Source organism: Pieris napi, chromosome 17 (genome assembly GCF_905475465.1).
Source record: "Pieris napi chromosome 17, ilPieNapi1.2, whole genome shotgun sequence".
NCBI classification, from domain to species: Eukaryota; Metazoa; Arthropoda; class Insecta; order Lepidoptera; family Pieridae; genus Pieris; species Pieris napi.
Genome location: NC_062250.1, coordinates 11,616,912 through 11,747,031, shown reverse-complemented (window position 1 = coordinate 11,747,031; position 130,120 = coordinate 11,616,912). Strand labels below are relative to the sequence as shown.

The 130,120-nt window shown below is 35.2% G+C and overlaps 5 protein-coding genes, 2 non-coding genes and 1 pseudogene across 9 annotated transcripts; 2 read left to right on the top strand and 6 right to left on the bottom strand.

The window, feature by feature from the left end:
• Positions 1–10,447: 10,447 nt before the first annotated feature.
• On the top strand, positions 10,448–12,257 carry LOC125057870 (lipase 3-like). The gene has a single exon (XM_047661796.1). It carries the CDS (start codon positions 10,491–10,493, stop codon positions 11,988–11,990), a length of 1,500 nt encoding a protein of 499 aa, XP_047517752.1. The 5' UTR covers positions 10,448–10,490; the 3' UTR covers positions 11,991–12,257.
• Positions 12,258–19,881: 7,624 nt separating this feature from the next.
• On the bottom strand, positions 19,882–24,854 carry LOC125057692 (uncharacterized protein K02A2.6-like). 3 transcript variants are annotated; one of them, XM_047661501.1, is made up of 2 exons: positions 23,732–24,854; positions 19,882–23,360 (listed from the first exon to the last, which is right to left on the bottom strand). In XM_047661501.1, the coding sequence occupies exons 1-2, from the start codon at positions 24,689–24,691 to the stop codon at positions 23,355–23,357; spliced, it is 966 nt and encodes a 321-aa protein (XP_047517457.1). In that variant the 5' UTR covers positions 24,692–24,854; the 3' UTR covers positions 19,882–23,354. The 3 variants fall into 3 exon arrangements, with proteins under 3 accessions (XP_047517457.1, XP_047517455.1, XP_047517456.1); XM_047661499.1 differs by having other exon boundaries at positions 19,882–21,310; positions 22,070–24,836; XM_047661500.1 differs by having other exon boundaries at positions 23,732–24,836.
• A 14,065-nt stretch (positions 24,855–38,919) lies between these two features.
• LOC125058081 (sucrose-6-phosphate hydrolase-like) lies at positions 38,920–40,510 on the bottom strand. Its single transcript, XM_047662117.1, has one exon. It carries the CDS (start codon positions 40,475–40,477, stop codon positions 39,008–39,010), a length of 1,470 nt encoding a protein of 489 aa, XP_047518073.1. The 5' UTR covers positions 40,478–40,510; the 3' UTR covers positions 38,920–39,007.
• Positions 40,511–44,723: 4,213 nt separating this feature from the next.
• Positions 44,724–44,841, top strand: LOC125058138 (annotated as a pseudogene).
• Positions 44,842–46,092: 1,251 nt separating this feature from the next.
• On the bottom strand, positions 46,093–76,577 carry LOC125058073 (forkhead box protein K1). Its single transcript, XM_047662100.1, has 11 exons — positions 75,770–76,577; positions 54,763–54,920; positions 54,149–54,288; positions 53,658–53,914; positions 52,682–52,837; positions 50,705–50,816; positions 50,500–50,599; positions 49,924–50,019; positions 48,935–49,031; positions 48,642–48,741; positions 46,093–48,296 (listed from the first exon to the last, which is right to left on the bottom strand). Exons 1-11 carry the CDS (start codon positions 76,129–76,131, stop codon positions 48,264–48,266), a joined length of 1,611 nt encoding a protein of 536 aa, XP_047518056.1. The 5' UTR covers positions 76,132–76,577; the 3' UTR covers positions 46,093–48,263.
• Positions 76,578–77,979: 1,402 nt separating this feature from the next.
• On the bottom strand, positions 77,980–128,782 carry LOC125058121 (dynein axonemal heavy chain 3). The gene is made up of 69 exons (XM_047662161.1): positions 128,629–128,782; positions 128,391–128,532; positions 127,364–127,502; positions 126,857–127,032; positions 125,755–125,958; positions 124,116–124,352; positions 123,515–123,602; positions 122,918–123,125; positions 121,832–122,046; positions 121,123–121,313; positions 120,013–120,197; positions 119,397–119,659; positions 117,727–117,884; positions 117,278–117,470; positions 116,482–116,708; positions 115,685–115,862; positions 114,922–115,184; positions 114,096–114,297; positions 113,763–113,933; positions 113,460–113,607; positions 112,674–112,872; positions 112,302–112,470; positions 111,957–112,150; positions 111,759–111,887; positions 111,283–111,484; positions 111,002–111,154; positions 109,923–110,146; positions 109,188–109,356; positions 108,465–108,570; positions 107,984–108,153; positions 107,590–107,704; positions 107,207–107,421; positions 106,891–107,097; positions 106,328–106,399; positions 105,534–105,677; positions 104,815–105,000; positions 103,809–104,035; positions 103,088–103,268; positions 102,191–102,338; positions 101,447–101,535; positions 101,020–101,133; positions 100,670–100,795; positions 99,991–100,151; positions 96,932–97,075; positions 96,509–96,628; positions 95,891–96,056; positions 95,204–95,456; positions 94,835–94,961; positions 94,652–94,763; positions 93,825–93,938; positions 93,339–93,516; positions 92,902–93,006; positions 91,773–91,934; positions 90,630–90,816; positions 90,211–90,331; positions 89,963–90,130; positions 88,042–88,277; positions 87,738–87,921; positions 87,189–87,325; positions 86,281–86,418; positions 85,061–85,298; positions 84,352–84,559; positions 83,524–83,774; positions 82,715–82,872; positions 82,164–82,323; positions 81,557–81,751; positions 81,194–81,402; positions 78,881–79,091; positions 77,980–78,329 (listed from the first exon to the last, which is right to left on the bottom strand). The coding sequence occupies exons 1-69, from the start codon at positions 128,780–128,782 to the stop codon at positions 78,033–78,035; spliced, it is 12,021 nt and encodes a 4,006-aa protein (XP_047518117.1). The 3' UTR covers positions 77,980–78,032.
• Trnal-aag lies at positions 86,665–86,746 on the bottom strand. The gene has a single exon. It is a non-coding gene; the product is annotated as a tRNA-Leu (tRNA).
• On the bottom strand, positions 118,080–118,153 carry Trnai-aau. Its single transcript has one exon. It is a non-coding gene; the product is annotated as a tRNA-Ile (tRNA).
• Positions 128,783–130,120: the final 1,338 nt, after the last annotated feature.

The following is a 130,120-nucleotide window of genomic DNA, read 5'->3' as shown; positions in this document are numbered from 1 at the left end:
TTATGAGACATGAAGGGAAAGTACCTTAAATATCGCAGATAGGGTATTTTACTAAAAGAAGACTTTATGTTATTTATAAAAGTTAGTAATTCTGCATTCAAAGATTTTTTTAAAACTACTTGCCTCGTCTGGAAATCGAACCGGCTTAAATTAAAAAAAAACACCCCTACTTTTATGATGCCAATCGAAAGAATGGCCAAAACCTAATAACTTTTCTAAAGTAACAGACTCGTAGGGGATTTTTTTAGGCCGAATACGATAGATAATGTTTTTAATTTGATTAAAAAGATATATTCACGCTGTTCCTTTCTTTTAAAATACTATGTTACTTAAGAAGAGTTATTAGTTTTTGGCCATTCTTTCGATTGGCATCATAAAAGTAGGGGTGTTTTTTTTTACATTTAAGTCGGTTCGATTCCCAGACGAGACAAGTAATTTTTAAAAAATCTTTGAATGCAGAATTAATAACTTTTAAATATAACATAAAGTCTTCTTTTAGTAAAATACCCTATCTACGATATTTAAGGTACTTTCCCTTCATTTCCCATAACTTTGGGACGCCCTGTATTGGTAGGCGGTGGTAGCGGACTATCGAAAGTGTACGGCATTTATCTTTTATTGAAGATTGTCTAAAGTATTAATAACCTGTGTTATTGCCGTACAGATAAAAGTCACCGGAAAATGACTCTTTTCTGAGGAAAGTAATTTACCCCATACACCTATGTGTTCCACAAAAAATGTATGGCATGCTGGAAAATGTTATCTATTTGTGAAGTACTCTCAAGATCATTTAATTTTATGTTGTTTCATATCATCATCACCTATATGCTAATCAGACATATGTTGCGACCCTTGGCTTTCGACCGCTCCGCTGGGAATATGTACGGCGTTTACGGGTAAAGTATCTGTATATGTGTCCAAAAGGAATCACACAAATGCCGTACAGTAATAAATGACCTATATTGCTTCTGCAACTGTCGTCGAATTAAAAATTTGCACCGACTTCCGGCACCATCACTTTTGTACGGCACTAGGTTTTTCGACATTTATTTTTAATCATCTATACACTTATAACAAAGCCGTACATTAATAATTAGTCGAAATTCCCCCATTGTACCTGAGAAAGTCCATTCACTCACGTACTCACATGTACCGCTCAGAAATGACGGCATAGTGCTCAGAGCTATTTTCAGATATAGTAACAGCCTTCTAAGCGTAATTCAGGTTGGGTCATTTCACAGGTATTTTTTGTTCATGGGCTTGTGGTCTAATATGCCGTAGATTTAGTTCTATTTATGATGTGGTAAACTTTAATAAATAAATTATAAACTCTTATAAAGCCTATTTTATTTATCAACTAAAATCTTTGTTTCGATTTTGAAATGTCACCGACTCTTTTTAGTCTGTGTATGACACTAAAATATATCAATTAAAAGAATGTTGTAAGTCGAAACATTTAATTTAAGTATTATTAAAGAAACAATGGATCCAAAACTATCTAGAAATTCTGAAAATGAGCCTCATAATTCTCAAGATGCCAACAGAAGTAAGAGTACAGTGCAATTTAAATCCAAAGTTATTAAGAATAAGTCAGTAACAAAAACTCTTAAAGAAAATAATGTGTCTGTTAAGCCAACAATATCAGATAATAGCCTTGCAGATACAACAACGCAATTAAAAAAAGCAATTGAAAATAAGGATGAATTCAGTTTTACTGATACAGATTGTGGGGAAACTCTACAATGCCAACGGATTATAATAGATTTTTCACAAAATGAGAGCGATAGTCCCGTTTCACGCCAGAAATGCAAGGATTTTTGGGCTTTTATCAATAAAAACCCTCATTTAGATAATTTTTTGACTGAACATAACTCAAAGGCAGTGGAATAAACATATAGGGATCATATATGCGATATAATATATTAAGGATCTATTCTGAGTGTCAACTAAATTACCTTTAACCTCTGAAACAATTGTTACGGCCACATAACAGTTGTTAAAAAAATTATCAATATTGCTGACGCAGAATCTCTCTGCCCTTTAGATCTTAATGTGGTAACTATCCTTGATACTATAACTCGTTTTGTACAATATGCACAAACATAATGATTCAATCTTATATGTATTCCATTAACATACAGTTGTATGTCAATATATTTTACCCGTTAATAACTTATAATGCTCTGAATTAAAAGATTTTAATTTTTTTATTTTATTTTTATTTTTAAATATCTCTTTAGAACATATAACATTTCAATAAAAATGCAAAATAGATTATAGATACAACATTAAACCCATCGGTATGCCATGAGCAGAACAATGACACTTGGAAAATCTTAGCAATTCTCTCGCTCATTTTAAATGGTAAAGTTCTAGTTCATGCGAAATAGTTCTCAAATAGAAAACATTTACGGTTGAAATTTAAATGATACAATTCATGCTTTTGAAAGACTTCGAGTTAATAGTGTCTAAAATATGCAGCAGCTATCTTCCTTCTATATTTCTATGTATATCGACTTATATAAACTGGAAGCACGTAATATATTTTCATATATATCCAAATATTAATATTTACTATGGAAACTAAAGTAGGAAAATAAGTTTAAAAAAAATCTTTTGAGGTTTGTATTTGTTTAATAAAGTTCGTTCTTCATTAGCCTTAAAAAATGTTTATTATAACGTCAAGCACATGTCTTTTGTTTTATGTTTATAAAACAAAAGCGAAATAATATTGAGTAACTTATACTTGATGTTCGTTCACGTAGAAACAGCGGAGTTTAAACACATTTACACGTTGGCACGATTTTTATATAATGTAGTCAATGTTATACATAATCCTTCCCTTTGAATTACTATTTATTCAAATGGATGACTGTGGGATTCAATTTCGGGTTACATGTAATAAATTGTATGTGATAAATTGAATTAAATTAAATCTAATTTAAGATTAATATTTTACAAAAATCTATGATGATAAATGCACTTAGCATTTATTCTCTTTTATCTACCTAATAATAATAAATAGATGGTATAACGAGTATTTGGTAGGATTAAAAATTATACGAATAAAAAACCCTTTCCACTCATCAAGTTGTGCTTTTCACAAATAAATTAGCTTTTTTTGTTACTTGAAACTATTATATCCGTGATTCACATTAGTGTATGAAGATCACGTCGGCTCATTATAACTAGCCTCTGCCACCTGGCTACGTGTGAGGCTTTCATTAATCGTATGCCACATACGTAACATCGCTGAATGCTGATTCGCAATATACAAGTAGATTCAATTACAATTTAATAACAATATAAATTCAATGCTAGCAGCATTTTCTCGCTGTATTGCGATACTTATTCGTTAAGCGAGCAAAGCACCAGCTTCGGTGTCACCGGTACTATCTACCAGGCGCCAACTTAAATCTTTAATTAGCGGATATGCGCTTGAACCCCGTGCCCCATGTCTCTACTCCAACGGGAACAAAATCAAAGTTAAGTACCATCACACAACACAGCTATAATTAATATTTTTTATTGATTTTCTAGTTTTTTCTTTGCCTATATCTTTAGTATAATTGTTTTTTGATATATATAATTTATGTAAGCTGTAGAATTACGAAATAAATAAGTTCACTGATAATTAGAATAAAACTAAAATAAAAAAAACAGTGTCCTTGCTAAACAATGTATAATAAAATATTATTGTTTTAGTACCTAATCATATTTTGAAATATGTCTTCATAAACTACACACAGCAGGTATCCTAATCAAAAGAGTAACATCAAAAGTATACAACGGTACCCTCATATTTATTTCCCGATGAACTTTTCAAGAAAGCTTTTCGTGGTAATCCTCTTACTTCGATTTACGATACTATAAGGTAAAATTAATTTGACTTTGCACAGCCACACATTGGATGAGAAAAGGTTCATCGCTCCATTAAATATTTCATTTTATGCGGTTTTATGAAGTAGGTGTTGCCGACAAATAGTTTGGCATCAAATATGTGGTTAATTCGGCCTTATTTTTATCATTGAACTTTTTTAGTACATTACATTTGAATAAGTAGGTATATAAGAATTAGAACATGAGAATGTTATCTCCTTTGATTGAGTGGTTTTCAAAAAAGTTTCGCACAGATGTGTCGCAGATTCGAAGAGTAACATCAAGAGAGACATCGTGACATAACATTATCTCCGTATATATTTTCGTCTTCATCATCATGAATGGTTCTACATATATATTTGTGAGCGTTTAGCCTCAAGTATATTTTGCCATCGCAATTTAATTCGTGGTTCTTGCGTCCAACTTCGAACCTGAAGTTCAGTAAGGACCTTGGGGTTCTATCATCCCCCATTCGGTGCACAGGTTCTATACTTGAGCCTGTTGCATTTTACGAATCGGACGATGTTGGCGCCGTCAAGGATGTTATAAGTTATAGGTTCTTCATTGTGGCGATTACACCAAACACCGTCGTTGCTAACAGGGCCAAAGATATTTAGAAGAAACATATTTTCATCTTGGGACAAGTTAACAATAATAAAATTAAGCTGTTAGAAATGATCTTTAGGTAAGGTTTTAGTTAATTATGAAATTTATTTAGTTGAATCTTACTTTGCTCTAAAAGCTTAAGTAAATTTAACATAAAATACTTTATAAAGACAAAGTAATATTAATATATGATTTCGTTATTACAGTCAATTTTAATGCGTACGTCGCTATATTTTAAATTTAATTCAAAGACTTATCAGACAGGAACATTGCTTCTGATTCAACATATGAATATTGTAAAAGCGTACTTGTTATCTTTTAACTTAACCAACTTATCTTTTCACGAAGATTTAATATCTTTAACGGTAAAGTAAGCCCTGTGAGCCGGCTGAAGTTACCTGATTCGAGCGATACAACCACAGTCACGTATTTCCTTACGTTCTTGGAAAAAGTACGGCCTTAGGAAAATTTTATATGTGCTGTATAATCCCACACCTTTAAGTCTCTAATGGAGTTATAAATTCTGCCCCTTTTTTATAAAAACTAAATTATATAATAAATTAATTCTAAATACACTCTGTTAACTAAAGTTCTTTTTCGTCCTGTCAAATTGTATTTATAATGTGATGAAAAGAGACGGCGTACTTTAGTAAAAACGGTGAAATAATAGTGAATTCGTTTTTATGAAAGCTAAGTGACTGTTTTGTATTTAACCTAACCAACCCTAAAGTATTATACGTAAATGTATCTGTATCAAATACGTTTTATTTGATACAGATACATTTTGTATCAAATAAAATCCTGGAAGGTTTGTCAGTATTCTGATCAACAGATATAAATGTTAACTTTGGTTACAGTAGTAGAAACGTAAAAAAATGTTGAGTTATAATTCCAGCAATGTTTAAACCATTTAAAATATCCTTAAATGGTTTATATTAACGCTGAGTTTTGGAAACTTAAAAATACGTTTAAGTAAACTTGGCAAGACTAACTCTAGTTAATTGATATATTAATCAAATTAATCATGTTTTTATCCACTCAATTTACACTTGACGCAAAATAATGGTTTGCCTTTCACCGGAATTTACCTTAAGACCTTCAGTTTAGTTTATTAACTTTCCACAGTTACAAGTTTTGATGTAAGCCCAAGGGAGCTCCAATGACTTAATATTTAAGTACTTCTGAATTACTTGCAAATGTAACTTTACTAGTAATAGTATTCAGTCGAAACTATTTTATAATAAATCTAACTCAACATATGTGGGGTTCTAAGTCGGTAATAATGATAAGTGTTTTAGCGGTTACAGCGTGAGACTATCAACGCTGACGTCACGCCTTCAAATCTGGGCTTTTCCCTTATTCCTTGTGAGCTCGTATAATAACGGAAAACAGGGAGTCATTTATCGTACTGAGTTTCGACTTTGACTTTGCCTGAACATACCAAAGATTTCTAGATTTATTAGATGTTCAGGCACAGTTTTCTATCAAATAAATTAATAATAGACGCTAAAACCCATATAAGGTTACCCACATTATTGACTTAGAATTTTTGAAATCAAAATATTCAAGCCTTCAATACTTATTATTCTAGGCTGGTAATTACATCACGTTCCCTGAGATCGGAGTCAAACTTGAGAACTACGAGAGAAGAATATCCATAATGAAGAAATTAACTTTCAAATAAACAACGGCCTCATTTAAATCTGGAAAAGTTTTCGATCATCTACATTCACAATAATACATAAATATCAGAAAATGTATTTCTATCTACTTCCATGCTTTTTGCTTTGTATTTATTTTTGAAGTGAAACTTCTTTAGGCGCATGAGGGTAAAATTTTTACGGAACGTCACAAAGATGTGCTGCGTTTTGTCGAAGAAAAGGGAGAGAGCGATTGAGAGAGAGTGAGAAGGGTGAATTACCTTATAGAAATTCTAATATTAAAATTAAAATTTCGTGTAGAGAATTTATGAAATATTAGTATTATACACTTTATGCAAAATAATTGATTGAAATCTCAAATGACGAATTGTAAATTAAAATGCCACGTGTTTTTAATACCAAAGAAATAAATTTAAAAAAAAATATTATTTGTATTAATTTTCGACACTTTTAATATTTTAATGTCAATTAAATTCAATAAATTCCTAACATATATTCCTTTTTCCTTCCCTCTAAGTCTCGGAAATCTAAACTTTTAGATGGGAAATTAGTAATAATTATATTTATCAGTAATATAATGTATAATGCTCATATTAAATAAGTATCGGACGTCGAGGCAGAATGCGAAATTCCATCATTTCTACCTCGACCCCAGGTGTTTCACAACACAGCTCTTCAAGACACTTTCTGTCGTGCATCACCTTTTTGTGGAACCAGCTGCCAGTGGAAGTTTTTACCAAACCGATACTTGGGGGTGCCATTCTCTGAAAGGTCGCCAACACACCCGCTAGCCCCCCGGCGCTTTAGTTGTCCATGGGCGGCGGTAATCACTCTATTCAAAGTAACTAAAAGCAATCGTAAAATACTAGAACTTATTTCTTCTCCAAACAAAATGTATAAACCAAACCATTGAATGAGATCTTTACTTAATTTCTTTCAAGTCTATTTTATTTAAAATTCGTGAACGAAATAGCTATTTCGGCACAAAGCATTTAACGTGTCGTATTAATTAGTTTCTATGTGACATGTCTTAACTAAGGATTGAGGTCCGCACCTCGGCCAATTGGCTTGCTGCCAGAATATGGGAATTTATAAGTTCTTTATAAGTATAAGTTATTTGGAGGGCTTTATGTAACCAGGTATTTTGAAGGTATACACGAACATAATATAAGGTTTTACTTATTTATATGGCAAAATAATACCTGCATTCTTTCATTTTATAATCAATAACGTTTAACATAAGGAGATACGCTACAGTCTTTGATTTTTTTTATATAGAACAAGAGCAAACGGGCAGGAGGCTCATCTGATGTTAAGTGATGACGCCACCCGTGGTAACGCCAGAGGGTTCGCGAGTGCTTTGCCGGTCTAAGGTGTTGAAGCTTTTAATATAAAGAACTAAGTAAGAGAACACGAAAGTTACAGATACAAGTGATACCTAAAAATAGCTTCTGCGCAGGCAAGGACATTTATTCAAGATGTTTGCCGGTATCTGTACTATGTACATACGCACACAAATCATTAATTTATTTATTTATTGAAGTTTACCAAAAAGTACTATATTTACAGTATATGTTACCAGCTATCTTTTCTTAAATATATGTCAATTTTGGCAAATATAATATTTAAAAAAATAAAAATACTAGCAAAATTTAATAAACGTTTTATTATGTTGTTTAAATCATCATAAGCAAGATTTCACATGGAATACAATTATTCATAGGAATCTCATCATTTGAATAATACACGCAGTTGAGAAAACCAATTTCGACGTAGTTACAACATCCGTAGCGCTAATATTGCAAACTTGGAACTTCGTGGTGCGAAAGCCTTCGATATTGGAATTGAGATCGCCATTTAACAGTGTACCATTTTCTCCATGCGACGACACCTATAACAAAATACTACGCTACATAAGGTTATAATCAGAAATAATTTAAAAGTTATAAATGATTTTTAAATATCTATTTTGTTAAAATTTGACGTATACAAAGAATAGTTTGTACAAATAGTTTCTTCTTATTGAATATGTAATACCTATGTAGAATTTTTTTACAATAGGTTTTTGTACGATTCGACCTTTTGACTTGCCTACGAAAATTTGAACTAAGGTGTTCACTGTGAAATATGATAACACGTGCTAACAATGTTCGTTTAAACTTAGCATAACTTCTTTAAAAAATTGTATTATTTTTAATTAACTTTAAATATAAACACGACACAGATGTGTTATGGACCCTACTCTAGGCAAATGCGATATCCTAAGTCACTAATGAAGGTCCTATTATACTTTTTACTATTACCTTTTTCATAAACATTAACTTCGTAAATGTCTGTTTGTAATATTGGGCACAGAGATATTTTTTTAACATTCTTATTCAATTTATAGTTAAAGGTAAAACCAGCAGTGATCGTTCCTCTACGATGCCTTCTTGGGCTTCTTCATCATAAGCTCTTTCAAGACAATGTTTAGTCTAAAACCCACCATGTTTGTTGTTGTAATGACTTTTTCGAGTAGATACCGCCGTAGGCTATCTGCATATTGTAGTTATTAGTATATCCAAGTATAGTAATGACCCGGATCAATAATATCTTAGGTCAAACTAGTTGACCCGAGATGTCTACAATACCTATTTAGACACGTGGCAGTCTCACTCACAGGTAACTGCGTCCTCCATTGTTAAAGCTCTATAATTAGCTGTTGTGTACATACTATAAATTATTATTATTATTAAAACTTTATTTAATCCATACAATAATTGGTTAGTTTATATTCCTTAATATTAGTATTACTTAAGTTAGTAAGTTTTAAACAAAATTTAAGTTAGATTTATTTTTAATTTTTTATGTCTAGTTTTTGTATGGTCCCTTTAGGGTAAAACCCTCCTCCATATTTTTCCATTTCTCTTTGTCTTGAGCGACATTCATCCAGTTTTCCCCGGCTAGTTCTACAATGTCATCTGTCCATCTTTTCCTTTGTCGTCCTATACATCTCTTTCCAGTAGGTCCAGTCCATTTCGTTATTTCTAGTGTCCATCTTTTATCCCGCGCTCTAGCAATATGACCTGCCCATTTCCATTTTAGCCTTAGAGCTTGTTCAAGTGTATCTGTAAGTTTGGTTTTTTTACGGATTTCAACATTTTTTATTTTGTTTATTCTCCTCAACTTTAGGATGCTTCTTTCCATTGCATGCTGGCAAGACAGGATTTTTCTAGTTGTTTTCTTGCTGAAAACATACTATTAATTAATTAAGATTAATTTCTTAATACTTGTAAGTTTCTTTCAAGCTGTGGTCGCGAGTTCAATCCCCGACTGTGCAAGAGGTTTTTAAGAATCCCAGAATGGACGACTAGGACGCGGATGACTCGGACTGGCCGGGGTTCTGCTTACGTTCCACTACATAACGCAGCAGATGGTTTGTTGGGTTTTTCTAGGCAATGCTGACCTCACTCCATCAGCGATTCCCACCAACACCATCTCCAACTTTCCACCCCGACTTTAACGGACTTTAATCTAACTTAATTAATTACATTATTAAATTAAACAAAAAATATCCCATTATTTTTTATTTGTTTTCAATAAAGCCGGATATGTTTATCTAGTCCGTGTGTCATTCAATAAACAAAAATAATTTAACCTCGATAACATGGATTGAACGCTTAGGCCGGAGATACACGTAGATTTTCTTACAATCTTAATATATAAATGAAAAAACATGTGTGTGTACTTATGTACACGCGTTAGAAGTTATACTTCTTTGGCGTAACAAGATAAAAATCTTTTCAAAATTTTGATCTTTCGCCTTACTACGTTTGTAGAAAAAACGACACTAACAATAGAAAAAAATTATCCTCTTCATTTTTCTTTAAAAGAAGTATAACTTTAAAAAAAACTAAAATGTTGACGATACCTAACTTCAGGGTGTCGCATTTTTGTGACGGTGTGCGCGCGCATCATAAAAAAATTGTCTCATCATGTTTTCCTAACACGCCAAAAGAAGTATAACTTCAAAAAATAAAAACATGTATTTCTATCATTTCTTTCTGCAACATAACCATAAATAAAAAACAAATCGAACTACATAATAGTCTACTAATATGTATAGTTGTTTGGTTATTTGTGTTAACATAGTCGCAGAACGTCGGACCATTGTTAGTTTCTCTAAAACAGAATAAATATAATTATTTCTTGTAAATATTACAATATCAATAGACACACTAATCATTCAAATTGTTAAGACTAGCCGAATACTATCAGGTTGACGTCATGACCCCAGGTCAATGGGAAATAACATATTCATACATTCAAGGCAATTTTGTACTCAGTCCGCGATAATTTCGTAACATGCACGTTCGAGTTTATTTACAAAGTTTTCTTATAATCGCCGCATTTAATTTTAACCATGCTAACGACTGGACTGGTGACAAAGACATAAAACAATATTTTGAACAAACGTCTGAAGATATGAAGGCTTTTTTCGAAAAACAGAAGTACCGGGTTGAGAAGGCTCTGAACTCTGGTTATATGGAAGCGGTAAAAGTTACGGATTCAGTAAGCAATTTTGTTGAAAATCAACAGCGAAAAATAAGCGAGGACATCAACAGTTACGTCGAAAGTGTTAAAGAAAGTGGCAGAAAAGCGGCTGATTCGTGGTCCTATTTACCTATAGAAGAGCCGGGAGCTCGTATGGAACAACCAGACTTGATTTCGTCAGTTCCAGCCACAATCGTACGCAATGGTTACATTTGTGAGACACACACCGTCGTATCCCAAGGGTACATACTGAACATACACAGGATACCGCATCCTAAAGGAACCAAAAACGTGTCAAAGAAAACAATACTTTTGCAGCATGGCCTCTTTGCTAGTTCAGCAGATTGGATTCTTAATGGACCAGAAAAAGGGCTCGCGTACGTTCTAGCTGATGCGGGTTATGATGTCTGGATGTCAAATGTGCGAGGAAACAAATACTCAAGAGAACACGTCTGGCTTAAAACTAATTCTAAATCATACTGGAATTTTTCCTGGCATGATATTGCTCTGTACGATATTCCTTCTATCATAGATTACATTACTACAATGAAGCAAGATGCGGAAGTAACATACATTGGACATTCTATGGGCACAACCATTTTATTCGCGATGCTGACTTTGAGACCGGAATATAACTCCAAGTTAAAGGCGGCCTTTGCACTAGCGCCGGTCGTATTTTTGTCTGATATCAAATCCCCTATGAAATCACTAGCCCCTATTACGAGTAATGTAGCTTACATGGAGATGTTATATGGTTCGCATGAGTTTTTACCGAAGAAATCGGCCCTAAGAAGAATATCAAGTTCCTGTGACGCAGAGAATATGGAATCTTTAGCATGTAAAAATATGATTTTTTATATCTGTGGTTACAACGAGAAACAGTTTAATAAGACGTTATTACCTGTATTTATGAACAACCTGGGCACTGGTACGTCTTGGAAAACGGCCGTTCATTTTGCGCAAGAGGTCATGGCGGGCGGGAAATTTCAGCAGTTTGACTATGGATCGAACAACCAGAGATTGTACGATTCTGATACCCCACCTGAATACGACCTAAGTAAAATAACACTACCCATCACATTGGTATGGGCCGAAAATGATTTACTATCGAGTGAGAAAGATGTAAAATCCTTGTATGAGAAGTTGCCGTCAACGACAAAGATATATAAAATACCAGATCCAAATTTCAATCATTTAGACTACTTATGGGCAATAGACGCTCCCAGATTATTAAATGATAAGGTAATGGAATATTTAAATGATGTTTATACAGAATCGAGCGGCTTTTTCACGTTCCATATTGGAAAATGAATTGTTATAAACAATCACAATATTTTTTTTTTAAAGTATTTTCTATGATATTTTATCCTAGCACATACATACTTGTTTCGACAATTTAATTGTTTGCTTGCTAGCTATGAATCTACACATGAGATTTTCTTAAGTTGTAATTTAAAGGGATACGCCAAAACAGCTTTATTAAATATATTTTCTGCAATAGTTGTTATTAAGTATTAGTTAAATTAAGTATGGTTTCTGTAAATTGTGTTTATAATTGTAAATATATACTAATGTTTACTAGCGTTGTTTATTTATTAGCCACATAAGAATTTAATGAAATAATAAATCTCGTAAGAAATGATACTCATTAAATAGCAGCCGCTGGGAAATCAAGTGTTTGTAAGATTGTTAAGGGAAATCTAGTCACATTAGAAAACATTAATTATATACAACAACATTCAAACACTCGCTTATGTCGATTGTATAGCTTATTTTAAATATACCTAATTTAAAAAATGGAGCACGGTGTGTGTTGTTATATGCATCAAAGATATTATCATTCGTTAAGTCTATGAAAAAGAAGTCGTTTGAAACAATGATTAAAACTAAAAATTTTGAGTTAACGTTATGTTATTCTGTTTCATGTTACGATTCTATTTTTTAGAATCTCATCTGCCTTATATTTCTGTTCCAAAAGCAATTTTGAGTTGTATAATGAAAATAATATTTAATGTTCTAAAAAAGCTGAATTCAAACATTTGGAGAAATCTCTTTATTTTCCAGTGAAAACTGTAATTTATCGTTCGGATAGAAATCCAGGTCGTTACATAAATTTTAGAATAAACCTCAAACGCCATTCGATGCATTTGTTTTTTGTCACCAACAGTTTGCGAGTAGATTTTTGAAAATACGTAAAATGCCTTTCTACGATATATTGCAACGATTTAATGAAACCGTAAAAACGGCTATTACCGTGTCCCAACCGAAAATTATTGCTTAATTTTGCTTCTACTTGAATTATTACCGAATTCGTGACATTCCTGCTTAAATATACTATTTTTCGTACATTTATTTATTTATTTTTTACATAACTACAGTATATGTTACAAACTCTTTTATCTCAAATTTATTTGAACTTAGGTAAATATAAAAATACCAGAAAATTTTGTAAGGCACAAAAAAATTACCAGCAAAACAGCGGATCTTTATAATTAATCAGCCCACTACCGAATATATCCAGCTCCAGATAAGTACTGTTTAATCAGTTATAATCACGAAGAGTTCGAATGAGAGGTGTCTGAACTCCTAGGTTGGTTTTTGCAGACGGAATTCGGAAAATGTTATTGATTTTAGAGTTTAGGGCTGGGCTATTCAGATATGATCACAACATAGATTACTCTATAGAATCGGCTTATATACAATTTAAATATATACAAAATAAAAATAGATAAATAAATATACAGAAGCAGGACGTTAGACGTTAGTGAGGTAGTTGATTGGTGGGCTGAAATTTGTAGGCTAACAACAAAAAATCTTTCTTCTTAATTCTTCGAGAGGGAACGATTTTCGATGCCATTTTTATAGTTGCCATTGTTAAGTTACGGCGATCACTTCGGAGCAAAATTTCTGTCCAGCGAGCATTCTCTTGAGGTCTGAGAACAGGAAAAAGGGGACCAAATTTGAAGAATACCGTGGATGTTATATATGCTAATTGGAATTATCATAACATTGTTTAGACTAAATCTTCGACGAGACTCGGTTATCACGCTAACTTAACTGATATTAGAGATCTTCAGAAAAATATAAGACAATCACGAATGGCTATAAAAGACTTTTTATGTAAAATAACTAATTTGATTACATATTTTAGGAAATATCTAGCAACGAGAGGTATAATTTGTCGTTTTCAATTGAATCCTGACTACAAAGCGAATTAGATATTTGAACCATTTCTAAAAGTTAATAATGCCAGAGGCACAATATTGTCAAATTAATAACGTTTCTGTGAGCTTTAAATGTCTCTCAATACTAGTCGGTGGCTGTGACTTCGTTCAATTATAGAATTTTTGTCAAATAAATGTTTACACATTTTATAAGATAGGTCACTTTTTTAAAACTATATACCTATTTGTGTATTAAGTGGTGCCTCGAATCAACGAAGATTTATGAATTAAATGTTTTAATAATTTTGATAATTTTAATTTTAATTTTACTAACATAAGTATTACTCTACTAACAATATATGGACTTATAATGGTCCGAATTAAATGCTTTTTATTTATTTTATTAGTAATATAATATCTACTAAATAAAGACATTTACAATATTCTTAACATACGAGTAGTCATAATAATTATAACTAAAATGTACAAATAGATATTAAAACAGAATCTTATTAGAATAAGTATCGCAATACATCGAGGAAATGCTGCCAGCATTTAAGGTACACTACAAGAGACCAAACTTTTTAAATTTTCTATTTATCAATTTTTATTAATTATTATTACAATATAGGTTAATAATATTGTAAATGTCCTTAGAAGTTATATTACTTTCGTTAAACGGTCTATATCGTATTACATGTTTGTTGATTTCATCAAAAAGATATTATAAAACTTTCATATTTCGTATATATAGTAGAATAATACATTATATTTAATTAAAATCACTGGAAATGCTTGCCCATCGCCAATCTGCAGCTTACTACTGAGAATAAAAAATATTTTAGCCGAGTTTGAAACTCCAATCCGACTCGCTAGTGGAATGCACTAAATTTTAATTTCTCGAATCTGCGCCTGAAACTGTCTGACTGTGGTCTACTGAATTCAAAGGTTGTGGTGCGAAATAAAAACTTTTTTCGTTAAAAAGTAGACTTTTTTTCTAAGCTAATTTTTTTTAAATTATTGAAATAATCGACCAAAGTCAGGATCTCCATAAAAGGCCAGCAACGCACAGCGGCCTCTGGTATGGAGAGTGTCCATGGGCGGCGGTATGACTTAATATCAGATGAGCCTCGTGCCTGTTTGCAGGGGGCAAAAAACCTATTTCATTATTGGGTAATGGAGTGAATGGTGAATTTTAAGAACAACAGAGATGGTTGTTGCTTTCAGAATAAATTGCAGCTACGAAATGCATCCAGCAACAGGGTAATGATATTTCTGTTATAAGAGATTGTTATTTTAAAGTACTTACACAATTTAGGTTGGAATATATTTATTAGAAAACGAATCGCTAACAGTCAATAACTTACACAGACACGTCACATTGCAGTGTCATCAGTCAGGATTATCCGGCTCCGTTAAACGGTTACCCGGATATTACCGTGTCCGGTCATATCCGGTTCCTATGATTTATTATTTTTTCACTAGCGCCAACACTTCTCTGATTCATGTTAATTACATTGGAACCAATTTCGTTCTTTCATTATTTATGTTATTAATATTGAGGAAATTCCCTGTTTCGATTATATGTTTTACTTTGCATCAAAGTAATAATTTATGTTTTAAAGCACCTTACTTTTTACTTCATGAGAGATAAGATATACATTTAAAACACTTTTTTTACATATTCTTCGAAGCAGTCCGGACCCAATTTATAAAACTTACCTTTAACTTTTGACTATTGAAGCTGTATTGTTGGACGCAAAAGTTGTTCGGATTAACACTTGCAGCTTTCAGAATAACGTCGAGGCAGAATACGAAACTATACCCGTATCACCTCGACGTCCGTCGTTCCATAAGTTAGCGTTTTTAAAGGCAGTTTTTGCCACGCACCTCTACTATGTGGAACCAACTGCCCACTGAAGTATTTCCGAACCAATTTGATAGGGTCCTTCAAGAAAAGAGCGTTACAATTCTTAAAAGGCCGGCAATACACTCGCGAGCCCTATGGCATTGAGAGTATGAGCCCTGATGCCCGTTTGCCTGTTTGTTTGTTTTTTTGTTTGTTATATAAAAAAATTGTCGAAACAATGTCACCTTAATGCAAATTAAATAAATTTTATAAAGTATTCTTGTTTTAGGGAAAACATTAAATTATATCTCTAAGGCCGGGCTCTCCGATAAACTTAATTAAGCGATAACATATATGAACTATATTGTTTCTAGGAATTGTGTACATTGAGATATCCGGTTTATGGCTTGATTCAAAGATTTCTCATTAAATTTACCCACTAGTTAGTGTAAATATTTAGCAAGTATAACTTACCCGACAATTACTTCGAATAATTAATGGTAAAGACTGTAACTATATAGTCATAATATGTAAACGCCAAAATAGTCTTAAGGAAATTTACGTATCAAAGTTTTCAACACATTAACATATATATTAATTATAACAAAAAGAGCTGACTAGTTTTGAAAACCATCCAAGAATTCATTATTCCGTTTGTATTTTAATTAGATTGCTAACCTCCTCCTTAAATATTATTCAAATACCTGTACGTCACCTGGATCTTAGACACTATACAAGAATAAGGGACATTGGACTACTATTAAGAAGCTGAACACTCCCATCACAACGTAATGTCGTACGGTATTCTACTGTGGTACTACTGCAGGGGTTTAATCCATATTTGTGCTGCAGTAGCGGGCTATTCAGGGTATTTGTTGTGTTTCACCGAGGGAGTCGGTACGGAATAAGTTTAAGGAATTAAATATTATGACACTATCTGGTCAATATATTCTTGAAGCCTGTTTGAGTGTACAAAAAATATAAACGATTTTATAACAAATGGTGACTTTCACCTGTATAATACTCGAAACAGAACATTTCTTAGCGCACGATCAAACAGGCTCCAGAAGAAAACAACTCCTTGTATGGAAATTGTATTCGTTTTTACAACAAACTCCCAAGCAAAATTAGACAATTATCACTGAATAAATTCTAAACTCTCATTGAACGTAAATTAATTAATAAAGCATTTTATAAATTTGACGACTATTTAAACGATCCTAATCCTTGGGACTGATTGACTCCAGTTCAAACATTAAAAAGAGTGGCGGAGAGTTTCTGGCCAATTCTTCTTGCCCGCTCTACGCCCTTGACTTGCGAACTGGTTGTAAAAGTAAATTCAGAATCAATTTAACATCTTTTCTGTTGACGTTCATGAGTTCACTTGGGTACATATAAAGTTATTTTGAGTTTGAGTTTGAACTGGGGAAGTTATAAGAGGTATTAAGGCGAAATGGTCTTATAATCTGACAGAATGGTGTCCTCGACATATTCATAAACATGGAAAGCGAATGGGGAAGAATGGGGGAGGCCTTTGTCACTTGGCATGCGGATTGTCATTGGTTCGGAAATCTATACTAATATTATAAAGAGGAAAGATTAGATTTTTTGTTTGTTTGAAATGAATAGGCTCCGAAACTACTAGACCGATTTCAAGAATTCTTTCACCGTTGGCAAGCTACACTATTCCCGAGTGACATAGGCTATGTTTCATAGGGATGCTTACTAAAACTTGAATAATCTAACCCAAGGTATAAAAAAATAAACAAAAAACTTCCTTAAGTCGCGTGCGCTGTGAAAACTATTAATAATAGAACAAAATGATGTATCACAATTTTTCAGGACACATCACTATCTATAAAAAATGTCACGACAGCATGTCTCTATCTCTTATAGTTACGTCACAATAAGCGTCCTTTTATTAATTTTTTTTATTAAAATACCACTGCTAGAAAAGCCTCTTTATTCGTACCTAGGTATTGATCCTTATCAAAATAAATACCAAAGTTTCACATAAGCTACAATTTAATGGCATAACAACCAAAAAAGCATGGTGGATTGGTGTTCTCCTGCCGTTTCTCTTGAATAGCCACAGCAACGCTTGGCCGAGTCTACTAGTAGATTAAGAATTGTCTTATGTTAGACATAGAGCGCAGAGTTGCACCCCCCCAAGAATACGAAGAGCCTGTGCAACCACCACCATCATTTGTCTCGAGGCTAAAATTATTGAATTAATCCCTATAAGTCACATTGAACTTCATAATCCATGATTTGTCGAGAATTTAAAGATTTCGACCCTAATATTTGTGAAATAGTCTCGAGTGAGTAGATTACCCGAGTAGAACATTGCTTCACACACAAAATCGTAAAAAGTTGCTTATAAGCCGGCCGCTGGGTACATTTTACGGCGCTCAATAAAACTTTATTAGGTTCTCATGGTTTACGGCCTGTATACTATTTAAATTCTACCCTAGAACAACTATATATGATAAAAATAGAAAATGCTGTCATCAGATTATAAGATGGATATTTTTTTTTGTCATGAAGAGGTCATTTATTCAGAAATATAACAATGTATTAAGTTTTGGAATACCAGTCTAATAATTTCAAACAAAGATGTTTTTTTAGATTTAAAATATCAATGGCGCTACCACCTTTTCAGGTCTGGGCCTCAGATTTGTTCATGATCATTTGTTATCTCATAGGCAAGTCCTGTGCCTGACACTCGCCGTTTGGGTCTAAGGCAAGCCGGTTTCCTCACGATGTTTTCCTTCACCGTTCGAGCGAATAATAAATGCGCACATAGAAAGAGAGTCAATTGTTGCACAGCCCGAGGATCGAACCTACGACCCCAGGGATGAGAGTCGAACGCTAAAGCCCCTACGCCAACACTGCTCCACATTAAACTATGCAGCTACGTTTAAATATAATTATTTTAAGACAAAATGCCCTAAAATTTGCTTAACCCGATTAACGAAGGTCGATATAAGTAATTAAGGTCCAAAACATTTCTCATTAAACAAAGCCTTATCTTGTAATTAGCGTCGAACACATGTCGTCTTAGACCGAGACCGGCGCCTAGTTCCCAAGCTGGGGCAACAAACGCTCCTTGTACTAAAGTTTTACCCCGATTTATGATACACGCCACAACTTTTGATGAAATATTGGAAATCTTTGGCGATTTGTTTAACTCGGCGAAAGGGTTTTATGATAACTTTCGAATGGAATATTAATTCTATATATTATGTTAGATCGTGTTTTAGTGGTAAGTAAATATTGAGTCGGTACCAATCCTTAAAAGGCCGGCAACGCACTTGCAAGCCTTCTGGCAAAGAAAGTGTGTGTCCATGGGCGGCATAAAAACTATAATATATATATATATATATATATGGCATATTTCACGGTACCCCGATCCCATTTTATGTGTCAAATATGAAACGCACAGTACCAAGTTTTATTTTAGCTATTTCTTATGTACGCGAATATTGAAACACAGAACAGAAATCGCGGTCATCACCTCGTTAACTATATATTTTTGGTGCGAAAGTGCGCTCGTTTATATGGTTAATAGGTTTTTCTGATTACACCGATGAACGGTTTTTGTTAAGTTTTGCTAGAGTAATAGCTTGGCTATTTATCTATATTTGGTATCGTTAGTTCGTTTTATTGTATGAGTAATGAGTATACAACCTTCTTCTTCTTATCAACAGCATATATTTGATAATAAAATACGTTACATTAAATAAATAACACTTCAATCAGTCGCGAATATCGTGTCTTTGATTAAACAATTTCAATTATTATCAAATGACTTACTCAGAAGATACAAAGTTAGACGCAATATAATTACTGAATGATTAATATCACTCAAAGATCGTAAATAAATCATTTTCGAATTGGAGTGCTTCTCGAAAGATGGGTAATATTGCTATAAATTAAACTTAATTGAATAACGTAATAACTATATCTGTGTCTGTTAAATTTTTTGTGGAATGCTAAATAGCAGATATTCTTAACGCATATTTATTTATTTCATAATCCTACAGCTAACATAAGTTATAAATGTGTGTGTGATGGTGTGAAAGCGAAGGTGCAGATGATTTGGCGCTGGATATTCTTAATACTATAATAATAATAATAATAATAATAATAAAATATTTATTTGTTTTTGATAAATCAAAGATATGTGCACTCTGCAAAACGTTTATTCAAGACTGGCGCTCAGTGTTGCCCACTTAGTCTGCCAAATATCTAACACCTTCCCCCTTAAATGCTAAGCTCTCTTACATAGCTAATTAATTAGTTAATAAACTCTGTGTTCTAAAGATTTTTAAGATATATCAAATACCTAGGTAAATTCACAAGTAGATAGGTTGCTGTCTTAATAACAATAGTAATTTAATAACTCAATGATGGAAATACATAATAAGGAAAACAGTAAATAACAAAAAAAAACAATAAGTATATTTCTATGTAAGCTACCTCAATACCTACCTACCTCTCTCCCTATTTACCGAAATTAACACTTTTATTAAAGGTAAAAAAAAAAAAAAAAAAAAAAACTTAAAAATAAACAGCTGCAATCTATTTTAAAGATTTACCTACTACTACAACATACAACATTTATATTTAATGGTCTAAATCTCTACTTGTTACAAGAATATAACAATTTACATTGACATACATGTGAAAAGATAAAAAAAAAATAAGTTTAATTTTAAAAAAAAATAATCTAAGATGCTTATATGCTACCTGAAAAAAAAAACATCTTCGAAGCCGTATCTACGAGGGGGTCTACGAATCCTACTAATTCTGTCTGTTTGCTGATCAGACGTTAACTCCCTGTAGACTACATTATCTTGAATCGGTCCCCCGGGCGTGGACACTGCTGGCACGGTGACGGCGGTGATAGCTTCCTGACGTGACGTATTGCCATCTGGGCTGCTCATTTCATTGTGGGATGCTCTTTGATTACGAACCGTTCTAGGTGACGTCAACATATCAGCTGTGGCAGACGACGCTGTCATAGAATCGGGGTCTCGTTCTGGGCTCTCTGAGGTTGGAAAAGCTAATGAACTTCGGGACTTAGGTTTTGGATTAACATGTGAAGGTTGACGATTTATGTCCCCTGTATTACTATCAACTACTTTGACCTTTCTAAACCTTAATTGATCGATATGTCTTTGTACTTCGGTTCCGAGAACAGATTTAACTTTGTAGTCAGTGGTTCCTAACCTATCCGTCAGCTGGCCTGCTAGCCACTTGTCCCGAGAGCGGTAGTCGCGGTACCACACCGGGTCACCGGGTGTAAGTTGACGCCGCGCTCCCCCCGCAAACTCCTCACTGCGAGCTTGGTGCGATTGAACTCTCGTCTCGCGTGAAGGCTTTAAGGCATCTAAACGCATACGTAAATCCCTGCCCAACAGAATTTTAGCAGGACTCTCTCCTGTAGTGTAATGCTCCGTATTTCTATAAGCTAATAAAAATCGAGAAAGTGCTATGTCCGGGTCTAGTTTTTGATTAACCGCTTTTTTTATGACTCTCTTACATATCTTAACTGCGTTTTCCGCTGCTCCATTTGAAGCCGGATGATACGGGGCTGAGAAAATATGCTCAATTTTATTTCTTTTCATGAACAACTCAAATTCCTTACTAGTGAAAGGTGGACCGTTGTCACTAACCACTTGTTTTACTAAACCAAAGCGAGCAAAATTATCTCTAAGAACAGCAATTACAGAATCTGCCTTTGTGCTTTTCATTCTGATTGCTTCAATCCATTTAGAGCAAGAATCTACTATTATAAAGTAAGTTACACCGGAAATAGGTCCCAAAAAATCTATGTGAATTCTGGACCAAGGTCTACTTGGCCATGGCCAGGCCTGTGGCGTGTGTGAAGGTGGAGCATTTGCGACCGCACCGCACACTTCACAAGACTGACATATTACTTGAATACTTTCATCTACCCCAGGCCACCAGACATAGCTTCTTGCTAACGACTTAGTTTTAACAATACCCATATGGGTATCATGCAATTCTACTAATACTTTATTCCTACATGAAGCTGGAATGACTAACCTATGGCCCCATAAAATACAACCTAGTTCGGTGTAAAGTTCATTTTTTCTATTAAAATATGGTTTTAATTCTTTGATTTCATTTCCTACCGGCCAACCATCTCTAATATAAGTTAACACTCTTGATAATATCGGGTCAGACAAGGTTTCTTTTTTTAAAACTGAGTAGTCCAGAAGAAGAGCTTCTGTCGCAAAATGCAGATATGTTTGCTCTGGCAAAGTATCTTCACCTATCTCTTTATGTGCTGTAATTAATCGCGATAGTGCATCTGCTGTGTTTTTGTCGGTTTTAATATACTCAATATTAAAATCATATGCTGATAACTTGATAGCCCATCTTTGCAACCTACTCGCTGCTGTACAAGGTACTGCTGAATTCGGACCGAAAATGCTTACTAGTGGTTTATGATCTGTTTTTAATGTAAACTTCCGACCATACAAGTATTGATGGAATTTATCAACAGCAAATATAATAGCGAGGGCTTCCTTATGTATTTGGCTGTAGTGTCTCTCCGCAGGAGTGAGTGAGCGCGAGGCATAGGCCACGACCCGCTCCGAACCGTTAGGTGCGCGCGACGCTAACACACAGCCCACGCCATACGAACTTGCGTCACAGGTCACTATGGACTCTGCAGATATATCAAAATGCACTAGAACTTCTGCACTACATAACAATTTCTTTACTTTGTTAAATGCTAAACTACTCTCCTTAGACCAAATAAACTGTTTACCTGCCTTTAATAGCTCATATAAAGGAGCCAGATGAGTGCTCAAATTTTTTATGAATTTTCCATAGAAATTAACCATTCCTAAAAACGATTTTAACTCAGAGACGTTCTTTGGATAAACCATACCTACAATTGCTTTTACTTTGTCTGGGTCCACTCTTATACCATCTTTATCTATAATGTATCCTAAGTACTTAACTTCGGAAGCCAAAAAATTACATTTGTTTTTCTTAATTTTTAACCCGTTGTTTTGCAAAATACTAAAGACTTTCTCTATTGTTTCCAAATGACTTTTAAAATCCCTACTTTTTAGCAATATATCGTCGTAGAACGTAATCACATCTGGAATATCTTTGAACAAATTTGCCATAAATTTTTGAAATATTCCTGGACTTGAAGCTAAGCCATATACTAAGCGATTATATTTAAAAAGCCCCTTATGTGTATTGATTACAGTGTACGCTTTTGATTCTGAATCTAGTTCAAGTTGATTATAAGCCTGTGATAAATCAATTTTTGTGAAGTATTTATTTCCACTGAGGTCGCTAAACAATTCATCAATCCTCGGAACCGGATACCTATCAATCATTAAGGCTCGATTGAGTGTCACCTTGTAGTCGGCACAAATACGAATTCCCCCGTCTGCTTTGGAAGCAATGACCAGCGGAGTAGCCCAGTCGGAGTGGTCCACCGGTTCCACAACGCCGGCCTGAAGCATGGCATCTAGTTCTGCATCCACACGCGCTCGCATAGAGAAAGGCAATGGCCTCGCTCTGCAAAATATAGGCTCTGCGTCCTCACGCACCTTCAACGCCACCGTACCACCAGTGTACCTGCCCAGGGTCCCGTCAAACACCGACTTATATCTGGAAAGTATATTATTGATTTGATCATTCGATTGGCTTGCTTGCACATTATTTACATTGCAGATTTTAAATTTAGGAATATCTATATTCAGTTCTGAGAGCCATTGTCGTCCTAATAAATGGGTACAGCCATTGTCGATAACATAAAGGTCCAAAACTTTACATATGTTGCCATATTTTACACTGATTTCTAAATATCCTAATGGTTCAATGGTAGCCCCGTCATAAAACTTTAATTTTAACCTGCATGACCTTAACTTTAATTTGTTAAAGTATTTTAAAAATGTACTCTTACTAATACAGGATAAAGCGGACCCAGTATCTATTTCCATATTCAACAATGTATCGTTCACTAACAAGGAAATACACACCGGTTTGTACTTAGCTAAGGACATCTGATAGATCGGCTCCTCATCCGTGTAGTCTACTTCCTCTTGCTGGCGCACCTCGCTCGCCGGCGCCGCTTTGGCCACCGGTCCAGCCTCGCATCCGGCGGCTCCCTGCAGCCAGTAGGTGTCGGCGGGGGCTCCTTGTCCGGCCCCGCGCCCGGCGCCACGTGATCGACCGCCACGCTTCCCGCGCCATCGCCCGCGCCACCCGCGCGATCTGCCACTGTACCCGTAGCTGTTCATCACGCCCTCACCGCGTACCCCAGTCTTCTCTCGTCCCGAACACATACGACGGAGATGGCCTGTCGTTTTGCAGAGGCTGCACACAAAATTTTTGTAGACACAATCTTCCCAGCGATGATTTGTGTCCCCACATGCTTTACACTCACGTATTTGCATTTTATTTACTTGCTCCACAATGAGTGAACGATCCACAACGCCCGCGTCACGTTCCGCCGCCTCAAGGTTTATCGCGAGCGACACGGCTTTTTTATAACAAAGATTCTCCTCGGCAAACAGCCTCTGTCTTGTAGATTCACTTTTTAGCCCGCACACAAATTGGTCTCTAATATTATCTTCTAGTGTTGTTGAGAAATCACAAAACCGTGATAATTTTTTTAAGTCTGCCACGTAGTCGGCAATCGATTCGTTTTCTTGCTGCCTTCTTTGACGAAATCTGTAACGCTCCGCTAATATTGAAGGTTTCGGCTGCAAATGCGTTTCCATTAAATTCACAACTTCTTTGAAAGTTAGACTCGAAGGTTTCTTCGGACTGGCCAACGTAGATAGCAAGTCGTAGCTATCTTCCCCCATTACCGCTATAAGCGTGGGTAATTTGACGCCATCTTCAATTTTATTTGCCAAAAAGTACATCTCCACACGTTCAATATATGCTGACCAATTGCCATTTTTAACGTCAAATGCACTAATTTGACCAATCATTATAATTTTCTCAACACAGTTTAATTAATTTTTAAATTTATGTGAATTTTTTTTATCCTCGTCGCCACTGATAAATCAAAGATATGTGCACTCTGCAAAACGTTTATTCAAGACTGGCGCTCAGTGTTGCCCACTTAGTCTGCCAAATATCTAACAGTTTTCTCTCACACAAAAAAAATACAGACACAAAATACAAATTTCAGCATTAACAGGCAAAATCTGTGTGAGAGACTGGCGACTGTACTAGGATACCTGTATTACAGATTGCCAGTCCCTCCGCATCCGGACCGAATGGAATTTAAGTAGGTACATCAATTTGATCGAGAAACTATTACAAATATTACAAATATACTCACATTTAAGTGGGTGTATGTGGTGGTGCATGTATGTGTTTAGTGTATGTAAGTGTTAATGTATGTATGTGTTAGTGAATTTATGACTTAGTGTATATATGTCTTAGTGAAGCATATATGAGCATGGGTGATAGTGTACCTATGTACTCGTATACATAACGTGTTAGTGTTAGGTATTAGCTGAGGACTACTAACAACTTCTCAGTCCCCTCGTAGTCTAGATTTTTAAGCCATTTGACTGTAGCTTTTTTACACTCATATTTAGTAAGCGGATATATGTTGATCAACCTGTTTATCTTGTTATATAGGTGACAGCCCATAAAACCAAAAAACCTTCTTGAGAAAGCTGTGGACCAACGGGTATCTGAGGTGCAGACTTTATATTTGCATCGTTTGTTGTCATTCAAAGAAGGATCATAGCGAGTTATGGAGTGTTGTTTGAGCACAGTGTTCAGTATAAATAGTTGACGAACACTCAACACGTCAGATAAAAGATATAGATCTTTGGTAGGGTAAAAAAATGGTTTAGAATAACTTACTTTCAATAACGCACGCTGAGCCCTCTCCAGTTTTATAAGATTAGTTTTACAAGCCCCTCCCCAGACAGTAACACAATAGCTTAAAACGGATTGGCAGAGGGATTGATAAACCACTTTAATTATCGATTTTTCAGCAATATTACGGAGATTCTTAAAGGTGAAGATAAGTTTCCGAGTTCGCGATAGTAGCAGGTCAATGTGGTAGTTAAAATTTAGCGTGCTATCAACAACGACACCTAGATACTTAGTATTGTTGGCAACAAAGATCTTTTGACAGTCACAAGAATCAGTATCAGAACATACATGAGCAGTTAAACCAAGGTTAGTACTAGAACCAGGAGTTTTTATATAGAACGGTATACATTTAGTTTTATTGACATTGATAGTTAGGGCATTCATTCTGAGCCATTTGTTAACAACGTCGAATCCTCTTTGAGCAATGTCGACAGTATCTTTCCAGCTATCACCATGAAACACAAGTGCAGTATCATCTGCAAATGTTATTATTTTACCATTTTGTAACTGGAGGTCACAAAGATCATTGATAAATGCCAGAAACAGTGTCGGACCTAAAACACTACCCTGTGGCACACCATAGCGTATCGGCAAATCGTCACTAACAATGTTGCCCACCCTTACTCTTTGCTGTCTATCACTCAAGTAGCTTTCAAATAGTTTAAGCTGCAAACCACGTATACCCAAAGCCTCCAATTTATCCAGCAGAATAGGACCAGCGACCACGTCAAAAGCTTTTGCAATGTCCAAAAATACAGCTAAAATTTTATTTTTCTTATTTAGTTTTGTAACAATATGATCAGTTAATTGATGAACTGCGTCGCTTGTTGATGAACCCGGTCTGAATCCAAACTGTGAGCTGGAGAGTAGGTTATTACTTTCTAAATAATCGATGAGGCGTTTGTTAATCAATTTCTCAATGATTTTGGATAGGGTAGATAGTTTAGAAATAGGTCGGTAGTTACCGACACAATCTCTATTACCACCTTTAAAAACCGGAATTACTTCAGCTAGCTTGAATAGGTCCGGAAAGATCCCTGTAGAAAGAATCAAATTAAATATATATGTAAGTGGAGGGACTAAGATTTCATGATAACGTTTGAGAAAGGCTCCAGAAATATTATCTCTGCCCGCAGCACCGTCCTTCTTCAGTTGCAAGATAAGAGATTGAACTTCAACTTCATCAGTAGGTAGCATGACGAATGAGGACAGTGTAGGATTGATTGATGGTTTTTTATAAGAGCTATTAGAATATGATTTTTCGGCAATATCTTTCCCGATAGAAACGAAATATTTATTAATGTTGTTGACTGAGACCATCGGGTCCAGTGGAGAGACCAATTCAAGTGCAGTGCTAGTTGTATTGTTAGAGTAGGTTAGTTGTTTGATAGTGTCCCAGAGAACTTTTGTATTAGTCTTAGCAGCTTTAAGTAGGCGGTTGCTCTCATAAGTATTTTTAATATTTTTTAAAAGTGAGTTGCAGAAATTTCTATACCTCTTGTAAGTTAACGTTAATATTTCGTTACTAGGATTTTTTCTTGATTTTTGATGTAGTTTGTCACGATGCTTTACACATCTTAGTAGACCTGCAGTCATCCAAGGCCTCTTGATCCTTTTACGATTTGGGATGGTTAAAGTTTTCGTATTTGCTTTAATTACAGTGTCAAGCGCAGTCAGAAGAAATGCTGTTGCCTCATTGGGATCAGTCGTTTTATATACAAGGCTTAGATTTAAGTTCTTCATAGCATCGTCCAGAGACGGGTAATCAATCTTTTTCAGAGATGAGTATTTGTCAGTCATAGTGCTACGTTCAAGTTTCAGAATTAAAGTGTCGTGATCCGTGACTGAGGTTTCAGCAACATAACAAAAGACGCGATAAGAACATTTTAGTATTACATGGTCAAGACAAGTCCTGCCATGAGTTGGAAATATGTGGGCTGGCAATAAACCGTGAGAAGCCAACATATTCAAATACGTTGAAGAATTAACATCCTTATTGTTATCCAATATATCAATATTGATATCACCTATCAGAACTTTATGTGGACTACTAATCTCAGAAAGAAGTTTGTCAAGAGATACCAAAAACCGTTGAACATCTTTGTAACCAGGTGGTCTATATACTGCAATTAGTGTTACATTATCCTCAAGGTTAATCAGTAAACAGTTGGCATCACAAAGGTCAGGCTCGGATATAACTAATTTCAAATGTTTTTTGTAAAATACTACAACTCCTTCATTCTGTGTGAAGTTTTTCTCGGTTAGAGCAGAGTTGTATCCCTCAAGAGATGGTAAGTTACGATTATTATGCAGCCAACATTCCGTTAAGATTATTAAGTCCCAATCAGTCCTGGATCTAAACAATAAGGTTTGAAAATCAGAAAAGTTACGATTTATACTACGAATGTTTTGATGGATAATTTTTAGACACTTATTCGGGCAGTTCATAAGTCTCTGGCAGTCCTCTATGTCACAAAGAGAAGATTGTGCAACATCAAGTTTATCGATATCATTTATAATTGCATTAGTTTTATCGAATTTTATTTATTGAGTCCGCAACTATGGTAAGACAAAAAGGCACGCGGTACAGCACAACCCTACGAGGATTCCACAATCCCGGGGACAACGCCACACAAATGAGACCAACACAATACACATACACACGACACGAAAACAGACTGAGATTGTTGTTAACAGTTACATTCTTTCTATGAGTACACTTTGTATATATTGAGTGCAAGTGATGTATAATTTCAGTGAGTGTGTGAATATAGGTTAAAATAAGTGTAAGAGCAAATACAAATTCAAACGAAAATACATATATACATACTCTTTTTAATATTCCGCGATAGCTTAAATCAGTCAAGGTGTAAATAAATAAATAGTAGTCGTTTGTATGTCTGGGCTGCGCATTACAAAACACCGGCATACATTTTTATTACTATGGTTGACGCCTGTGTATTAAATTTGTTTTTACTCTCAAACATCACATATGTTATACACTTGTGAAAATTATTTGAGAACATGAAGACACAACGTTAACAAGATTCATGCAACTTCCTCACAATTCAGTAGCATACAATATCGCAGCGCATAACTTCTGCGATACACAATGTAAATACATAAATAGAAATTAAGTAGGAACAAGGCAAACCCCAAATTATAATAATAGCAATAATAATACTTAAATAATATTTACTATATAGTCATTTTTAAATATTCACAAACCCAATATGGTGAAAATTGTGTAACCGTAGTAGTAGTAGAAGGGCATGGTGCTACGCCGTAGCAGACTCTTACAATTCTACACACGTGGCTTTTATATATCTGTATTCAACAAAATTATTAATACTTAAAACAAATTCGTTTATGAAGCTTCGTAATGAAATTTTACATTTTATTTTATTTCAGTTTTTTTGAAAACATTTATAGGCGTCCCAATAAATCATACACATACAAGTTCAACTGATTCTGATAAAGCATAAGGCAATTAGATAAAACATTTAATAAGACCCTCCTCAACGTTTTGACAAGTTTATTAAGTCGCGTGGATGCTGTACATAATAGTTTGTTTGAGAACAACCCTCTTCATTCACAAGAGCAATTAATATGTAATTAATGACTTCATCTGGACAGTTGGTACTTTTAAGGGATGCTATTTATATAATGAGTTAATTTGGACAAATAAAAGATTACCAACACTAAACCTTTGTGATATTTTTTTTAATTTTACGCACATTTTGAAGGATCCTACTTCTAAACTAGTCGAGCCGATAGTTTGATAACATGAGCATACAACCCTGTGTCGTTCGTATGAAAACCGAATGGAAATAGTGAACTAGCGTGAAAAAGAAAAATTCATGGGAAAAACCAAAACAAAAATTGATGTATCAGGCCCTTACATAGCAACGCTTTATTGAAATAGTAAATAAAATTCAGGAACATAGTAAATTAGTGAAAACTATAAAATTTTAAACTTGGTGATTCAAGCTATTTAGTACAAAACCACAGTACCTACTTAATCTTAAAGTGAAAATCGTATATTGTCTCGTAAAATAAAACCTTTCAGTGTGCTAAAACGTTTATAATAGCATCTAAAATAATTATTACATGAAAAATCTCTTTTATAAATTGTAAATACGTTTAAATTAAAAATTATATTGAATTTGCAGGTACGTTCCAGCTTCTTTACATAACATTCTATATTATATCTGTACTTTACATATTGATACATACATACTGACATACTTCGTATTTACCATGGAGAGTGTTCAGTGGTTGTTCGGATTAATACCTGCAGCTGAGTTTCATCATCGTACGGCGAGGCAGAATACGAACTAATTCTTAAAACGGCAACGCAAACGCGAGCCCTGGGTTAAACCCAGAAAAGATATGGCGCTAAGACTTTAGTATATCAAAAACGTAATGGATTTTGACCTTAATCTCGCTTCAAAATATTACCCTAAGTCAAGGTTTGACACCTTATGTCATGTCAGTGACACATAATAACAAACACTACATTTTTGTCACGGATATATTATTATTTATAATAATTATAACTAGAGTAATGTATTGCAAATAAAGTTGCATGATACTTCGAAAACTCAGTTCAAGGTAAAGTTTATTTATATCTTTATAACAATAGTTCTTACTAAAACTTTATTAAGACCATTATTTATCTCTAAAGTAATTAAGACATTGCGAACATATTATCCTTATGTTTTCTCAACTCTGTAAACCAGACTATTATATAGTAATATTGAATTATTAAGCAAACGTTCGTTAATTTGATAAGTATTTGCGCAGTTAAATTACTAGGGTAAGGAATTCGTGGTTTACGATTTAAATTTATCAGCGTTTATTTGTATTTAGCAATTACGATACAGTTTTGTTTATTTTCATTGATAGGTCATCTAAGGTGACGTCTTCTCTTCTCATCTTCTTAGGCCCTTTCTGCACTGCTCCGGTCCGGCGTCGGAAGCCGGAATGAGTCATTAAAAAAATATCGGAAAGCCGGATTGCGCTTCTCCACTATATCCGATCCGACAATAACCGATACTTGTATATTTATCATGCAACACTGATATTAACTAAAACGCATATACTTTATTTTATTAATAAAACGTTCTAAATTCTGAATATTTTATTGCCTGGCTAGTTTATTACTTTTTTTATATTGTATATCTTGAAATATTATAATCTACTTAATAAATAGTTCACTAATACTTTATGATATAATATAACTATAAATAAATAAACCTATGTATAGTAATTTATAACCTCTTGGATATACTTGGACCGATAAAACACCGCGTTCCGATCTAGCAAGTTATCCGATCGTTAAAAACCGGATGCCGGAGTAGTGGAGAAGCACGTAAGTACTGTTGTGAGTTTCTAAATCGGATCGGTAATTAACGTTTGCCGGACCGGAGCAGTGGAGAAACGGCCTTAGGGTCCAAGACAGGCCGGTGTCCTCATTATGTTTACCCAACAAGCAGGTGTTCTCATGGAAATAAAAATGTCATAGACAAAGTTCGAACACACAAGAACAGGATTCACACGGTCAATCTTATCTGTACATAACAAGTGTCATTATTATTTTAATATGGACCAACATATTATAATGTCCGCCAACAAGAATGCATCCCGATATTAAGTAATAAATAACGTTGGACGTTGAACTAAATCTCGAGCCAATAAATCCAAGAACAATTGTCTAGGATATAACTATAAAGTCGAGTTCGCCAGAATGTTCTGATCTGGAATATGTTCCGCCGACAAAGCCTTTTGCTACGAACACGTGCCGCCACGATCTCAATCAGGAATCACCTGTGATTGAAATCCTATGTATATTTCACATAAATTCAAATTCCGGAATAAACTTGATATACTTATATTTCTATTCAGATTTAGCTTAGCTTGCGTATAGCTTTAATTTTATATGAGTGGATGAAGTCGTGGACAGCTAACTATTAGCTAGAGAGTATCTCTTTAAATAAAATATGTACAAAGTTTGGTTGTGCAAATGTGCCATGATGCGTAAGCGAGCTGTATATCTGGTAAGGCGAGTGCGGGGGAGGCCTAACAGCATGCTGATAATAGCGGGAAGACTGGATTTGTGTGTCATTGCATGCCACAATGGACTGCAACTTTTGAATTTTATGATTTAATATACTCTACGCTAACCTACTTATAAAATATTTAGTATAATATTGTAACTACCAAAATAACTACCATATGGACTTATGATTGCCTGCTATAAACAAATAAATTATTATTATAAAATATTAGTAAAATAAATTTTAAAATCAGTTCGTCTTTATAATATTAGAATAGGTAATAATCAAAATTTTAACTTCATGACAGGACATCATACACTTTTAAAAGAAATATTTATTTATTACGTAACAATTAAATAACTCATATTATCACAATAAGTATTTATTGAATGTATCTGCATTATCAAAGAAATACATACATGGAATCATGGAAAGTCATGTTTTACCAACATCTACATCACGATAGTTACTTACCGGCGTAAGTTTACAACTTACCGCTACCTACAAGTTTTGAGGAACACACCTAACTTGGAAACACTAAGAGTGTTTGGAAAGTACAATCATGTATGAAAGACCAATTATTGATTTTATATGAAAAAGTTTTTATTTCGTTTGAATATTTCTGAGATTCAAAATGTCGAATGTAAATTTGAAGTGGAATTCAGCTAACAATAATCCGTCAACAATTTACTTTTATGTCCGTAATGTCACGTTCTTAAATTTGTCTCCAAACTCCACCGTCATACTATACAGCGTCTAGGTAGTTTTATATTACGTAATTTGTTGGCTCAATTATTATTATGATATTTAATACAATATGAAAAAAAATTAGGAAACATATTTATTCATTTTTATTTTATTTACTATATAACTATCAAATATACAGTATTTACAATTTTCTTAACCTACATAGTGAAAAAATATTAATAAAAAGAAAATTAAAACAAATTTAAAAAGTTTTGGTCCCTGTGGCAGTGTACCTTTAAGGCTGGCAGCATTTCCTCGCTGTATTGTGATACTTATTCGTAGAGCGAGGAAAGCATCAGCTCTGGGGTCATCGGTACTATCTACCAGGCGCCAACTTAAATCTTTAATTAGAAACGTCGCCTTGAAACCCACGGTCTCTACTCCAAAGGGAACAAAATCTAAAATTATTATATCGATATTTTTGACTATACACTTTAATTTTTATTTTAGCCTCACGATTAGACTGATTGTCAAAATAAACAAAATATATTGAGCGATGTTCCGGCTTTTTCAACCGAATGTACCCGTAGCGTGCGGTAATCGAAACCGCAAAAGTTAGCAACTCACTAACGCATTCGATAGATTAAGTTACCCCAAATTCAAGTATGTGCTGACGTGGAATTATATATGTACTCTATACAACTGCTAGGAATTGTCACTGGAGAATCAATCTACACAGATCGACTTACTACTCTAGTCAGATAAGTAATTAAGGTTAATTTAATTATAAAACAAACAGGTGGTGCTGCTAAGTAGGCAAAATAATAGTTTAAAAGGTTTGAAAATTTCGTATCGATCTTCAACATTTTGACGTCAAGGCAGAATACAAAATACCATCCGTGTCATCCGTGTCCGTCGTTCCACAATTGAGCGTTTCTTAAGGCAATTTCTGTCGCGCACCACCACTATGTAGAACCAGCTGCCCACTCTGAGGTATTTCCGAACCAATTCAATTTAGGATCCTTCAAAAAAAGAGCGTACCAATTACCGGGATCCTTCTGGCAGTGCGACTGTCCATGGGCGGCGTATCACTTAACATCAGGTGAGCCTCCTGCCCGTTTGCCTCCTGTAACATAAAAAAAAATATCAACCGTTAGAGAAGAATTTCAATTATATTTCTCTCGTTTAAAATATATATTTAATGATAGGTGACCGGTGACCCAAGAGCTGTTGCTTTCCTCGCTCAACGAATAAGTATCGCAATACGGCGAGGAAATGCTGTAAAGGTACACTGCCACAGGGACCAAACTTCTTAAATTTGTCTTAATTTTTAATTTAATTAAGGTTAAGAAATTTGTTAATATTGTATATTTGTGTGTTGAAAATAAATTTTATTTTATTACATAACTAAGCTGAGATATTCGAAATAGATGCTAATGCATATATTACATGTATATGTTTAAGGGAAGAAGAATATCCTATTCTGACCACCAACGCGAGATAAGGCTCATATATGACTTAACTCCATAGCATTTTTGTATATATATGTTTTTTTATTTGATGGTATAAATAGACATAGATGATCGCATCAAAGCTCTTCGAACTCCGCTAATATATACTCGTAATGATGTGTTGAATCTGGCCAGAGTGATCCTAAACAAATGTTTGCATACGAAATACACGCACAGTTCAGTTATTTCAGGCTATTTACATTCGTGACATATTCCGGGGTCGCGATAATGTATGAAAATAAATAGCTTTATTTACCGTCACGAGGAAAATTGCGGCTTCATTATTTTATCTAACTGAGCAGACCCAGCTTTTCGCTCATAACGCAATGCATAGCAATGCTACTAATGATGTAATTCTCCAACCTGAGGCTTCGAGTTTGAATCTTGGTTGTGCAGTTATGGATTTTCCTTTACGCTATTAACACTTAATCGAATGGTAAATGAAAACCCGTACCCGATAAGCGATGACGTGCTTCAGATACTGATCACTGGCTTACAGACAAAATTCAAATGAAAGAGAGACATATGTGCGCCCAATACATATGTATACTATTTCTATTTCTCTTTAACTTAAATACGTTTATAAACGGTTTAATCATCAAGATACGTAAACCGAAAATATAGCCAGGGAGCTGGCGAGCAAAATATCCATATGACTTGCTCGTGTCTGCCTTTAAGGCGGTGTTTAGAAACTTTTTCAAAAAAAAAAAAAAAAGACTGACTATTCAAGTTATGAATTTTTAAAAATTTCTTTATAATGTAAAAATATATAGAAAACATATGAAATGCACGCCTTGCAGACCTGCAGTGTTCGTTTTGAAACCCTACGAACGACCGCAGAAATAGTCTGCCACCATGCGTTTTCTATTGAGAGCGTTCAAAAGTGTCGACAAAAAAGTGTGCTATATCATTTGCTCCTGTCTACCTCTTTGACTGTTGTTTATTTTGCTTATTAAAAAATATAAATGAGGCTGATATTTCGCAAGCAGTCCTTTTGAATTTTTTGTATTTAACTTTTTCACATTTTTGAAGTGAAACTTCTTTATCGGGGTTGGAAAAAAATTGTGTAACATTTTTCGGTTACGCGTCACATGTTTTGGTTACGCGTCACATGTTTCGGTTACGCGTCACATTTGACCGTTACGCGCGTCTTTTTCTCTTCCCTACCACGGTTGATTCGAAGAGATTCTAAACCATTAATAACAAAAATTTATAATAACTATAACAATGATACTAAAAATTATATTACAATTTATGAAATTCTGTAATAATCTTAGTGGTAATAAGGTAAAATGAAATAATTGTATTATTTGTATTCAAGTCTGTGATATTAAAAGCCTTTTGTTAAACTTTATCTAATTTAACTTTATTTAACCAATTTCTGTAAAGTTAGTTGCATATAGATAATTTTTCGAAAAATAAGGTCATAAAGAAGTTTCACTTCTAACGTGTGTACACTAGTACACGCACATTTTTTTTTTATAGGAAGTCATAGTATGTTCGCAGGTCAAATAATAAGCCTAATATACCTTAACGAACTGTAATGCTTAAAGTGAGTCAGTAAAATGTCTGCCAATTTATTTTGTATTCAGAGGGTTCTAATAAATCGAATGGACCTAATTACAGATACATGTTTCATCTACCTCCTGTGATAATGCAGAGACCTGGATGTCTGCCTTATGGATTTTCTTCGTTATCTAAATAGAATTGACTATTAACCCTAGAGGCAGACGCGAGCGAATGATTTAGTATCGATTTTTTTTACAGATATAAACCCTTAAGATTTTTTTTTCGTATTGATCCGAACTTTAATACGAAATACGAGCAACTAATGTATTTATATGCTCGCCAGCACTAGGGTGCTTATAAAATATAAATAGTTAACATAGTAAATATTACAATAATAAATAATAGTTGCGGCATATTTTGACCACCACACTCTTATGTCAATTTCAAAATAAAAGTCACGAAACCTAACATAAAACTAATTGTTAGGCCAACACATTGATTAGTATTTTAACGTATAAATATCAGAGAGAACAATTAAGAAATATCCTGCGTAAATGGATGAATACAATAGGAACGAAAAATTACAGACAATAGACAAAATTGTTATAGAAAAACATGGCGATAAAAAGTTTATTCAAATTCCTAAATGAGTTTGTATAAACGCTGTATATTTTTAAGAAAACACAAATGTTTATTTAGGTCTGTACGAGGGTTAGGGTTAGGGTGTTAAATGTAGATTTTAACATAATTAAAACAGGTTCAACCCTGTATAATTCGTAGGTAGTCTGTTTCAGTGATAAATGAATATTAGCCTAGTCCTAACAATTTGTTACTGACACTATAAATTACTACTTGAATAGCAATAATATTTCATAGAACAAATTAACTTTATTAAATCCAATTTACTGCTCATTTGCACGTTGATTTTCACACGTATTTATTTATTCACAGTAACACATATTTCACATACAGTCAAACGCCACCTAGAAACAAAACCCAATTCAGTAAGAAAGCTATAGGTACATCTTAGCTACCTGTTTGTCTGTCAGCCTCCATGGACTATCAAATCAAGAAGAAAAAATTCAAAGATCTTCCGACTAGAGTCTAAAAATCGACTTGGTGTATTACTTTTGGAAAAAAAGGTATTATACAATAAATTATTATTTGCGTGAGACACTGTATTTTAATAACATATGATATATACTATACAAATAATATAAGAACTAACCAATTCATATGACTAATAATGTAAAATGTTAAATTCCTCTAAAGACAAATTTGCGCGCCAATGTGTGTGGCAGAATATGCGAACCTTCGATTGTACCACCTTACACACTTTTGTACCATACTCTTGCAATAAATTATTATTACAATCCGGAAACATCTAGGAAGATGATAGAAACATCTTACAGAAGTTTTGTGTTCCCGACGCCAAAACCAAGGACTGTGTTTGGGCAACGCTTCTTTGCATTTATGGGACCTTTATATTAAATTTCCCAATCTATGGATTCTAAGATTCAAACTATCCAGATATAAACTCGCAAATCACATAAAAATTACGCCAGCTAAATCGTATTTCCTAATACCCACAACACAGGGTGTGAGTAGCGATATATGAATTTTGTCACAACCTTTTTGTCATAAATATTTTATTATTATTATTTATTACATAATTACACTATCCTTACAGTACTAAACCAATACGATAATGTCAAGAACAAAAAAGAACAAAAAAAATAATATTATACATAAGATATGTGTATTGTGTATCTTATGTATTTAATAATATCGCTACTATGAACTCACTCTACGAACTTATAAAGATGTCGATAGTGTTGGAGATTTAGCAAGCGCAACGTTTTTGTTAATCTGTGCAACAGACTGATTCTGTCCGTTAGCCCTCATAAGCCTGGACCCAACCGTACTCTTAATCACAAGATTTTCACTACGTATTAATTACGTAAGTGAAAATACCCGCTGAGGAATGTAACAGATAAGAGCTAATTACTTCCTCGCAATTTGTTATTCGTTGCCCAAATTACCATCATAATCGTTAAGATTACACGCGGGCTGAAGTCTCGCAACTTCTAAGCGAAATTAATCAACCTTCACTGTCTGTGTTGATATGTCTGGGATAAACGTACACATTCTAAAGCCCGGTTAGATTAATATAGAGCATTCATAAGCCGTTTCAAATATAATAGATAAGTTTATACTAAGCAATTAGTTAGTTAGTTATATCGAAATAATATACATCGAAAACACATTTTTCGGCAACACATATTGGTACTGTCTTTGATATGACTTAATAATGTTTTTTATCCTTAACATAACGCTGAGATTGAAGCGCTAGATTTACTAGTAGCTACATTACGATTTACTTTTTTACGTAACATAAGGGACGTTGCGTAACTCGTTTCATCTCCCATTTCTTTAGACTTGCGCTATATTAAAGACTTTATAGACATATTGATATACAAAATTCACAGGATTTATTTATATTCTATTTTAATTATTCTTCACGCCTTTTTCACTTTGTATAGTTAATAAAATAAATAATTCAAAATAAGAAATAGATACATATATATTTTTGTGCGGATTAAAAACTAGATTTCGTGAGATTGTTGTTGAGTAGATGTTTTTATTCTAACTGCGACGAAAATTTGATTTTGAAGATTTTTCAACGGAGGAGGAAAACTATTACATTTCGTCGCGCTATATTTAAAACTCCCACGAGATGATGCCGTCCGTTGCTGGGGAATGGCGAGCTCCTGAGTACAACTCCCAACTTTGTTCTTGTTATCATTATTACGCCACAGGAGCTTTTTGTTTAGTATATACTACATGAAATAACAAACATGCCAAATACAATTTTTGTCGACCTTTCAGTGTTAAAAAGTTTAGGTTGTTCAAATAGGGGGTGACATTTGACCAAGGTGGTATGGTAACAAAACCGTGTCACCATACCACAATTTTCATGGCATGCTCTGTTTTTGCCACACTTAATATTCGCTAACAATCGAGCCTTGTTTCAGATCTCTTGGCTACATATAAAGGAAAGCTCCATTTAGCCTATTCCCAGCAATCATCTTCCTATATCATCTTCATAATTCGGAGTAAATATACAGCCTACCCGGATATATCCATCCTTCTTTTATAACCCATACAGTTCTATTGACACCTCTTTCAAATACTTTCACTTTCATTGTCTTACCACTCAAAGAGATTTTCAATCGCAATTCCTCCACTAAAGACTTAAGTACAATACATATATATATATATATACAACAAATAGGAGTCAGAAAAAACAAATTATGTAACGTAATATTACATTCTACACATACACACGGTACATTATCTACTTTATCATAAATTTATTATGAAATATATGGAAAATTACATATTCACATTTTGTTATTTTATGTGTCTATACGCGGTTATTGGATTCTTGTATCAAAATTAAAATCTATACGCAACGTTGAGCAGCCGCACGTTAGAATAAACGGTAAAATGTGAGATAAAAAACATATTATACTAAAAGAAAAATTCATTGAATAAAAGTTATATTAACATTCAATTAAATAAATAAAAAATCATTTACAATATGTTCAGTCCATTAAATAAAAGTATCGAAAATTATATTTCAAGCTGGAACAGTTCGCTTTAGGTGATATGCTTCGATTTTTAGGGACTGACTACTTAAGTTAGTCAACTTCCATCCTCCCAATGGGTATACTCTGCTACTGAACACAACCTCACCTTCCCCACAAAATAGTTCCAAGCTACTCGCATCCAGGAATATTCTCCACGATGTGGACCCGATCGGTGACCATTCAACCTGTCTGACATCTCCAGCTCCTCTATCTACCACTACTTTACCAACAGCAGGATCCCATCGCACCCAAACTTTACCACCACCATCGACACCTTGAAGATATAGTTCAATCTTTTGTTTAATGTTACCATCAACAATCAATTCGGTCGCTTGTGGCAGAGCCGTTACCTCATGTGACCTGAGACGTCCATGCATAATAGTGTGGTGGCGTAAGTCTATCATTTCGTCTAATGGTTTCATTATAATTCGATCATCAACTAATTTTAACTCTCTCACAATCGTCATAGCCCCTGACCAGCCGTCCACGTCTTCTACGTGAGGAACTTCCCACATGCTAAACCATGCAACAACGTACCGCTTTCCATTGTGTTCTGTCGTCTGTGCAGCGTAGAAATCGTGTCCGAAGTCCATTTCTTGAAAGTCTACTTCGGGATGGAATTCATTGGTCTCGTAGTCAAAGCTACCAATAATATATCCATTCTGGAAAGTATTTTTGTAACGGTCTCCTTCTGCTTTCATTCCTTGAGGGGACATCAATAAAACAAACTTACCATCGAGTTCAAAAAAGTCAGGGCACTCCCACATGTATCCCATGTCTCCTTGTGACTCTCCCAGTACTGTTAAAAATTCCCAGTCTTTAAGATCCTTCGACTTATATAACAGGACTCTACCACGCTGATCCAGTGTCTTACTACCAAGTACCACATACCATTCGTTACCATATTTCCATACTTTGGGATCTCTAAAATCAGGTGAGCCATTTGGAGCTGCTGGTAGAACAGGATTGCCTTCGTATTTGTAGAAATCAATACCATCATCACTAAATGCGAGATACTGACTTTCATTATAATATGGTTCTTTATCTGTAACCTCATGTGCAGTGTACATCAGAGCCATAGTATCGCCTATGCTCACCGCGGAACCAGAGAAACATTGTTCGTTTTCCGGTAGAAGAGCTGTTGGCAGTTGGTTCCAGTGGACAAGATCAGGGCTAGATACATGACCCCAATGCATAGGACCCCACACACTGTCATACGGATAATACTGGTAGAAAAGATGGAATTCTCCATCGTGGTAAGAAAAGCCATTAGGGTCGTTCATCCACCCAACCGGTGGAGTGACGTGGTAGTGCAGCCTGTATCGCGGATTTATGTCTGGAATTTTGAAATCTATGTACTCCTCTAATTCCACTTTGGCACTATCAATATCTGATAAACATTTCGGCGAAACTACTGCTAGGGTACACAGAAGAACTAACAAACTTTTAGTACGAGCCATTTCGACTTACGAGTTAAGTCTCAGCACTGATATTTCCGGAAACGTATTTATACTAATTCATCCGGTAGCTATCTAGAGTGCTTTGTTTTGCACTCAAGAAGTAAGCTTCTGTAAGTCGTGATATCCTGGATTAGATAATTATTTAATTGGAATCGCTAAGTATTTTGTAGTGGTCGACGTAATAATAATACATATATACACTAATATAACTGTAAAGTTACGTAAGTAATTAGCCAGTAAGTGTTTTGGTGATTGATAAAGTAAGAGTATTTCACTTATATTTATCAATCGCTATCTATGGTGAAGCATTGTTAGGCGCCTGCTCAAGGGCATATTAGTTCATCATCTGTTATTAATTATACTAAAATACATTTTAAAGTATTGTAGTGCATGCTGATAACTCTACACCAACGTACCTAAATATGTAGTTTAAATACCCGTATATTCCTAACTCCACACCGAAAATGATACGAACATAACCTAGTCAAAGACAGAAGTCCTGTTAAGAGTCGTGCGTTCGGTACAAATCGCACGTTTAACCACCAGAAGTTAACACCGTTTAATTTAACTAATATTTCACATCATGGTGTCATCCAAATAAAATAATATAACAAAATTATATATAAAAACTTAAGATTAGTATTCAGTTTGAAACTTTTATAAATCCAACAAAACTAATACTTCTACACTAATATTATAAAGAGGAAAGGTTTGATTTTTTGTTTGTTTGAAATGAATTGGCTCCGAAACTACTGGACCGATTTCAAAAATTCTTTCACCGTTGGTAAGCTACACTATTCCCGAGTGACATAGGCTTTTTATTTTCAAAAAAATTTGGGATGCTTACTAAAACTTGAATAATCTAACCCAAGGTGTAAAAAAATAAACAAAAAACTTCCTTCAATCGTGTGCGCTGCGAAAACTATTAATGATAGAACAAAATGATGTATTACAATGTTTCAGGACACATCACTATCTATAAAAAATGTTGCGCCAGCATGTCTCTATCTTTTATAGTTACGTCACAATAAGCGTCATTTTATTAATTTTTTTTTATTAAAATACCACCGCTAGAAAAGGCTCTTTATTCGTACCTAGATATTGATCCTTACCAAAATAATTACCAACGTTTCACATAAGCTACAATTTAATGGCATTGTAGTGTTCTTCTGCCTTTTCTCTTGAATAGTTTACTATGTAATATAACAAAAATATTAGCCACAGCAACGCTTGGCCGAGTCAACTAGTCTTTTATATATTTGTTACTGTTCTTTTATCTGTTCGTTTTGGTTCATTTTGGTTCATTTTGGTTCCAATAATCCATATTCATAACTTCAAACCTATCCATAGGATAGTAACAACAAAATACTCCCGAAAATAAAATATATAACCTACATTTAAGGATTAGGCTTTGCTTTTTCTGCATTTGGGAATGCAAATATCTAATAATAGAAATTCAGCTCGTAATCCGTCGCTCCACGTGTGAGGCACGTGCGTTACTCGATATCCCGGGAGAGTAGAAGTGGATTAACTAACTACCGATATTGCGGATAAACACCATTGGTTGTAATGAATTCTAACGACAAACAAAAAGTAATTCAATTATTGGGGTGTATAATACATAATAGTAATAAAGAAACGACTTATTATTTAAACATCTGTTACTACAATTTGTTATGTTCTCCCTACCGGATGTAACCTAATGTTAATTAATATATATTTGTTTGTCCAGTGTCACAACCTCACTACCGCTAATTTTATGTAATAGTTATAAGCTCTTGTTTTAAACGATTAAAACCAGTTAACACTAAGCTTCGACCAAAGTGTTTTATTTATCTGAACATCCATCCTCCTGCCACTAATTAACTCCGTCATGAAGTACAAACCAATGTCATCAATTTATTTAATTAAGATATGCTAGGTTCCTAACAATGTTTTTTTCATCGAAACAGCGGCATTGACATTTTTTTGTAGTCCTCGTAGCTAATGGCGCATGACATACAATTGTTCTTATTTCAAAGATAATTTATAAGCTATTTTGGCGGGAATTAAACCTCCGAGTTTTACGTCATGAGGTAAACATAAAGTTAAGAGGCGTATTTTGTAACATCCCAATTACGTTCAAATCAAAACTTGTTCGTATAGATTTTTATAATAACTTTCGTCGCTTTACGGACAAAAGAATTCCTTTTTACAATTGTTCGTAGCTGGCCTTTTACCCTTTTAATCAAGCGTTCGTAATATATCACATTCCTGCCATCTGACACTGGCAGCAAAAGAAACGAAAGGAAAATTGAAATTACCCTTTCTTTTACTAAATTTCCAACGTATATTTAATAATCGTACTTACCCATTTCAAATACATAGTCATAGATACAAAAAAAATTATTCGAAGATTACTACTTTGAGTTTTTTGGTCAAGGAAAATAGTTAATAGTAGTTACATAAATATAACTGTAAACATAATATGATGAAACACTTGCTCATTGTAACAAGACCATTAAAAAATCGTTGCTTAAACACTTTTAGCTGGATTTTTCACGCAAATATTAAACTCAATGAATCTTTGTATATTTTAAATGAATTTAATTTTAGACTGTAAAATTAAACAAAACATTATGCCTATATGAATTTGGGTATAAATTTTAATTTTAGAAAATACCTACACACCAATGGCGCGTTCAGCGGGAACCCTGTAGTTTACGAGATTATGTTTTCTTTAATTTTGATACTATGTTTTTAAATACAATACAAAATTTATAAGTTTTATACAAGTATAAGAGATTTGCCTTAAATTTAAAAGTCCTAAATCGTGTCCCATACACCATACATATTTATGGATCCATTCCAATCCAGTTGGATTACATAAAAAACCGTTCGATGGCCGGTGACAATTTTAACAAGAAATATTTTAAGTCCTGAGTACAGTCGATATATCCTGTAAGCCTTTTACAGGTGCAGTTTATACCGCGCACCACCCACCATGTGGAACGAGCTACCCAGAGAAGTATTTCCGTACCAATTCGACTTAGGGTCCAACAAGAAAAGAACGTACCAATTCTTAAAAGGCCGACAACGAACTTTCGAGCCTTCTGGCAATGTGACTGACCTGCCTCCGATATATAGGGCGTAATTATTAAATAAATTTCGCAAAAAATAATAAAATCAAAGAATTATGCAATAACTTAACAAAATGTTCTTACAGCTTTGGACTAATGGGTAAAATTAAACTTTGAGAGCTGAAATCTAAAGTTATAAGTTATTTCTATGAATACGCAAGTTGTGCAGGTCGTTAGAGGCACAAAGTGAACAAAAATTTGGAATATTGCTGTGCATTGCATAACGTTTTCTGCTTTCACATTGACCGACTGAAGCTACATATATCCTGCCTTGTCCTTGTTAATATTAAGTTGGATAATACAGTTGAGTTTAGTCGAGTACTAAACATGAAAAAACTTGTTTAACACATATATGTTTATTACGTTATAAATTCAAATCAATTTAAAAACATTCTTATCTCACTTTAAAGACTCCATCCTAAACTAGCTGTATTCGCTGTTTCATGGTGAGTATTTAAGGCTTGATTGAAGGCAGTTTAAAGTGTATTTGATGCAATATTTTTTAAAACTAAAGTGAAAACGCTTATAATATAAGTACGTTTAAATCATCAAGATGCTCATCTCTCATAAGAGAAATACTAAGTTAATTGGAATATATATTGTTAATAAATAAAATTATTTACAAATCGAGTTTTATTCTGAAAACTTCGTATGAATTTCAGTGTATACGAAAAATCCTCCAAAGCAGCATTTTATTTTACATATCAAAGTATAAAATCTTTGTGCAATAGTGGTTTAATATTAAACATTTTCAGGCATCCGCCGCTCTGCATACAATATTAAGAAGGAACTAGAAATGTGAACAATTTCCTCTTTTAAACAAGGAAATCACATTATATCAATATCTGTTTATTTCTATTTCTCCCTTTTCTCTCTCTTCTTTCTATGAGTCCCGCCGATCCAAGGTCTTTTAAGAGCACGTAGTAATTACAATCGGGCTTTAGCGTTTATTTTGCGATAAAGCATAAGAAGCGCGCTCAAATTGTAAAAATATCATTAAAAAAAAAACTTATTTAATAAAGATTGATTCTCCTTAGCTAATTATAATGCTAATGTCCTGTCCGCCTGATTTTCTTTTAATATTGGAACGAAGTTCCTTATCGCGCGTTGCGAAAGGGGGCTAGACGGAAAAAATTAAGACCATTGTAATACACCGGTTCTCGTCCGATCACCGAAGTTAATAAACGTCGGGCGAGGTTAGTACTTGGATGGGTGACCGCCTGGGAACACCTCGTGATGTTGGGTTTGTTTTCGTAGGGATAAGAAATGAAAATTATTTTTGGAATCACTTTACTAAATTAGTCGTAGTAAACGTAACGTACTCCAGAATCCCTGTACAATAATAATTGCGGGGTCCCTAGTTTCCTTAAAAAATACAATACTTTTAAAAAATATTTATTATAATAAATAAAAAAATAATATTTCAGGAAAATGTCATGAAATTCTGCGAATTCAAACATTTGTGAACTTATATCACAACGAGAATAGCTTATACAAGGATGAGACTCAATTAAAACATCTTATCCACGAAATACGAAATATGCTTATTAATAATTGTGCCACTTAATTTACATTTAGGTTATTTTACAATTTAATCGCTGCATCGCACGACATCATACTTCTTCCTCTTTTAGATTCCTGGTCTCTTAAAACTTTAATAGACGATGAAATATAAGATTGGTGTCGAGAAAATCTATCATACTGGTATGATACCAATGAACATATAAATTAATCAAAAGGAACTTCGTTCCATTCCGTTCCATTCGGGTGTCCCTTGACACCTCTAAAGTTTTTTTTTATTGATATCATTCACGTCACGGCGCCACCCTTCACTATGGAAGTACAAATTCAGTGGGGAAGAGTGCATGTCACGTTATTTGTTACAATTCATGATGACTGGTAGTAAATGCGATTTCAGAACCAAGCATTGTTTTATTATTGGCCATCATAATTGTTCATAAGTAATCTATATAAATAGTAGTGTTCAGCCAAATACTACTCCAATATTAGCGCAATGCACAGCGATTAACTGAGTAAAAATGTAATTGAATTATCATCACAACTATCTATAAATGTTACAAGTCCTCTGCCGCGTCGGTCTAATAGCGACAAACTCTAAAACAACAAGAGTTTTCATGCTGTTTAACTAAAAGATAGATTTTCCTCCTGAATAATTTATTAGTTTACACACATCTTTTCACACATTTAAAAAAAATTGAAACGAAATTTTCGACTCCACTTGAAAATATATTTCTAAATATACCAGCTGTTTATTTGCTGTATTGATAATAAAGCATGGTGGTCCCCATGACTGGTGTTCTCCTACCGTTTCCCTTGAATAGTTTACTACTATGTAATAATAACTAAAACCTTAGCCACAGCAACGCTTGGCCGGTCGCTAGTATATTATAAAATACAAAATTCAGCAATCCCAATGGATCTAAAGATAGCAGACATTACTGTAGTCACCACTCGGATGATAAATAAAACCAAACATAAGGAGATAAAATACGTTTATTTCATAAATTTGTCAATAAATCGGTAGCGGTTCGAACCGCGACACTTTATAAAAGTCGACGTTTATTCAAAGCGAGTTTAAAAAGCTCCCTTTTCAACACTCGGCGGTTTGATTAATCGTCGACTTTTAAGCTACTAACTTTATCGACGCGATTTTGGTTACGTAGCATTTTAAATGCCGATATAATAATATGTCAATGCTGCATACCGTTCCGTGACAGAAAGCTCGCGCAAAAATAATACAGCGTTAAAGCAATTTTAGCAGAAAGTAACGTTACACAACCGCCACGAAAGTGGATTTAATTCGCAAAACTAAAAACTATATCTCGGCCGTTCGCCGGCGTTCGACCCGTCTTTCAGTCGAACGGTATGCGAGTAGCGGTTGTCCGGACCCAAACATAACTATAATACATTATCATTCGCTCCGTTCGAATGAATATTTCCATTCGTTCATTTACACCGTTCAGTGAGGTTATCGTTCCCACAATTGCGTTCGACGAGCGACGATCCACATAAAGATAACACTAGTTTCCGACGGTCTGTGGGTATTAAACCGTATCGCATTCCGCAAAGTACCGTCAGCAAAATCAACGGATTACCGGCTACTGTCGAGTAATTGCGCTTTGATTACCTCAAATTTAGATTTAACAGTGTAGAGTTGGTTAAATTTGAAATGCGTAGCACCTAAACCTTTGCTGACGGTACCTCGATTAACGTCGGATTAGAACGATCGCCGAATGCAGCCCCGGGGACAATAGCGGCAATGAACCACACCTAGTCTAAATCACTGAACCTATCTCATAGTACACGCACACAATCATAATACACGAGCCCACGCACACTCCGGTCCAGCCGTCACACGCGGCACATCAGAAACGGCTTTGCCGGTTTCCATGCGACTCTTCGCCATATTCGATATATTGGGAGCGACAAATCTTTCATTATAAAGCCTCTCACTAGATTATACAATATATTTAAATGCTAAACTACGTGCTTTCCGTGTTTTATATTTTACACTAACGAATACGCTAACGACTAATATAGTGCTAAGATTAACCGTATATAATTTTATACAATTGTATAATGAGGGTAGGAAACGAAAAGACACCTTTTCTTACATTTTTATTTCCACCCGCCAATGTTACACCGAAACCGTTATATAATATTAAACGTAAGTATAACCGTCCGTTAATAGTGTCCGAGTAACCGTCGAAATGTCAAACTCGGTGCCGACAGACAAGGATAGAATGAGTATTGTTGTCTCTGTCTCTTAGTCAAAAATTTCTGTCGAAACGAAATTTAAGGCCGCTCTAATAAATAAGGTTAAATAACGCCTCGAAATTAAATTTATTCTAATTAATTTCATGAAATACAAATACGGACTTCGCTCGCGTCAACTTCAATATATTTATTTAAATAGACAACGGTATACGCAGATATATAAAGGAACATCTAAATATATTTCACTAATATACGAACCAGAAATATTTTCAAAAACTTGTACTTCCATTGAAATTCGTATATTTCTTCCGACCGGATCAACGAGCGGTCCATTCACATTAAACCGACAATGTTCTACGAATACCAAACATTTCTTATATATAGAGATTCCACATATTCCGATCGATCTTAATTCAAGTCGGAATACCGCCCGGTCGATACGAAAGCGTTTCCATCGTTCTCTATACTAAAACTTATAAAAATCTGCACTGCACTTACGTTAAGTCTGCGGGACGGCGGCTCCTCGCCGACCGTACGCGTCACGTATACATATAATGTACAGGTTTCAAATAAAAATAATGCATTGCGATGCGAAAACCGCACACGAGACGACACTGTATTCTTAACACGTTAAACTTCAAACTGTAGTCTATTATTGCCGACTCCACTCGCGGGCGACGTCTCGCTCGCTCAGGCGCCGCCGTCACTCCCCGAAACGGTCAAATATTAAAACAGATAGATAACAAAAATTAACTCGACCGTACTCATTTATTGTCCGAGGACAGGTCTGTTTGGGGCCGCGTGACGCGTCGCGTGAGCGAGCGGGACGAGTTTCGATTGGTCGAGCGCGCCGTGACGTCCCCGCGGGGGACCCTCGTCGGCGGGGAGCGGGGCGCGCGCTCGTGTCACGTGGCCGTGCTCGCGGGACGTCAATACGCGCGCCGGTCGTCCATGTCCGACACCTGGAATCGTTGGAGACATATCGTCATTTTTCATCTTTCATGTTTAACAAATCGTTAGTGTGAATGAATGGACCTCAAAATCATAATTTCAAATAAAGCTTTTAATGTATAGGGTCATGTGTTATTGTTACTTAAGATATAAAGTGTCTCCAGAGCAGTCATTTATTTATACACTTAAGCCGGAAATTTTGAGAGAAACGCCTTGTGCCAAACTCAATAGAAGGCTTTCGCGATGTCCAAACTAAAGTTGTTATGTCCACTTTTGAACAAGCTATTCAAAGCATGGTTAATTCGACATAGAAATGTGTCCACCCTACACTAGTTAAAGTTAAACCTGTTACTAACATGTCGGTGCTTGTTCCGTTTGTGCGGTGGCTCCTCCGTGGTCTCCTCGATGACGAGCTCTCCGCCTAACGCCCCGCACCCTTCTTCGCCGCCGTAGCCCCTATAAACATTTATTATTACTAGACTTTATATTATCTATGATCTAATCTCTATGGAATTTCTTAAGTAGTGGAAAAAAATAGGAATAATTACTGAAAAAAGAAATGGTATTTTATATTGTGTCAACTCATCTATTAAAAAAATTTACTAGAAAATATTTTTAAATAAGGTAAAAAAATGGGTCAGAAACAAACCCGTAGTATGGAGAATGCTGATGCAGCAGCGTAGCTTGCACCTCTTCTTCGGGGATCGACACCAGATTGCCTCCGGTCGTACCGACGACGTACTTCTCTGAAAACATTAAATTCCCTCTTAGAAACTCTAATCACCTACAAAAACGCTAAGAGCTAAAACTAAAATAATATTTAATTCAAATTCTTGATTAATCTATAATCCGTTATTTTTTATTGAGAACTGAATTTTTTCCTTAACTACCTGATTTTTTAACTGGGAAGCTATTACCTATTATTATTAACTATTTAAGATATAATATTATTATATTGATTTATTAAAATATATTATTATTAACGACAGTATTTTATTAATTTTGAGAATAACATTATTTATTTTCTACCATTTAAGCGTTACACTAATTCGATAGAAAATAAAATATAGACCTATATTTTATCATAACAAACAATGGACATTGCAACTCTCGTGAATTCGGTTCAAACATCAAGACGTGTCAACGCACGCGCACGCGGCACAGTCACCAATAGCTAGTGTTTCCCATGCCTAGTGCGGTGATAACGGACGCCTGCATTTTGTACCATACCATCCATCCCTCCTCATTCGCAACTGAGTGTATCCAATCGAACATTTTTTTATTTTTTAGAAAAAAATATTAAAATGCATGTGACGGTGGAACAATTGTTCACAATTTCTCCGTCCAACGAAGCGTCGACGTTCAATACAATACTATAAAAATATTTTTAAACAAAATGAACTAATTGACCTTAACTACTGATTTCTTCAAGGTAAACAAAAAAAGTAAGTAGAACGGGTAAATTACATGCAGATATATCAAGTGAACATATTCTGTAATAACTCCACCACTCACAATACTCAAGTACTTCTTTTCATGCGGGGTCCAAATCAAAACCCAAATTCCTGTACGCTAAATGAAGTTCATCGAAATATAAAATGTTGGAAATACGCATCTTTTGACATGAGTAAAACAAACCTTCCCGTTCCCCTCCGGCGCCGTTGGTGACGACGGTGATGTGATGCCCCGCCATCACCAGCCCACTGCCGCCGCTGAACGAGGATCCTCCCGCGCCTGGAAATCATTTACGTTCACTTTATTATAACGCGCCTTATTGTTTAGAGAATTACACTTAATGTAATGAACTGAATGGAAATTTAAAAGCGAGTTTATTTTTTATCATCGAGAATTGATTCCAAAATTACACACCATGAGCCTTAACAATTACTTGTTATTAATCATAACAATGAATGTCCTGCATGGTCTTCGAAAAGATGTTTTTTCTACTTTAAACCATCTAAAAATCGTTACACACAAGTTTTAAAAAAGAAACCCAAGTTTCCCACCTCTTCGGTTACGAGGGTCTCAATTATAGATTTCTAATAGTATTTTGCTCTATTCTCTAGCTGAAATATTTTTCTAGGTTATTCACAGGATACCTTTAGCAGTTTATGGTACATTCGGATGAGAGTCGCACGCTACAGCCACTAGGCAAACACTGCTCAAATGTATGATAACTTAATTATTTTTAATATATTAAAAAAGTGGTTTTACCAGGTGATCCCGGCGCGCTCTGACTGACGCCGGAGCGTTGCGGGAACAAGTACTGAGTGGAGTGGCTGTTGTTGTTGTTGCTGCTCAGCCGCTGCTGGCCCTGAGACAGTTTAAAAATGGCTTAATCATGCAAATTGATAACAATTAAAACCACTTATATTTTGTATGTGTTTTTAAACTTTAACTTTGTCTCGACTATATTTACCTGATGATCATTCTCATCCCCGGTGAAGAGGTCAGGCGTGGGTTCGCGGGAGAGCTCCTCGGGCGTCACCAGGCCTGACACGCCCACCTGAGACGGAGACGTTGGAGCACTCCTGGAATTGACATTATACTATTAAGTAACTATTATCATGGGCCATGTTAAAACACTTCAGATGTTAATGTATGATTACCATTTCTATAAAAAATAAAAAATAATTCAGATTCATTGCTACGACATGAGTCTTGGCCTCGGATTGGATCTATTTCTTTGATGTAATATTTCTTTACTTTTCTTCAAAGATACATGATACCAAAAAATTAAATGAATAGATGTATAATAATGTAATAAAGCTACGTAAGTATGTAACGAAGTGAGTCGAAGTTCCTCTTACTAGAGTCTAAGTCGGGGTCTAATACAAAAAACTATTTAGAACACAGACATATTATAATGAGTAATTAAAATTTTAACTTGTGCTGGATTCCAAATTCTCTATTAGTAAATGGTTACCAAAATCTACTACTCAAAACAAATACGCCTGGTGGTGATAAAAATATACCAGTCTAATTGCACCGTTTTAACTTTTTGGCACAAATAATAATACTCAAAAAGCGTATCTCATTATAACGAAACTTTCACTTTACAACGCGGTCACTTTAATCACGGCCTAACTGGCTACAGTAGAACTTACCCGACGTATCTCAACCTTATATATAACCTCAAATTTTTTTTTTTTTCAAGATGACATAAACCCGAGCTGTAACGCAAGTTCGGTTCTGTACATCGAGAGCAAACAACGTATACGGCGAGAGAAGGTTGAGGTATTAGCTACTGCGGCTAATAAATGGACTACCCGGTCAGTTATTTGACAGCCTAACGTTAACCAACATAAAAAAAAGTTGAAAAACTATGTTAATATGCATTTGTCGCGCTCCTAACTGCTGCTATGGTTACATATTATGATTTTATTATATTATTCTGTAATAATAAATAAATAAAAAAAACTAAAGTCACTTTTTATCACAGCATATTATATTTCACAATGCGTCAGAGGAATACGAAAGAAAACTTGATACGGTAGAAATATCATAACACAAGAGCGAATTACCAACATAACACAATTAACAATGACAGTTTGACAAGATGAAAATTTATAATATAATCTCATTAAGAACAAAAAGAGAGTGCAATTAAAATGATTTACTTTTACATTTAACTTCATATGTAAAAATGTCAGCCGCAACTCACGGGTTAATCTTCGACACAGCGACTTGATTTCAAATATTTTTCATTAAAATTCTATTGAATCTATAGAGAAAAGGCAGATATTAATTTGATTGTATCGACGAAGCAATGTTCTAAATGAGTGCGGACATTTTTGCGCAATGACGTCACTCCGCCGTGACTCAGTGTTTGTATTGAATTAAAATCTGATGACTTGTCAATAAGGAGCCTCTCAAGGTCGCCCAAATATAATTCACTAAAGCAAAAATCATTTCAAAGTTTGGAGATTTGTAGCCCTTGTTCAGAATCGGTTTTGTAGTTTTTTTTTTTTTGTTTTTATGTAACAGCAATTGGGCAGGAGACTTACCTAATGTTAAGCGATACCGCCGCCCATAGACACTTACATTACCAAAAGACTCGCAAGTGCGTTGCCGGTCTTATTTTATTAGTATTAATCTAGAGATACCAGCTCAGCGACATACGTTCCTCGGTTTGAATTTACAATAGTAACTTAAGAAACAAGATTGTGACTTCTGTCAAAAATATACTATTTAAAAAATCCTTCTAGGACAATTTGATTCACATTTTAAATGTCTAGACAAATTTTGGTTCACCTTCCATCCCCTATCACTTTTTATAAGTTAAAGCTAGACTAAAAAAAGTCTTGTAAATAGTTAACCATCAAAAAAGTCTATTCTACCGGGCCTGCATCTTCAAACTGGCCAAGCAACTACCAAATAGCATAAGATGTCTCACCGTGAGGAGAGACCAAATGGCGCCCGGAACTGAACACCTCTCGGACGACGCGGACGGAAGGCCAGCTCTATGAGTTTGCCTTCGCTCTGAGGGTCGATGCGCCAGAAGCTGCCTTTGCCCGGCTCTTCTTGGCTGCGCGGCACTTTTATGAAGTATCTGGAAACACGGTTGGTGTATTATTTGGAGATAAATCTGTCTATTTAGTAGAAATAATTTAAAATTAAATGTTTATGATATCACTCTTATGAATAGAGGTGACGTGTACAAGACATCAGATGTAATCTTGGAAAGTCTTGGGTACACAGAGAGACATATGCAAAATCGAATTACATATTATTACATATTCGAAATACATATTTTTATTTTATAAATTTTGATCAAATAAACAATCTATAATATTTTAACTCGGCCGATCGTCACACTTGATAAAGTACAAAAGTCAAATTCAAATCATTTATTTCAATTAGAACACCTAAAATGGCACCGTTGAACGTCAAATCAAATATAAAGAAGATTCTCGTTGCCCCTTCCAAAAGGTAGTTTCGTGTGGAGAAGAATGGGAAAGAAACTCCACACTTACTCTTTTAAAATAGGTTTACAATATTTTGTTTACATTAGTTAAATAATTATATGTGAAGACAATGTACTCCCAGAATAAAACTACTATACTAAAAAAAGTTAGTATAGTAGATAGATACTTTTATGTTTCGCTCGGGTTATATTTATTAGTTACGCTGTCAATTTTATAATTTTCTAGTGAGCAAAGAATTATATTATCAGTCTAATCTCTCATTGTTCCCATACTAATTTCGTATCCTTCCGACTGACAATTGTGTGCCTTTCATGTTAAGTATATATCAAAACGAGGTATGTACTCAGGGCTTATTTAAAGATAAAATTGTAAAAACGCGCACAGAACCGTTGTTTGTGGTACAATTAGTAAATAACAAAAATATCCTTATACAAAAAGCCATACCTGTTGAGCGAAAGATTGTGCCGAATAGAGTTCTGCCATCCCTTATCAGCCGTGCGATAATACGGATAATGCTTGGTGATATAGCTATAGATCCCGCTGAGCGTCAACTGCTTGTCGGTAGCTGAGGCCACAGCTTGGACGATGAGCTGCGCGTAGCTGTACGGAGGTTTCGCCGCGTCTTCCCCTCCGCGTTCCCCCCTCTCGCGTTCGCGGACGTCGCGACTTTCGCGTCCGCTGTATTCGGACGTTGATGACGCCTGTAAGTATTTTTATTAATACTAATTATTTATATAATAATTGTAAAGAAGGTGGAAAGTATTTAACTCAATCAATAAATTAATAATATTTTGTCAAGTCCATTTGTTCACAGAATATAAAGAACAAAATAATCAATTGCTTTTAAGAATTTTGAAGGTCTATTAGGATCAATAAAATTTAATTATGACATCTCAGCTGTATATGTATTCACTTCTATATATATGTTAACCAACCGAATTTCCATTAGAGGTGGGTCTCTGATGTTCAGCAAGCACGGCATACTGCGCAACCAGGCCGAGGTCGGCGTGACGGCGACCCGAGGAACCGGCACCTCGCGGAGATGTCGGACAACTGTTTGTCGCACTTATCGTGCCTGGAATACGGAGTAAAGATTTAAGATGGTTGACCAGAGCGTCGTTGGCATTAGGTTTTTTTTAACTTCTTTGTCGCCTAAATATTTTATACGTTATTTTATTAATGCTTTATTTTTGTTAATAAATAGATCATTACATTACCTTTCTATTGAGTGAATTTCCCCTTGAATCAAATATCAAAATTTCAGATAGAACAGACAGCCAGTACTAAGTACATTACATACAGGATTACCCAATACAGTAATTTTAAGAGAAATATTCTGGTCTATACTCAGCCGCCAGGCGAGTATGTAGTACGTAGAGTAGCCTTCATTTCGCTAGTCTAAGAACAGTTATTATTGTATAATATATAACACTAAACCAAGATTAACTTTTTTACTATAACATTAACCATATTCCATAAATTATTGTATGGGCTAGTTTCCTTTAGATGACTTAGTAAAGTTATTGTTGTTATTATTTTTTTTTCTCACCTGTAGGAGAAGGTGCAGGGCTCCGTCCATCACTGTCCATGGGTATGGTGATGCGAAGGGGAGGGAGAGGCGGTGCAGTGCTGCCCCCGGCACCACTTTCCTCCACCAGCGATTGGAATTCCAGGCGTATGTTTGTGGACGGGAAGCGGAGCGTGCATCTGGAACGTTACAATATTAATTTTAGTACGAAAGATACACCCAGAAAAGCTAATAATAATAAAACTATTCAAGGGAAACGGTAGGAGAACACCAGCCATGGGGACCACCGTGCTTTTTTGGAGGTTATACCATTTAATTGTAGCTTATGTGAAACGTTGGTTCTTTCAACACACATCTGTTAGAATTATGACTATCAAATAATAAACAAATATTTTACAATAAAATAATATTGCGGGTATAAATTGAGATGAGAGCTATCCTTTCTTTTAAGTTGGATCAAACTACACACGGTGTGCAAATTTGATTGATATCGGTTCGGTAGTTTAGGAGTCCATCGCGGACAAACAACGTGACACGTAATTAATATATATATTACGATATATATAAACAAAATAATAATAAAGATGCTCTTCTGTCCTCGGTTTGTTAAGGCATAATCAGTAGGATTTTTGACTTAAACATGTAATACATACTAATATTGTTAATAATATGTAATAAGTTTGCAGCTTGAGTATCGACTTGAATAAAGCTTGTAGTTTAAAACTTGTTCCTGCCTGACAAATACATAGGAACCCAAAAGTTTCACAATGAGAACGCCCCTTTCTGTGTATAATGGAACTTGAAGGTCATGTTTACACTTGATTGACAGATAACAAGGTTGCTATAGTAACTTACAGTCCCTTTTAGTAATACAAACTTTTGTCTAGCAAGGGTTCAGTGTTATAAGTCCTCATATTTTATAATACATTTTTAAGGCATGCATTTCTTGTACACTCAGGTAGAATCATGGAATACGAGTTAAGTAGTCAGCAGCATCTAGGAATAGTAGTAAGCTCTTGTGTGACTCAAAACTTGGCGATTAAAAAGAGTGGCGGAGAATTTTGTTGCCAGTTCTTCTTGCCCGCTCTACACCCTTTACTTGCGAACTGGTAGTAAATATAAATTTTGAATCAATTTTATTTATACTATAATGGTTTTTAAGCTTTCGAGCCGTTCAAGTATTACGTAAGCACTATACCCTCCCCCCTTGATTTTCTTATTTGGTGATTACGTCAACAGTAATTATTTACTTTTTTACACATTGTCTATGCTTGTTAACGAAATGCGTTTTCGAGGATTCGTATAAAAATTAATACGTTTATGTACTATTATTTTTGAGAGCCATGCTTACTTTTGCTGACAAGAGGAGGGGGGGATAAATTGCAGTAAATCTGCTTACGTAATACTTGAACGGCCCCTTTACAAATGTCGATCAGATCAGAAGATATACCATTTTCCATAAAAACTGGAAAACAAAAAAGGAACATATCCCCATACAATAGCGATATTCAACAAATTGTAAACATTGCTAGCTACAATAAATCAGCATCGGCAACACACTAGTGACAGTTCAACGACAGCGTACCCACAGAGCTCCATCGATCGAGTAAACACGCGCCGCGAACCGAAACGTAAACAAGTGCCAAATGCCGCAGTCGTTATGTAACCACGCGGTGACGCTCTTTGCACGTTAGGCGTATTCATCAATATTCTATCCAATAATAAAAACCACGCCGACATTCGCGAAATGCTAATCTATTTAAAAATACGTTGATAACGACTTGGCAATCCATTCATCGTTAACCCTTCTTATTCATTATTTGATCAGCAAAATCTGTTAAACTTGAAACGTATTTTATATATGTGACATGTAAAATGGATTCCAAGGCAAATATTCCCTGGAATAAGAACCAACGGTGACCCAAACAATGGTACTAACAAACGTATCCGGCATCCGATCCATTCAAGTTTTTTTCCATTCATTACGATTCCACGCACGCGGCCCGCAATTATCTGACGTGACGCGACCCCCTCGCGGCTTCTCCGCGATAACACTTTATTTCATAATATTTGTTTACAATGACTATGTATTGTGGTAAAAGTCGTTCGATACTTAAGTTTCACTGACAATTCTCCACTGTATAAATTTACCTAACGAAATCGAGTTGTGCACTTCCATAGAGCAAAAAAACATTAAATGTTCCTCGGAATATGTTTTTGTTAGACGGCGTAATCCTTCTTAAATAATTACATTCACTTATTTAAAAATTAAGGTTGGTTGGTAGACAACGTACACAACAATATCAAATTATTTGAAAATAAGCTGTATCAAATAAAAATATTTGTTACTTTGCAAATATTAAACTATGTACATACAACAAAAATAAGAATATGAACAATATTTTGTAATTTGCCTAAATGTCTGTGTACACAGTTATGTAGTATAATAATATTATAGAACAATGTTAACAATACAGCTCTAATGACTAAGTTTATTAAAGAGTACAAATCATAACTGTTTGTATAATAGTGTTTACGTTACCTAGTATTGATATTACGATATCACAAATAACGAGTCGCATAATTACGCTTTCCGAGAACCTAGTGCTTCAATCTAGAACAATAACTGAGTTTGATTTAAAATAGTCCAGTCCTATTATTTACAATCGCATTAGACTATTTCTGCTCTTGTAGAGATTTAGTCATCTGCCCAGCTATTACTTCAAGTTTTTATTTACTTGTTGACCTTAGTTTATTACAATGTTTGATTGTTATTTGTATATTTTTAAATGCTTATATTGTTTTTCGTACTTCGAGATAAAATATAAAGTTTTAAATCTTATGCAACCATAAAAGGTTCACCACTTTATTATTTAACGATACAGGTGAAGCGAGCAGTGGTATCAACGTACAACTGTCATCCCCAGTTCGGTCGTAGGTTCGAACCCAGGCTGTGCATCAAAGGACTTTCTTTCTATGTACGCATTTAATACTCGCTCGTACGGTTAAGGAAAACATCGTGAAGAAACCGGCAAGTTAGACCCAAAAATTCGACGGTGTGTGACACAGAAGACTTCGTCGTAATTGGCTATTAGAAAAAAAAAATACAAATAGATAGAGAAATCTGTATCTCAAAGTCTAAAAGCAAAGCAAAAAGTCTCTAATAGCGAAAATTTCTATTTTTAGTCTGACGTCGCAGGCAGTTTGAAAAATATCAATTTAAAATGACCAATGTTATAAAAGTTAAAAAGTTACACGAATTGGCCTACAAATAACACGGCCAAGGAGAAAATACATAGTTTGTAAACAATTTTATCTACATATATCGTAAAGTACCTACACGACAATAGTCACACACTACCAAGGCTATGTAACGATTAAATTGTATTAAGCGAGACAAAACTACATAACATATAGGTATATAATAACAGCCTTTAGACGTAGAAGTATTTTAAGACTGTGAGTAGCTGTTACCAGCTGTCGCCTAAAAGAGATTAAGGTTAAGGACTAAAGCTAGAACTTATCAGACACACAGTATTCTATAATTTCAATCTATTTGTGCACTTGTCATTTCGCAATGCTACTATTTTATTAAACATAATATATTGTAATACTTTTGACGTGATAAGGTCTTTAAAATCGTTTTAGTCGTGTGACATGTTCAGAAACTTGTGTCACACCAAAACCTCACGAGCGCGATCGCAGGTATAACGAGAGAGAGACGGACCGATCTCCCGTCTCATCTCGAGCGCTGCCAGTCATTCCGTGAATGTATGAAGAAAAATGTATATCATAGTCGAATAAGTAAACTTGTCATTTTACACCCGAAATTTATCATCAAAAGTGTGAATAAAACGATAGATGTAATTTAAAATTTAATTTTAAATCTTCATTAATTCCTTACTTCCCAAAAACTTATATCACCATTAAGACGTTATCACGTAAACATCTCGATCGTAAACCTACTTTACAAACAACCAATATTTTTTTACATAAGAAATATTCATTTCAAAAAAGCTTTATATTTTATTCTACATTCATTCACCGACATAATAATTCATGGCTGAAAACCCAAAGCCACTTAAATATAAAAGCCATATAAAATACAGAACTTAACATGTACAAATGTACAACTATCTGTGTAAGCTATTTTGAGCACCTCCTACTGATGTTCGTCTAGCTAACAATGTTACAGGAATTCTGAAAAATAATATAGAATATTGTTGATTAATTAATAAGTAATCGGCAGGATTTATTAGACTTATGACGCCACGACAAGCAAGATGGATTTCTGGTAAGGTACGTGCGGTAATCGCTTAAAGGCTGGAGTGACCTAACATGGGTCATTGCACTGGCCTGCATGTGCCTTTTTGAATTTTGTGATTTAATATACTCTTAAACTATCCAACGAATATAATATTAAAGGAATTCTGATATATATTTTATTTTTCTTTGAAGTTGAGCTACAATCTTCACTGTACAGTGCGCAAATCAATACAGTAATCTGTATTGCGAGCTTGGCGTGAGTTCCTATCAACTTGGCAGAATTTCTAGCCGTCTCTGAAATGTATGAAGGCTTACTGGAAATCTGGCAGATCACGCCTCACGGTTCTTCTAAATTATGTACACGTAAACAGGTCTTCTCTTTAAAAGTAGATACATCTATAGGTTTTTCTTTAATAACAGCTATGCCGGTCGTTCCTAACGTGATGTTATATAGACTATAGTTATCCTCAATAAATGAAATATCCACTATTTTGTTTATCTATTTAAGATAATAAATCTCTCATAGTCTTGTCATTCGCTCACTCACTTTTCATATTATGACATTTATAAAAACTCTGTTAACTTTTTTATATTTTCTAACAATAAAAATGCAATTAACTGCGTAAATACATTTATACCTTATATACATAAGAATTAGATTTGATATTTTTTAAATAAACCAATCCACAACGACTATACAGTAGTATAAACTCTAATATATACCTAATATCAATGTATCAGAATATTTCTCCTACTCTGTAGGTAATACCTACTTAGCAAAAACTCAACAAAAAGTTCCAAAACCACCTGTTAACTAACAATCACCTTTGGTTTGTTAATTATTATGTAAACGTTCCCTTCGACGACTACTTAATGAAACCCTTCAAACCGCTAAACAAACGCCCACCTAATACCAAAAGACATTTCTCGTTAGAATACATAAATTATACCATCCTATGTTCATCCCAAAGCCCCCGTTCCCGACACAATGACACGTGTTACATCAAAACATCCAATAGGTCGGGAGAGCTTCGTCAAGCTGTTTGGCAATATTTGGCCTAAACGCGTGGAGATAAGGTTGATAATTGAATGTGTGAGAGATGAGACGTTGTATCGATCGCGTTGAAGCGTCCTTCACCTCGTGCCCTTTCAGACTGTTTTGGACGGACCGCGCTTGCTCCGGACTTTTCCGGCAGGTAAATAGTTTAGGCCGGCTGATGATGAACAAACAGAACCTTACTAAGTACCCTAAGTACGAAGGTGTCGTTAATCAAATCAAAATTGTGTTAGGCAAAATTCACTGTTTCTTGTTCCAAAATACGTAACATTATAATTAAATTGAATTAAAAGAGACAAGAATGAATCCCATATATTTGTTTTTAGTAAATAATCTAAACTTCACTTAAGTATTCCAATTTTGTCAAACCATGATTTACTATGAAGTATGACAATTTTTACTAGAATATATATAATACGCCTATAATTCCATTCCTAGGATTTATTTCTGGCAAAAGACTTACTTTTCAATTATTAACGTACAATTCTCAATGCAATCCCATATAACCAATAGTACTACGCTAAACGTCGTCTAAAAGCGGACGATATAACAATTGGGACAGAGTATTAGCAGCCAGACGGTAGAACTGACCTAAATAAGGGGCCTTCTAGTAGGTATATTAGTCCCTTGATAGCACACACATAGTATATGTTTTATTATAGTTCTATGATACCAACATAGTTCTCAAATACCTTTATTAACATTTTTACCAACATTTCGAAGCTACAGCGATAAGATCTTATCTAGACTATGTCAAGAAATACGCAGCGTATAGCGACAGTCTTACGTCAGCAGTTTTCCGCCCAATCTTTATAATACTTTATTTAGAAGTCAATCGATTCTGGCCTTGGGAGACGTCGCTGTCTTATATTGGCATCATCATGACCTATTATTTACGACCACTTGATAGAAGTAAAAGCCAATTTATGAGCACCAGTCTATTGAGAATTAAAATAAGCAAATATTACGATCAAATTAACTTTTTGGAATTCGTCTAGCCTAACGGTCAGAGGCATTTTATACCTTCTTTCACATTGTTTCTGATAATGGTTTCATCATCACAAAGCCCATTGGTAGATTTGTTATTTAACACTACGTTGTACTAAATAAATTCAAAGCCCTCGTTAAACGTAAATTAATCAATAAAGCCTTTTATAAGTTTCACGAATATTTAAATGATACTAATCCTTGGGATTGATTTGCTCCATTTAAAACATTAAACAATTTGTGTGACTCAAAACTTGGCGATTAAAAAGAGTGGCGGAGAGGTTCTTGCCAGTTCTTCTTGCCCGCTCTACGCCCTTGTCTTGCGAACTGGTAGTAAATGTAAATTTACAATTAATTTAAATTGATTGTAAATTAACATTTTATCGAATGAATAAAGTTATTTTGAGTGTGAGTTTATTAAAAAATTAAGATTGCCAATATTGTAACACAATAATAACCATATGGACATATGATTGTCTGCTTGAATAAATAAATTACAGTAGAATCTCGATAGCTCGAATGTCAAGGGAACGGCAAAAAAATCGAGTTAACGAGTTTTCGACTTAACAAGAACTTCGAGATACATATGATTTAACTGCTAAAATTTCGACTTACAGAGGCGCGATTTGTAAGTTTATTTTTCGATTTGTATATTCGATAATTCAACTTAATTTTTCTCTAGGATTTCAACTCTATGAGGTTCGTATTTTGTGTTATTGAGTTTCCACTGTATTATTATTATAAACTGAGACTTTGTTTAGCATTCATTATGTCGTTGAAAACGGGCCAATGCATACTTAGAGGTTGCATTTGTAAAAGGTTAGAAGGGTGCTGGAAATAGCAATTCCACTTTCTACACGGAAAAATTCTTAGCATTTTTTTAAATATTAATTTCTTTCAAGCTCCATTATTGTAATACAAGCAAATGCGTTTAGTTTAGAGTTGTTGGAATTCCGAGACATAAATGATTACTACTGACGACAAAAGTTTACTTTGACGCGTAACCATATAAAAAAGTGTTCAAACCACACAAATACATATTTTTTTAAAATAATTACTAAATCCTTCGACGTACAGACCACCGTTTATTTACCTGAAACAAGCAACATCACATTTAATTAAAGTGACATAAGATAACTGAAAACGAAATAACGAACGGCAGAAGGATTTTAATTAATGAAACATGAAAACGCTTTTTCCCGGAAAGCATTTTCCCGCAAAAGTAAAAATACAACTGAACAATAATTGATCCATCGCGTGACGACTGTCAACCTATATAAACAATTATATATTTAGACACAGGTCATTGCACTACCTACCTGTAATTATTGTACATGAAAATGTCGAAGCAATTATAACATCAAATACATTTCATCAATAAATTATTTTTAAAACTATAATATCCTATACACCGAAAAACAGAAAATCCTTTCTATGGAGAATATTCTGCAGGTGAGGAGAACTCTGTTCTCAGACGGACAATTTCAAAAGATTTTGCAGAGGCCGAATGAACTTCACGATAGTTTTGTCAAGTATTCGAATACTTATCGTATTTGTTTGTTTTTAACTTCTCAAAAGTATTTTTTGAATTTCATACAATGTGTTTAGTTAACTACAATATGTATTCTATTCGAACGACGCATTTTTATGCTTATTTTGAGTTCCAAATAGCACGTGGTTGTAGCGTGTTTTATGTATTATTATATTTTTTTTTTTAAATACGTTTCTTTTTTCTTACGATAGCTACAGGATGATGTGTTTCGTGTCAGACGTATTCAGAGTCGCCCAATAAATTAGCCTAATAAATATAATAATCATTAGAATTACGATGCGACAGAAAAATTAAAGATATTACCCGATTAACGACTTATTTAATTTTTTTACTTGTAATATAAACACGCCTATTTCTCGAAGAGGTATGCAGAGACCACGGATCTCCACTCCTCTCTCGCTTTATCCATTTTCATTACATTCACCATGCATGTTCAACTTCTAACCTGTCCCTTCTCACTAGAGCCTCGATTTGATCCATGAAAAAAAAATATCTCACTTTTCTTTCGGTTTCTTTTGCCACTTTTTACTTGATAGTAACTGCTTTTGTTGGACATAAAAGGATTCGACTACTGTTTTTTTTTATTTAATGATTTTAATTTAATTTTGTCTATATAGACCTTACTTTTTATACGAGTATTTTTTATAACTAAGTATATTGAAAAATATCTACCTAAATTAACCAAATAATTTATAAGATAAACTTATAGCCCGTGTTGTTTACATAAATAGTATTTATTTATAACAAATAACATTGAGTTATCGGTGTGTAAGCGACGCGGCGATCATAGTAACAATTCAAATACGTCAATATATTTCGCGCGTACTGATAACGTTGATAACAGTTTTGTTCATTTTAGCACTGATACATAGCGTAGGAGTCGAAAAAGAGCAATATTGCTGACATTCAAGGATATCTTTTACTGGGCTGTCTGTAACTGGATTTTTTATAAATGCTTTAAAAGCGATAAGATTGATAGTTGCAGTGAATCTTTTTTCTGTTTAAGAACTTAAAAACTTTTTAAGGAGCTTTTTTTTTAATTACAAAAATTTATGTGACTGTGGAACACAAATTAGATAAAATTTCTCCGTCCACCGAAGTATATATTGATTAGATAAAAAATTAAATTAGACGTCCTATAAATAAATGTTCTTCAAGACCAGAAATAATAAGGCCCTACGTTTTGATCCATCGGAAAGCATTTACAAAACTTTTTGTTTTGTCGAAAAATGTTTCACAAAACAGATTGTTTCTTCATTAATGCTGTAATTTCAAATTTGTTTCTATTATTCAGTAGACTTGGTGATTTTTCTTAGCGATGACATAGCTGATAACACTAAATTAAAAACCGGATTCCGCTCTTCAGCTCTGTGTAGAGTTAGACGTACAACCACGAGATCCGTTAAAACCGATCACGTGCCTGTCACGTCGCTCGTGAATCTAAACAAGGACCTTGCGAGTTATCACGGATAAAAATATTATGAAATACTATTTATTACAACTAGTTATAAGATCTACGTGTACAGTAGAAAAATCTGTATGAGAAAAAGAAGAAGTTTATTTCAGACTAGTGTTAGTAATTACATAAAACACAATTATTTGAACGTTATTGCGTATAGTATGTTATTTTCGTTTGACGTCTTTTGCTGCACCAGAAATTATGTTGTACATATTTTGTACTTATTTTATTCATATGTTGCGATATTGAGGCACCTTCGTGATAAATCACGATCAAGCAATCCCAATTTGTAATCAAAAGAAGGGATTTCTTAGAAAGTTCGGTACGTATGATGCCGATAGTAGAGTTTATTACGGGCTTCGACAATAAAGCGAAATAACGAAGCTCCGCAGTTTAAACTAATTTTGGCAACTTAAAAAGTCCTTTTTATCATTTAATTGATGTTATTGAGGCTGGGTATAATGCTATGTAGAGTGTATCATTGTATGGAAGACAAGCTAAACCAACCAAAGCCAAGTTTCGACGCTTTATGGGTCTTGTCGTTAAATCGAGAGACGTTACATGGGGTGACACTGTATATATTAATGTTTTTTAAATCTAGGATAATCGGTGTAGGTATTATTGTGTCGTTATATCGCATTAGTAGTAACTGTTAAGATAGAATAATTATACGGATATAAATAAATAAATAACACATCCGCTATTTTGTGTATGATTAAATTCGGAGCAATGGCGTTATTGTCAGCTGCATATGTTTAACATATAACAGCGTTAAAGTTATAGTCTAATGACATATGCAGCTCATAATAAGAACGATTAAATTGGACGTGTAAAGAAATGTATTAATTGTACTGTTCTTGGGCATCGGGATGCTTTAAATAATAAAGGATTTTATTTATACTCTATATTAAACACTCGCGTACAACAATATAATACTGAAATTTCTATAAAACGAATGAATGCAATGTAACTGTTAAAAAGAGTACGTACTAGTACGTCTGGCTATACCCTCGGGACGATTTAGGTAATCGCCACGCTTATAAAACTAAGAAATACTGAGTGAGCAAAATGTACAGCCTTGGCTCGTACAATCTCCAGGCACAGGTAATCCATAAGCGCTAGCGTTTGTTATTACGAAAAGTCAAGCTAACCGATATCATATTCACTTTTATGTAAGTGCGAAAAATTGCATTGTTTGTCATCTGTCCAGGTAACTTTAAATAACAAAAATACCCTAACAGCAGCCCATTGCCAACTTTTTGGCAACGGCTCGTCACTAAATATACTCCGGCTGAATGAATGACATAAGGTGCATCTTGACTCAGTAGTCACAATATGCTTCCAAACCACACCTGGTACTCGGTCGCGAGGATATAGCGTAACTGGAAAATATTTCTGCAAATATTTATAGATAATGTTAGATTAGTGATTTTCAACATTTGACATTACGTTTGTCATTGCGTATGATAAATATTAAATACTAGCGACCCGCCCCGGCTTCGCACGGGTGCAATGCTGATACTAAATACACTACAGAAAAACTGTGCGGCCGGCCGGTACCGCCGTAAACGCTACGTCCCGCAATTTTTAAATCTGTAATATCTTCGAAAATATTCACTTAAATCATACGGTGTAAAGGGCCATATAGATCTATATTAAATGAACAATGTATTCAAGGTATTTAATTGGTTAAGGATTAATACTGTATTGGTTAAAATCGCTTCGAAAATTAGCCATTAATTGTCGTAAAAAGTAAATGACAAAAAAAAGTTATTGTGGGTTATCCATAAGAGATAGACATATACCATCACGGACTTTTCTGTAGACCTTTTCAATGTGTACAATACTTAGTACATTATTTTGATAAAACTCGTAGGGTTCAGCCTGCGTTTGCAATGTAAGCGGAAAAAATGTAATTATTTACGACATCACATTAGAAACCTCAAAAATAACAGTACTTCTCCACTATTTAATGGATGTTATTATACATATAAACCTTCCTCTTGAATCACTCTATCTATTAAAAAAACCGCATCAAAATCCGTTTTGTAGTTTCAAAGATTTAAGCATACAAAGGGAAATAGGGACAGAGAAAGCGACTTTGTTTTATACTATGTAGTGATACTCCACAAATAAACAAAATCTTCAACTATATTGAAACCAAACTATAAAGGTATACCTGACATTCATATGACACTAATAATAACTACTCACTACTAATCGCGGGGAATATTTAAAAATATAATTTTTAATATACATGAATATAAATTTAAAAATATAATTTTTAATTCGCAGCAACTTTTTATATAATACAATGTAATGTAAAATTGTTTTCAGCTAATTTAATAATGTTGATTGACCGTAATTAAGGGCATTTAAAGAATTTGCATAGCAACTCCTCCTTTCTTGATTAAATAAATAAACAGCCGTCAATCAAATTAAAAACAATCGATTCTCTGACAACTTTACACGTGGTTTATTAAGTGTGCACGAAAGTCGTGAAAATATAAACTAAATATAAATAACATTTATTGGAGCACGCTCGGTCGAAAATTCATGTTTTATATTACCTATTTCTAAAACAAAAATAATGTAAAGACAACAAGAGATAAATATTTTTTTATTTTATTATAATTGATTAAGTCGTACCCTTTGTAATGACAATATTTAACTATAAACAAAGTAAATAGAAAATATATATAAGTCAGGTTATATTTCACTATAAAAACACAAACCACTAACAATTACGACTGGTAATAGAACTCTGGGGCTAGTCAAGTTTTTTTTTTTTCATTAAAAAATCTCCCTATATTTGCGAGGAGTCAAACAAACCTCTTTGTGTAAGAAATCAAATATCTTTTTCACAGAAAACCACAAAGCATTGCTGTTAGCAAAGTGCAGAGTGAGAACTTTAGAAATTATTTCTTATTACTAGTCAGATAAGATCGATTGTTGTATAAATTGGCAAATAGACCTGCCGGCCGACCGCCGCGCCTGTTTGTGGAATTCAATATGATTTCATTACCTTTATTTGACTTTGTCTGAGTCGCAGGTAATATAAATTCTGTCCTAATATTTATCGATACCATATATTCTACTTGATTTAAAATATGTATATAATACGCCTTAAGAGCAATAGATTTTAAGAAAATAAATTCAAGCTATGGAGGTCGGTGTTATTCAAAAATCGAGTTAACTGGGGTTTTTTTTTTTTTTTTTTTTATAGAATAGGGGGGCAAACGAGCTTGCGGGACGACCAAAAAGGGCAGTCCACGCAGCCCATATACACCCATTTTTAATGGGTGCGTTGCCGGCCTTTGAGGGAGGAGTAGGCTCGTTTTTTAAAAATTTGGAGGTCGTATCTCTGAGGGAAGACCCCTCCCGGGAGCCGATTCCACAGTTCGCTAGTTCGCAAAAGAAAATGCCTTGTGAAGCGGACCGTGGAAGACCTCCAACCATCAAGATGATGCTGGTGAAATTTAGAGGTCGTTCGGCTCGTACGGTGATGAAAAGAGGCAGGAGGGATCAACCCAAACAATTCTTCCGAACACTCTCCGTGATAAACTTTGTAAAAAACGCAAAGAGACGCAATGTCTCTGCGTAGCGATAGAGAATCAAGCCGATCAGTAAGACATTGGAGATTGACAATTCGACAAGCCCTTCGCTGAATTTGGTCAAAAGGAAGAAGCTGGTATTTGGGAGCACCGGCCCAGAGATGCGAGCAGTATTCCATATGAGGTCGTACTTGAGCTTTGTAGAGCTGCATACGTTGCACCTCAGTGAAATACTGCTTAGCCCTACCCAAAACACTCAGCTTTTTGGAAGCCAGTTTGGCTTTTTCTTCCAGATGACTGCGAAATTGGACTTCTTTCGAAATGCCAACCCCAAGGATACTGAGGCTGTGTAACGAACTAAGGAGAGCGCCTTCAAATTGAGGGTTGTATTAGAAATTAAAAACGAAAGTGAAACGATAATTTTCTGTTCATCGAATATTATCAAACACCGCCACGAACTTGTCAAACGAGTTCTTAATACAAAACAACATAATTTCAAGTCTAAAATATAGCAGATTATACTGTATTCCAATTACGTAACGCTGTATTTGGCGTGTGCCTCTTAATACAGCAATTAACATTCAACATTCGAACAGCCACAAAAAGGTTTACCGTCAAAACAAACGTTTTCGCGAGTTGCGCCAAAACATAAAGCGAGGCCCGAATCAACCAAAAATTCCAAGTGCTATGGACGAGTAATATGAGCCCTGGCCTCAGATTGCAGACAAAGAGATCAGCCATGACCGACACATTTGATTCTTAGGACGAAATTGTGCCGAATTTCTCGTGTTAGCCTTCACCGTACAAGTGAGCACATAGAAAATCCACTGGGGCTCAAGTACTTGGCTCGTATATACCTGAAGTACTCAGTCACTACGAAAATTGTATACTTGTGTACCACTTCATGTCACACATGAATTCGTCATAAAACCGCGTAAAAATGAATATCAGAGCAATCCTTTACATTTTAAAGTGGGGTCAGTGACTGGGGAGACGCAACGACGCCGGGTTACCATACATGTATAACGTACGCACACGAACGAACTCGTTTAAGTTATTTGAATTTGTACGCCGAGATAGAACTCTATGTTTGTCGAGCATATCATATAAAATTTCTTATCATAGTATTTATGTCGTGAAATAAAGGGTTATATTATATATATATCCCTATCCACAATTAAAAAGAGCACTTCATGCTGATTGTATAAGCCTATTTACTAAGCTTTAATTTGTTTAGTAAAGGCGACTTGTTTGGCAAGTGCTTTCAGCTTTTCATCTTTACAGTTTTTGTGACTAGTGCCTCAAGTGGCAAACATTTGTAAACATTTCCTACTTAGCTTGTTTCATTAATGAAAATGGTTTATTAATATATGTACACTCCTATTTCCATAAAATTAATGGGTTTTCATTTAAATAAACTGGCAGTATTAATACAACAAAAACTGCTGACGTGGCAAAATTTGTAAACACAAATTATAGTGAACTTTCGTGATTCGCAGTTTCATTAAAACGGCTCGTATAGAAACTACTAGAGCAAATCAATGAAAAGCGGTCGCCTGACGATCGTTAATAAAGAAATTTCCAAAGGCTCACGGGCGTGTGAAATAAAACCGTTCGTCCACTAATGAGTTTCCGCCTCTTTAGGACTGAAAGCCACTGAACGCGCAGTGCCAAGTCTCAAGACCGAAAAGTCGACGCCCAAAACTTGTATGGACATATTGGCAAAGTGGTAAGTGCATACGCGTGGCCTAGATTACTGCAATTCATTTATTATTACACTCTTTTTGTTCTGATTTCTTTGAGGGTTGAGGGTATTTTCCTTCTATAAATACATGAGGTCGTAGGTTCGATCCCCGGCAGTGCACCGCTCGAACGGTGAAGGAAAAGATCGTGAGGAAACCGACATGTCTTAGACACAAAAAGTCGACGGCGTGTCCGGCACAGGATGCTGATCACCTACTAGCCTATTAGATGAAAAATGATCATGAAACAGATTCAGAAATCTGAGGCCCAGACCTAAAGAGGTTGTAGCGCCACTGGTTTTTTATAAATACATAACATGTCTGTATCACATAAGTCTAAAACACATAACGAGGTTACAAACATTTTTGACATTTTCCTAATTAGCACTTTCCTATCTCTGTCTTCCCTAATCTAGACTTTTCTTGTAAAACATGCGTTCAAAATTTATATCGTTATGTAAAGGGACTTCAATGATGTCTGAAAAATTGATAAAAAAAAAATATATGTTTATTATGGAACATAAGATACATGTATCACTTATTCCACGTCATTAAATTTGAATTTGTAAAACAAATATATTATAACGAATAAGCCTTATTAAAAAATGTTTTAGTAGCATTAACAATGGCAATTTTTTAGTGGTTTAACATATAGTGCACAAATGAAGTGATTGGCATCAAAACAAGCGTAATCCGCTACTAAAAAATCTACATTATGTTTAAAGCAATCTAACCATCACTTAAGTCATGTAGTTTCGGATACTCTTGGTAGATGGATCCAATAGATACGTAAAACATGCCACTTGGCGTGACGAAAAATCTGTTAATTTGCTCGATAGTAACCAGATACACGATGTTTACACGAAATTTTAGCGTTTTTCACGTCTCGCCGCATCGTCATCCAATCGAAACAAGTCTACAAAATGAAGACATGCTCCAACGATTAACCACTATGGGGACAGTTATTTTGAGTTTAATATCCTTTGAGGTACTTGCCACGCTATCGACTTACAGGGGAACTTTCATCTTATTGCATTGAGACAGGTTTGGTATTAAATCGCGTTTGTCTCGGTTGGCAACAGTTATCAGTGCGTTCTCAGACATTTGGACGGTTTGTTGGTACTTTTTGCGCAATGGAACGGGTTGAAAGCCCCGTCGTATACGGAAATCTTGCGGTGATCGAGTTTGTGTTTACGTTTGGTCATGTTCACTGTTCGAAGCATAGGACTGTGAGAATGTGGTCAACGTATGTTGTCATTCTTTTTAATTATATATTTTATTAGTAAATTAGATATATGATTGAAGAGTAAAAAAAAGTTTTCACATGTTATTTTTTTCGACAATTAAAAAAACAAGAAAATGGTAAACTGTATTTGAGGAAATAACATATTTAATTAAAATTTCATAGAACCATTTCAAACTTTCGATTAAGTGTCACTTTCGTGAATTTAAATTATAACCAAAAATAAAATACAATTCAAACAAATTAATTGAATTATACGTTAATTTCGTCAGTTAAATCAATATTTTCCTCTACCAATAAAACCTTGAACTCATAAATTGATAAACCAGTTACGGTCACATTTTCCGGTCCCAATTCTATATTTAGCAGTTATTGTTTCGTTACATATAAGTAGGTTTAGATTTACGTTTATTTTTATTATTTTAATGAAATTACTAACTATTGTTATTGTTATGGTAATCGACTAGGCTAGTTAAAATGTAGATAAAAGTGTTTCAATATTTTGGTAATACTCAATCGATATAGCATTCTCAGCAGGTATGGAATAATACATATTATCGGATAAAGTGGCATAACAACAATCTTATCGCTCAAAATACTTATAATCAATACAATCAATCTTTACTACATAAAGATTTTATTTCTTCGTAGTAAAGTAGAACAGATATGAAGAATTAGTAAAACTGTAAACGCGTTTTCGTTTAACGCGATTTCTGTCGCCTGTATATATATTTCTGTAGTGTGAAATTTATAATGATTTGTCTAGTCCATAATTGGTTTTTGTTTCGTTTTTGATTTTAAAAAATAAACTGTCTTACTAGAATACTCCTATAACGCATCCGGGTCTACCGCGTTATAGGGGCGATTACTGTTTGTTGTTATAATAACATGAAAATGGCCCGTTAATACATGACAAATAGCAATTTAAAATATTTCCTGTATTAGTAGGACGTAAACCAGGTCATCAATGTAACCAAATTACGATGCTTTAATAAGAATTAACGCTTATCTTACGCTTTTACTTTGTAAAAATGAAACGACGTCCCTAACTTTTTAAGAGCATTTGCTATATTGTAACCCTGGGCATGGCAGGGCATGCGTGAGTTTTATCTTCTGTGCCAGTCTAAGCAACTTTCCGAACCATAAATTAAACAAGCTAGAGACTTCTCTCAGTGACTAACATCACAAAGAGACAAATGCTATTTGCAAGAGCATTACTGCGTCGTCATGTACCACAGAGAGCGGGGGCTATATATTTGTGTTGTATAAATAGACAACATCAGTCGTTTGTCACACCGTCTCTCTCTCGGCCGTATAATTAGAATGGCTTACATGTTATTAATAGTTCAGTGCGGTGTAAACAACGACACTCATATGATAGGAATGTCTATCTAGGCGTCCTTTGATTTCGCAAACCTGCAATAGGATGCAGCCATGACGTAATGTAACATACGATGTTCTCAACTGGTATTTGTTAGGAGTAAAATAAAATTCTATAGAACAATTTAAAAGTTCATTCATGCATTTTATATTATCTATTATACTGCGATGTAAAGTAACTAGCTCGCAGACAATATTAGCACACAATTATTATTCACTGACCAAAAGTAATGTATGAATGGACGGAAGGCAAGCCATAAAAACATACAGTCATACAATTATAGTGGATCAGACGGCTACGATCTGCCAAGAAGTGTATATGAACTAGAATCCTCACACTTATTTTACTATTATATATGTGGTGAAAACGCACACACCTCCTGACCATGAAAGTAGCAAGGGTATGTGGGACCCACATCAGAATCTCTGCCATTCAGAGACTGGGTGAGCAATACCCACTAAAACCACGTCGGGTGTATAGAGCGTTAGAGAGGCTGAGTCGCTCTTGCATACTACCGTAACTAACTCGAATCCCGTAGGATCTAAGGGGGACAATAATTAATTTAATGTTATAAACTCAAGCGTGGATGAATTATACCAGATAAAATCTATTTAAGTCGTAAGAAGTAAGGTTGGAAAATCAACATACAGCAATAATACATTATACAGTGAGACGGCGACAAAGCTTGGCCTAGATTATAAAAACAGCACGCTGTTGCACCTACGAGACAATACCTCGGCATTTGTTGATATGAGCCGGCCGGCGCCGCATTGTAAACTGTCCTAAAAATACTGCATAGATTTTTTATCACCTCGCGACGCTAACAAACCTTCTGTACGACTTTAGTGCTCGGCGGTTTTTTGTATACAATTTATTTATAAATGAAATGAATCTTATTTTACGAAAGCTTCGCAAGGTTAAAATTCTAATTAAATAAAATAACTAATAAGTTGCTTCATAAAAAAACAATATATGTTTATCATAAACATAGACAACATTTATTACTAACAAAATCAAAGAAAAAAAATGTAATAAGGGACAACAAAAAACTTTTTTCCCTTTTCCCTTTCGGTTTGTTTCAAGTGTGTAATGCGTGTGTGCTGTGGCTGTAATTGGCCCTGGCTCAGCATTATGCTGAGGAGCAGACTGTTCCATAGCGCTGGTGGTTCTGTCAGAGACCACAGCAACTAGTTTGCTCCTCCGTTGCAAAAAAAAGAATGTAATAATACTAATAATTATATCACATAAACATTCGTCATTTATCGATTTTGCGTTGACGATGATGGACTTTGTTTATCAACGTATCAGTTGCGCAACACGCATCGTACTAGTGGTGACCGGCCTTTTACACGCACAAACAAACGCGGCTCATTACTTTAATTAATATAACATTTAATTATCTGCAACACGAAAATCGATTATTTGGAAAGAAACACGCGACTCTACTATTTAATTATAAAATACATAATAACTATTTTCGTCACCATTACCAAAATAATATTTTGAATACCTATCGCATTTAATCAGGCAATTGTAGATAAAATACAACTAGACTAGGGAGCATTATTTTGACGTTACAAAACTTATAGACGCATACACAGACTTGTAAACATGTGCAATGTAAGCCTTACAGTGTATAGGTTAAATAGTAGGTACAATTTATCAATAAAATAGGTCGCTATGCGCAGATATTTACAAGCATCGCCCACCGCCTATTGAAAATCGATAGTCAATAATAAATCTACTGAACCTTAATATCGTTTGCAGCGTGATAACGTAAGGAAATTGCTCCAAATTAGTTTACGGTATAAATAGTTCGCTTAAGGACAATTCTAGATTTCGATTCAAGGGGCAAAAACCAAAATAAACGCTATTAATATAAATTAACAGCCTAAAGGCGTAAACAGTATTGCCGGAACAAGGCACGTTGTTTCAGTGAAAGTCACCCGAAAGTGTGATTCACCCAAAAGATATTTAATGCCAATATCGAAGTAATGAAATCGCAGCCAAATCATCCATTGCAATTCGTGGAACGGTTATCGTGACTAATAATAATAATCAGGCTTATTTCGACTGGCTTTCAATACGCTAAAATTCTGCAATCATTTCTCCGTAGATCGCTGAAGTGCTTTTTTTCGTTAATCTAAAATCGTTAATCGAGTATTTTTTCGAGAGTTTATTTAGAAAAACCTCCTAAAATAGCATAATTTAAAGAACTGTTATAATTTCATAAACCTGATCTGACGTCAGGTCAGTCGTCAGTTATATGTATGTGTGAAAATAAATATTGTCACACATATGGCAGGCTTTTCTACAAAAAATAATTGATACTAAATAAATAGGGAGATAACCAAACGGAATTTCCAATTGACGCGTTCATTGTGTAAATATCGTCATCAATGCAAATAATGAATGATGAATCCAAAATAGTACTGTTAAACCATTATAGATTTATTCCATGCACTGGAGTAAAAACTCATCAAATCAAAATCCATTGAAAATATAATAATTATGCCTAACTTGTTAGATATAGAAACAATAGTACTTATTATCAAATAAAATTTATTACATTTGTAATATCCTCTAGAAAAATATGTCACAGAAAAGTTAACAACCAACCTTAAACATTCAAAAATATTTAGTTTACGTTTACAGTATAATATTAATTATCTTGAATATATTAAACTATCAAGATATACATCTATATCATCATCACAATAAGGGTATTTTTAACCCTAGTCGTTGACCCTAATGTGGCTTAAGGCCACATTTCTGGTCTATTTTATTGCCTTTTAAAATCTTTTTACGTTATTATACTCAGTATTGAATAAACGGAGTACTTATCTAATTAGATTTATACCTCTTACACCCAATAGTGTGTAATAGGTATAAATGGGTGTGTTAAAATAATAATAATATATTTTGCTTCTCATAGATGCTTGTAAATGTTTATCAGAGTAAGCAGTTTCATATGAATAATGTATGAATATGACCTACTAAACTAAGCATTCAAGAAAACAACTTAAATGATAGATAAAAATGCTTATAATATGATGCTAGTACTGCTAAGTAAAAATCAGTCTTATTTCTTCTGTATCTATTTCACATTATCTTTAACTTAGAACCTTCCAAAGAATACATCATGAACGTAGAAGAAAATACCTAAAAATCACTATTACTTGTCTAAGAGGTCTTGCCAACTTAAATAGTGACTATAGATGAGGTCTCCTTTAATTAATTACAAGAAATTTATTGCTTTTCGAATTACCCTTATGACCTCCAGCGTGTAATTAACAAACCATATGCTATAAATAGGCTAAATATATATTTACATTGATAAAAATGGAAGTTCATACAATTATTAAAGATTGAAAAGTATAAAGTATGTAATAATAAAAATTTAATGCAGGATAATGTTACTGGGGATATAAAACAATTTATATATAATTTGAAACATTTCAAATGTGAATATGTTAAAAATCACTAAATATTGATAACATATTCTTTATTATTTATGTAGTTTTTGGATTATTAATAATGTTTTTCTATGCATTGCAAAATAATGATACTGAAATAAATTGTTTTTATTTCAGTACATATCATAATTTTGACCTTTGAAGGTAAACACCTTCAAAGACTAACAACAAACCCAAATTGGGCATATGCACTTGTGTAAACAAAGAAAAAAATTCAGGTGGGTAGGTATAAACAATAACACTTTGTTTACAAACAATGCTAATAAATAATGCGTAATCACGACCTCTAAGCTTATCTATAGAGTACTGACCTTTTTGGTAGCAACATCGCAGCGGCTCCCTTCCGCTGGAACACCCCGTCCACCAACACGCCGTTCTTACTGTTACACGTCAGGTAGAACTCCGGGTGATCATAGAAAAGTTCCAAATGACGCCGGGATATGAAACTGGAGTGACCCATATTCACATCGACCTGTCCTCGACTAGAATTTCTACCGATAATCACTTTCTTCTGCCGGATGAGATACTCAAAGTCGCGGCCATCTAGACGGGCGATTGCTATGGGAGCCGGCTCCTGAGCCCACTGTACCTTTGAGGGCGAAGGCGGCGCCTTTAGCGAGAGTAGCGCCCAGGCGTCGCTCTCCGAACTCCGAGAGATCTGAGTCTGAGCCATGTCAGGCGTGTACCGATATCACCAACGAACACACGCGGGGCGCGCACCCTCGCCGCGATAGCACATCACAATTTCACAGAAACGATGCCGCACCGTCACCCGGATATCCGGAACCTGCCGAATCGGTGTTCTCTCTATAGTTTGAGGTTACTGAAGGAACGCACATGCGCAAAGTTTCCAGTTGTGCGGTAAACAAGAATTATATAAATCACACCACCACGTGATAAAATTGTATACATATATCTAGTCCGGAAGCATGGATCGATATTGCACTATATCGCGAGACCGTCTTAGACCGAAATATTGACAATGTCGTTATTGCACAACAAAATTTTCGCAATAGGATCGAAATTAGATACTAAAGTAAACACGAGGCGAGAACAAAAATAACCAAAAACGTCAATTCGCCATACGCAGTTTACAATCATAGAGCGCCATCTATTCCCAACAAACAAGTTTTTGGAATCGACATTTTCGTTTCGTTACACGCATTCGTATTTGGTACTTTTACGTGGATTATACTTTACTATAAAGGTCTCACCTTTGGAGATAATATTATATATAAATAGTGCCATAATTTCAGAAAAAATCCACAGTTTCCTTAAATTTATTCTCCAATAACTTGATGTTTCGTTTGTTTTTTCTCAGATATTAAGCATTAGTGGAGAGTATTTAAAAAAGTACCTTTAAATTTTTATGAAAAAAAAACAAGTTTGTTACGAAATGTTGATTGTCCCCGTCGCAGTTTTTAGGTCAATGGCTATTTTTATTAAGGGGCCTAAGCTGTCTGAAATTTTTAGGTCTTACCTAATAATTTAACGATTAAAAAAAATTATAATGTAATGTAAGTAATATTGTAAAATTTCATTGAAAATTTAATACGAACAACTTAGACTCACTGCGACATAATAGATAATGCGACTGAGTTCAGTCGAATCCTTAGTCGAGCCACCGACTCCACCGACACAATTTCGACGGATAAAATTGGTGATATATTTTAAAAATAAAATTGCTGCAAAATTTGCGAGAGTTGTAGCATGTGTTCGCTAGCAGACGTGTTACGGGCATTACCAACCATGATTTGATCATGAAATAGAGTCGTAGACTTCTTGTGGGAAAAAGATTTTGCATAGTCCTTAACTGAAAATTTCAGTTTTAACTTGTGTACTTATATTTTTTATATATGAGTAGGAAAGTTGGCTAAGAATAAATACGTGAATTTGCTAGTCTTTTAAAGACTAATTTAATAATTCAATATAAGAATGAAACTATACAAACATTGTTGGAATGGTCAAGAACATTGATTTTATAAAAACCTTAAACTTTGTAATTGTTGTTAACATTCCTATAGAATAATTAGTTTAGTAGTTTACGCACTTGATACTCACGGAATCGCGAGATATTTTTACTCTATTTCCGTAGGTGCTTGTCAGATTATACGTCTTTGGAGTTTGGTTGTCATTTCTCAGTCCAATGTCTATTTTTCTAGACAATTAAATCAAAAACTCAAGAATATATGAAAATTTTCTATTTTAATTCTACAATCTATATCTTTTTTATTTATATTTGGAAATTTTGGACTGTAGATTATTCATTTAATAATCATCGATCGAATTGTTAAAAGACCGGTCTATTTTATATTTACGTTTTTATTATACAGACTACGAAGAAACATCAAACAGTATTAACAAGGTAAATATTCAAATTTTTGAAATTCAAATCATTATAGTTTTCTTAGTCACGGATAAAGCTTAAAAGTGATAACCCTGACGTCTATTTTAAAGATAATTTTAATGTTATTATATTGATCAATAGTAAAAAGGGCTCATCTAAAATAAATCAGTCATAAAAATAAAAAATATATATTAATAAGACTAGATATTTATCACTGGCTGTTGAAACTAATCATCAAGTTGGGTCAAACTTGCCACTCCCCGATTGATCCAATGTTTCTGTGGTACATCAGAACGCAATGTAATGTACATTACAAAGTTGCTTGAGTGACCAGTTGTAGCAAGAACTCCCTTTCTCTCACTGGTCTTATAGATCGGACAGAAATATGAAGGGGGAGGATTAAAATCTGCTATAAGAGCTGGTTTAAACCAAATAATTGGGATTGTATCAAACAGAATTTTAGGATAGGACTCATCCAGTTCCATTATCTCACGATTCCATCTTGCTCCTTCTAGAAATAGACCCTGAAAGAAGTCTTTATTAAAAACCACTTTCTCATTCGAGAAGTAATTTATTAACATAGATAAAATCAGCCAACATTAAATAATGCATTTATATAAACATACAAACATAGTAAAAGCTCTGTCACATTATTTTATTCAAATTTAATTTTGTGTTATTTGTAAAATAACCCAAAAGTGTGATATACATGTAACTTACTATAAATGTTGAACTTGAGTCTAATTGAGGTTATTGTATATTTATGAAGTAGGGGTTATAATTGTATATAATATAAATTTATGTTTTAAGCATAAAAAGTACAAAATAAATAAATATTGAAGCGTGATCCTCAATTCTTAGTTTGGTGCACTAGGCATAAACCCACTCAGCACTCACCCATACAAATACACTGTGCTCCTGATCAGCCTTATCCATTTTATATGATTGCTTGTAAAATTAATTACAATTAAATTAAAATAAGGAACTTTAGAACCTTAGACTCTAATAGCTTGTAACTCAGAAAATGTTTTTGCCATTACCTGCAAGTCTAATAGATTGAATGTCTAATTATTACCTTGCAATACACTCCAAAACTAGGTTCTTGCTCACACTCTGCTTCCATACTGGTGATGGTAAATTCAAAATGGACCTGGTCTATAGGAATACGATTATGCCTTGAATAATTCTGTAAGACACCAGTCAGGAATGACTGTGTGAAGTAGAACCCTGATATCCAAAATACTATAGGTGGCCCTTCATCTATCCAGTCTTGCAAGAACTTTAATCTGGAAATAAACATTGATATAGATAGAATATAGAGACCTTCTTCATGTTTTTCTTTAATATTATTTATTCTGCTTAATCTATTAAATAATGTCTATATTGTAGTAAAAGAAAAAAATAATGTACTAAACATTAAGTAAAAGCTGATAAAACATTTCTGATAATCCAAGAATTTAAAATGCGAAAACTTAGTTTACTTTACTATCATTACAGATGTCAGAACAAGTGCTAGATCAAAACACTTGGCCCAAAGAAGCAGAAGCTGCCATCAATGATATAAAAAAGCATGTTAAAACTGCCTGCATATCCACTGCACTTAAAAACACCAACCAATGTGTGTATTTGAATTTGACAACCTTAGAAGACCTTAATTATTGCATTGAAATGTCTGCGGCAGGGTTCCGAGTAGTTGGACGAAAATATGATGACACAAACCTTGCAACTATAGAAAATATGAACTATGAGACTCCGTATGCCTTATTGAACAGTATAAGCCAGAAGTACAGAGAATCCTTTGGAGGAGAGCTTATGAATAAATTACTGGATTTAGCAAAGAAAACTGATGGTTGAAGACCTCTGTTACAGTTTTATGTTAAGCATTGCTTTATATATTACCCTTGATAGAAAATTATCAAGACAATAGACTATGAGCTTGAACTGAACAACATAAATATAATATGGAGCTTATCAAGACATAGATCTATTAGAAAGAATAAAAATGACAGATTTCCTCTTTAAACTTAGTACTGCCAATAGGGTCTAAAACAATTTTAGTATAAATACAATTGTGGAAGGAACTATATTTTAGAAATTTTATTATGTAGATCAAAAACGGTTGTTTATTCTTAAAATCATTTTCTCTAATTAGCCCACCCAGTCTAGGTTAAAGGAAGCTTTAATATTGCAGTTTAATGTAGAAGCATGTAAATCTCAATTTGTGATATGGTTGTTACTTTTGACATCACTATTAGTGCAATATCTTTACTAGTCTTAAGGGCAGACTGAGTACAAGTAGTTATTGATATAATGTACACAGACACAAATGTTTTGATAGTAAAGTGATTTAATATTATCTAAGACTATGGTTTTTATTTCATGTTTAAAGTGCTTCTTGCTAAGCTGAAGCATTTATAGATGAACAATCTCATTTGTATAATACTTAGGGGACCAACTATACTCATTTACTGAGTTTTGTACTCTTTTTAAATCCTGTGCTCTGAAAGTACCTACTCATTTGTAAAATTTAGTTTTAATAGAAATTTTCTTATGTTGTCCTGGCACTAATGCTGCTGTTGAAAGGGTATTTTCTGTAGGAAATGATTTCTGTAAAAACATTATCTGCCGTCTTAACAGTCAAATTTAATATGCAAAATGAATGTTGTTCGGATGTGGCAACATTTTTAGACGAACATCCTCATTTAGACAAAAAATTCGTCGAAATCCACTCCAAAGAAAAATATGTTTTTAAAAGAAAATAAAGTTTTATTCTTATTTTTTCACCTATGAAATACTTGCAAAGCGTACTCTTTTTAAACAAAAAATAGTTGGTCACCTTAATAATACTATATTTCTTAAAGAAGGTTTTGTCTCATTCATTTAACAAGTAACTCTTAAAAACGACAATACCCTACTGTCGGAGCTTGTAACATTTACCCAAAGTCAAAACTTTTGGTACTTTCTTATACATATATATTTTTTTTATGGCTCTGGCACGATTTGTGCATTAGCCAGCGTCAAGTATAGGATTTTTTATAATTCGTGCTTGTCTTTAGGAATTTGATTGTGTCCTCCATGTACGGTTTAAGGCACTCGCCCGGTACCACACAACCCTCCCAAAGGCCGAGAACAAATTTTAAATTAAATTAAAACATGCCCTCGAACCCGGTACCCCTCACCTAGCTGCTACTAATTAGACCGCTAGGCTATGAGGCCCCCATTTCTTATATATATTAATCTACAAAGTATCTTCTAGTCCTTGATTAAATATTATTATTTTGTTTATATCCGAAATTATGTAAAATGCAGAAGAACTATAATCTATGGCTTTTTGGGAGTTCTTCATCTCCATTCAAAAAATGTTACAGGGTTTTATTATGTTGTATACCTTGAAAGAAAATCGGCGACGTATGAGCCCAAGGGTTTCATAGAAGGATATGATTTGGACATCCAAGCACCAGGCACGATGCCTTTGACAAACGCATTGTTGCACTCCTCCAGTTCTGCACTCATGATGGCCAGACCCTGGGCTGCCATATACACGCCATGTAGCGTCCGTGCTACTACCGCCAAGAGACGATTGTATCGGATCAGTTCCTGTAAAATATAACCAACCATATGAAATAAAATCACACTAAGTATACCTACATATTTGTGGGTCAATTCCTCAAATCTTCTGGCATTACATATAAATTTTTGCTAACTAGAAATTCCCATGCATACAAAAATCTATAAAGCAAATATAGGTTACCTGTTTAAGCACTGTATTCATACTGTTATAGTACTGAACTGGGTATCTCTGTGAGACGTCGAAGACATCGTAGGGCGGGGGGAGTCTGGACTTCATGTCTCGAGTCAGCTCCACCACGCCCCCTCCCTCGCCCCCCTCACCTCCACCACCCCCTGATGTTATGGACGTCTGGGTTAAGAGGCAACCGAATAGGAGCTGGGAAAGAAATTAATTCAATATACAGTTTTGATTTCAAGTCGAAATTATAATCTATAATTAAAGTTACGATCCGACCAATTTTTCCATAGAAAAGACATGGTTATTCGGCAAAGGCCCAAAGAAGGTCATTTACTCCAAGGTAATTTGGGCCTTCAAGATTTGCAAAAGGCCTCTTCTCTTAGAGACGACGCCTCTGCAGACTAAAACATTTTATAAGAACAGAAAGAGAGAAGTCGAGTGTAAGGAGCTGCTATTGACAATAATTATTGGAATAATAAAGTGATCGCCAGCTTTTCCAGACATCCCAATAATTTAAATTGAAACGGCAGGTAACACCAACCGATCCTATATAAAAAAAATATCAAATTTTCTGACCCGTCATATATTTAACATAATCAGAACGACTCACGGCTGCAGTCTCCTTATTATCCTTGGTAATGTCAGCGTTCTCATGAAGACCAAAAACTTCTGGCTTGGCGATCATTGGCAACGCACGAATGTGTTCCAACACACTATTGTAGTCCATACTGGCTGGCATACGATATTCTCCACTCGGAGAAAACGAGTAACTATGGAGGATAGGAAAAGCTTTGTTCATATTAAATCATTACAGCAGTGTTGACCTTATACCACTTACAAATCCCACGGTGCACCAACGGAAATTCACAATGATTTTCTACAATGTGAGACAGAAGGCTGATCACCTTTTAATAAAATTATATTAGGTAACGATTAAAAATGATTCATGATACTGACACAATGTGACTGGTATGCTATTATAATTCGATATAATTAAAAACACAGCCTAAAGCGTTTTGCTTTATGTTTGTGCATTTAGTAGATATTAGCTCATTGTTTTTAATTTAACTCCGATGGTCAAGAATACTTTTTATCTGAATGTTCTACTTGAAAGACAGCGTTATTTATGCGCGATATAAGTGAATTTACCAAGTTACTCACTCAAGCTCCGCAGTAACATCTTCATTGTAGAAGAGAGAGAGCAGAGACATGATGAGTCTTCTATCCTTATCATCTGTGACCCTTCCACCATAATTGCATTCACCCGCTAAGTAGTTCAACGCTTCTAGGGGCGTTTCCGCGTATTCCGTTAGGAACATCTAAAGTTGAATTAATACTGTTTTTATACAAAGTTCTACACCCTTCAACCTCCATTACATAAACCAAAAACATATCGATTGAGCCTAATAAGTAAACTGTTACTTTATAACATAACTAGCTGCTCCTGTGAACTTCGTTTCTCCTTAATGCCTAGCCTACCTTTTTAGTGCATACCAACATGGAACATTTTGCTATGCTACCCCAGAGACTCTTCGGTTTTTCGGAATGAAAACTTTTAAGGTTTTTCTGTGAGTTTTCTCTATATAAACCTCAGAGTTCAAGTCATAAGTTTTAAATTAACAAATAAAATAGGGGTTGATCGTAGAGGGGTGAAAATTAGGGGTTGTATGTATTTTTATATGTTGTATCATTAAAAAATAAAATTTATAAGTGTCTTTTTTTGGATAGACACCCCTTATCACTAAGGGGTTACAAAAATAGATAGTAGCCGATTCTCGGACTTACTGAATATGCATAAAAAAATTCATAAGACTCGGTCGAGCCGTTTCGGAGGAGTATGGGAACGAACATTGTGACACTAGAATTTTATATATTAGATTGTGTACAAGTTTACAAAAGTTACAAGAACAACTTTGATTACATATAACAATAAAACTACCGAATAACAAACAAATTGTCTGGTTACAAACCTGTAACTGCATAATGCATATCCTCAGATCGCTCTCATTAAACTCATACTGAATGTTCCATCCGAGAGGACCAAAGGCGCGTCTCTCTTGAACAATCGCGTGGAAGAAGCAAAGTGCGAACAAAAGTCTTCGCCATTCCTCAGTTCGAGGGCACGATATATAGAACTCGGGGTCACAAATGGGATCCGATATGTATGAACGGTAAATGTTGTTTTTTAGACCTTTGGGAGCCTCGTTTGTCATTTTCACACCTGCGTTATGGTATGGTTATTAGTAATGTGAGTGATTTTATGATTTATTATATAAGTAATCTCTTATAAACGGATATAATCACTAATTTATTACACTAACTAAAAATATCATTACTCGATGAGAAACCATACTTAAAAATAAGACCAATATTCATTCACGCTTGATTTACATACATCTTAGAAGCATTTTAAAACAACTATTATAGTATTTTTAAATACATTATTACAATCAACTTGTATCAAATAGCTTGTAACATTCAATCTGAATCTAATAATTGCTATTTCGAAAATAACCTATCCTTTATTTTAAATAAAAATATAAGTAATAAAATCGTCCCAAACGTCTTCAAGTAATATAACTAATAAGAAGTAAAAATACGTATTTTTGTTGTCAGATGTATTGGTTTAAATTTATTATTTTTTAAAAGTTTTACGTTAATATAGCTGCCGTCAATCCTAATAGCAGATAAGTTTTTTCAGGACAATTCAATATTTTAACACTTCATTTTGTCGTTGAGCCACTGTGGCTGACTTTCATTACGTCTCAGGTCCCGAGTACAATTGAATAGTATCTAACCATTCTGCAGCACGGTAACGGGAAACGCTCGACTGGGGTATGAGGTGAGCCAGCATCGGAATTCCTTGTGCGTGTACTGAGGGATGATGACCTCCGCGCAGATCCTCTCCAGCTCCCCCATCCAGGAGTCCATCACGTGGCAGTTCTGCAGGACCACCCAACCGCCTGTCTGGATAGCTAAGTTAATCATGTTCGCTGCTATTGGACCCTGTCAAATTGTATTTTATTTGTAATTGAAGGCAATGATTTTCATATTGTTTTTGTTCTGCAAAAAAATCTTAAATTAGTTAGTAACGCATATTCTATATAAACAAATAGCTGTTGAACGTATGAATTCGTTCTTTGGAAACCACAAATATAAAAACACAGTCCATAATTAGAGTTACTCTACGATCTACAAATAGATTCCCACTTTTATGAGACTCCTAAATGAATTCAGTATTTTCAAAGATTACTCCCAATTGCCAAAATAGTAATAATGTTCAAATTTTCCTTTGCGAACTAGCGAACTGTGGTATCGACTCCCGGTCGGGGTCTTCCCTGAAAGGTATGAACTCCAATTATTCAAAATTCGGATGTACTCCTCCCTCAAAGTCCGGCAACGCACCCACTAAAAACTGTCTATGGGCTGCGATGACTGCCCTTTATGGGTTTCACGTAGTCTCGTTTGCCCCCCTATTATATAAAAAAAGAAAATAAAAAAGCGTACCTGTCCCTGACCAAGCGAAATAGTCTCGAAGCTCACGACCTTTCTCTCCATGGAGAATTTGACTAGCCCTGACATAGGATCAGAGCCGGGAGACAGGATGAAAATGAGCGGAGAACAGCAATTGCTGTCATTGTAGGACTTCTCCAAGTCGAAGGGTGGTGGTTCGATGTAGGTGCGGCCCATTTCCACCACCACATACTGTTGGACTAGTGGTATTAACTTGTCAGGACGGATGCATCTAAACAACACAAGTCGTGAGAATATTGTGGTGAAAAATCGTTCATTGTAATATAATCGAATATAATGTAGGTTTTGTAAAGTCATTATCAATATTATCAAGAATGGTTAATTTAAACAAAATCAAACAATATTACAATAAACCTCTTTATAAAAATCCTGAAGTAATCAATCGTATTGATTTGCTGGCTAACGAGACTGTCACTAAAGCCGAATTTACATTACGAAACTAGTGGCTCGGAATTAGTTTTATGACATAAATTTCATCAACAATTTCACGTGTAAATTTACAGTTTCATAATGCATGCATCGGTTTCGCGACACTGGATAAATTTCGTGCCATGCGCATATTTTTTGTAAAACTAATGTCACGCAACTACTTTCACGATGAAAACGCGACACGAAACTAGTATCGCGAAAGCATTTGCACAGGGCAGACGTGTGTGTTTGAGTGCATCGTGCAGCTAAATGACCGCCAAAATGGCAAACCAACGTTGGTCAGTTGATAAAAATATAATTTTCGAATTTTATATATGTATTAACATCTGTACCACGACGTTCTGCATCGCAAAATGAAGCTTTGATGTTGACAGAGCCATGTCGTTGGTGATACTGTTGATTTCACGACACTATTATTTTTTGTTAAAGTAGTTTCACACGTGCTGCAACTATTTTCATGAAACTCATTCCAACATGCATAACACTAGTGTCGTAATGTAAATTCGACTTAAATAAACATTTACGTCGCAAACACAAATTACGATCTATTGTTGAAAGTAACGATAGTTATTATGTAATAATTCCTATTTATAATTAGAGGATTATAGTCAAGATAATATAAATGCTTGGATACACGCTGGTCCTTGATCATAGGACAATCAAACTAGACAAAATCAACTTGCTGATCTAGTGTATAGGTAATTTTTTTTAAAGAAATCAACTTTGACGTAGCTCACACACTGTATGACTGTATATAAGAATACCTCAACATAATCAGCTTGGGTATGCCTTTAATTTCTTCATAGGGATGTGGGAAAGACGTCTCGTGCGGAGCTGATAGATCGTAGAACTCCTTCCAACTAGGCACGTTCGTTTCAAAGTTCTCTTTAAAACCGCGTAACCTGTAAACGGGAAACGTTATATTAAAAATGTTAAATATTATTACATTATATAAACCTGATATTGAATAAATAAAAATATGGCTATTTTCTAGAAAATTTACAGATATAACGTACTGTCATATAAACAATTATTGTTAATATCTTGTTCAGAGCGTACGTTTTTTACTCATTCAAATTAATTTATAATTATTCATCTGCTCATCATTTATAATCTACTGGTAATATTACAAAAAACTAAAATTCATCTGGCAGCGGTGGGATTCGAACCCACGCCTCCGAAGAGACTGGTGCCTTAAACCAGCGCCTTAGACCGCTCGGCCACGCTACCCATATCTAATGGTTCGAAATAGTACATTAGATTACAGTAACAATCTATTTCTGGATTGATCTTATATTAAATAGTTTGGCACCTCATATGACAATATCTTATATAACACTATTGTCAAAATTTGTATTTTCTGTGTGAGTAAGATAGGTTTATTAAAACTTATCAATATAAATAAACTTGAACGATTTGATTTGTTATATGTCATAAAATTGTTGTGAATAATATATAAGCAATGTACTGCACACAATTTTGTTGCTAAGCAAATTCCTTAGACATTGTCTTTGGTTAATTTTCGTTATATAACGTTTCGAGGGCTATAAACAAGTCGTAAAGAGAGATTAGAATAGTCTTAGGAATTCGAATTTATTTTCGTGAGATATATTTTACATAACACCTCGATACGTTAATGGAGCGTTGAAAATTAAAAGACTTTGGATCTTACCCGTTAAGATTGCTACTACGAACGATTTCCGACCACGCCTTGTCTGAAAGCCAAGTGGGAGCTGGATTCTCGTAAGGATTCTCCAAGGCCACTCCACCAGTCAGGAGAAATGATACCAACTCATCGTCAATTTCACCCTGCGAATTTATCAAGACTATATTCGTTTGTAAAAAGAGAGGACGCCCACTACAAACCTGGGAAGATGGAATAAAAGGGAAAGCGGGGAAGGATTGGAAAATGGTGGATGGGAGGATGAGAGACAAGTGGAAGAATTTAGAAGAGGCCTTCACTGCGTAGGAGGTCGTGTACTAATGTTAAACATGTGGACTTAATGTAATCCTGATTATGAAAAATCATAATACGGCTAGTTTTATTTTCATTTTGTTATTTTATTTTTATTTTTTTTATTATGAGCACAGTACTTGAATCCCAAATACGAAAACTCTTTTACGCCTTATCTGCTAAACTGCTTTTAGTTAAAGTTCTAAACGATTAGTTTAAAAATCAGCGAAGTACAAAAATAACATCAGAAGAATAATTCAATGTTACCCTAGCACGAAGTATTCCAAGTGTGAGAACGAGAGAGAAGATAAGCTTGTCCTTCTCGAAAAGACTTCGGCAGACATTTTCGTAAATGCTCTTCGTGAAGAATGCATTGAGCCCTTCCAGACGTTCATCCAGAACATCGCTTTTGGGCGAATTCAATATAGCTTGGTTGTAAAGATTTATGAACCTGCCAATAAAAATAATCTAAGAGCCATAAAAACAGCCGTATTTATGTCTAAAAGAACTTTCAAAATGGAATTTAACATATAATTAATTATAACTAATATATATTTGAAGGAAACCTTACCAATTCAACGAATACTGGTACATAGGATCAATATTGGACAAGTCCGAGATACAGAAGAAAAGGACAGAGCTATGTTTCGAGACTGGAACGTAAAGAAGTCGAGCTTCATCTATCTCTTTCTCGGTGATAGCAGCGGCTGCCTGTTTGGCCTCTATCTCTATGGAAAGAACCTTGGACGATGATAAAATTTGGTTGGCCGACTCGTCTTCCAAAATATTTCCGGCTGAAGATAGCACCTGACAACGGAAAAAGAAGATTATATCATCCTTTTGTCTCTTTCTTTTTGAAAGTGTACAATATAATAAGTACTTTGGGTGAAAATCGTTCGATACGGTAAACTTTTCCCTCAAATTAAAGAACGTTTCTGAATAATGGTTTCGAATCGTCAATATTCGGATAATAGCATATTTTAGATTTAAAAATGTAGAATAATGTAAGTAATGCAATAGGATTGACAAATATATTGGTTGTTAAAATGTCGCACGCATACATTCAGAAATATATTTCGTGTTAACTAAGAAAAACATATCCAGCTACTTAAATATACAACAAATAAACATATTATGACTTAATAAAAAAAGTCAAATGGATTGGTCTCACTAAATCATTCCAGATTATTATATAAATACTTACGTCGCAAAAGTAGTGTATTACTGTCATAAAATCATAAATTAAGTTTATCTAATCTGTAACACGATATTTATTGAGGCGCTACGGGTCAGCTAGTAAAGAAATTAATCAAATCAAATAAAAATTAATGCACAATAAATTCACCAAACTTTTACTATAGGGGAAGGTGGGGACCCTTCGTACGGTTTTCACATTTTATTTTTTTATTTTTTTCTTTTTCCATGAATTAGTTAGTTAATAGCTTAAATTTATAGTTTAACTATCTGAGACTCAAATAAAAAAATGACAAATGATTTCATCCGGTGTTTCAACCATAATTATGATTTAAACTAAATCTGGAATACGTACGAATCTGCCCCATCAACGGGGCACCTTCGTACAGTGTTGGGGTAGTTCAAAATTCATTTATTAGCAATGAAATTAAACACAAAAATAAAGATTTAACTTCTATTAAACAAAAATAAAATACTTTTCTTATGTAAAACAAAATTTAATTAGTTAGGTATCTTAAATTTAGAATTACATTTTTTACTCTTTGGTGTGGATTAGAACTTCTTATTTTCGGGTATGGCAGTATAAATTCGTGGTTTTCCTGGCCGTCATCGTCATTTTGTTTGTTTTATTACTTTACTACTTACAGAATGCGAATAGGGTCGAAATGCCTCTGATGTCAAAACTGACTTCGAAGGAACTACTATTTGATGGATTGGTAAATTATTCACAGCATCTGGTTCACAAGCATCAAAATCAACCTTAGTCAAGATGCCTTAACAGTAGTGTAATATGTAGAAAGTCGAAAACTTAATTTGTATGAAAAAGACAGCTCGCGTCGACAAATTTTTATAAACAAATTTAGTTGTACAATTCGTTCAAATGTGCCCCATCTAGTGCTGTCCGAATGTACCCCACTAACTGAATAACAACAAAATATAACTTATTTTAATATGAATAGGAAAACGTCATAAATTAAGTATTGGAGACGTATCTTAAGTATATTTTGCTAGTTACTGATAGAATACTCTACACGAAAACTTATTTTATCTACAGTAACAAGAGATAAAAACATAGATCAAAAAATTACTTACCGAGCGCGAAAACACGTCCATGCCTGTAACTTCACTCTCATCGGTGCGAATTTCACGAAACTTCATTGATCTATAGTTGGTACCTCGACTCATGCACACATACAAAAGCAAGACTGTACTTTGTTTCGTTCAAGTTTTATTTTGACTGTATGAATGTGCCCCGCGTACGAAGGGTAACGATCTTCCCCTATATATTATTGGCATACCTCTAAAATTTTATCCTCAATCTCTTTCAGGGTTCTCTTGTTATTAGCTCCTTCCACGATGAGCTGGTTCTTCTTCAGCTCCAGCTCAGGTCTGTCTTGAGCTACCACTATTCCAAGCAGCTGATCTTGGAGACCTTGTGGGGTTATCATGAAGTTCAGCATTGTTACCTAAAAATAATAATTTTAGTTTTTCGATCATCGAGGCGGTGGAGAACTTGTGAGAGAAAAACGGTGAGAGTTATGGGTACCTTGACAGCGATTTCGGGCAAATAGTGAGGGTTGCTAAGTCTTGTTGTGATGTAGAAGCGAAAACTGTGATTGTATTCTAGCACATTGTCTCCCAGCTTCAGACATTCCACACCACCTGATCTATAACGTAACAGGAAGCAATCAATTGAATAGAGTGAATGAGATCTTATATTAGAGTAATGAGGCCAGAAGCAAATCCATGTACCTGAATATCTAATAAATGGTAAATAACTAATATTTATTTATTTGATATTTATTATTCCTACAGCTCGTTATAATAATAATAGCTATACCATTACACAATACATAAAAACGCAATACACATTTAACCAGATATAAATGACAAACGAAACGTATGTCTAATTATAAAGTAGATATTAAGGACGATGTTAATAGCGCTTTCAGATTTTCTTCTCACCTGAATACATTCCTAAGTAAAACCGGTTCCAGTACAGCATCAAGATGCTCCCGTATGTTCTCCAGAATGACCGGCAAACCCATCTGAATAGCATTCTCCATCACACGCACGTAATTCGGGTCCGTTAGCTTTATCACCTTTAATTGATTATCACGCTCCATGTTTTTTATCCATTTGTTCGCTTGCTCTATTGAAGATAAAATAATTAATTGATGATAATATTTTCTGTCATCATCACTGTTATTTTAAGAAAGTTTATCTCAGAAACTGCCAATTATGATGTAATAAATCGATAAAGTCACGAATTATAAGGATTGTACATAGACACAAATACGCATACACAACCATGAAAAATAATATGTTTATTGTGGAATAGAAGATACAGGTATCACTTAATCCACGTTATTAAATTTGAATCGATAGACATCGCTACTCATCGGCAAAGAAGACAGAGGGTGTAGGCAGTGAGAAAAAGCCGGAGTAAAAAACTCTCGGTACTCTTTTAAAATATTAAATCATCATACAAAATGACTATGGCAAACATAGATAGAAGAAACCAGAAAGGAGGGAGTTACAAAACTGAACGGAAACCTTGCAGACCAGTTTCCTAAAGCGGCACCTGTTCACAAGCATGATGTGTGAGCCAGCCTTCGTTTTACTCAACAATATTTGGGGTTAAACTACCCCTCACACAACGCAACTGCCCCAGTCACATTTGAGTAAGCATGACTTCTCCGGCATGAAGACAGTGACCATAATAATTGGAGATTGTCTTGTGGAGGAAGGATGGTGTACTGTTCCTCCAACCTTAAGAGAGGAAACTCGACCAGTCTTACCACTGACTCGCCCGAAGGTCCCAGTGGCTAAGGTCAAGAAGTTAGTTAGTTTGAAGCTACCAACATCTTACTATTTATTTTATGGGACAGTAGGCAAAGGAACAGTTGGGTCACTTAGAGTAAAGTACTTACCGCCACCTATGGACACCAACAAGACTACAACACCGGAAGACTTGCAAGTGTTTAAAGAGGTTGTCGCAAGCCTGGCAACAGTGCCTGATGTGTTGACTTTAAGGTGGTATACGTAACTAATATTTATGTGTTTTAACTGTTAGACAAGGTACCAAAAGAAACTTGAAGAACAAACCTTGAGGATCAATCATAAGAGGCCATCTCCTAGATTTTTCAACAATAATGCCATTCTCAATAGAGAAGGCGTCGACGGGTAGTCCCGCGATGTTCCACGCCCTGATCACAACCGGTTCACCCAGTGTTGCTAGAAGCGAGTATGTCTCCGAACATGGTATTTCTAAAATTGATAACTAATATTTACTTGAATGGAATTAAACAAATAGTTAAAGTAGACTTCGGGTTCTTAAAATTTTCGTTTAGTGTAAAAAACCGTGATTGTATATATATAAAAATAAAAATAAATCAAAAGCACTTCAATTTTTTAGGTCTGTGCCTCAGATTTCTGGATCTGTTTCACGATCATTTGGCAATCTAATAAGTGATCAGGCTCTTGTACCTGACACTCGCCGTCGAGTTTTGGGTCTGGGCAAGCCGGTTTCCTCACGATGTTTTCCTTCACCGTTCAAACGAATATTAAATGCGCACATAGAAAGAAAGTCCATTGATGCACAGCCGGGGATCGAACCTACGGCTTCAGGGATGAGAGTCGCACGCTGAAGCCACTAGGCCACTGCTCTTATATAACGAGCAAAGGCTCTAGGCATATACTATATACGTAGTTGGTCCCAAAGTTCTGTCAATGTCACATTATTTTTAAATTTCGAACATGATTTTATAAAAAAAATATTGCATTATATTTTTGAATGTTTGACTATTGTTTTATAAGAAAAAAACAATCACTTTCCGTAATTTTTCACGATGGAGTGGACATAGAAAGAGAACGGAATAGCTGTTAATGCGTTGCACCGCTGTTGGCACTCGCCGAGTACCATTTTCAAGACGTCATATTTAAATAAATCAGTCACTGAAATCGACATGAATATGGTGCTGGCCGCGGGGCTTAAGGGCCAGTATTAAAAATAAGGGAGGTCAATTCGAATAATTTTATGCTATTTCTATTCCTTAATGAATGTACTATAAATTGATATATCATTCATTAAAAACTGATAAGTACTTTTGTTTTTATCATTATGTATTTCTATTTATGACAGAACTTTGGGACCGACTACGTATATGCCACATTCCCTTTTGTTCGATTTGAGAAGGTCTATCTGTTCCATTATAGAATAGAATGGAAAAAATACCTAATTGAATAGTGCGCTGGTTCCAAAGAAGAATAATTTCTCTTCTATAATTCACCGTGTAGGGACCCAAATAAGCGATAAATCCTGCTGACAATAACACGTCACCTGAAATTTTTAAAGTTGCTTGTTATTCATGTCATAATTTTAGTGTTGTTTTATTTATTACGTGGGGGCAAAATAAGCTTACAAAATTGTCATAAAAGTTAAGTGTTTGTTTGCTGTAAAAAGTTGACTTAAAAGTATATCCAAAAACGAGATATATAGGTACGTATTGAATTTTGATATACATCATAATTCGCTTGAAGTCTAGTTTCTGAATCTTGGAGGGAAATAAATTTGGCAGTAAATTCTAATGCAAGCTAGTTTAATTTTTAAATATGCCGTTGAATCTAAAAAGTACAGAGAAACTAAGTAGATTATTTTAATTGCATAGTCACCGATAATATTATCCAGCAGGTTCTGCAACTGTAAAGCTAAATCAGTCCAACGAGCCTTCTCCCCTCCAAGACCCCCGATCAGCTGTTCCGCCCGTGACAGTTTCGTGGAGCAAAGTTCAATTTCATCCTCCAGACCTTTCTTTTTGCGGGTCATCTCCGCAAATTCATCGTTTAGCGCCTGGAATATACATGATCGAGTACTATTGTAATGTGTAGTCCTAGCCAATCTGGTTAATTCAGGTTTTCATATAAACGCGTTATATTTGACTCATTCAAACATAGATACAAGTCACTCAATGGAATCTTCAAAATCGACAAACAACGAAAAATTTGAAGTATCGACATTTTAAGAAGAACATTGCTACCAATTTAAATATATCCATATTTTACTTTATATAATAGACTGTAATAATCCTAGACCTGGTATAAATGGGGAAAATATCATAAAAATGTATATAAATGTAAGTTAGTAAGGAAGTTATGAACCTGCAATTTATCGAGGACTCCTTGCAACTGGGCCCTCTTCGCGTTGAGGGTGTTCATTTGCATCTGGAGCTCAGATTCAGCTTCCGCTAGAGCTGCTTTCTTTGGTGCTACCACCTAAATGTAAGATATAAATATATAATAAGCTGTAAAAATTCAACTGAAGCGTACTAGTGGGGTATACTGGACTAAACTGGTTTTCAGGCTATAAAAGCACGGCGCGTGGTGTGGCGCGCTCACTTCTTCGCCGCCTCGCACTAGATAATATAGACGTCACTTACAGTTATTGTTGTTGAATTAATGGTCATGTGTTCTTTATTAATTAATAGTAGTTGTGTGGTAAATTTCGTGTAATCTAATTTGTTTTTTTTTAGTAATTTTATTTGTTAATTTCTTACTATATATATAAAATGTACAATTGTGGCATATCAGTGTTGTAAATGAAATCTTAAAAGTATAACATTGTGATCGCTTAAAAAATATTCAACAACAGAAACCCTTCATACCAATCACAATATTAAAAATCATGTATTTGCTATGAAATAATTAAATTTCATTTATATATATATATTTTTTTTAAGACAATTCACACCAATTGACGTAGTCCCATGCTAAGCTGGTGAAGCTTGTGTTATGGGTACTAGGCAACGGATATAGATACATATTGTAGACAGATAGACATATAAATACATTTAAACACCCAAGATCTTAGCACAACACCAAATGCTCATCACATCGACGTTCGTCTCAGCCGGGGATCGAACCCGGGACCCATGGATTCGCAGTCAGGGGTACTAACCACTAGACCAATGAGTGAGGTTTAAACTAACCTTGATAACTCGGTCGTAGACGTCCATGGCTCGCACCCACCTGCAAAGGCCTTCGCAAGCCGATGACACCTTCGATATTACAACTGGATCAAACTCTCGGTCTGGGATGTATCTAGGAGATGGAAATGAGTTAATAGAAAAGCCTTTTTTAATGTTAATATTTTATTGATTTCAGTCGCTCACTTGTCTCTTATTTTCTTCATAATAGTTGGATGGATATTATCCTTGTCGTAATTCTTCAAACTTTCCAAAAACTTCATATCTCCCAGCATTTTCTGCGAAGGTCCCCAAAAATCTTCAAACGGCTTGCCTGAGAAGAGACAATCAATATTACGATTTTTGCGTTTTAAATACCAATATTTTCTCTAATGGATCAAGAAACATGTGTAGAATAGATATTTTTGGACAAGATGTTAAGGTAAATAAAAGATCCAACCTGAAAAATTGGTTTCATCGAGATCAAACTTACAACGGCTCACTTAGTCACAGAAACGGTTATTTTTAAATGCTAAAACCTAATTATTTATCTAAAACTGATTATTTATTATATACCATTAGCATCCATCTTCCTATCGCCTTTTATACCCTTCATTACACAGACAGCTTCCATCACCAGCTTGACTCCGGCTGGAGGGTTTTTCATGGATTTGACGAGAGTGATATCAGCTGGTTTAAGGGTATTTAGGGCATCAAGGGCCGCCTGTAGGGCTGGCACTGCCTCAGCGAGATCTGATTCACAATCGTCTTTAATAGCCTGAGCTGCTGCAGCCGCTTCGTTTGCTAGAGCTTCATCAGCACCGACTATCTGAAATAGTATTATGTATCATAGCGTCAAAACATCTTGTATTAGTTAAAAATCACTTACATGGAAATAAATCATGGGACCTTAAGCCGACCGCAAAACTATATAGTGTAGAAATCTATACTAATATTATAAACTTATTCTGACTAAACATATACAATAATCCCTCCTATAACATGGTAGATTGGTTCCACGTCAAAGGAAACGCGTTGTAGGATTAATATCGCATAACGCGTAAAGTACAGTGTACACATGACTCTAGTTTAACTTTTCTCGTTAAAGGGGGATTTAAATCGAATATTAAGAAAAAAGTAGAAAGAAAATCGCGTAATATAAAAATGCGTGTTATAATTGGGTTACTGTAATTATTTATTATATTTTGAATACAAATGTGCAGTCGTGATGCCGGGACCCCTAGTGTAGTATCAAGTAAATACCTCTTTCTGCTTTTCCACTACAACCGTGTCCTGCTCGATCTTGATCATGAGTTTCTCAGTCTTATCAGATGTCTCAACTAGCAGCGGCTGCAGATCTATCAGGTTCTGTTGCATCACGGCAACCTGCCCTGCTGCAAACTCCAGTTGTTCCAAACCTGTCTCGTATCTATTGAACGATAACTTTCTACTAAATATTTCTTTGAAATTTATAACAGTATCGATGACGAAATTAGGATAAATAATATTTACAAAATTGTTTTTTTTTTATTTATAGAACAAGGGGGCAAACAGGCAGGAGGCTCACTTGATGTTAAGTGATAACACTCATGGACAATCTCATGCCAGAAGGCTCGCATTGTCGGCCTTTTAAAAATCGGTAGGCTCTTATTTAGCGCATAGTTGCCAAGAATACGAAGGGCAGGCTGTTCGTCTACCAGCGAATGCTATATGTTCCGATGATGGACCCCAGAAGGGGATTCTCCTCAGCTTAGTTAAAACAATCTGGTTACTCACGAACTAGCACATAAACTGTACCTTATGTAATAAATATAGTTACTTTTCTAAATTTCCCTGAAATGTTCCGTCTTAAATAAAAAACTTGCGTCAAAAGTAACATACCGTATCCTTGCTTTGGTGATTTGATCAACTTTTATGGCATACAGGTTTTGGAAAGCCTTAATAAGCTCCAAATAACTAGTTGGCGTCACGTACACTTTACGCTTTTGCTCTGAGTAGAATCTGAAAATTATATAATACTAGCTGACCCGGTTAACGTTGTTTTTCCATGTATATTATTTCTAGGAATCATTTTTTTAGTTCAATAAAAATAACTATCTACTATAATAAAATATAGGGGTTGATCGTAGAGGGGTGAACAATAAGGGTTGTATGTATTTTTGTATATATCATAAAAAATAAAAACAAAAATGTTGTCTAAAAAATAAAAAATAAATTTTGGAGTGGACACCCCTTATCACTTAGGGGTAATAAGAAATTTCAGCTCACTTCTAATTTATTTATATTAAAGATTATTCCTAATACCTGTCGCTAAGTGAGACGACACTCGTATGGAACAGCTGACACATCTCCACACAATATTCTTGCAGATCGTCTTCCACGTTCTCCATCTTCGCGATGAACATCGACGCCACTCGCTCCAACGCCTCCGGAGGCCAAGACGTGAACCTGATAAGATCAAGGTCTTTTAACGCTATACTCTTTGCCCTTTGGTCACCAAGTATTTTTATCACGTTAGATTTTCTATATGTGAAAGGGAATCAATAGCCTAAAGACTTATAAATACACAACATAATTTACCTACTTAAATTTATTTAGTGTATTAAGTGAAATAATTTTTGTAAATCTACTCTTCAAGTGTAGGTACGAAGTGTGTATACATATACTGTAAAAGTGACTTGTGTATATCTAATAAAGGCTATTTTTATTTTATCATGATTATGTGGTATTATTTTTTGTATATAACAGAGAAGATCTAAAGAGATAATACACTTCTGGACAAATCTATTGGCCCACCTTGCATTTTCAGTTTCTTTTGGTCCTACCTAAAAATTTATATTAGATCGAGTAAAAAGTTTTTATGCAGTTTTGAACCTGATACATTTTACCATCTTTTTTGATCGTATTGTTTTAAATTTGAATTTAGAATACCACACCACATGGAGTTACGCCTCACAAGTCGGGTATGCGCCTTGATGAAGTCGGTTGATTTTTGAATAAAACACGTGTTTTATCAAATAAAGGTTTAATTTAATAACGCGTGTTGCCTCCATGGGCATCTACGACAGCTCTCATACGATGAGGCATAGAGATTATCAACCGCTCTATGACATTTTGAGGGATCATCTCCCATTCCTCTTCTATGGCAGTTTTCAATTCCTGCATCGTCTGGGCAACTGACTGACGAGCCCTAACACGTCTTTTTAGCTCGTCCCACATGTGCTCAATAGGGTTCATATCTGGGCTTCTGCCTGGCGAGTCCATAACTGCGATGTTCACATCCCGAAGATATTCTCTAACGATGCCGGCCGTATGGGCTCTTGCATTATCATGCAAAAAAAGAAAATTTGGGCCCACATAGTCCGCGTATGGCATCACGTGAGGTTCTAAGCACTCAAGAATGTACCTTTCAGCATTTAATGTTGGCAGCCGTGGTTCCATAACAACCTCAAGTTGAGTTTTGCCGCTCAAGGATATACCGTCCCAGACAGTCCATGAGCCACCGCCATAAGCAACCCTCTCTTCAAAGCAGCATTGTGCAAAACGCTCTACCTTACGTCGGTAGACCTTCTTCCTTCCATCATTGCCATGTAACGCGATTTTAGACTCATCAGAAAAGAGTACACCGTTCCAATGCTACTGAGTCCAATTTAAGTGTGAGCGCGCGAAATGAAGGCGCGCTATTCGGTGGCCTCGCGTTAGTTTTGGGCCATTAGCTGGCTTGTGTGGTACCATATCGCGTTCATTTAATCTTCTTCGAACCGTTCGAGCGCTCACATTTACTCCATGGAAGTCGCGAAGTTGGTTTTGTATCTCAATGGAGGTAAGGTGACGATTTTTTCAAGCTGGTCGTCACGATGAATCGATCCTGCCTTTCAGTTGTGACCCGAAATCGTGGCCTTCCTTGGCGACGAACAAAGCCGCCAGTCTCTAGGTATCTCCGAAAAACTTTCGGACCGCAGATCGACTTAAATTAAGTTGATCACTCACATTTCTTTGGCTGTGTCCGGCCCGGATAAGTGCCACATCTTGGGCGGTGACTTCAGGCGAAGTATCCATAGATTATCGATAGAACCTCATCTTAATGTTAAGAATAAGTAATGTTTGTTGCAAAACCAAAGAGAAAAATCACACTTTCAAGAATTAAATCCAACTAAACCAATAAAATCAAGTTTTCTTAGTAATCGATTGTTTGATATCAATGAGCAGGCTCCAAATTGTCTTTTGTTTCTTTAAATTCTGTGTTTGAAATTAAAAAAAAAAATATTGAATGCAATTTTGAATGTGCCAGGTTCAAAACTGCATAAAAACCTTTTACTCGACCTAATATAAATTTTTAGGTAGGATCAAATGAAACAAACAAAGAGCATCTAAGAATTATGATTACAGACCTGGAGAGGAAAAGCCGCAAGGTAGGGCTAACAATGAACACCTCAAAAACTAAAGCCATGACGAATGCATCAGAAGATATTATTATAGTAAATGGAGAGTCAATTGATTATGTGAAAGAGTACACATACCTGGGCCAACAGATCTCAACCACTGGTATAATGTCGAAGGAAATTGATACAAGAATTGGGAAAGCGTGGAAATGTTACTGGGGGCTTAGCGAAATCATGAAAAACACAGAAATAAAAATAAATGTCAAATCAAAGCTGTATAACACTTGCATACTTCCGGTATTAACATACGGCTGCCAAACTTGGGCACTCACTAAAATGCAAACCAGGCAATTGAAGACATGCCAGACGGCGATGGAAAGAAGCATGCTAAATATCAGGAAGTCCGACAGAATCAATAATAAAATCATACGAAACCACACGAAGATTGAAGACGTCACAACGAGGATACGAAGATTGAAATGGAAATGGGCTGGTCACGTAATAAGAGGTATAGAAAAGTGGAACAAAAAGATCATATATTGGTACCCAAGAAATAATAAAAGAAAACGAGGTAGGCAGTTTCGAAGGTGGGAAGACGAAATAAAATCCGTAACTGGGAAAATTTGGACCAGGAAAGCTCAGAACAGAGCAGAGTGGAGAGAAATGGAGGAGGCCTTTGCCAAAGTTGGGCAAACAGATGGGTTGTCGGTGTCACCGACTCACTAGTGTTAAGTTTAAGTTTAAAATTATGTAATTATTTTCTATCTGATTAAAGGCTTTATTATTATTATTATTATTATTATTATAAATGAAACTGAAAATGCAAGGTGGGCCAATAGATGTGTCCATAAGTGTATATTAACATTAACATGAAAACATATTTTATTTTAATTTTAACAGTTAACAGGTAACTGTGTTCTAAACATATATACTATGCGACATAAAATTCACATAACCACATGTAAATTTAAAAAAATATACCAGTCAATAGTCGCACAGTTGATAAGCGAAGGGAACATCCTCAGGCGGTTCCTGAAGGAATCTCCGATAGGGGACATTGCAAGTACAATTCGTAGGTTCGCTTTCACTCGCTCCACGTAGAAGCCGAACATCGCTAGCGGTGTCGTCTCTATCTTTTTACCCTGTATTTAATAACATATATGTCAACTATTATTTAACGGCAATGTAAAATAAATAACATTTAATCTTCCTTCAGCTTTAATAAATAACTAACTAACTACCTATATATAAATTACTAACTCCATAGTAGCTTATCTTTAAAAAAATCAAACACACCATACGCAATACTCGTCGAGCGAGTTTGCTTATCTTGCCGAAGCCGCGTACAAATTATTTGAAGAAGTCTATTAAGTATGAGGGTGCGCAATTGTTTAATCAATTACCTTCTAAAATTCGAAATATTAGCGCGATTAATCAATTCAAAAGGGCATTAAAGATTAGGTATCAGAATGAGCGACGTGTATCTCGTTCGTATATACATATTAAGTTTCTCATGTAAATAAAAATAAATTTTTTGTAATGAGAAATAAAGTTCTTTAAACATTATAAATTATTTTTGAAGTCCCTCCCCCTTCAAACTTTTTGCATTTCGTGGGAAAATCTCTAGCCGTGTAATGAAAAGTCAAAGAAAACAACTCACACTTTCTCTAACTGCAGCCTGCATTTTGTCCAATATCTCCACTTTCTCATCCATGCCATACAAGTTGGGTATGTCCCCAGTATTCAACAACATATTAATGTCCTCCACCATCCCTTCGTACATTATCTAAAAAGTTACATAACATTTGGATAAATGACACAAAAGACACGTAAATATATCGAACAATTCTTGAAAAGCGTAATATTAAAACTGAAAATGGTTCAAAAGAACTTAATAAGCACCATCACAACAATATGATAAACTAATAATTGCTTTGAAACCAATAATATACAAATTCAAATTAAAAAATGAATTAATCATATAGGTAACATATTGTACACTTATGATACCTGGTTATCAGCAAACAGGAACACAAGCGGTTTCCCGATGATCCCAGCCTTCATCAGCATTTTACGTATATCGTCTCTCCACTCGTTTTGTCCATATACCCGAGAAATTTCAATCTAAAAAACGAATCTCTAATAAATGAATATGTTAAATAATAAGCAGCGTATCTACTTCCCGTCGTATTCTTAATTTGTTGAAGGTTCCTGCTCCCCTGCTAGTGATTTCTCTCCAATTTGTTCGCTCTATATCTTCCCTTGCCCGGGTTGGCGATTTGCCCCCGGCTTTTTTCCTTCCAGCTTGCCGACGGACCATTGTTTTGTACCTATTACTCCTACTACTAGTACCACGTAGAACGTAGGGTACTTTTAGTTCCAGTAAGTAAACCTTATAAGTACATGAAGTATTAAAACAGCATAATAGAGTACCGACCTGTATAACATTCATCTCGAGAATACTTGCAGCCAGTTTAACGGCACTGCTTCTGCCACTGCCTCCCACACCCACCAGTAAGAGATTACCTGCAAAGTTTACATGTTTTGTTTCCGAGATAAAGATGCGTGTAGGGAGCAATTTGTTGCCAATCAGCTAAACTACGAATAATAGCCTAGACAACAATTTTTTCAGATAGATTAATTATCATTTTTTGTGTAATACTGAAAGAAAAACAAAACTGAGTAAAAAGGGGTCACATGTTTATCACAAAATTTTAAATTACTTTTTGGTTTTTAAATTACCGAAATAAAGAAACATTTTTTTTGTGTTGCTTCTTTTGACGTATTATATTTAGTGTTGGCATACAGTTCTCAGAATATTTATTTATTTATTTAGACTCCGTTACCTTACATATAAAAAAAGGTTACATAAGTTATTAGGCAACGGGCGGCCTTATCGCTAAAAAGCGATTTCTTCCAGGCTACCCTAATATGGAACAATAAAAAAGAAACACCTACAAGAAGTGCATAAATAATGAACAAAAAAAACTAAAATCTGAGCTCAGACTGAGCTCGTCTGAATTCAAGAGGTTCTAAAGCAGGATACTTTACACAGTAAAGTAAGATTGTTCTGTTTTTTGAGTAGGGGTTTCAAGAATTTGATTGTCAAGGGAACGCAAATCAAAACTAAGTTTACAAAATGAAGAGAAGTACTTTGATATTAAAAGCTGTAATACATTACCATTATCCTGCAACAGCACTCTAGTGCAGCGCGAGATATGATCCAGCGCATAACGGAACATTACAAGGGACATAGGAGAAGACGACACCACGTTGTACTCGTCCAGGTAGTACTGCATCTTCACAGCCATGTCTTCTAGATCCAGGACCTGTAACATTATAATTATGCAATTTTTACTTGGTTTAGTCAGAGTCAATCCAATCATCAGTCACATTTGCCCTATTCCTACTTTGAGGAATATAACATACGATGGTAGATGGTTTCGGATGGTAGGTGATGTAAGTTATTTTTACTATGTATTTGCGTATTGTTCCCACGAGAATGTAAGTGGGTATTCCTATTTCACCATGTCTCCTGCTGATAGAGAACAAATCTTTGTTTTTAATTTATTTTATTATTATTTATTACTTAAGATGTAATGTGGGACATGGTGTAATGGTTGCAACTCCTTACAAACGTTGTATAAAACAAAAAACTTGGCGATTAAAAAGAGTGGCGGAGAGTTTATTGGCAGTTCTTCTTTTCCGTTCGACGCCCTTGATTTGAGAACCGGCAGTAAATGTAAAATTAGAAGCATTTAATGTATATTTCTTTTTGACGTTCGTAAGTGTACATTGTGTTACCTATATGAAAAAATGAGTTTTGACTTTTTACGACATATTTGTAGTCGTTATATATTTTAACGACAATAAATATTAGAAAAAGACTGTTTCAAAGCTTTCGTTTCAAGTTTTCACCCCATATGGCAGATAATAAAAAAGTAACCCTACCATTCACACCGATAGATTCATACCATGACAAGTAGAAGAAAATTTCTTACACATATATATGTCAGGGAATGCTCCGAATATTAGGAAATGTTATGATAAAGTCAATTGATTTTTATTGTTGCTTTACCTGATCATAAATCTTGGGATCAGCATCCGGCTCCATATAGTTCCCGAAGACTATATTGGCGGCGTGTTTGTTCCCGCACTTTTCTCCCTCGGGGACGTATCCTGTCTCAGTGAGTACTTGGTCCATGTGTACGCGATAATAACCGTATACGGCCTTGTAAACCAGCTCAAACAATTTTTGTCTAGAAAATTTTTAAGTAATTAATTCAAACAAATATACTTTTACTTATTTTATGTAACAAATAAGTAACTAGACACTGATATTGCCAGAGGGCTCAAAAGTACGTTACCGGCCTTTTAAGAATAAGTACGCTGGTTATCATTCTACAGCGACGAAATGCGTATTCAGTGAAAAAAACCGGATGATCGATTGAATTAGTTGAAGACGAACTTCGAGATTTTCTGGCTATTCACATCATCATGGGGGTCGTGACCATGCCTTCATATACAGACTACTGGAGTCTCAAAAAACTACCACAAAAAGCGATAATGTGGGTAATTTTATGACCATGACATCTCAGGGTCGGTGCAGGTTATGCTCTAAGCTCACGACTGTCATTTGCAGCAAATGCCAAGTCCGGTTTTGTTACCGGAAGTAAACCCAGGACTTGTCAACTAATATATCATTTTCAAAAAGGAGTAGAGTTTCTGGATTTACTTCCAGAATTTACATCAAATTAAATTGCAACATAAAAAAAACTTTCTATGTACATTGGCCTGACCTGTCACTATCATCTACGAGACGATCATAAAATACTCTATAAGTTTCATGTATCCATAATAACACCATCTTATTGACATCCTTCATATGAGTGGAGGGAACAAGAAGAACACCCTTGATAACTCTTGCGAAATCCCGTAGATTGAATAAATAGTGACATTTACTCGGAGTGGGAAGGAATTGAAGGGTCACAGCTTTGTATACTTCCATCGTTGCTCCTACTATCGACTGTAATAAAAAAGTCATAAAAAATCAGTGGCGCTACAAACTTTTTAGGCCGGGCCTCAGAAGTCTGTATCTGTTTCATGATCGTTTGTCAATATCATAGGCAAGAAGCACCTCACAAATGCCGTCGTCTTTTTGGGTCTAAGACAAGCCGGTTTCCTCACGATGTTTTTGTTCACCATTTGAGCTAATCTTAAATAGAAAAATAGTCCATTGGGGCACAGTCGGGCATCGTACCTACAACCTTAGGAATGAGAGTCACACGCTAAAGTCACTAACAATACTGTTATAAAATATAGTAAAGAAAAAACAAATAGAACTGACTGAACGGTTGGACCTACGTACATAAAATACGGAAAATTTACATCTAAACTCACGTAAAAAAACTTACTCTACCTTGAGTCGATAATAATCTAAAATAAGGTTATAAAAAGGAAAGATTAGATTTTTTTGTGATGGATAAAACTGTATTACCAGTTTCATTTAATTATTTCTGCAATATAAAGCTACATTATAAACGAGTAAGCAACATAACATCACGTCATAGCGTTAATAGTGGTTTTACTGAAAGCGCTTTCTCGAATCGATATCAGGGATTCGATTTCTTTTTAGGTTTCCAGTTATTGAGGTAGGCCACGACCGAATTAATGAGGATTTAATCCGATTTTAATTAAAAAATAATGAAATGTAAAAACAGAAATACTTTGACTTCTGTTTCCCTAATTTCCGACTCGAATGTACGAAAGCACATTAATATCGTATATTTATTACTAATTACTAACTTTGCTCTGTCTAGCGAGTGTGTCCGTGAAACCTTTAGCAAAGTGCCAGTCCATGATAGTGCAGAAGATCTTATTGAGAGTGTTGTCTTCAAAGGAGTCGAGCGTGATCAAAACTGTGTGACGTGTAAGACGGGACGAGATCAGGTTGGAACCGCCTCCAGGAGGCAGCATCGCCGACACGAATAACTGGAAGGTAAAGGCAAATTTTTATCAGCTCTGTTGCTTAGGCTTAAGGCACGTCAATACAAAAAAACAAAGGAAATAGTAGAATTATTGTATTCTTTCAGTAAAACGCATTAGGCAGGTCACAGTTCCGCTATCACCAGAACAAGGGTTAAGAAAAACCTTATCTAGTTTTATATTTAACGATAAATGCTTTTTACATAAAATATTTGACAACCAAGTGATTTTTTTATTTCTAAAAAACCAAATGACATCAAATGTTTTAAAGCTAGAAACGAATTGTATTCGACAATTAAATTATTTATACTTATGTTTTTGTTCTTATTTTTGTATATATTTATTATATATTATACATGTCTGAGTCACCTTTTACACTTAACACCTTCCCTGAACTTCCACAAATGTTTAAAGGTCAAAATTTGTCAAATCGGTCCAGCCATTGTCGAGTTTTAGCGAGACAAACGAACAGGAATTCATATATAGAAAACTAATAATTTTATCACGGGATTACAGATATCATTTTTTCCTATATTTACCACATCAACCAGCTCCTGGCGCACCATCTCCTTGAGGTCATACCAGTGACCGTGATCAATCCATTGTCGAAGCAACTCAAGGGGCGGTTGGGCGCCCCATTGCTCCTTTTGGGGCATACTCAGATCATCCACGAATAAGACGCACTAAATTTTACGAAAATCGGATAATATTATTAACTTAACTTCTCGGGGGCTTAGAATACTACTACATAACTCAAAATAAACTTTTGAACACGTATAATCTTCTTTACGTCTTCTTTAGAGGATAAAAACGAGGATTTTTTAGATAACGTCAAGCTTTGTAAACTAAGGGCCATATTCTAATTCGTATCTCAAGCCACAATCACGTCTTGAGCGCTGTCAAACATGTCAAACTAATACAGAAAATAATGGTTTGACAGCCACTGAAACTAGATTAAATTTTGTTTGGCGTTCTAGAAAACGAACCTATAAGCAATATTCATAATTATCTTGGTTTCAAACAACAAGAAAATATCAAAACTATCAAAAAGATCACTTTTTTTATAAAACAGGAGGCACACACAGGACACTCTCAATGCCAAAAGGCTGCCGGCCTTTTATGAACTTGTACGTTCTTTCCTGTAAGATCCTAAGTCGAATTGGTTCGGAATACAGGGCAGCTGTTTTTGCGTTAAAAACGCTCAGTTGTGGAACGACGGACGTCGAGGTGCTACGGGTGGGATTTCGTATTCTGCCTCGACGTCCGATGATCAACTCAGTATGAAACGCTCGTATACAATTTAGATTATAACCTATTTATATTTTAGACTTACCTTTTTTCCCATGGACGGACCAAAGACACCTTTCCTCCGTCGGTCCACTTTTGACATTATTATATCTTGTGTCTGAAATAACGTCTCTTTTCTATATATATTATATATATATTTTGTACACTGTATATATATAATTGTTTAAATAGTTACACACTCAGCTAGTAATAACTGATTACTAGCCGTGTGTGTATAACTAATTAAACAATCGCCAGTACAAAGCAAATAATTAACCTTCGCATTCGCCGTAAGTATCATTCCCGTGTAACAAAAAATTTGATGTATAACTCTACAACTTATCGTAACATATAAGTATGTCCAGTATGTTTTTGTTACTCAAAGAGATATTTATGACTATTTTATAGTTACAATAAACTGTAATATGACATGAAAATGTATTTTACCCTTGTCTTAAACTCCATTTTCCACTTAGACTGCGGTCTATCGGTGAGAAGTTCTTAAGATAGCAAAAGTTTACAGTAAAAAGATTAATAATATTCAAAAACCGTCATATGACTTTTCTTTAATATCCCTTACCCTCTTAGAAAGGTTCTTCGAACACTTACCTGGTTGGCTGTAGTCCGAGCAGAGAAATTAATTGTATTTGTAATATATTTTTCCTTGGGCAGTGATAAAAGAAAGTTGAGGACCAACGAAGACTTTCCAGTTCCCGTAGGACCCACGAGTAGAATGGGAATCTTGGATTTCACCATCTTAGAAACAAAGTATCGGAGACACGCGTTTTCGTTTGTTAGGATTATCAAGTCGTTCACCTGGAATGTGAAAAGGTTGGGTGATTTAAGAAGAGTCGAAGAAAAACGGTTTTTTCACGAAAATATGTATTAAAACCTTCGATCATAATTCAATTATATATAGCCTCACCTTAGCTGTGGGTGGTAGTGGAAGTTCTTTTTCCAGATCTACCCAAGGTATCCAGGTGCCGCCATTCCTCTTATCATAAACATAGTCATACACAGTGTCCTTATCCTGGAACAGCTGGTTTTTTGTTAGCTTAAACGACTTCGGCTTTGGGTAAGTCGCATTACTTCCATCCAACAGCTTTCGGAAAAATGAGTCAAATGTTTTACGGCTCTCGCCTGCAAGCCAAAATTGAATAAAGTGACATTTCAAGGGGTTTTTCAGTTTTAGTTGAGAGGCAGTTCCTATGTACAATATGTAGAAAGGAATAGAACAGCTGCGTAAATAAGGAATAAAACGCGTGTATATTTTCATAAATCCTTTAATTTTTAAATAATGATGTTTACCGTTTAGAGTTGGTGCGATGCCCCAGAGTAGAGCAAACACAAAAGTGCACTGCAACCAGATTGTGCTAAACTGGGATTCCCCTTCCAACAGACACGTGAACAGCCGGGTGAAAGACTAAAAAAATCTTAAATATGTTATATCCATCAACACCTAATCAGAATGAGTTTGTTTGATTCCTAACACACTAAACCGATTGTGATATTTTTATTTAAATATATAGATTCCTGGGATTAAAAATTTAAAGGATTTTGTTGGCATTATAAAGAATAAACGGAGAGCATGTCATTTAACAAAAATATCTAACAAATATACAAATTTTTGTCACAAAAAACACTTAAAGCGTTTGTAAGATTTTAAAGAAAATGAAATCAAATGCATTGAAGTTTGTCTTACAAAGAATTGATGTATTTCTCCGACGTGCACAAAATGCGTGCAACGTAACTGCATGAACTCAAAGAGAGGTGGCACAAGCCAGTCTATCAGCTCTTGGATCAGGTCGAACTGCTCCGGAATCAGGCGTTTACTGAGATGTGTATTGTAGGATGTAAGAAACGCTCGCCATCCTGCGAAATGTGTAATTGATACATAAAATTCGTGAAGAAACCGTTTTTTTGAACTAACAATGTTGATCTTCTCTAACAGAACCATTTCATATTGATATTGTTAATATGCTTGACTACTTTCTTCTTCTTTCTCTTGTTCCTCCACCTAAAGGGATGATCCTCAACCAGCAAAACCGTTTGACGCCATCGCAGTGATTTGTAAGCGCAGGTGACGCACATTATGCTTGCGTAATTTTTTTATTTTGGATATTTAGTGACCTTAAACGGAAATTTATAAACTGTCAGATACATATATGAAAATGTCAAAATACCTAATTGTTCAGGCTCCATATAAATCATGCCACATCGAGACACAGTGGCCGGAGACGCAAATTCCAAGTCTGCTGGCTCAAATATCAAATTCATTTTGTTCGTCATCTGTGAGATAAATTTACTTTTTATTTAACATCAAAAATTAAATCATACATTCATGTGAATAATAATTTATTTATTTGTTTAATAATAATAATAAGAGCAGTGCTGGCCTAGAGTCAGCGCGCGACACTCATCCCTGAGGTCGTAGCTTCGATCCCCGGCTGGCAACCAATGGACTGTCTTTCTTCCTATATGCGTATTTAATTAACATCAAACGGTGATGGAAAACTAAAACAGACAAAAGATCGACGGCTATAATATACCTAACAACAACTATTGAAACTACTAACAATCATACAATTTTGAACTGGATGTATTTAATATATATTGAACATTTAAATATTTATATATTAAGTTGCTGTAAACACTTAATAAACCACTTAGCCCCACCCTAAAGTAAATCTCACTGTGTTAAACGAAATATATACCGTTCAGTGGGTTTAAAAAGCCTTAAAGTATTTTAACTTCTGATATGGATGATGTAACAATAATATCAGTTATTATTTTCGTTAAAAGAGTTAAAGTAAACAAGGGCGCGATAAGTCCCCTTCCGTACATTACTTCTATATTCTAGTCCCAGGTAACGTAACAACATTTGTTCATATAAGCTAACTAATAACCTGGATAATCTCCCCGCTCATAAGACACAGCTTCTTATTATCATCGAGCACTGTGTTCATATTCTCAATCCACACTGCGTCTACTGGCCCATCGAATAAAATCCACTTTCGGTCCCTCGTTATCGACATTGCGTATTCACGGAATGCTATTGCTAATACACCATCTGACCTGGAGGAAAGTAAAGCTTACTTGAAATAAGTAGTAAATATAGGAACAGCTCAGCCGTGCAATATACCACACACATAAGTAATTATAGTGTCTCAGAAATTTTAGTGAGCAAATCTAAATTTGCTTAAATATTTGTATACATGTTAACTTCTGTATGATCTGTGTAAATTACCACAAACAATATCAACAACCATGCAAATGATTTTATGAGAAAAAAATTGTGTTAATATAGATATACCGACAGATTTTTTTCAATGAAACTAGCATTACTATTCCTGTTTTACATTTTTTTTAAACAAGTAAATAAGATCGATAGCAATTCGTACGAGATACGAGTTATAAGACGGACCTAAAATAATCATCAGTAACTGTCACTAAGGTCACAAAGGCTGTTTACATATTATATATACTCGAGTCGAACTCAGTAGTATGGATAACAGTTTAAGGTAGTATGTATGTTAGTCTATAATTATTTTTTGGCATGTATGATGCACATAAATAAATAAATAATAAAGGTTCCCCTCATAAAGGTTAAAAATTAATAGGAAAATGATTAAAAAAATTACCATTCATGTGATGCCGGATCAAAACATCCGTACAATTGTCCCATAGTGATGGCCTTGGGGTTAAGGATGCGGTATATGGCCCCAAACTCTTTATGCCGCGGTGGAGGTTTCATCAGCTGTAATGCTCGAAGGGATTCCGCGAGCGACTGGTACGCTTGTGTCTTACCGCCCATGGGCGGTCCTACTACCATAAACCCGTGGCGTACAAGCATCATTTCATAAATCTACAAGTTGTTTTGCAAATATAATTCATGTATATTTTGCTATTCACGGCGACGGGAACGTGAAATAAGTAATTGAGTCTTCCCGTGTGCTGATTGCTACTGATCTACTTGCCCATGTGAGTGACAGGAGCCCCTTCTAAGAACCGCTGTGCTATTTTTTTCTCAATTTATTTGCATCGATATTTGTTTTAGTTTAATTAATTAAGTCTTAAGACCGGCTTGGTCGAATAGCCCGGGGCTCCGCAAAGACCTGTCATTTGCAGAGCGGGTCTCATCGGGAACTGGTGGCTAATTTAATCACAAAAGTACTAAAAGGAAATATTGCATTGCAGCCTAAAGTCGGAAACACACTTACGTGTCGTGGCGTGTCGTGACGCGCCAGAAGCATATTTTAATATGATTAGACAGAACGTGTTGCGACACGACACAACATGCAAATATGTTTCTAATCATATTAAATGTATGAAACCAATATGCTTCTGGCGCCTCACGACACGCCACGACACGTAAGTGTGCTTCCGACTTTATGTTTCAGTTAAACATAATATGGTAACTGTTAAATTATACAGTAATATATAGAATTATACCGGTAATTCAGTAATTAAACATAATTAATTAATGCACGTTTTCTGTCTATATTTCCTTTTTTCTATATATATACGTATATATTTATTTAGGATTTTGAATTTTCAAATCACTTCATTCTACTAAGATGAATATAGCCTCATGCTACTTGTAAGCGACGACTTGTTTTAGTGTTTAATTAAAAACACAAAAACTAACTGATAATTTTTTTTTAGATTGAATAATTTAATAAATAAAAGTTGCTTACTGTATAAGAGATTTAAAACCCACCTGTATGATCTTCTCCAGATACCATTCCGTTGGTTGCAGGTTCCGCTTCTCCAGCTCTTTATTGATACACTTCAAGAGTTCAGCTCTGTCCGGTTGAGGTATGTCCACTCCAGGAAAGAGATCAGAATAGATTCCCATGAATAATGGCACGTCCTATAAATTAGCAAGTATAAATATATAAAATTTTCAATAACTTGATGCGTTTTACTTACGAAAGAAACATTTGTAAAGATATAATATACTTGTTAGCATAATTCATACAAATTTTGTATTGACAGTACCTGTGACAAAAACTTTGGCATGTTGACATCAATGATGGCCCTCAATACAAGTTGAGCCTCATCCTTCTCAGGATAGTTCTTCTTGAGAGCCCCAGACGCAAGCAAAACAGACTTCACCGCTCTCATTCCATAATCGTAATGATTCTGCGAAGATAGCTGCTCCGAACATAGTTTGTACGCCTGGACTATCTTACGAGCCAATCTACAATATTTTTATGTTTATTATTTTAGTCTGACAAATTAATGAAGGAAAATTAAAACGACTTCAGATAGATGGTCAACTAATTGCCTCCAGAAATACATTTCTCGTCAAAAACTTGGAGTGTTCCCTAAGTTGGAATAGGGACGCTAGCCTAGACGTTTCGACAAACTTCAGAACATATAAACTTACGTAATTTAGCACACGTGCTTGTTAAACTAAAAAATATCATATTCCAACAATAACACATACACACCCATATATAGAATTAACTCACGGTCCAGCACAAACGAATCCGTTGGAGTAGAGCGTGATCTCTCCAATCATCGCGTAGTCCGGCACCATCATGGCCACCGTACGGAACAGCACTTTCAAATTATCTGGTAATTCTGTACGTCCAGCATATCTGAAATGCACATTCAAAATTTTTTATACAAGGTAACATACAAATACGAATGAGTTAGAAGACTTTTACCCCGGATTCATAGTAATGAAGACAGAACATGTAGGATTGAGGCTGATCTCCGTGCCCTCGAAGATGAACCGCTTATCCCGTCGTAAGATCGCCAGCTGGATGGAGAGGATCTGCTGCGCCACCACTGACAGAACTTCCAGCTCGATACGGTTGAACTCGTCAAAGCAGGCCCATGCGCCTGATTGAGCAAGGCCCTGAAGAATAACTTATCATCAAGCTAGTCGATGTTAGCAAAGAATTACAATAATTGCACTTTTTGTTTTCAAAAATCTTTTAATTGTTTTTATATTGAAATATTTTTATCAATATGTATTACCTATTATTTACTACAAATAATGAACGTACCTTGAAGAATTTTCCGAGGGCTTTGTAATCCAAACCATCGGAACAGTTAAATACTACACATTTCTTGGCTACAGCTTTCGCCAAGTCTTTCGTTGTTTCAGTCTTTCCAGTACCAGCTGGGCCTTCGGGAGCTCCACCCAGGTTCAATTTCAGGGCACTCATAAGGGTTCTATTAAAAAAATCTCATACTTAAAACTAGTAGAAAATAACAGAGTGCCTGACGGTGCTAAATTTAATTGCTATTAAAAAGACCACCTTCTCCAGTAAAATGTGTTTAGACCAGAACTTTTGGCTTATACACACTGTTTTTCCATATTCAAAATAAACGTCTTAATTGTTCCCGCTCATACCCAATCCCAAATTTGTTCATACCTGAAACACCTATCAGTAAGCGGCGTGGCGACGAGTCTGCCGATGTTCCCAAGGTACTCGAACCCATACTCAACATCTGTAGTGATCATGGAGCAGGTCATGTGATCACCCCGCCAGTAGTAACGCAATTGAGATATCCAATTAAAATCTGTTATTTCTCTGACTCCATGTTCTTCCATCTCTTCTAGAATAGAACGACCTGCAAGGAAATATTCATTAAGTCCCATTGTTTTTATTTGTGTAGTATTATTGCAGTGTAGGGCAAGAATGCCAAGAAGGGGAACTTTGGGGGCCTTTGCCCAGAAATGGGTATGGGTAAACAATATAAATGAATAAAACAAATATTTCTACAGCCTTTAAAGGTCTGGCTCTAAGATTTTTAATAGGCAAGTAGATCAGCAGCCTACCGTGCTTGACATACGCCGTCGACTATAAATCTAATGTATGCCGGTTTCCTCACGATGTTTTCCTTCAACGTACAAATGAGTATGAACACATAGACAAAAAGACCATTGGTGCAGGGCCAAAGACCATTTGGTAGAGGCACGCTGAAGCCATCAGGCAAACACTGCCCAATCTAAAAGAATACCATTTTAATGTTTATTTTTTTATTATATTATAACGAATTGTTTATTGTTGTAATTATAAATCCGCCACTTCCAGTCAGTAATTTTGCTAATTTTCCTTGGTCTATTTGATATTACTAACTTGTAATAATTTAACCACACAATTAATTATAACTATAATCACGAATAGTATATTTATGTTAATATTTGTATACGTTACCGTGTACGTCTAGTACGATGAGTGCCTCGACGGTGATTCTGTTCCCAGGCTCGAGATCTCCTTGTACGAGGTAAACCAATCCCGTGATCTGTTCTGTGCTGTGCACAATCAGATCGGGAAGACTGTTGCTCTTTATCGCTTCGATCGCCTGATTAAAGAATATTTAATGTTACCTATAGGATTTTTAATCAACTACAATTTATATTTAGCGTCATAAAGGGAAATCATAATGAGTTGAAATCTAATGTACAACTGCATAGTCTACTAGCCCTAAAAATTTAATCAGATGTAACAACATAATACCTCAGAGGTATATTCAACACAGGAGCCCGCCTGTACGATTTGCCCTGGCCAGCAAAGAACCCACTCGGTCCTTTCAGAAGTAGGATACGCGATAATAGCCTCTGAGCATACGTCTCGAAGGCTCACTTTCATCTGCTGCTCTAATTGCTGTAGCCAGCGTTCTACCATACCCTGGAATAAGAGAGAATAATGACAAGGCTGTTTGTATTGGATCTTATACTTTCTGTGTGTATATTTTGGTACATATATTTCAAAGAAATTTTTAATCAAATTGACCTCGCTAGTGAATCAAAGTTACAAAGTAGTTTATTTTCCCAAAGTTACAGTACTGACTTTGGCATCAGCAGGTTGAATACTCGTGGACAGCGAGACCACTTCCCCCTCAGAAGATGTCATGCCAGTAATCTCTCCTGCAGCGTTGAACTCCAAAGTGTAGATGCCTTCGAAGCACTTCTTGAGGTGAGGCTGGACACGCATTGGGTCCTTCGTTTCGGACAAGATCTCTAGTAGCTCGTCGTTAGATAGGAAGAAGAATCTAAAATTATTTTAGAATCGGATTACCATGGTCTGTATTTTCAATGTTTACACAGTGCACCATTCTGTAATAAATGTGTGTTTTATATCAATAACATCTTAAACATTACAATTAATATTCTATAAGAGAAGGCTGATTTTGTAATTGATTTACGAGAACAAAAAAATACAATACTTTTTATAGAACAGGCAGGAGGGATACGGATGGAATTTCGTATTCGGCCGCGACGTCTGATAATGAAACTCAGCTGTAGGCATTAATCCGAACAACTCCTCTGAACACTATCTGTGGTAAATGCGGTAGATAGAAGATTCAGAGTGACGTCACATCTCTACGCAACGCCAAGGCATCTAACCGCCCTTCGTTGAATACAGTCAAGCCGCAAGCGGAAGGAGCTGTTACTGGGGACCATCCGCCCAGAGGTGAGAACAGTACTCTTTGTGGGGCAGCGCTTTGAAAAGTTGCCAGCGATGGCTTGGAGTGAAGTAACGTATTGCCTTGCTGAGCTCACCAAGGTAATTGGAGGCTAATTTAGCCTCAAAACCAAATGACCGCGAAATTGAACTACGTTCGATATGTCAACGTACATATATCTATCGCTTTCCTTACACTAAGGGGTCTTACCTAGGGAAGAACAGCCTCTTCTTTTCAAGATAGTCGTTCAATCCTCTCTGAATATCATCCAACAGGGCATTGCTATATCTTAACTTCTTAAGAAGACCCGGGAAGTCTGTAGCACTCAGAACCATAGGGTCCTTTTGCGTCGCCGCCATTATCGTTCGCCATTCCTTGTCCACATCTCTGAAGTTCCTTGCCTCGGTAGGCATTTGTCTCATTATATCTTCGGATGAGAATATCGGCTCTAGATACATCCACGTTGCTTGACACTGGAATTGATAATACATTTTATATTCACGAGTAAGTCGAAAAGTTAGAGTCGCCAATAAAATAGGCTTTAAAAATATCGTTTTAATTCGGTCAAATTTTTGACAATATGTACAATGATAAATCACGAAATTAATCGTGTTATATATATATTTATATATCAAATAAAGATTATAAAAGAAAGTATTAATTTAAAAAAATACAGACGCAAGCATGCAGTTGTAATGTTATTAGATTGTTATGGTCTAAGATCCCGCTATACAACGACCTTCACCGAGATGCTTATTTAATGAAACTTATTTTATATTTAGTTTAATATAAATATTAATTAAACATACTCTGGACTGAAATTTGCTAGGCAACCCATATGGATTATATTTATTGACATATTAAATTAAATATAAAATAAGTTTCATTAAATAAGCATCTTGGTGAAGGTCGTTGTATAGCGGGATCTTATACTATTATGGGATTTTTGTTTTACAAATAATGTATTAATTACCTGCAACCACTGATCCAATATATCCTGCATACTGATGAGTTTTTCCTCCCAAGCGACCATGTCAGCTTCAAACGCCTTGACGTAGGGCGAACCACGCATGGTCTGAGACTTTAGGATGTGGTCATCTAACTGTTGTTGAACGTCATCCAGGCCTGTTAGGATAAAGGTTCCTGTGTCTCTGGAATAGATTAATCGGGTTTAAGTTTCACCAAATTGCCATTTTAATATTTTATTCTATTTTGTATTATTGCTAAAACTAAAGCTAGCGTGAATTATGTATAACAAAAAACAATTATACCAAAAATATATCCGAAGATGGCTTTATAAAAAAAATCTTCAAACATTTATGAAAGGAAAAATCAATAAAAATTATTCAATACATTTAATTAAGTAATACCTAATTCGGCTGTGTTGTGTGATGGTGTGAAAGTGAGGGTATGTACGTGCAGGTGTGTATGTGGGGTGTGTTCATGATGCTAGTGATTTAGCACTATGGATATTCTTAAAACTCCTTTTAAGATTCCGCGATAGCTTAACTAGTCAAGGCTAAAATATATGTCGTAGTATGTAGGGAGACAAAACTGAGATTTTTGCATAGTTGGTGTTGATGTGAGGAACATTAAACAAAGCACGCATATTTCGTATTATTGAATGCAAAATATTAATATGAAACCCAATTAGCGAATGTTTTCTCTCATTCATTTGTCAGCAAAGCGATCCGATAGTGACAAAGACAAAAAATTACATAAGGAGTTTCACGATTCACGAAGATAAAATTGAAAAAAACATAAAAGTACCTATACGGCACAACTTCGAACTTGACTCCGACCCACTCTTCCTTCATCTTCAACAAGTTCTTCTCCAGCGCGTACTCTTTGGAGGCATACTGTTCAATCTCTTCCAGCTGAGCTCCAAATACGTGGACTCCTTGCTCTACCATGTCTGCTAAGGTCGCGTCTGGTCCATGAATAACTTCAATACCCACAAGGTCACTGATTTTAGCCCAGTGTCGGTCACGCATACCCTAATTATGTAAAAGTGATCGTTAAATCCGAAATATAAATACTCTTTTACTACTATATATATAAAAAATCAGTGGCGCTACAAACTTTTTAGGTCTGGGCCTCAGATTTCTGAATCTGTTTCATGATTATTTGTCAATCTAATAGATAGTAGTTATTCTAAGGCAAACCGGTTTACTCAAGATGTTTTCCTTCACCGTTCTAGTGCATGTAAAATATGCATATAGAAAGAAAGTCCATTGGTGTACAGCCGAGGATCGAACCTACGACCTTAAGGATGAGAGTCGCACGCTGAAGCCACTTGGCCTACACTAATAAATATATAAATAACACATGTGAGTTAAAATAAATATTTATCGGATTACATTTGTTATATAAAATTAACATTAAAATTATATAGGTTTTGTAAATAAATGAAATGACGTGTAGCTTAACTGCCACGTTCTCTTCCCTAACCAATTCTGTTAATTACTAACTAAGTTTCACTGGTGCAACTAAGGTAAGCATGACAATATCATAGAAAATTTAAATGTGAAATAACGGAAGAAAAACAAACGCAAATAGAACTAACCTTATTACAAATAGCACAGAGTACGGGCAGAAGGACTTTAAACTTCTCAACCTTGTTCCGCACCATGTCAGCTATGCGCTTAGCTCCGGGGTACTCAAACATTTGTTTGCCCAACTTGTACAGCAGCTTCCACCACGCTTCCACGTCCTCTGATATCTGCTCAGCGTCCAGCCCCAGGAATGGACCATGGTACCTTTAAAATGAATTTAGATTATAAAGCATTTAATTATAACAATTGTAAATGGGTAACACTAGCATATATAAAAGACGCATTTTGTACATAGCATCTCTTTCGGCATAATACAGCGTAGATACAATAAAATACAAGAGACCAATAAAAATAAATGATGATATTTTTCCCCAACAAATGTACAAAACAAAATGTTCTTAGTAAATTATCCAATATGTGGAAAATAATTATAATTCTAGTAGTATTATTTATAACTAACCATTTTTCATAGCCATCATAAAAGTCATACGCCGTATGCCACAACTTGTGAAAGGGATCGACGCTGTTCAACATTGTTTGCAGACTGAAGTACACAGACACTTCTTGGTCTAATAAAGTTTCCTCACTAATTATATCTTCGGCTTCATACTTGTCACTCTATAAAAACAGTTTCAATCAGCCGTTAGCCGTTTCAAGCCCTTCACAAGAAAGAAGTTGAAGAAATAAAAGCATATCATTATTACAAATCCGTTTTCAGATTTTACATGAATTGTAAGCGAAGCCTCAGTAGGTACAAGTGGATAAAAAAATATAAAAATCTTGTTTTAAATTTAAAATTAATCAAAAATATTATGGCCCATGAGGGGATCGAACCCGCGACCTTCGCGTTATTAGCACGACGCTCTAACCAACTGAGCTAATGGGCCGATGTGTTGCTAGTTGAAAAACGTATTTTAAAATCTCATGTTCAACAGTTATAATTATATGAACACTGCACATTATGTTTTCAGACTAGTATCAAGACGATTTTCCCACAAAAATGTAAGTACGTGCTCCTATTTCACTATGCCTCCTATTGATAGAGCACAAATCTTCGTTTTTAATTTATTTTATTATTATTCATTACTTAAGTCATGTGGAACATGATGTAATGGTTGCAGCTCAAGTTGCAACAAACATTGTGTAAAATTAAAAATTTGGCGATTAAAAAGAGTGGCGGAGGGTTTATCGCCAGTTCTTCTCTTCCGTTCTACGCCCTTGATTTGAGAAATGGCAGTAAATGTAAAATTAGAAGCATTTAGCATTTTTCTTTTTTAAACTGATCGATATTTTGGCGATCGTATTAAAAACAAGACAGTACCTATTAACAAACTAAAAATACTTGAAGGAGGTTCACAATTCGTGTAATTTCTTTCCGTTTTACCAATACTTTGCTTAGCTCAAACTTTACCATAGTTTCATTTCTATTCTTTTAAACTGTTCGAAATACATAATTTTGAATCATACATTTCGATGAGGCTGATCTAAAATATTTTTAATCGGCCGATCGTCACATTTTTTATTCACTTAATTTTGTTTTAATTACCTTTTTGTCAATTTTGTTTATTATTAGTTTTATAATTTTGTAATGAGTGTTTTGTGTGATTTGTGTGTGTAAGGCAATGTATCAGTCTAACCTCTTACCTCACTTAAAGAAAAAACTTTTTAACGGGATTGAAGTTATGTATTATTATAAATTTACAACTATTTAACATAATTTTAAATTTATCCGACGTTTCGCGTGCTTTACAGCGTGCGTGTCACCGTGACCACGTTTAAAAGTTTTTTCTTTAAATGTGTAAAGGTTATGTAAATCAAAGACAATACTCTTACCTCACTTATTGTTCCCAAACTAATATAATTTCTCCTTATCCTTACGACTGACAACTGTGTGCTTTCCTTCTTGTTAAATATATATCGAAATGAGGTATGTACTCAGGACTTCTGTTTTTAGTATAAAATTGCGTATCGACGGCCACCGAACCGTTCCCTTTCTTACATTAAGGATTGCAAAATGGACTAAAGGATTTGGACGAGGCCAAATGTTAAACGTAATGACATGGACTTAATGGCTATTTTAATATTTTTATTTACTCTTTTACATATACCAGACTCATTAAAAATACTCACCATTAAATTGTTAAATATTTCATCGACTTTCCCAACGACATCTTTTAGTAAATCCAAATTTAATAATGGCGGATCATATCTCCTAAACAGCTCTAGATCTTTCTCGTGCTTCTTGAGTTTCTCCTCAAATATTGCTTTGCGACTGCGCAGTTTGTCTTCCGCCATTTGCTTTTTAGTGTTTAGAGTTTTCAGTGTGAGATCTATGGAGTCTTCCATGTCCAATGGCCAAAGGAATACTCGGGTGTTTAGGTTTATGTCTTCAACTGGAAGACAAGTTTTTTTTCAATGCTAATGACAGCATTGCCATACCCTGAACTCTAAGGTCGTGCGTTCAAAGCAAGGCTGTGCACTAAGTTTTAGTCCTACATGCTATTGATACTTGCTCATATCTTGAATAAATATGATACAACCTTCTTGAGTTAGACCCAAATGTAAAAAGAGGTCATCGACTGACAAGGCACATAAGGGTGATCACCTGGTTACTAAAAATATACCAATATTCTACGTATAGATATATTTTTACCAAAGAACGCGGTAACACGGTAGTTTACACTTTACCGTAAATTTTAATAGAATGCTCACAAATATACTTTATCAATATTTTTTAAATACTAACAAGACAAATGCGCATGCTCCATGAGAAAGAGGACATGATCTGCCGTGGTACGGGACTTCTCTCGTAACTCAAAGAGTGCACAATCCCTGCATTCGAGTATATAAGCCAATAGCTCTACCAACTGAGCGGTTGTTTCTGGACTCTCGGAAGCGCGTGCAGCCATTTCTTCGTATACGTTGCATATACTGAAACATTATTTGAGAGATCCAAGTTAATTCAGTCCCAACTAAAGGGACCTCTTGTCTTAAGTTATTACCTAATTAGCTAACCTGACATATTATACCGACCATATCAATATTACAAATCTTTTATTTTTAAATAATTATATTGACTTCAGGCTTCCAATTTAACCTACAAAGTTATCGAAAATGGCCTGAATTTTTTTGCTCTTTGCCGCTTTTTTGTTCGACTTGGCGGGCGCACTGCCGTGTCCCCAGATGTGAGAACTTTAACGATATTGAAAACGATATCGAAACGATGGACGTTGTTACTTCCAGAGTCTATAGCAATTATTTCAATCAAAATCAAATTCAATGATCACATACCTATTAGTATAAGAATATAATAATAATGCTTTTCCAGATTGGAGCAATATTTTAAATGTCCCTTGTACGAGCCAAGGCTGTAGATTTTGCTCACTCAGGCTTTTTTAGTTTTATAAGTGTGGCGATTAAATCGTCGGATTGACTCCACTCACTTCGACTGTTACATTGCATTCATGCGTTACATAGCAATTAACATTTCATTATTATTATTTCACTTATATACTATTGCTGTACACGAGTGGTTAATATAGAGTAAAAATAAAATCCTCTATTATTTAAAGCACCCCGAATGACCCAGGAACCGTACCTACATCCCTTATCTTAGACTTTGCATGCCATCGCTAATAGCGGGCTTTGAAAGAGTACTATGGCAATCCTATTATCCAACTACTGATTTCGTAATTATAAAACTGTCCAATGCCTATCTCAGGTGATGGTTTAAAACCTTATGAAACTTTAACAAAATTTAACTTTGATAGACGTCCTTAATAAGAGTAATAGCGATAATTGAGTATAGTATTAAAACTGCCGATTAAAAAAAAAACTTAATTTTTTCCAAACATACCCTCGATTCCACTTCCGGTTAACAGAAATGAAGTGATCCACAATGTACTGCCGCAAGCCATTCACGATATCCCATATAACATCATTAATAGGACCACAGTCCAACATAATCATGTTTAATGGAATGTCTCGCCGGAGAAAGAGTATTTCGTCTCGGAGAATCTCATAAGTCAAAATACGCGCTGAGAAGTCCTAAAATAAAAAAATCTAACAATTTTAACATTGCCTGGCCATTTCTTTATATTTAGGAGTAAATGAATTTAATTTAATTATAATATTTTGTTTACATTGATTTGATTAGATTTAAAATTTGATCTAAAATAGGTGCATGGGGTTATAAAAACAATGCAGCATATACTATATTATATTTCTTTAACACAACTAAGTAATTTAGAACATTTATTGACTCGAATTACCTAAAGTTCAATAATATAAGTCAATAATATAAAAAATCGCGTTGTAGGAGTATTTTCGTAAAACGAATTGCAAAAGTTATTTAGTTTATTTGTATAACAACACAATTGACGACACAAAGATACGCAAAACGACAACTACTAATTATGAAGTTGACAAATCATTATAAATTTTAAACTATAGAAATATAATTGAGAAATCTCCACGTTGGAGTGGGAAAATACAGCATTATATAGGGGGATTACTGTGTTTATATGTTCAGAAAGTAAACAATACACATCTAGTTTGTGGTTAACCTTTAGATACGGCGGCGGTTCCAAAGCAAAGAATCGAAGCAGCTCCTCATGAGCTGATCCATCCAGAAGATAGTTGTACTCCACAAATCGGTTCAGGAATGAAATGGGTCCTGGTTTGTTGAGTGCGAAGTGACGAGTGCATTTGTTGATTATCTCCGTCATGTACATTTCGTCTGGGTATACCCCCATCAGGTATGGTTGGGGACGACCAGAACCTACATACGGAACAAACATATGGATTAAATTATAATGATGTTTTTTATGACAGTCTCCTAAATAGTTTGGAACAGAAAGTCTTTACAATTGTAACGAGAATTTTATTCACGACAGTAGACAATTAGATGTGGTTATAGCCAGTACGTTTATTAAAGAGCAGCAGGGCCCGATTTAGAGGTCTGGTGGCCTCGGGGCAACAAAGCAGTGGAGGCCCCCTAGCCCCAAATTATTTTCCAATTAAAAAAAGAAACAATTATTTTCAGTCAACTTTTTCAATCAATAATTTATTGTAAAACCAATTAGTCTTTTGACTTTCTTAGTATTTATCAAAGAAAGGTATATCAAAAGTAAAGTTGTTTACTAGTGTTTTAGTCAGAGTTCAAAACCTTTTCTATTGTAGGGCCCTTCTTTTGAATACGCTAACGGTAACTACATATAAATTTCTGAATATTTATACAACCCCTTTTTTTTATTTAAATAGCACCCCTACATAGTAGCCTATTAGGCACCGATTAGGCAGAATTATGGCTGCAGTGGAGTGTCAAATCTCCCCTTTCCAAAAAAGGGAGTTTATATGCTTATGCGTGGTCTTCCGCCGGGCCCGGGCGATAACTACTCCAGAAATACCCTCATGATAATTTATGGGCGAGTTGGAGCCCGCTGGCCGGGACCGGCGTTACGTCTTGTGCTATTTAACTTTCTGACATATTTGACAATTTTATTGCAGAATGTTTCCAGCTGCGATCAGTGCTCAGACAACATGACGCATAGCCCATCCCAGGATACCCTCATGCCAATCTCGTTATAATCTACTTACTATAGCAATAATATAAGTAACATTGTTTTAAATCAAACATTAAATCTTATTACCTGGATACATAATACTATCGACGCTGGGCAGCTGGTGATTCACATTGATAATGGCGTGGATCCACTTAACAATAAGCACTCGCATCTGTTCGAGAGTTGGGTCAAAGTTCAGATGGATGGATCCAGCTTGACCCACCACTTTGATGCGTAGGAGTGGACACTTTATGAACGTGTAATCCTGGTAATCTTGACCGTAGTCATTGCCCTCCTAAAACAAACTTTACGTAAATATAACTAATTAATTATTGTTTATAGTATAATTATTATTAATAAGGGAGTCAAAAAAACATTGCCAAATTAATCTCCTCCTAAAGTCATCATGGCTCAGATTAGGCGAGAAAGTGTACTTACTGTTCCTCGGTCAGTGGAGAAGTTTTAATCAATGTATAAATATTATGTACTCTATTTATTATTAAACAATAATTTAAAAGTAAATGAATGCTATGTTATGTAAATTTTGAAGAGAGTGCCTGCTTCTTGCTATACTCTCGGGCATAACTCCAACGATTTAGGTAATCACCACGCTTACAAAACTAAGAAAGCCTGCGTGATTAAAAAATTTAATAACGGCATGGAGTTGTATTGAAAACTACATACCCAGTAGTACGTAAAATATTCAGCAAAATGAGTAACACTGCGCTCGACAAGATCTCGGACTTGCTTTGACATCAAACCATGAATGCATCTGCAAAATCATATTATAATTATCAATATATGTAAACAAATCCTATTTAAAGTGTGGCTTTTAATAAAATATTATTAAAGTCATCCTTTGATTGCTTAGCCTTAGTTCTAGAAAATTCATTTGAGATGTAGGGACTCTCGGCATCTTCTACCGCATTTACCATGGAGAGTGTTCAAAGGAATTGTTCGGATTAATAACCTGCAACTAAGTTCCATAATCGGGCGTCAAGAATATGAAATTTAACCCATATCACCTCGAGCTTCGTCGTTCCCCAACTTAACCTTTTTTATGGCCGCGCAACATAACCTCTTTGTTGATACAGCTGCCCATTAATGTATTTCCGAACTAATCTGAACTAGGGTCTTTCAAGATAAAAGTGTATCAATTCTTAAAAAACCGGCAACGCACTTGCGACCCTTCTGGCAGTGCGAGTGTCAATGGGCGGTATCACTTAACATCAGGTGAGCCTGTACGTTTGCCCCCTGTTTTATTAAAAAAATCTACAAAACTTACTTAAAAAATTCCTCCACTTCAAATGTCGAAGCTTTTTTCTTCTTAGAGACATATATTGACCAGTGCTTTCTCATCTTAACCATCGTGTCAGCTACGTCAATTAACCAATTGTCGACTAGATCAGCCCTTGTCTCCGCACAGAGCTTGTTAAGACGGTCCGTGAAGTCTGTTGGATATTGTGGAAAGGGGAGACCTTCTTGCATTTTGTTCATATCACAGATGTACATATTTTGGTACCTATAGTCATATAACAGCCAGAGTTAAAACATTTACCTAAAATTCTCTTATATTTAAATATAAAATAACTGAATTTTAATTTGTAATGTTAAACATAAAGCTTGTTTAATAACATATTTTATAGTAAGCTATATATAAAAACATTTGTGACAAATAAATAAACATAGGTCTCACATCCTTGAGTTATCAAAAAACACAATTTCTCATAAAAATTGAACACAGCCTTGCGATTCTGTAACTCACTTTTCGAATTTGGCATTCTGATAAACAATAAACTACAAGCCTTTTCCTCCTTATCAGAATGCCAAATCGTAAAATGACTGCTTCACGACTGATTTGTTGAGACCGCCGCTGGGAAAACCGCTGTGTGAGTTCGAAAAGTGAGTTACAGAATCGCACGGCTGCACCACTCCTTTATAAAACATATAATTGTATTTCTTATTTTTATTTGGGGCTTTTCCTTCCTTAAACCCTTCAATAGCAACCAGGGGGGACGACACTTATAATCTGCCTTTTGTACAAGCAAGAAACAAGTATTGTTTTATTTTACACCTTTAAGGCTGATTCACGCTACACCGTGTCTCAACCGGGCCGTGCCCCGGCCGGGGCACGGTCTAACATTAATGATATACTTTTGTATGAAGTAATTCATGCCTGACCGTGGCTCGGCCGTGCCCTTACCGTGCGCCGCCGGGACTCGGTCGGGGCACGGCGTTGTAATGTCGGTGGGTATTGTTTCCCGGCTCCGGCACGGTCCGGCCCCGGCACGTCGTAACATGAACGTAGGCGCCCGGGCACCCAACGTCAAATCTTAGTGAGGTTGAATTTTTTCTATGTACGATAAATATGGCTTTTGAAATCTTGTAATTTTTTTGGTTAGATCTGGTTTTAATTTTTCAAGTAAATGAGTAAAGCATTCTTTAGATATTCTAAAATAACCATAAAACTTGCTCTCGTCGTATATTAATTCTTTGTAAAGTAAAGAAAATTCCCCTTCTGCTTCTCGCTTTCTCCAGGTTGGATGTACACCCCATCTTCTTTTAGTACTTTCGCTTCGTTTTTCTAATACTTCGTCATTGATGGCAATTGCAATAGCTGCCAATTCAAATTGTGAAAATTGCATAATTACTTAAGCGTCAAGTCTATCGACAGATGAAATTACTAGCTGACAAAAACAGATATAGTGGTGCAAGCACGTACGTGCGTACACCCAAACAGCCCGGTGTAACATGAATCAATGTCCAGGACGGCGCACGGTGGCCGTGTCCCAGCCGAGGCCCGGCCCGGTCGCGACACGGTGTACCGTGAATCATCCTTTATGTTATACAATTTAAGTCGAAGCATGTATCACAACTACATATTCAGTGTCATAAGCTGCAGAATACGAAAATAACCAAATTACCGTTCATGCCATATCCGTCTGAGTTCTATAAGGACAGGATTCCCTTCGAAGTAGCGATAACTCATGGCCTGTTTGGCCCTCACGGCGCTCGTGTGCCAGGGAACAGGGGCACGGACGATCAAAGCTGGCCAAAGGGATGGCAGGAAAGCTATGTTTAACCTCGAACGCTCGGCTGGGTCTTCTAATATGTAGCTTAGGAGGCATCTGAATATTTTGAAATTTTCCAAAGTCAAAAAGGTTTAATCTTTAAGTTAAACACATTTTTGTTGTACACATAAAATGAAATTACAGAATACTTTAAAATATAAGATAAGTATGGAGATAATGTAACGTAATCAATTTATTTTTTAGAAAGAAGCAATTTCAATAATCGCAATTTTCTGACAAATGTGCTAATTTTTGTTTTTATTAACAAGATTAATTTTCGTGGAAACAACTAACGAATTGTACCTATTCTTGTACTTTTAAATTGACTGAAGTTTATCATTATTTTCGTTTTTATTTAAATGTGTCCGTTGAGGTTATTTACGTCTGAGAGCTTAAGCAAATTGAATTGAACACTAAAAGTTGGTAACGCATATCTGAGTATCATGATCAGCTGTAAAGTGAGATCTGGCTGTGATTATATTTACTTCACCGATTTTTGTCCTGCGCTTCTTTTATAATAGTGTTTAATTTTGAGGACAAATAGTCTTGAACACACATAATTTGGTCCACATCGTCGACAAACAAAAGGACACATGAATCATACAATCATTCAAGGAAATAAATTCCGTAGCCTAACTGCATAGACCCTGGTGGACAGACCACATAGTGCGCATGGACAAGAACCGATGAATCCGCAGGCTCCTTAAATGGAGTCCTCGGCAGTACAAAAGACCTCAGAGCCACCCACCCACCGACTAGGTGGACTGACGACATCGTCAAAGAGGTTGGCTCGCAGTGGATACAGAGAGGCCAGTACAGGGCGTATTGGAGGATAATGGAGGAGGCCTAGGTCCAGAAATGGACCAAATGAAGAAGCTGGAATTCGCCAACAAAGGAAGAGAATTATAGGATTTCTAAGATCTTTTGAGCATTTAGTTTGCTTTATCAATCTTACCTTTTCATTGCCAGCAGAAAGTATTCCTTGATTTCGGTGGCACTCTGTCTCACACAAGCCTGATACGTCAGGATAAGGAGCCGCCTCTTAATATGCGCTGTTTGCTTATCCACCCCCTGTTTCGCTCTTTTGTATAAATGGTCTGGATAATCCGGGATCACGTCACCCGTCAGAGACTGAAACACACATCAAGGCTCTATTTATTACATATTTTAAAGCTGAATGCTTCAAAAACTACCTGTACAGATAGTCCTAGTGAAGTTAGCAAAAAAACTAGTGGCGCAACAACTTTTTCGATCTGGGCCTCATGTTTCTATATCAATCTGTTATGTGATCACTTATTTCTCTTATTAGACAAGTAGGTGATCAGCCTGCCGTGTTTGGATCTAAGGTATGGCGGAGTTCTCACGATCCTCTAGCGTACGAGTGTTTTATGTCACAACGATCAGTGTTAATTTTGAAAATACGCGCTACACATAATAAAACAAATATAATGTAGATATTTACTGTTGTCAAATAATAGTTAATTCTTTCCAGGTCCTTAGGGTGTATGTATCGATAGTGCTCCTCTTCAGTCACCCTAATCAATTCTAACTTCTGGTCATCCGGGTCCCGTGGATCAGCGAAAGACAGCTTTGCCAGATGCCTAGAAATCAAATGCCTTTCTAAGAATTTTTTCACACAACTAAGGGGTAAATAATTATGCTACCCACAATCAGCATCACACTGGAACCATGGGATCAAAAACAAAATCGTTTCGTTTAGAAGCAACAGATATCACATACCTACACTGAAAGTATATAAGAAGCTACGAATTTACAAATCCAAGTTTGTCTCTACTGAGACTTAATGCGATATTACGATACGATAATTGACTAATAAGGACATTTAACATAAGAAGGTATCCAATAACACTACTTAAAGTCTCTATTAAGGGGAAGATAATCTTCACTCTCTGTTATTGTGTTCTACTTTTTAATTACCACTTAGCACTTAAGACTAACGTGCACTAACACAAATTCAAATAGTTATATCCTTTTGAATCTCCTCACTAGGCCTGTGGTGTCAAGAATTTGAATAGCCTCAACATTAACCTGATGGTGGAGCCTTTGTTCGTGGGCTCCAGCAATCATTTTAATTATTGTGACAGCATCCTCTACATTAAGGTCCCGATGGAGGTCGTGGTCCATAATTTCTCTTATTTAGCGTGATTAAAAATATTTGTATGGTACAAATGGGGTGGGAACATAGATTTGGATGAAATTTGTTTGGTTGATAATTTAAACTTACAATAGGCTAATGCTGTAAATAAAAAGGCTGTATCAGCTAGCCCCATCACTCTGGTCTAACACAACGCCAACAAATTTGTTAGACATTAATATGGGATTAAATGCTGGCATATTTTAATTTTGATCTACTGAATTAAATATATGTAGCATTGTTGTCGCTTGGCATATCGAATGCAGAATAACCATTTAAGTTACGTAGTTACCTTGCTGCTTGTAAAGTTAGAAAATACATAAAACAACTTTACTTTTTTAAAGCCTCCTGCGCGGCTAACTCCGCCGCTTCCTTTTCTCTTCGTCTTTTCTCTATTCTTTTTCTTTTTGCCTCTGCTTCTGCTGCTTTACGTCTGTCATATGCACCGGATACTAAATCTTCTAATAGCACTAAACCTTAAAACGGTGTATTAATTCAATAGAAAAGCATATTCTTCTGTTAGAGATATACAATATTTATTATTTTAAATTGTTTTAGATATATAAAGATACCTTTTGGAAGCTTATTCTTATCCTTTTCCCTCTGAATGGCTTCCAGTCTCTCTTTCTCCCTCTCCGCCCAGGATTTTAATGGAGGAAACTGTAATTCCCCATTTGGGCCAATGGGCCCATACAATTGTGGAGGCGGACGGCGTTTTGGAGGCATATTTATGGTTTTCATTGTTTTCGAAGCTGGTGTATAACAGTTCCCTATACAAAATCATATTTGAGAGTGAATTTTATATTTAAAATGCCTGCAGCATTTACTTGTCTTTGGTCTACGCAAGTACCTACTCTCGTGGTAGGGCTTAGGTGTGAGCTACTACCGGGGTCCACAGGTAGCGGATAGTGGAACGACCGTGAGATATTGCGGTTAGCATGCAGTCCCCGACCACACACCGGCAGCGTTAGAGGGTGTAGTGGGGAGCCCTTAGGAAAGGCTCTTCCAGGAAATACTACAAAGATCCTGTGAAAACGTTGCGACATGGCGAGTCAATGCCGCCAGTAAATAAGCATTATCCTTCAACTACGGGCAGCTGCGTAGGTGGTAGACTGAACGAGTGGGAGCTTAGTAAGCCTGTACAGTCGTCAGTCATATTGTTGGCAACACCAACAAACAGCGATGTGGAAGGCAAAGGAAAACCACCACATAATTTTTTTCCCAGGACATCATTATGGCTGAGACAAATATAACCATGGCCCTTAGTCCCCGGCAGACCTTAAGTGGTCAGAGGGTGCGAAGAATCTCCGGGTCAGCCATGAAGATAGCAACTTGGAACGTCCGCAGTTTATACGAAGATGGAAAATTGGAAAATCTTTTACAGGAAATGAATAGAATGGATTTGGATATACTCGGCATAAGTGACTTAAGATGGTATGGAAATGGGACTTTAACATCTGGTGATGCTACAATATACTACTCTGGTAGCAGCGACATACAACATCATAGATATGGAGTTGCCGTGCTTATTAAGAAAAATATAGAAACTCTAGTTAAGAACTTTCTTCCTCTTTCAGACCGAGTAATGTTATTACAACTAGAAGCCAAACCATTTAACATCAACATCGTTCAAGTATATGCACCGACAGCAGACAAAAGTGAGGAATTGAACGAGACTTTTTACAACGACTTAGATACAGCTCTGAAATTAACAAAACCTAACGAGCTATCAATCGTGATAGGTGATTTCAACTCCAAGATCGGTCAAGGTGCTGTCTCGGATATTATTGGAAGGTTTGGTCTCGGAACTCGTAATGACAGGGGTGAAAGACTAGTACAATTCTGCCAGGAACACGATTTTGTTGTTGCGAATACTTTCTTCAAATTACCACCACGTAGACTCTATACTTGGCAATCGCCAGCACATAAGCCGGACAGGATTGTGCGAAACCAGATTGATTACTTGTTGATAAACAAAAGGCATAGAAATAGCATTAAATCGGCTAAAACATACCCTGGTGCAGATATAGGTTCTGACCACAATCCAGTCGTGGCAATAGTCTC

Bases quoted from the DNA above. Each gene is read 5' to 3' on its own strand.
- LOC125058081 (XM_047662117.1), bottom strand. From the start codon at position 40,477: ATGGCTCGTACTAAAAGTTTGTTAGTTCTTCTGTGTACCCTAGCAGTA.
- LOC125057870 (XM_047661796.1), top strand. From the start codon at position 10,491: ATGCACGTTCGAGTTTATTTACAAAGTTTTCTTATAATCGCCGCATTT.
- LOC125058073 (XM_047662100.1), bottom strand. From the start codon at position 76,131: ATGGCTCAGACTCAGATCTCTCGGAGTTCGGAGAGCGACGCCTGGGCG. The intron at 54,289-54,762 runs GTGAGAAAAAAA...TCCGTATTCCAG, and splicing joins CCCTGCACCTTCTCCTACAG to GCACGATAAGTGCGACAAAC. The intron at 50,020-50,499 runs GTAAAACCACTT...AATGATTTCCAG, and splicing joins GAGCGCGCCGGGATCACCTG to GCGCGGGAGGATCCTCGTTC.
- LOC125057692 (XM_047661499.1), bottom strand. From the start codon at position 24,691: ATGATTGGTCAAATTAGTGCATTTGACGTTAAAAATGGCAATTGGTCA. The intron at 21,311-22,069 runs ATTGAGTATATT...AAAAGAAATAAA, and splicing joins TATCAGCATATGATTTTAAT to ATTGAGCATATTTTCTCAGC.
- LOC125058121 (XM_047662161.1), bottom strand. From the start codon at position 128,782: ATGCCTCCAAAACGCCGTCCGCCTCCACAATTGTATGGGCCCATTGGC. The intron at 111,155-111,282 runs GTACTGTCAATA...GCTAATTTATAG, and splicing joins TGCCAAAGTTTTTGTCACAG to GACGTGCCATTATTCATGGG. The intron at 105,678-106,327 runs GTAAGTCTAAAA...CGTAAAATTTAG, and splicing joins GTCCGTCCATGGGAAAAAAG to TGCGTCTTATTCGTGGATGA.